This window comes from Lytechinus pictus, unplaced genomic scaffold (assembly GCF_037042905.1).
Source record: "Lytechinus pictus isolate F3 Inbred unplaced genomic scaffold, Lp3.0 scaffold_19, whole genome shotgun sequence".
Classification (NCBI taxonomy): Eukaryota; Metazoa; Echinodermata; class Echinoidea; order Temnopleuroida; family Toxopneustidae; genus Lytechinus; species Lytechinus pictus.
This window is the reverse complement of record NW_026974140.1, coordinates 14,260,436-14,382,121: the sequence shown is the minus strand read 5'-3', so window position 1 is coordinate 14,382,121 and position 121,686 is coordinate 14,260,436. Positions and strand designations below refer to the sequence as shown.

At 35.5% G+C, this 121,686-nt stretch overlaps 6 protein-coding genes across 11 annotated transcripts; 5 read left to right on the top strand and 1 right to left on the bottom strand.

Annotated features, from left to right (window-relative positions):
• The first annotated feature begins 7,058 nt into the window (after window positions 1–7,058).
• On the top strand, window positions 7,059–14,603 carry LOC135157763 (uncharacterized). The gene is made up of 3 exons (XM_064114596.1): window positions 7,059–7,314; window positions 8,940–9,230; window positions 9,595–14,603. The coding sequence occupies exons 1-3, from the start codon at window positions 7,059–7,061 to the stop codon at window positions 13,725–13,727; spliced, it is 4,680 nt and encodes a 1,559-aa protein (XP_063970666.1). The 3' UTR covers window positions 13,728–14,603.
• Window positions 14,604–17,080: 2,477 nt separating this feature from the next.
• Window positions 17,081–48,986, bottom strand: LOC129260617 (coronin-7-like). Of its 2 annotated transcripts, none has more exons than XM_064114253.1 (26): window positions 48,902–48,986; window positions 45,187–45,267; window positions 44,227–44,323; window positions 43,850–44,001; window positions 43,312–43,498; window positions 39,748–39,872; window positions 38,022–38,108; window positions 37,351–37,433; window positions 36,351–36,405; window positions 35,812–35,869; window positions 35,268–35,413; window positions 33,994–34,089; window positions 32,537–32,671; window positions 31,615–31,821; window positions 30,915–31,061; window positions 30,132–30,327; window positions 29,508–29,650; window positions 28,840–28,944; window positions 28,318–28,403; window positions 26,939–27,077; window positions 25,799–25,888; window positions 24,367–24,483; window positions 23,606–23,741; window positions 22,618–22,709; window positions 21,955–22,041; window positions 17,081–21,457 (listed from the first exon to the last, which is right to left on the bottom strand). In XM_064114253.1, exons 2-26 carry the CDS (start codon window positions 45,244–45,246, stop codon window positions 21,449–21,451), a joined length of 2,835 nt encoding a protein of 944 aa, XP_063970323.1. In that variant the 5' UTR covers window positions 45,247–45,267; window positions 48,902–48,986; the 3' UTR covers window positions 17,081–21,448. The 2 variants fall into 2 exon arrangements, with proteins under 2 accessions (XP_063970323.1, XP_063970324.1); XM_064114254.1 differs by having other exon boundaries at window positions 48,909–48,982.
• A 2,124-nt stretch (window positions 48,987–51,110) lies between these two features.
• Window positions 51,111–66,005, top strand: LOC129260845 (COMM domain-containing protein 5-like). Of its 4 annotated transcripts, none has more exons than XM_064114140.1 (8): window positions 51,111–51,388; window positions 56,454–56,688; window positions 57,223–57,386; window positions 58,630–58,658; window positions 60,964–61,014; window positions 62,181–62,276; window positions 62,649–62,724; window positions 63,537–66,005. In XM_064114140.1, the coding sequence occupies exons 2-8, from the start codon at window positions 56,544–56,546 to the stop codon at window positions 63,636–63,638; spliced, it is 663 nt and encodes a 220-aa protein (XP_063970210.1). In that variant the 5' UTR covers window positions 51,111–51,388; window positions 56,454–56,543; the 3' UTR covers window positions 63,639–66,005. The 4 variants fall into 4 exon arrangements, with proteins under 4 accessions (XP_063970210.1, XP_063970212.1, XP_063970211.1 ...); XM_064114142.1 differs by having other exon boundaries at window positions 51,113–51,487; XM_064114141.1 differs by having other exon boundaries at window positions 51,114–51,152.
• Window positions 66,006–68,197: 2,192 nt separating this feature from the next.
• On the top strand, window positions 68,198–79,548 carry LOC129260846 (coiled-coil domain-containing protein 134-like). The gene is made up of 6 exons (XM_054898838.2): window positions 68,198–68,802; window positions 72,606–72,727; window positions 73,628–73,712; window positions 74,765–74,943; window positions 75,817–75,891; window positions 76,365–79,548. The coding sequence occupies exons 1-6, from the start codon at window positions 68,649–68,651 to the stop codon at window positions 76,446–76,448; spliced, it is 699 nt and encodes a 232-aa protein (XP_054754813.2). The 5' UTR covers window positions 68,198–68,648; the 3' UTR covers window positions 76,449–79,548.
• Window positions 79,549–82,861: 3,313 nt separating this feature from the next.
• Window positions 82,862–90,210, top strand: LOC129260847 (monocarboxylate transporter 9-like). Its single transcript, XM_054898840.2, has 5 exons — window positions 82,862–83,230; window positions 85,648–85,846; window positions 87,745–87,888; window positions 88,479–89,576; window positions 89,881–90,210. Exons 2-5 carry the CDS (start codon window positions 85,669–85,671, stop codon window positions 90,093–90,095), a joined length of 1,635 nt encoding a protein of 544 aa, XP_054754815.1. The 5' UTR covers window positions 82,862–83,230; window positions 85,648–85,668; the 3' UTR covers window positions 90,096–90,210.
• Window positions 90,211–113,407: 23,197 nt separating this feature from the next.
• On the top strand, window positions 113,408–121,164 carry LOC129283730 (monocarboxylate transporter 9-like). Of its 2 annotated transcripts, none has more exons than XM_064114473.1 (4): window positions 113,408–113,850; window positions 115,436–115,579; window positions 116,009–117,132; window positions 117,846–117,984. In XM_064114473.1, the coding sequence occupies exons 1-4, from the start codon at window positions 113,670–113,672 to the stop codon at window positions 117,900–117,902; spliced, it is 1,506 nt and encodes a 501-aa protein (XP_063970543.1). In that variant the 5' UTR covers window positions 113,408–113,669; the 3' UTR covers window positions 117,903–117,984. The 2 variants fall into 2 exon arrangements, with proteins under 2 accessions (XP_063970543.1, XP_054775355.2); XM_054919380.2 differs by having other exon boundaries at window positions 113,409–113,850; window positions 116,009–117,127; window positions 117,846–121,164.
• Window positions 121,165–121,686: the final 522 nt, after the last annotated feature.

Genomic DNA, 121,686 nt, shown 5'->3' with positions numbered 1-121,686 from the left:
CGATGTAGCGGTAGTGAAGTGGAGTGGAGCCTGCACGAACATCGCTCGAGGTTTGGTCGAGCTACCTCAATAAATCCCATAGTCTAGTAACCTCGCATTGGTGAGTTGTCATACGGCATATCAGACAAAAAAATCATCAAACAAAACTCAATCTGTTTTACAAGGCCGACGGGAGGCTCACGCACGTACGCATTGGTGCTTGTACTAGCTAGCCAGTCTGAGCTCTGTCTCTCTGCCAGAGCTCTGGGGGACAATTCGCTCTGTAAAGGCCTCAATGATGGTGATTTTATGTTTCAGACAGAGTTTATATTTCGGGAATATTATTCAAAACTGCCAATAAAGTTAGATGATTTCTTCATTGTCATGTATATTTAAGTTATTAATGAGTTCATTCTCACCAAATTTAGACTCCCCCATAGAGAAATGCAATTTTCGTGGAGATCTGCGTTTTCAAAGAACATCAGGAAAAGTTAGGGTATGTGGGCCTTTATTACATGGCCAAGTACTGGAATTAGATGGAGTAGAAATTAGATATTGAATTCATTTATATCCAAGTTCAACTCATAGTCACACCCACACAAACACACCCACATCCAAGATTCTAAGCATGAAAAAAATAACTTTAAAATCATGCAATATTAAACAATAAGTAATAATTAATTTAATAAGTGAACAGGGATTCCTCAAAATACAAAAACGTAGCATTTGAAAAGAGCCCCCGAAATGAAAAAAGTAGCCTCCAAAACGGTAGAAATGGAGACCCTGAAATATTATAAAAAATGAAAATGGAACCCCCGAAAAAAAATGATTGATTTGCTCCCTGGCTTCAAGACAGTTCCACAGAATAAACGTGCGTTCAAAGGTTACAAAAGGTCAAACTTTCATCTTCTGGAAAATAATGAATAATGAAATCCTCATTATGAGCTGGAAAAAATGGGACGGGAAACTCGACATCGAGTTTCATTGGCCTATGCGATTGCTTTTGACTAGATCGACTACTGTGCATGTGCTGCGCTGCACTGGCGCGCGCTCCTTCTTCAAAAGAGCAACTGATGTATTTATGTCGAACTGTCTCAGTCCTGTTCACTGTTCACAAGACAAAAATATGCCAGCATTTTTTAAAAAGGAAATATCTACGTCTCTAAAAGAATCCGCCACGTAAAAAGCACATGATCCTAACTCAATTTTCATTGTTAATGTTTTTATTATGCGTCGTTACTTCTCCCTTTTTTTTCGCATGACGGTCTGCGGGTTTGAGAATGAACTCGGCCCGGCCCGCAACCCGCGATCGGGGGCATACCGGCAGGTTAACCCGTACCGCAACGGGTGCGGGTTACAACATTAGAATAAACAGTATTAAGCATTATGTAAACGAATATACAAGCAGCTGGAAACTGCGATGCAAAACCATGACCAGAGCTGAAGAGATTGGCTCTGGAAAACTGAACATGGCTCCATGGTAATAAAAATGACCCCCCCCCCCCATGCATTTTTTACCCTTCCATATATATTAATATAGAATAATGTTTAAATCATTCACTTGACATGAACATTTTGTTCTACAACAATACAGTACCGGTATACATGTCAGTAATACATCAATAGATTTTTATCGCATAATACATTTTCCATAGATTTCCAATCAATTGTATAATATATATATCTCATGCATATATATATATATATATATATATATATATATATATATATATATATATATATATATGTTTCTCCTCATTTATTATTAATATTGAGCATGCATCGATCTCATAATCCGAGCTTGACATGGCCTGACAATCATTTGAATAAAAAATAGCAAAAAAAATAGTAAATAGTAAGGAACCTCCCTCATCACAGATGTCAAAAAACGGGCCGAGAAAATGCCTCCTTGTTTTAAAAAAAAAATAGTAAGATAGCAAATAGTAAGGACCTCCCTCATCACTGCCCTCAAAAAACCAGAACGATCAACTACTATCTTTTTTTACTTGGCCTAAAACGATTTTACAATTTTCATAATATTTGGAATAGCAATTGCAAATTTTTCTTGATTGTATTGTCTCTAGTTGTAATTTCTAAAGCACTGAAATAAAGGTGTCCGGTAATAGGATACACTGCCATACTATATGCAGGTCCATATGCCCTTTCTTTCCTGGCTTCCTTGCGACTTGTGAGAGCTTACCTCGAGCGAAGTTCGTGCAGGCTTCACTCCACTACACTACGCTCCACCTACCCGAACTTCGAGACCGTGAACTCGATCTGATATTCCGAGTGACAAAGGTGGGATTTCATGGGGGGAAAATATAAAATTCATGCAACATCACAATCTTTAAAAACAATTAAAACTAATATTCTTACTTTACACAAAGTTTCACTGCTTTTCCATGCTTCTATCAGTCTCGAAATTGGTGATTTAGATCCAACATGAAGTTCCTCACACATATAAATAATTTGCTGCCGATTTCAAAACATCGCATGCAGATGCGATATGCGCGAGATACCGGGTGCGGTCCGAGCTCGGACCCTCGCATATACGCATATGCGATATCTTGAAATCAGCAGCGAATTATTTATACGTGTGAGTTTTTTTCTCTTAGACTTTTTTTCTCTGTCTCACATCATCGCAATTGCGCTCTTTCTTTCCTTGCGACTTGCGAGAGTTTTGACAGCTCTCGGCCTTGTGAATCGGCTTGTTTCTCTCACCTTATCGCAATTCGGGTGTAACGAATGCACTAGACAGGAATAACCGTCGTTCCTGGGGATTTATTCAACAATTTCTGACATTTTACTATCATCCCCATTCACCGACGGTAGTGTGTTAGTGCGAGCCTGCATGTGTAATTGGGTCAGCAGTTCGGAGGACGGGTTTTGTCCAGATTTTTATTTTTTTGAATTCTAAATGACATTATATTATCTTGAACGAAGGCCCACTATTTTTGTTAGACTCTAATCTTTCTTTTGATACTTTATAAGTTCTAAGAAAATAACGAAAACATATGTTACCGATGATTTATTCCTTATTTTTTTAATTTTCTGCCGGAGAGGAAAAAATGGCAGCCGTGTGTGTTGCTGCCCAAGGGCCAAGTTGTGCTTTTATCAAGGCTTTCCGATTAAATTTTTGATATCCTGGCCAATCAATGCGAGCGACAAGTTCCGAACGCACGCACATCTACAAGCGCAAAGCAGCGGCACAAATCGCGATATATAGCGACTGGTACATACATGTACGTCTGTAAAGATGATGACGTCATCCAGGGCCAGGCAAGACCAAGATGGCAACTTACGTTGACCAACGAAAGGATCGAAGATGACTTATTGACAATGTCAATGTTTCGATCATAATTTGAAAGGAATTAGTGGTAACTGCAGTCTGAGGCACTCTAGGCGACACCCCAATACTTACCCGTGCTAATAAACTGGGACTCCACTCACGCGCATTTGGGCCGCCCTAGCTTAGAACTAAGCTTTGTTTTACTAAAAAATAAATCTTGTAATGATTCAATAAATGTTACTTAATAAATTAGTACTGTTAAATCGGTACTCACCGGTTCTTTTCTTGAATTTTCTGGCAATTTCCCACGCTTCTGGCTTCAATTCTGCGGCTGTTCCTGTCGCGGTAGACAGCTACATATGCAACTTTATTTATAAATAGAGCGCCCCTTACGATAGTTGTTAAGAACGCGGCCAAATTGTTAGGTTTTTTGCACTGTGTCCAAGGCGTTTTTATTTTGTTTGATTTTTATTTTTTAATAAATATTTTGTTAAATAGCGATTTTTACGTCAAATATTAAATTCTTATCACAAAATATTTTTAATTGTAGAAATATATATAATATCATGCAATTATTTATTCTATATATATTTTATAATAAAATTTATAATTGTTGCGGTCTTTAAAAAAGGATAGTCGATCGATCAGGTGATGACTACTCGTATCACGTGATCTGAAAATCAGCTTCGTACCGCTTTGATCGCACTCGACGGGACCGGACTGACTGCCAAGAAAAGATCGAAAAAGGACTCAAATGTAAGTTTCCCTTTATTTTATAACATTTAAAATATGAGTAGGATTATAGTTAATGGGTAATTTTTTAATAAATGCTAAACAAATGAGGACAAAGCTTGCATTTTTCGAGTAATAATCACTAATATCATAAAAATACTTGGGTGCAGGACTTCTAACCTGTTTTTAACGCATTGTCGCCTATGAGGTCCATACATGTTAATGTTTGGACCTCATTGGTACTAGGAGTGGTCTGAGGTACGTTATTTCTGAATTTTATATATTTTTCGTAAGTTTGAATGTACTTTCTTTTAATAATGTGACATTTTATGTACAAAAAACGATCCGAAAATCGGGTTTCCGCCGAATGTTACTACTAAATCTAAAGTTACTGCTAATAGTAAATAATACGTTGGCTATACGTACGGGCCAACAACTCTTCAGTCTATGTATGGGTGAGTGGAGCCAACGCAGTTCAGTGGAACAACCAAAATACAGAGACTGAAGTTTTTGGTCTACGAATGCATTAGACCAAAAGCTTCGGTCTCTGTTATGTTGGTTGTTCAGCTGAACTCCGTTGGCTTCACTCATCAAATACAGAGACCGAAGTTCTAGCGCGATCTGTACAGGGGACTCAATGGCCATATGTTTTAGTGTATTAAGTTCGGATAAAACAGGGCAGTGAAGTTGCGCGACAGCCGAGGTAAGTCACTGTTTTTGTTCCTTTTAACTTGATTTTCCCAGTTTTCTGGCAATTAATGCCAAGAGGGAATATTAATTTGCATTTCGGTCGCATTAATTTTCAAAAGTTTGATTCATTAAAGACAAAAATTGAAGAGCCCCGACGGGGGGATTTTGCATTGTAACTAAGTCCCCTAATGGTGGCTGCACGATAGCGAGCCATCTGTGTATGAGGAGAAATTTAAAAAATAAAAAAAAATGTTAAAAAACTCCTCGAAACAGACGGCTGCCAGCTGTCTACGAATGCATGTGCTTGCGCTTGGGAACTTGTGACTAGCGTACTAGTAGCGATCTGTGACCGTGGTCCCACTCGGCCTTTTTGGCGAGGTAAACATTTCATTCATCCACACATCGAAGCATTCATTCCTTCATAAAATTGCAATCGCAAGCCAATCAACAGTAATTACATACCCACAAATTATCATTTTACATTTAGGTTTAGAACAGTATTAATTTGCTACAGATATTTCACCGAAACAGGGTAATTTTTACCTCCATACAACCACGAATCTTCATCTTCTTCTGCCATGTTGAACAAATATGGGTATGACTGTAAAGATTTAACCGCAGATGGCAGTAAAGTGCGAAGGCATTTTTTTTATTATAAAAATATATATATATATATATTAGCTCGCTCTCTCACAGACTGATCTGAGTGCAAAATTTCAAAATAGATAGATAGATAGATAGATAGATATATAGATAGATAGATAGATAGATCCTGGGAGGGCCCGGGATGGGGCAGTCAAATATATTGCTGTACACACGCGTGATCAAGTAATTTCCAAACACCCCCTAAACGAGTTTTTCTCTGTGTGCAAAATAATTCCCCCTAAACAAGTTTTTCACGGGCTTTATTTACACATTTTGGCTCCTAAACAAGTTGTCGCCCAAATATGACCTCGGGGAAAAAGCTTGGGGGAAAAACATACCCTAAACACGTTTGGCTAGTCCTAAAAAAAGCTTTTGCCGGGGAAAAACATACCCTAAATACGTACGTTTGACCCCACGATTGACCATTGACCAGTCTTTCAAAAGCACCTTTTTCTTGAAAATTTGTGTTTTTGAATAAGAAAGACGTGCCCTAATTTCATGTTTTGAGCGGGAATAATAAGACATACTATATTATTCATGATAATGACAAATGTATAAACCCTCTATAAATTACTTCATACCGACATGTGATGAATAATGCAAAATCATTTTTGGACCCGGGGCACATGGGAAAATAAATATGCACGAAAAGTAGTATATTCTTGATCTGTTTTATCATGTTTATTGTGGCTAATGCAAATACATACTTTATTATTATTTTTCATTCTATTTGAATAGTTACATATACTTAGAATTTGAAGATAAGCGGAACAAAGTGCATCCGTTTATTAGTGCTATGCTATAAGCTCCGAGGAATACGTGTGTATTCAACAAAAATGATATAATATTCAGCTGACACCATCTTGTTTGGTACACGAAGGACGTCGAGTTTCATCCTCTACAAAAATTGTACGGAATGTAAGTATGCATGGGTCATGGGTCTATGGGAATAAAAATAACAATTGTATTATGTTGTTTTGACGAAAACTACGCTAATTTATTTACCATTTTCTGAGATTTTTATACGATTCAAAGCAGACTTCTAAACAGGCTTTTGGGCTAATTACATAAGAATGATTTAAAAGTTAAAGGGACAGAACATGCCATACACCAAATTCTCAAGCAAATGAAGCGAGTGAATAAAAATGTGACCCTTTTTTAAGTAAAAAATCTCATCATTAACAGATTATGAAATAATATTAAAAAAATAATGTTAAGACTTTTAAAACAATTTCCTTCACATTGTCTCTTTCCTTCTTTTTTGTTTTTAATGGAACGTCAAGTGTGTGTGGGGGGGGGGGTACGTCCCAGGTCCCCAATTCCCCTATCCGTGTGCCATTGGTTAGGTATACGCATATCATCTTTTATTTCATTATAGTTATGAATCTCTCTCCTTTTCTCCCTCCCCATATATTTTTCCTCCCTCTCTGATTCTTTCTTTCAGACCCATACCCCTGTTATTGGAATATTAATTTGAACCGCGTCTGCTATATAACATCGGGAAAATAATGACTTTATTATATCATGGACCTACTCGTATATAGGTCCATGATTATACAGACACCAATCTACAGGAGAAGTAAGGTTCACTTTCATGAAGTATCCAAGAGCATGCATAAGACTTGGTGATGATCATGGACTGCTCATTGCCACGCCTGCCCTTGAGTAGAACTAAGAAATCTGTACTCCTACAATTAAATAACTCAAACACACATTTTCGACAATGAGCTCAGAAGAGCATACAGGGGGTGATAAGAGTAAAACATCACCCGGATCGTTTGCAGCTGATGAGACTGAATTTAGGAACGGTGAGAAAGACCTTGGAGTATCTCCTGTAAGAAATCTTCCATGTTTAGAAGATCAGTCGACAGCATTGGAATCCCAATCAGACAGACAAACAGATGCTGACATGGATGGTGCAGAATGTTCCACTCCGACATTGACAATAAAGTCAGAATCGAAATCACTCTTGACAATTGGTAAGTAAAAAGAAGTCACTTTGGTTGTGACTTTAAATCTATCTAAAATAAATTACTTTAAAGGACTTTAAAAACTTTTGTTATCTATTTACATAGTTGTAATAAACAAGAAGATGAAAATGGTCTACATTTTCCTTGTCATGTCATCTTCCGTTTTATAATTATTCTAGGGATATTTTGAAAATGGAACACTAAAATTACAATACACATTATCAAAGGCCACACTTTTCATCTTTCTTATTTTTCGGCCCTGCTTCTTCTTCTTCTTTTTTTACATCATCACCATCATCATCATCATTATCACCACCATCCTCATCGTCATCACCATCATTACTATCATCACCATCATCATCATTTTTAGCGTTGTGGCCCAGTGGATTATTCTTCTGACTTTGAAACAGAGGGTCGTGGGTTCGAATCCCAGCCATGGCGTAATTTCCTTCAGCAAGAAATTTATCGACATTGTGCTGCACTCAACCCAGGTGAGGTGAACCCGGCAGGATTAATTCCTTGAATGCATGAGCGCTGAAAGGCAGCTCGAGCTAAAGCTGGGGTAATACTAATAACAATGCCCCTCGGAATAGAATATTTCTAGATATATGGCGCTATATAAATGCCTATTATTATCATCATCATATCATCATCATTCTGTTCGACTTGATGGGATTTATTAAGATTTCCCATTCCTATTTTTCTTGGAGGTATTTTTCCTCCTCTTTTCTTCAGATTTCTTCCCATTCCAGTCCTTTCTGATTGTCTCCGTCCTCCTTTCAATGATTTCTTCTTCTATTTAATTTACTCCAATAATAAATCATGGCCCTATATACCATGTATACGGAAGATTAAGCGCTAACCAGACAACGGCAAGTCGACTTTTGCGGGACATGAATCCAAGATGACGATCGAGTTGTTGAAACTTGTCAAGTCGACTTGTTTGCGACAAGTTGACAAGACCTTGCCTTCGTTCCCCAAATAATGCGACTTGCAGAGTTCCAAAAACTCGTCATTTTTATTTGTCTTTGTATCTCATCATGTGATTGGCCCCCTTTTTTGCGACAACGCATATTTACTCAGGAAAAGAAAAAAATCATGTCCTCGTGATACATCTCTCATCCTCATTACTAAACTAGTTTTCAATATCCGTCGGTATGAAGGCTCAATTGTCCACAATAAGTTCATACATGGGAGAAACCTTAGACATTGGTCAAATGCCTTTATCATGTCTTTTTTTTTTTTCAAGTGATAAAAAATAGAGAGAGGAATCTTGATTTTTGAAATCTAGAGAGAGAGAGAGAGAGGGGGGGGGGCATTGAAACGGAAGGGCTAGCCGCTAAATCGGATAACTTTGGGCACACCAATACTGAGGAAAACAATTACGTCACCTATATTTTCTTTTGCCCCATCTTCTTTCAAAACACCCCGACACCGCCCATGATTTAATTTCATGAATAGATCTGATAAATATAAATATTCAGACCATTCCAACCTGTCCCTATTTACTTAAGTCCGTTTTAAATATTTGCGATTTACATGTACTTATTTATTAGGTATGTATTAGAAATAGAAATAAATCTATACATAGACAATGTGTAATGCATTGATCACTGTATGCAACTCTATTTCAGATACGTTGCCAAAGAATGCAATAGTCACAGACGAAGGTTTATTACAGTTATCATCGACAGTTGGAAACAATTCCAACCTTATAAACCTGGGTATTCGTCTTGGATTCTCCTACCAGGAGGCACGTGAATATAAACAGACGAATTATACTGGTGGAGAAGTGGGCCATCAAGGAACAACCAAGATGCTATTCGAGTGGAAGATGAAACACATGGGATACATTCGAGACCTTTACGCAGCCTTAGAGAAGTCAGCATTGGCCGCTGTTGCTGAAGTGGTCCTCTTACAAGAAGGTATACTGGAGAGGTCAAAGGATATTTCTGTTTTACATTTTCACAATGAAACCTAACCCCCCCCCCAAAAAAAAAAAATGCTTGTAAATTTTGGGGGAGTCATGGACCTATCCACGGAGGATTATCTATTGTTACTGGGGGTGCTGTGACATGCTCAGCACCCCCAGTAACAATAGAATAATCCTCCGTGGATAGGTCCATGAGGGGAGTGTAGGCTACTTATAATAAATCAGGTTTATAAAGACTTGGGAAAGTGATTTATTTTATAACTTTTATTTTATTTTAGTTTGCTTGGATTTGGTAGCAATAATTTATAGTATAAGCCTTCTGAAATTATTTAAATGTCTACGCTTTGTTATTGCAGAAGGTTCCTATACTTATCCGGAAGTACCCTTATCTGGCAGTGAGGACTCTTTCATCACGATGTTTAAAGAGGAATTGACACAGTACTACCTTGACGACTACTGCTGCGTGAAAACAGACCCATGGGATGAAAGAGAGTTCAAGCTCAACCAATACTTCATCAACATGGCGCTATGTCAGGAAAACACTAGCACAGGTAAAGTCACAAAGATTCCTCTCAAAGGAGGACACAACGATCTATTTGATCTGAAGGTCAATGAGCGGTTACGCAATCGTATCCTTGTCTTTGGTGAGGGAGGCATGGGGAAAACCACATTGTGTAAAAAGCTAGCCTACGACTGGGCAACCAAAAAAGAGCAATCGCCACTTCGGAATATCCCCATCGTTTGCGCTCTGGAATTTCAAAAGCTACAGGAATCGGACAATGTAGCCGATGCCATCCACAATCAACTCCTGTGCAAGGACAGTGACATCACTCCTAACAAGATTAGGCAGTTCATCAAGGCCAATCCGAAAAAGATTGCAATTGTGCTTGATGGCTATGACGAGTTTGATCCTAATAGTCACAAGGGCGACATCAATGACTTGCTGTCTTGCAAGATCATGTACCAGGTGGTAACATTAATCACCACACGTCCATGGCATGCTTGTTTGTTGCGGCAGAAGACACAGATGTATGCTCAAGTCAGTCTCGACGGCTTTGATGCCGATGGAATCAAAGCCTATGTCAGTCAATACTTTGAAGATGAACCAGTAGCAAACAGGTGCTATGAGAGCATTCTGGCAAATGGAATCATGCTACAACTCTCAAGAACGCCGATCCTACTCTCAATGATTTGTTATCTGAATAAGGTTTGTTCTGAAGACATTGATCATCTCGACACCCTAAACTCTCTCTTTGCCAAGTTCCTCCGGGCTCTCTTTGTCAATAACATTGACAGAGTTGGCGAAACACAGCGACCACTCTATCATGAAATGATCACAGAAGTTATCGATATGGCTGAGCTTGAAGAGTTTTGGGACAATCTTGGTGAAATAGCACTGAGAGGGGTGTTGGTCCCAGGAAAGAAATTGATGTTTTCAATGGAAGTCTTTCAAGGGAGAGAGTACATCGGTGAAGTAGGATTGAAATTGGGAATCCTCGTCCAGCAGAAATTAAAAGTAACACGAGATAACGTGTTTGAATCGATGAAGATTGTCTACTCCTTTCCGCACCTTCTCTTCCAAGAAAAGTGTGCAGGTGATTTCTTAGCGGCTCATTCTGACGTCTTAGACTCAACTTTGCAAGGCGTAGACGGTGTTGGAGAGGCTATTTCTTTACAGTATGCTCTGGCTTTTACTTGTGGAAGAAGATTACGAGAAGAGAATTGTCAGAGCCGTTTGCGTTCAAAGAAAATCATCCAGCGTCTATCAGAGATGCAAGACATTTCTGGAGATACCACATTGTTCTTGTCTGAGACAGAACATCTTGGCAACATCATTCCAGACTTTTTGGACGACATGCTCGCCATAAAGTCGTACCATTTCGCAAGATCCCTCTTTCTGCTCAGCATAGTACTTAATCATGAAAGTCAAGCTGGTTCCGAGCTTATTGAGGAAATCACTAGCCTAGACAAAGACCGTCCTGTTCATTCTCCTGATCAGGACTATGACGGAAGACTCTGTGATTGTCTTCTTTATTTCTTGAAGTCTGCCTCCTTGAACAACTGTCATCTACAGCCCTGTGGCTCATTAACGTTGACCAACAGCATAAACAAGATACAATTGTTTGATTTCTTGTCGATGGCAATGAAGGTGTTCACAGAATTACGGGATATATCCGTGATGAAATACTCTGCCGACTTTAGCCTCCCAAGAGGGTACACGGATGATGGAAATAGTCCATCTAAATATACAATGCTTCAGGAACTTCATCTGAGTTATGGTCTAGAGCCTATAAATCTCTCAGAACTACTGAATCTCATGGTTGGGTTGAATTTCGATGCGCTAGCGTTGAGTATTTCAAACTGTCAGATGGATATGATCTCTCATGCTTCCCAAATTTCACATTCAATGAATCCTGGTTTTCGACAGTACACTGGCATAAGAAAGATCGAGCTTACCAGCATTGAAACTCCTGTTGAAATGACTTATCTTCTGGAGACCGCTGCAAGGTTTTGTCCGATGTTGATGGACTTAAACCTAAATTTTATGACACTGAATATGCCAACCTGTGCTTCATTAGAGGATTGGCCCATTGCTTTTCTTGGAAAGACGTCTCTCAAAAGGCTTAATATCGGGTACACAGACAAGCCTATCCAAGCCATGGACCTCATAAAGGTCCTTTCATTGTATTGCACCTGCCTAAAGAGGTGCTATCTGACTGATGTTGAGGTGGAAATACGTTCTCCAATGGACATAGAGTTCGTTGACTTTGCTGAGAAGTTAGCCGTAGAGGAGTTTGAGCTGAATAATTTGCATTCCACCGTGAACTTCGCTGATATTATGTGCCTTGTGGGAAAGACATGTTCAGGAGTGAAGTTGATATCCCTCAACAGATTCAAGTTGTCAATCCCAAACTTGGTCGAAATAAGAAAAATTGGTTTGTGTGAAAACCCAGAGCTTGAAGATATCCGCATCCGAATGACAAAAAGTGCCTCTACTACCCCACTTAGTGATCAAGGTGGAGAATCAACTGGTGGTGTGAGTGATTCTCCACAGGATCAAATTTCGGCAAGTGCTTCTGCAAAGAAGTTTGACAGTCCTGACGATGAGATCAAGACAGGAGTAAAGACAGATAAGAGGGATTCACTTTCAATGCATGGAGATGCATACCTTGCCGTAGGTGGTCATAGCTTACCTTCTATCACATATCAAAGTAATATGATGGCTCGTGATTGTGCTGATGAGAGGAGACTCTCCTCTTTTGATAACAGGACCCATATCCCTTTGGAAACTTCCTCCAAACTCAGCACTAATGTCATATCGGCAAGTAGAACTATTTCTAAACCCATGGATGTGAGTTGTGACACTCCTAATCTCCATCAGCACACCCATTCCGCAACAGAGAACAGGGTGCAGGTAAACACGTCACAAGTGCGTGGAAACGTCATCCCGAATGCAAATGAAATCAAAAGATTACTGAAACATTTCTCTCCTGATGTCATGCCTGAGAGTGGATCACTACCAACAACAGACAAAGAGGTTTCGCTCATATTTTTGAATAAGAACATACCCAAAGACTGGTTTTCTCTGTTAGATTTGCTAGCTCTCACAGCTGCAGCCAGCTCAAATCTGAAGAGATTGCGACTACTCGACGTGAATGTCGAAATACCATCCCTCTCTCTATTAAAGAGCTATCCTTTCAGAGTAGGGATCAAGCATCTCATTATGGCAAAGACCAGATTTCGTAATGCTTCACTGGTGCAGGTTCTGAACGTTGTTGCTGCTGTGTGTCCAAATTTGCAATTGTTGGGTCTGTCTGATTGGCTAGAAGAAATAGGTCCAAATATTAACGTCGACTACAATTCACCTTGTAATTTAAACTTGACAGAGATAAGAGTAGAGTTTCTCCACAACTCTGTTTCATTGCATGGTATGTTGTCTCTAACTTCTGCCATCTGTCCAAGTTTGAGAATTCTTTCCATTGCCAATATAAAAGGATCAATGTCCAGGCCATCAGAAGAATCTACCCAAAGCAGAAAATGCCATACACCACCACCAAGATTTCAACTTAGTTTGATACGATGCTGGAGTCCCATCAGTATACCCGAGTTGCTGTCTTTAATGAGGAGATTCTACCAAGGTGCTATTCTGAAGGTAGCACTATGGGACTGCCAATTAGCCATTCCTCCAGAAAGGAGTGACTATTCCTGGTATTCGGAAAGACATCATTATCAAGTGCACTTGACGAAATGTAGAGCACGTCTTGTTGGAATGACTGTCCAGAACACCATGTCTAAAACCTGTCCTTTCTTTGACCGGGTTGTAAATGATGATGACGATGAGTTGTTGAAATATCAGACTCCTGGTCAAACCAACCTCTTTGATGAGGCTTCATTCTTTGATGATAGACGGCGACTCATGCATTATGCATTTCTCCAGCATGAAATTGATGCAATCGAATCTCCTAGTTCTCCTAGAGATGTGTACTAAGTCACAGGTGCAGAGAATGTAGGCCTACATATATGCAAACTCCTATAAACTTTATGGGGATACTACTAAAAATGTTACATTGGTTTTCAGAAGGTGGATTCAGATAATTTCTGCCCTCTGATAGAAAAAGATTCCTGTTTGCCAATGGCTCATGACTCCCATGGGAGCTAACCACGAGGTCCACAAGTTCACAGGTCTTTAGAAGGTACCAGGACTGTGGACGCTATTTAACAGATCTGTAAAACCCGGCCTCCCCAGTCTGTTCAAATAAATTCAGCTATACTTCAGTTGCTATTTTGTGAGTCTCTGCCCCCCCCCCCCCACCGGATCTGGCAGTGTACTTGGACAAAACCCTTTGCCATCATTAATAACTCAATGCATGGGCTATGCGAACTAGCTTTTATCTTTTGTAAAAGACAGGAGAATTGACAAACCTGAAATGTAAGAGAAAATGATCCTTTTGCTTTAACACTGACATGCCACATAGATACATGATCTTTGTACAAGTAATATATTTCTAATTCTTTTTTTCAGATTACCATTTTTTGTGAAATACAAAATGATGTAAATTAGCTTACAAACAATCAAGTTATCAAATTGTAGATATACTGCATATTTCTCTTTTTACAAATGATTCCAGACATTCTTGAAGTATGGAAATGAAATGTAAGAAATTATGTTAGTGTAGATATTCATTAATTGTACTTCTTTAAAATATTGTGTAGAATACTATTGTTTATAGCTTCAGTGTATATTATATTGTCAAGAAGCATACAAGCAATTTCATTCCTATAAAAAATTTGGCAAATTGTGGCATTAGCTACAGGCTGGCTCCAGGGCCCTGGGAACATTTGTTTAAAGTGGGGTGCTGATGTAAATTTGAAAAGCAAAAAAAAAAATGTTTCAATACAAAATGAAGATCATTGGTCGTTTAGGTTACATTTTTCAATTTTAACACATCTTCCAGAATACCTGAGGGTGCTGCCTATGGAGAATAAATCATCATCCCCAAGGAAATTTTCGGGGAGTGCTTCCCAGGGCCATGGCTGGCTCTCAAATTAAGAAAGAAAACACCTAAAACCTCTCAAAATTGGATGACATGATAATACACCTTTTTATCTATCTCATATTTCCTAAGTATATATTCTCTTTGTGCAGAAAAAAGTTTTGAGATATCAACATCACTCTTCTTATATTTATATTATTCATTTTATCATGCATTGTTTACGAATTTAGTATTTTACTCTTAGTGCCATGGCTCTTTCCAAATTATTACTGTTTAATCAAGCCAATGGAAGCACAGTATAATTCTGCAAAAGTTAATATATTTTCTTTTTTGACTTGTTAGATCTGTGGATATAATATTGTACATATCTAGGGATGATAAGCGTTCACAGTTCAAGTGCTAAGTTTACTGATAGTCTTAGAAGATCTAAATTCCTCAGTAGAATGCATGCTGAATAACAGTTGTGACATTTCATTTGACGTGATTGAAAATTGGTAATATCAATTATAACAAACTTGTAAAAAGTAATTACACCAACATAAGTGGTAATGTATCTGAATTATGTTTTAGCAGTGTGAATAGTGTGTTGGGAGTATTTTTTTGTTTACAACTCAGTTTCATATTTTGACAAAAGATTGATATTGTGGAATGGAAATAAAATGGATGTCTTTCAGTTTCCTCATTTAAAGTTAATTTCACATTTTGACCACATTCTTTTACACTAGCTAAATTGAACAATGAAATAAGTAGTAATTCAGGCATTGGTATTTCGAAAATATGATTAACATTTTCAAAAGACATTTAAAGATCACTATCATTATTCTCAATAGTGACACTATCTGTGATCTTGTTTTTTGACTTTCTGTTACATGATTTATGTGCTATTTACTACAAATTTATTAGTACTTATACATGAATTAACTTCTATTAAATCATACATTTTGAAACAATCTAAATATCTTGATGTAAAATGTAAATTGTTACTTTATAATAAAGTAGACAGGAATGAGGAGACAAAAAGGTGGTCTACACAAAGAGCCATGTAAAAATTTTGAATCCCGACACTTTTTCTGGTTTCTTTGGTGTTCAACATCAAATTATGTATTGTTCAATATTCCTCCTCTTTTTTTAACTATGTCAATCCTTCTCCATCAGAGACTTCAAGCTGTAAAGTCTTGTCTACAACTTTGATACAAGGTTAAAGGTCAAGTCCACCCCAGAAAATTGTTGATTTGAATCGATAGAGAAAAATCCAACAAGCATAACACTAAAAAATTTCATCAAAATCAGATGTAAAATAAGAAAGTTATGACATTTTTAAGTTTCGCTTATTTTTCACAAAACAGTTCAATGCGCAACTCAGCGATATGCAAATGAGAGTGTCGATGATGTCCATCACTCACTATTTCTTTTTTTTTATTGTTTGAATAATACAATATTTCAATTTTTACAGATTTGACTATAAGGACTAACTTAACTTATCCGTAAACTAATAAAATAATGGTAATTGCACATGTTCACGGAGAAATAAAACTTTGTTTCACTTGACAAGGAGGAGAAAATTAGAATATTTCATATTTCATATAAAAAAATACAAAAGAAATAGTGAATGGGTGACGTCATCAGTCTGCCAATTTGCATACCGACCAGGATGTGCATATAACTGTTTTGTGAAATTAGGCGAAACTTTAAAATGTCATAATTTTATTATTTTACATCCGATTTCGATGAAATTTTCAGTGTTTTGCTTGTTGGATTTTTCTCCCTTTTTTCAAATCAACTTTTTGTTGGGGTGGACTTGTCCTTTAATAATGAGAATGTCATATCACTTTTCATTATTCAAGTCTTTATGAATATGTGAAGATAATCCGTAGAGATATATACAAATATCTTTATAAGATAATCACATCTCTTGGTAAGCTTTTTATTTTGTCAACATAAAGACACTGAACAATGATCTTTGTGATTGCCTATCAGAAAATTGCGAAATGAAGATTGTCCCCTCACCTTTTTATCAAAATCCTTGATATATAATGTATACTCTCCCCTCCCCCCAAATATACCTAAAACAAATTGGTAGGGGCCCACTTATATTTAAAATTTATATGCATTGAGTACAAACTTTATCAAGACAATCAATACACATTTGGATCATTCACACAAATATGTTTTAAGATAACCATGTGCTCTTTCATTTTATCTGACAATAAATTCAAACTTCATCATTGGTAGATTTACCAAAATGTAATTAATGTTTTAAGTGATACTGATAACAATATGAATATAAATTCCCACTCCGTAATTTAAAAACAATGAAATAAAGCCAATATTCTTCAAACATTACCCATCAAAATGGCATGAAGAGTATTTATTGTTCAAAATTTCCAAGCTGCCCCTTTTCTGTAAAGACACAGAAATAAAACATCATTCTTGACAATGAATGATTCATTAAGGACATAACAATTCACAATGAATGTACATAATATATAATAAATACAGCATGTACATTTCAAAAATATAACTCTTTTGCAATTGAGAAATATGATCAGATATTCATAATCTTTCACCATCTTTGACTAAAACACATACAGTAGTACATCAGAGTTTTATTGAATGAAGACATTCAAAATCTGGGCTGGTCAAACCTGAATGATGAAGATCAATAAAAAAAAAAATTGAATATATGTTGTGATTCTAATGTTTGGATAATGTTATAAAATGGAAAGACAGTGACCATGAAGATTCTTCTTTTCCTTTTGGAGGATTATCCCTCTCAATTTTTTTTTCACCTTGCCCTTATCCCCTGATACACACAAAAAAATCACATTATTGTAGGCTGCCTCAAGAAAAACTATTATAATAACAATACTGTTTACAAAAGCTCATAAATGATGAGATGTATGTCTATCACTGTATTCAACGCAATTACAGGCAGAATGCAGCGAATCAGACATAACCATATCATTCAGGTTTGAGCAGCCCGATAAGATTCAAATGTACAAAATTTGAAAGAAGACCTTTCCGGAATGGCAAGAAGAACGTTATTGCTAAAGACTCTCAATGGTCAAAATCAAACAACTAAGATTCCTCCTGATATATTAACAATACAGGCTCAAGCTTAATTAAACTTGTTACAAGTTACTGGCAATTATTATTAGTTACTGTAATGGTGTCATTTGATTGGCTGTAAGCACACTTGTGAAGGAAATTCTACCCAACATTGATTACTGATAACAATTTCATGAAACATGGCCTAGAAATCCATCACACTCACAGCATACACACTCTCTGCATATTAAACAATCTTCACCATACCATAAATTCCTGTTAAAATCTTAGAGACTTACATATTCCTTTATTAAAATGTGAAATTCACAACATTAAAATTGATAATAAGAATCACATTACTGTCATGGGTTTTTGAGATGTAAAACTTACATAACTTTTCAAATTTCTCAGTGAAAGGGTGAAATATAAGAAAAAGTGATTATGCAATTCAACATACCATACAATTAAATATCTATTACTATCTAATTCTAAACCATTGTCGAAAAAAATTCTCACACTTACAATTTAACATTAAGGAAAGAAACATACCTTAAAAAGATTACACATATTGCATGGTGTAAAGTAAAAAGAAATAAGTGCATAAAATGGAAATGATTTTATGGAAATAAATGAATGAGAATGTGCATAAAAATACAAAATGTGCTCAGCTAAATAACATCAACAAGTGGAACGCCTCTGGCAGTCTCGCCTGCATTACGCAATTTGATATAGCAGCAATTCTTCCTTTGAAAATAGCTAATGAATAATTATTCACAGAAGAAAACACTAATATGTTAATAAAATATTATGTCCATTGACCTAAAATGACCTTTGACCATGATCATGTGACCTAAGACATGTGCAAAACAATCAATCATACTTGATTATCCTATTTCGATGTTTCATGAGCTAGATCCATAAACTTCCTAAGTTATGATGCCAATTCAACACATACTCCCAACACGGCCAGAGTTCATTGACCTTTAAATGACCTTTGATCTTGGTCATGTTCCTGATATGCACACCGGGTATTTAGGGATACATTGCTGCTCTTATGTCCAAGTTTCATGAACTAGATCCATAGACTTCTAAAGTTATGATGACAATCCCACAAATACCCCCAACATTACCAAAGTGTGTGGATCCTAAATGACCTTTGCACTTGGTCATGTGACCTGAAACTAGCACAGGATGTTCATAGATACTTGATTGCTCTTATGTCTAAGTTTCATGAACTAGATCTATAAACTTTCAAAGTTATGATGGCAAAGTTCGTTGACTCAAGATGACCTTTGACCTTGGTCATGTGACTTGAAACTCAGGCAGGTTGTTCAGTGTTATACTATTACCCTTATGTCCGAGTTTTATGAACTAGATTCATAAACTATCAAACTTATGACGACATTTCAAAAACTTAACCTTGGTTAAGATTTCAATGTTGACAACGCCGCCGTCGGAAAATCGGCGCCTACAGTCTTGCTCTGCTATGCAGGTGAGACAAAAACCAAACAAGCAAACAAGACAAAAAGGATCAAACAAGACTCAGAGCTGACACGAACCAATGCCCTTAAGGGGGAGCATTTCATGAAACAAGTAGTCAGTGATATTTACAGACTCTTTGTTATAAGCTATAAACAATCCTTGCATCTGATTGGCTCAGAGCTAATTTGTTACTGAAAATCACTGATAAGATGACTCATGAAACTCTCCCCTGATCTTATACAGTCAGTTATTCATGGAAAGAGCAGGAATAAGAAGTCATTTTGAAATCTGGATATTTTGCACACATCTCGAAATATATATTAATTTGAATGACATTGTAAATAATAAAAATATTACCATTAATAATAATATATTGCAGAGATATACAATAATATGTTGATGATACCAATGGTAAACATATTTACATTATGAATTAATGATTTCATACTTATTACTTAAGTATTCGATTTCAAGAAGAATTCAAGAAATTGCTGACATGTAAAATAATTAACAAATTTCATTGATTTACTTGAGTATATCTGACAACATATCAACATCAAAACTAGTAATTAAAAAAATGTGAACTCTCTTCACAAATAATTCACTTTTGATATCTTTTCACAGATACCATAGTATTAAACAGATTCTCTCTATGCATTAGACAAATTAAATCAAATGAATAAACAGTAATGGTAAAAATAATATCATGACAAATGATACAGAATTTTCATATATACCAGTCATCATTATCTTGAAAGCCATTTCATAAACAAATACATGGTAAGAAGAAGATATAACAGACTCGAAAAATCATTTCAGAATGATCAAGAAGAGCGTATCATCTTAAAACGATGAATTTTAAAAATTGAAATGCATAGAAAAGTTTGAAGGCTCTAAAAATCAAGATGCGAAAGTGAAAGTTTGATTAGAATATCAAAATTATTCATATGCCAATATGAAAAACAGACAAAGCATGCAAAATAAGCACAGTGATTTTATGGTAAAGCTTCTACTTTGTTGCTAAGAAGAAGCAATAGAAAATATTGTACCATAAGAAAATATATTTTTGATACTCTAAATGACCAAGAAGTGAAGGCAGTTAAGAAATGATGTTAAGTAAAACGCATAGTAATATTCAGACTCTTCAACAACATAGCAGCTATTATTGGCTCTCTAACCCTTTTTCTGAAAATAAAGCAATAGCTAAATGGAACAAATGATGCCCATGACTCAATTCTCACACTTAAAACAACAACAAAAGTATGTTTGACACTTATAGGTAATGAAGGAGAGCAATACAAACATAGTAACTCAAAAGAATACTATGAAAGAGTCAATTTGTAAATTTAAAATGTAACGGTTTAGAGATGTGACCAGCACATTTAAAAGTTTGGAAGGGAAATTGTTGCCTTCAATATAAAGGCACTAATGAAGAAAGTGTATTTTCTAACACATTGACAACAAGTACTCACAGTGTCATTTTAGTCTCCTTGGCAATAATGTATGATAGCACTAAAGGCAACATTTATTTCTTTTAGAAGGAGTTATTACATTCGTGCCTGTGCATGATCAACAGATAAGACATGATCATCACACTCTTCATACTGATGTACAATATGTCTTTGACCAAAGAATGTGACTCAATTTCAAATGGAGCCTACAATGAAAATTTAATTAGTTTAACAGTGAGAGAGAGAGAGTGGTGAATAATCACTTGGTCTAATCCCAATATGATCAGTTCTCATTTGGTCTAATACCACTCAGTCTAGCTGGCTGACAAAATGGTCATTTGATGAAATGGAGAAATCAAAGCAGTCAAAATAGAAGGAAACAGGCCCAAAATGGATATTAACGAAATTGATAGTGGACCAATATGGTCTAGTCAAGTGAAAATTAACTTGGTTTTAGACCATGTGGCTATAAACCAAAACAGAGAGCTATCTGAATGACTGAAAAACACCATATGTCGATACCACCCCCAATAAAATCTCCATTTCAGAGGCAATAAACTCTGGAAAAAAGTGAAAAACGTATTAGGTTGGGCAAAAACTAACATTTCTTGCAGACTCACTCACAATGTATCCCATTTCAGTAACATCACAAGTACAGGTCAAGGGTATGATCTACATGCTGCTACATGATGTCTTAATCTGCTCAATCTATTCTGTTGGTGTCTAAAGTGAGTTTAGTCATCCTGGAGGGAGAATGGTAAAAAAAAAAGCACTGGTATTATTTCTGGTTCTTTTCATATCAGATATATAATCAGAATTTAACAATGACACTAAATTATATTTAATTCAAATTAACATTTCTTCCACCTGAAATCAATTCCACATAATTCACTCAAAATACATAAATAGTCTATCCAGATTCACTGCATCCTGTATCACAGGTCATCAATAGTTACACACACCACCAACAGACACACAATAAAACAGGGATATTAATCAACACACATGTAAAAAAAAAAAAAAAAAAAAATACAATAATGAAAGAAGAGAAAAATAGACAATAAAATCTAAAATACTTAAAAGTAATTTCAACAAAAGGAATGTAATCCTATTTGCCATTGTATCTCCATTATTGATGTAATATTTATGTGTCACACTGTATTAGCATCTGCAATTCGATCACAAAAGATATCTTTTTAGTAAATCAATAATCCATGGAATGAAATAAGAATAAACTTACCCATTCATCATCATCAACACCTTCAAACTCATCCTGAGGTAGAGGCTCAGACTTCAGAGATAGCTTGTCATTCATTGCAGCCATGATCTGAAATATAAAAGATAAACTAACGTTATTGCAAAAACAATGATTTCAAGTGAAAGTTTTTGAAATCAAGGTTAATTGTCACCATATAATTGCAGTCTTTGATCTTGTACAAACTAAACTTTATGAAACCTTGAAATTCTAGCTTGGGAAAACTAACACTCTTAGCAATGATTAAATACATTACTTTTAAAATAAAAAACAATTTGACTTTTGATGTTGTTTCCCCACACACCCCTTGCCCCCCTTCCTTTCCTCTACATCCTTCTTGCACTCCTAGTTTTTTTTCTCCCTTTCTTCATCTATCTTTTTCTAGGTTCCCTTCTTCATCTTTGAATAATCTATTTGAAAAGTACATTCAACATTTTGCATATTCTACAAAACACATATACGGAGTAATATGAAAAACTTAATAACAGACAGATCCTGATCTTTTGATTTATCATTCAGTAATAATAAAATTCTGCTTGAATATAATGCTTATCATATCTAAACAATTGTCTCTAAGTGCTTTACAGATATATTATTATTACAGATATACAATACAATAATTTTTTAGAAGAGCAAAGCAATACTTACCTCCTCTCTCTTCTGTGCATCAGTTTTATAAGTAAGCTCCTTTTCACTGGAGTACTTCTTAGGTGCTGGACCAGCCTTGGGTATTGAGCTCACTGTAGCAATATGAGAGAAACATATCAATATGAAAATATAAAATATCAAAATCAATGTTATTGATAATGATGATGATGTTGATGATGTTGATGATGATGATGATGTTGATGATGGTGATGATGGTGATGATGTTGATGATGTTGATGAAGAAGATGATGATGATGTTGATGATGATGGTAATGATGGTGATGATGTTGATGATGATGATGATAACAATGATGATGATGATGATGATAACAATGATGATGATGTTGATGATGGTGATGATGGTGATGGTCATGATAGTGATTATGACAATGTTGATGATTTATGATGATTGTGATCGCAGTGAATATAACATGATGATGATGATAATGATGATGACAATGATGGTGATGATAATGATGATAATGACGATAATGGTGGTGGTGATTATTACATGTAACATCACAGAGCATTTAACAACACTTAAAGGAAACAGCAAGAAGAAAAGAGGGAAGAGCAATACCTGAGGAGGGTCTCTTGGGAGAAAAGTAATGATGATAATGGCCAAATGGGAATAGAGAAGGAAAATGAAAGGTAGAGATGAATAGAGATAGGAATCAAGAGGCAGGGGGAGGAGGGGGAGGAAGGGGGGGGGGAGAGAGAGGAGAGGGTACAGATCAAACAGAAAAAGAGAAAGGAGAGGGATTTATGACCTGAAAGAAAGAGAAAAAGGGAGAGAGATAGAGGTGGGGACATGAGAAGAGAAAGAGAGAGAGGAATTAACACATGCAACTAACATCAAGCTCAAGTCCTAACTACATCTGTTTCATTGGTTGAAATCAAGTTGCGATTGAATTTTTTAGAGGCATTTGATCGCAACTCTTTCTGCAACAGGCCCTAAACGTATACACAGGATAAACAAAATACTTACGGTATTTCATTCCTTCAGGACAAAGGCTGATAGTTCTACATTGTCCATCCTTGCCACTGAACCAGTCAGAACCTGTAAGAACTGGTTCCCATGTCACCTTTGTATCAGGAAAGACATCATCTTGAAAGTATTCTTTCTATAAATAAATAAACAGAGAGAAAAAAGGGTTAAATAAAAGAAATGGTATTTCTTATTCAAGCCTGATCTTCCAATCCAGTAACTTATCACAAAAGACCCCTTTTCTCAAAATCATATTAAAGTCTGAGTTCATGCACATCCCACAAAAGTAGGTGGTAAAGCAATACATGCATTGTCAGTGACAAGTCTAACAAGTTTAAAGACTAATGGCAATATCAGGAAACTGGCTCCGTGGTCTAAGACCTGGGGGCCTTTTCACAAAGAGTTAAAATCACTGAATGCCATGCTTCTGCACATACAGTAACAAACAAGTAATCTAAGTAATGATTTTGCACTTAAGTGCATCCCCTTATTACAACCTGCCAATCACTGCAATATGGAAACTCTTGTTGAAATGCTCCCCAGGGAGTGGAAAAAGTCCATACATTGTGAGCAGGCAAACCATAATCTAATGACGGGAGTATTAACATATCTATAAACAATTAGAAGATGTCATACCATTGAATTTAGCGCTATACAAAAGTGAAATATTCCAGCAACAACTCTGAATTTGAGAGTAGCTTTAGTCACACTTAACTCTCTGTGAAACAGCCCCCTAGGAATTATAATGAAGGCTTCCTTACCTTAACTCTGGGTAATGTAAAGTGAACTGGTTCTATGGTTGTCTTGGAGAGCTTGAGAGCTCTCATGAATTCAACATCTTTGACAACACAACACATCTTGGGAAGGAAAGAGAAGGCCTGGTGGTGAAAAAGAAGATTCAATGAAAGAATATATTTAGTATTTATTTTGGTACAAGAAAAAAAAAGGAATAAGAATGAACATTTAACACTACCTTGCTTCAGTATTAAACTCATCAAGGTGTAGTGAATCTTGTCTTAAAAATAGTGAAATTATTTGTACAAACAGTTCTGGTTGCCATAAACACTAGAAATAATGGAATTATCTTCCATTTTACAAACAATATTGGCTTTGAATTTGGGAGGGGGGGGGTTAAGATTCAGACATATCAGTTAATTTGATTATGTAGAGAATAATGATTTCACACAACCATGAATAATTTGGATAGAAAGTCTCATCACCATCACAAAGTATATATCACAGATAATACATTTAATGCTAGTTACATTCAAACACTTGAAACTGATCAAATTAAAAGTTTATAAGATACTTTTCAGAGAAAACTTTTTTCTGACCAAAATGCAATTCACCTATGATAAATTGCATGGAAGGACTGTTAGAAACTTTTTGTGTGTGTGTGTGTGCTTTAAAGGGATGGTCCAAGCTGAAAATATTTATATCTAAATAAATAGAATGAAATTCACAAAGCAAAATGCTGAAAATTTCATCAAAATTGAATAATAAATAACGAAGTTCTTGAATTTTATTGTGTATAAATTTTTGTGAAAACGGTTTTATGCACAAGGTCATGAATATTCATTAGGTAGGCTGATGTCACATCCACACTTTCCTTTTTCTTATATTATTACATGAAATCATAAATGTTTCATTTTTTTCATATATGTGTAAATGTTGTGTCTCCATTATGATAAAATAAGTTGCACAATAAATAACTAATGCACTTAATCAGTTGTCAATCCTATTGTTTTAGTTCGTGGTAGAAACATTTTGAATAAACCTAATTTCATATAATAAAATACAAAAGAACAAGTGGGGATATGGCATCATCAGCCCACCTAATGAATATTCATAAAGACATGCCTAGAACTGTTTCACCGGAATAATGCAAATCTTTAAAATTCAATAACTTTGTTATTTATTACCCGATTTTGATCAAATTTTCAACATTTTGCTTTGTGCATTTTACTCTATTTATTGAGATACAAATATCTCCAGCCTGGACCATCCCTGTAATTGTTCATTACATTATGTATTGCACTCAGCCTTAGGTCTAACCAAGTTTATAAGTTTATTAACAAAATATCTTTCTATCTCTGTAAACTTGCACGAATTCACATTTATTATTGTTATCAATACCCCACATAAAATGATTTTCATGTTATTTTTTAGAGAATTTTCTCTTAAAATACTTACTTGATGTCCTTCAGGTGATGCATAGTTTGATAGTGTAAAGAAGTATGGTTCCTCCTTCAAAATCTCTACACATGAAACTAAACGTTCTCCCTGAATTACAAGAATATCAGAAGAAAATATGAAAACATTCAATAAATGCTAGGTTCTTTCTTTTAGAATTGAACTAAATATAAATTCCACAGTCTAAAAAGTATTGCTAAACAATAGACATTATGTCATGATCAAGACGTATTTTGTATTTTTTTCCTGTCTAATAATGCTTTCTCTTCCTTCTTGCATTGGCTCTTGCCAGATGAAAAATTATGAGCAAGTCTTTATTCAGCACCATTTTGATACATATTTTTGGCTGGTATTTCATACTGATATGATATCTACCTCCATTCCTTTCTTCCAGGAGTGCATTGAAATAAAGCTAACCAAATTTAAGAAAGATGGTCTAACTTTAACCAATGGATTAAACATGTCGTGAGCTTAATTTGACCCTTGGGATGGTATTCTGGGAAACTGTCATAAATTATGTCATTTCTCTCTGAGATGGAACACTGCTATGATTGTAACAAACATTGACTGTTCTCTGTCATATCCCTGTAGAGTCCTGCCAAACTTTACACAGGCAAACCAATCAAAATCACTGTTGGTTTCGAGAGGGAGCCCTTCTAACCCAGGGACTGTGCAACTGCATACTCAGTGGCGGACCGTGACCCGGAGGAGACAAAGCATTGGAGGGGCACTGTATTGTTTGTGAACAATGCTGTGCCCCTCCAATGCTTTGTCTCCTCCGGGTCACGGTACGCCACTGTGCATACTAATGCACTTTATTATAAAGAGAGACAGAGGCTGACAAGGATTTTTAGAAGAGAGTAAAAGGAAACACATCGAAGGGCATCAAAGCTTGCCAAATGAGGTGCCTTAACTGATGGGTAAATTCAAAACACCTTTGTGAAATGCAAATTCAACGCCCTGTTTAATATATTGTATAAAGTCAACCAACTCTTATGAATGTGTGTCATGATTTAGAAAATTTGTTAATAAATATAACACAGGTCAAATACTTATTTTTTTATACACTTCCATATATCATAAACTTTACAAAGTTAGAAACGTAAAGCTCAGAGATGGATATTTTTATGATGAACTCACCTTGGCTGTCATCCAAACAACATGTGTATCTGGGTCATAGTAAGGTATCAGCGTGGCTGGACTCTTATCTATGGTTAATGTTTCTAACGCTTTAGAGAGATCCTTTGGATCATGCACTGACAGTGATCTCTCAGAAGTCCTGGGGATAATTACAATTGGAAAACAAAAATCATGAATTGTAACTGAACCAGGGCCCAGTCTTACAAAGAGTTGCAATAGACTTGAGTCAAACTCAAATTGAGATTGATCTGAATTTCCTATCTCTTAATTATGCAATTTGAGATCAATCTCAGTTTGAGTCTCATTTGAATCAATTGCAACTCATTGAAAAACAGTCCCCAGGTCTGTGATGCAAGATATCTGTGGAACAGATCGCAGAAGTGGTTTACGGTTCACCATGAGTAAAATCCAGGAGAGACTGAGATAAAAGTGGGTAGAAATGGAGGTGAAATGGAAAGGTGAGAAAGTGGAGGTTGGGAAGTAGAGTATTCTTTTCAAAATGAAGAGGGACATGCAACCTGTCAAAAACGTTGAGTCTACTCTCCTGCTACTGCTACTACTTCATTCATCGACTCAAGCCAGCCTTCTCTCATCTACTAAAGCCTCTCACCCTGCCTACTACTCAGCTTTCCACTCCTGGGTTACAGTCCTTTAAAGGACTTCACTCATTTTGAAAAGAATACTCTACTTCCCAACCTTCACTTTCTTGCCTTTCCATTTCACCTCCATTTCTATCCACTTTTAACTCAGTCCCTCCTAGTCTTTAAACATGGTGTACCGTTAGCCACCTCCGCGATTGATCATACCACCATTCAAACATCATCAGAGTGGTGTTTCATCACATCCAACATCTTTTGAGAAAGAGTGTATACTATCACTCTTAAAGCTCATAAAAGTATGTCATTATTTGAAGTAATAACTTTTGGGACATAAGGCTCCCTTTAGTAAGAGCAGGCCAGACACACTTGAGAGACAACTGAGAGACAAAAAGAATATCAAGATCTATCAGCAGTGCAAAAGAAGAGACAAAATGCTATCTCTGTGGAAAACGGGTGACTCTGCCTAAGTCAAATCTTTAGGGATCACAGAAATCTGTTCCTCTTAGATGAAACTGCCTCGAACTAGAAGATGCCATCAACATGTTTTGCATATTTTGGTCTCCAATAATGATCCAAGATTGACAATTATTGGATTTCTGGAAGGTCCACATAAGCAGGGTCTACTGTAATTATAAACATCTTTGAAGTGTCATTAGGAATATAAAACAAACAACAACAAGGGAAAACTCTTAACAGCCTGGGTACATGCAAACAAGACATAGTGGAAGCATGGAAGCAGCACGACATACAGTTTTTTAACACAAGTTATATTTTACTTACTTCTCAAAGCCAGACACAGCAAGAAGTTCTCCGTTGTGGACCCAGAATATTCTAGCACCACGTGATCCTTCTGGTCCTGGTCCTTGCTGAAATAATAATCAATGTCAAGAACATAGAATCACTGGTCTTCAAATATACACATTGGGGGCAGTCAACTATGGATTTCTTGTTGTTCTCCAATTGTTACTGGCAGGACTCCCAACCATGTAAACACAATTAGAGTATTTGAAAACACAATATTAAAAAAAAAGCATGTTGTGAATTAAATATGTGCTACTTACTAGTACATGACACAGCTGAATATATTTTGAGTTATACAAACATTTGCTCATCCCACTAATATTACTGGTATTACAACTTTAGAGACAAAAGAAAAATATATTTAAAAAGAAGCTGCAGATTTATTTTTTTTAGGGGAAAATAAACAATTCTTTGTAACTGGAAATGTGGCGGCAGTGGGATTTGCCCAAATGACATTCATATGACTGGTGCTTCATTCTGTAGTTATTCCTTTGTACTTACAGCAACAGGTGTCTTTGATGACCTTGGTTCATATACCCTAATGAATCCATCCTTGCAAACTGTGGCTATTCTCTTTCCATCAGGACTCCATGCTGCACTGAATATCTACACGTATATCAATATAAAAGAGAAATAGAGGATATATATGATACAGTAATGATCTGACAAAAATTAAGACAAGGGAGCCTGTAACAATAGACTTCATTACGGAAGAAAAACACCAAACAATACAAGATAACAATGCATCACACCTGGCTACACAACACTCTAGAGAGCAATCTAAAATAAAATGATAAAATGATATTACAACACTAAAGCACGATGCCTTACAAAATACACATATCTAACCACACTCAGCACCCAGGGCTCATCCAAAGATAATACCACAATCTACTACATGACACATAAAGACACACCGCACTGCACCACAAGACAACAGATTTTACTCCACAAGGTTACACCATAATGACAAACTACATCTAAACCGACAACAAAACCCAAACTCTAAGTAAGAAAACCCCAATCATATAACAATACCCTCTAGAAAATAGTCAACGAGATAACAAAATTACACAATACTATACATAACAAACACCAAGTTCCACAAAATAAACCAGATCACACAATACTAGACTTTGCAACAACCTAACACTCCACACAATCCTCACCTGATCAGTATGTCCCTCCAAGGAAATCACATCCTCTCCTGTCGTCAGGTCCCAGATCTTGAGCAACATGTCATAAGATGCCGATAGAAGTACATCGCTTGCCAACGGATGGAACTTTATAAGGTAGATTCTTTCTTGATGACCTAAAAGAAGAAATCAGATATCACAAAGGTAACTGGACATTTACTCTTTCAAAAATTGCTCCCCCACTTATTTATCAGAAGATATAAGGTGAGGATTAGGTTGTGATGGGATTTTTCAGTATAGAATCGTTTGAAGATAGAAATTAGGGTTAGGTTTGATGTTGGGTTTAAGTTTGGCATATCATGAATTTTCAGATAGATAAGAGTGAAATTAACAAAAAAATATTCTACAACAGGAGAATAACGATTCACTAGTTCTATTTAGTTGTATACAATGCATATTTGATGAACCATGGTATAAATTACTGTTTATCTCACAGGGGTCAGAATTTCCCAGTAGCACAGAGTGAAGTGACTTTGTAATTTGTCAAAGTAGAAACTGTGGTATTACGTCTACCTTGGATGATTAAACATTTAATATTTTAAGATAAATGGTTGTATAACCCGATCAGTGACACAATCTCTGACACAATGCACTAACCTCTGAGATAGAAATCAGGTTCAGTTAGGGTTCCTTCAAAACCTTCCTCAGGGAAGCTCCAGAGCCGGATCTTAGCATCATCACAAGCAACAGCCAGTCTACAGTCATTGAATGGATCCCAGGTAAAATCGGTCATAGTGGAACTGTTTTGAATGGTAGGTACTCCTGTCTCTGGAAGCTTGCCTGGTTTGTTGATCTGTAGCAAGGGGGGATAGATGAGATAAAATTGGTTCACCAGTCTAGTATGTATGATAGAACATCAAAAATTTAAAGAAATGTTAGAGAATGCAAAATAATATCAATTTTCAATCAAGCTAATCCAATCCAATCCATTGAGTGTTTTATTAAGTAAAGTGCCTTTTCTTTGTTGGTCACTTAACAGTGTTGAAATTTTTCAAGAGACCAGTTGAACGATAAAATTAGTCAAATAATAATATAATTTACTTGTATTCTGTAATTACAATATTACTGCTAAGGAATGTTAATTAGATTTGTAAGACATTTATAATGAAGACTAGTGCTTACATAAATCATTTACCTTGTCATCAGATTCTATAAGGCAAAAAATTTATCATAAGTTTGCATATTTTTCACTCTATTGGGGGAATAATTCCAGGCAGTCACTGTGTTTAACATTCATGATTCTGAGATATTTTTTGTTGTCCTTCCGTTAAATGACTTAACACCATGGTAGAGAGTATCAAATGCAAATAAGCATCAATTATCTATTACCATCAAAATGGTCAGCCTTGTTTAATAAAAATTAAGTCATTAATTACTTACATCAATGATAGTGATGAGGCCTCCACTACCAGTTAATGGAAGAGCAGCCCATCTCTTGTTGGCATGGAAACCATCACATTCTCCAAAAACGTTGATGCTTGCATTCCTGATGTTGTATATATGTTGGCTTCTCTGACCAAGGGTTCCCTGCAACAACAAATACCAAGTTCGCATTCCATCTCTGTTATATCATTTTTGTTTTATCTATTACACTTAACATTACACCAAACTAGCTGTTCCACTATTGAAACAATGAATTGGAAGCATGTTGGTGATGACAATCTGATTTTTTACATGCATTAGTTCCTTTACTGAAGTGCTCCATACAAAAGCAGACGTAGTAGTACACTTTGTACTGCTAATAATAATCAATGGTTGTGGCTATAGTGGTGATGACGATGATGATGATAATCATGGTAATGATATTGACAATGATAAGACAAATGACACTTAGGCTAGACTTTTTATTCTATGAGAAATTCAAATAAATCAAGAGTGATCAAACATTACATTACAAAAGCAATTTGAATAGTTTAAAGTGAATTATAATTGTTCATAATAGCTAGTGAATGGAATGAGTTATGTAAAAACACTTTACAAAAATGAATACATTCAAATTGATTTGTAGGATCATTACCTCACAGCAATCATTAATTAAGATCATATCTCTGACAAAACAATAAAGATGCTTCTACCTTACCTGTAAATGCCTGAACTTTGATGTCTGTGCCATGGTGAATTTCTTCTTAGGTGATGTGTTGTTGGTTGAGTCTGAAGGTGCACTGGAGGCATTCGCTGTAGAGGATGCTGCTGAACCCGATGATGATGTTGTTGCTCTTGATGGTGAACTGGAAAAGGCTTGTAGTGGTTGTGTAGCTGGTGACTGTGACAAACTTGCTTTGGCATTCTATGGAAAAGTAGATTGATGGGTTCAAAAATTATGCAAATCAATCTCAACAAGCCATTGATCCTGTAATTTGCAATCTTACAGGAATACACTGTCCATTTGTAAAAAAAAAAAATGAGCACATTATCAGTTCAACTATGTTCTAGAGTGCATCATCTCTTTACCGCAATATCCTTGACCGTAAAGTGTTCTAGATAATGATTTATGACATTCATGGTTTTCCATAAGTGAAACAATACTGTCTTTGTGAATTAGGGCACTGGTTTTCAAATGTTAATGTAGTCACCATTAAATGTTTAATTCTATCAGTCATGAAATAGTCTAGAAAGAGTCATTATAAAAATGCTTACACTCAGTCACTAAAGGTGTATGAATGTAATCATTAAGTGCAATATATTCATTCATAGAAAAATAAAGATATAGTTAATAATTGGTATTGCAATATAAAAATAGCCCACAAACCAATTATAGAGATAATCGTGTCGCACATTTCAAATACTTCTCTATAGTATTAAATAAAAACTTCACCATGAAACCTAGTCAGACTAAGAAGAAAAGAAAGATGGAAAAAGAGACAGAAAGACTGGCAGAGACTTGACGAGAGTGGAAGAGATAGAAAAGAAGTGATAAAGTGGAAAGGAAAAAAAAATGAAAATTTTGATGCAATATAGAAAGACAGATGAGAAAACAATTTCATATATATATATATTCACACCTCTTTCTGTGTTGATGGAGCATCTCCCCCTGCTTGTATCTGATTGGATGAAGGAGGCACAGCTGATTGCTGATTGGCTGGTTTATTTGGTTTCTTGTCCTTCCTCTTGGCTGGATCAAGGCAGATTTTGGCAACCTTGGACAGTCAAAGAATATACCAATATTTCATATTGAAGACCATACTTAGAGATAATAATCATTTACAGTCGCAGTGCATTGGACAAACCAGGACACTCTTCGTTAAGTTAAATTTACAATTACGTTTTTTCCTTTTATGTGACAGTCAGTATTAGATTCAGAGCATGACAATGTTGATGCTCTCTCCAATTCTCGCATAGCGGTAATGTGGCATTTTAGTGACCCTTTTGATCTTGAAAGTAAGGCATTATAAGCAGGAGACAAATTCACAATTTACAATATTACATATTCACAATATGCAATGGTAGTATATCATTACTGAAATAAGTAAAATAAAATTTTTCTTCTTTGGCAAAGATAATTAATTTTCGATCATGAAATCACAAATTTTTTCACCAAATCATGTAAAGAGGAAACGTATGAAAATGGATGCCAATTTGAGGACTGAAAACTGATTACCAAACTATCATTAAAAAATCATTATCAATCCTGCATATTTTGAAAGAGATGGGGAAATCAAATAAGCTGAACTGCTAATCTAAACCATTATCAAAAGAGCTCAATATCATTATGGCTTACCGAGCAATCAATGGTAAAAGCATTGTGAAAAAATACATGTTGACAGTATGGACAATCGTCTTTTGCTGACTTATACCACCCAGGATAAAAATCTGAAGTGCGTCAACATCAAACACGACTCTACACAATTAATTAATTACTGAATTAATCTAACTATATCTATATCTCATTTATAAATTAATTCCATAAATGCAGTGCTGCTCTACTAAACAGCTGCTCTACTAGCCAGGGTAATCATGACACTGTTCTCATTATACTTTCTAAAACTAGTTTACTGTTCTGGAACCCAGTTTGGAAGATCGCTTTGCTAGCATTCCCATTTGATCACCCAAAAGTGGTTTTCAAAACCACTTCATGTACAGGGGCCTTGTTGCTAAGGGAACGCTCTCAGTGGGGGTGACATGTTTCACGTGAAATTGAAAGCCGCAGTGTAGAAATTCTACACAGTGTGTGTAGTAGCGTGCTCAAAATGTACGAAGATCGCTTCCCGAAGAACAGTTGTGTCCTCACTTACGCTCTAACCAGTTTAACGAGGCAAAGCTACATGACAAGGTGGTATTCCAAACTGGTTTGGAAAAGATCGCTTTGACCGTTCTCATGACACGTTAAACTAGTTTCCACTAAATTAGTTTCTAGTAAACTAGTTTTAGGGCAGTAATGAGAAGGAGGTCTCTGATCCATTATTTGCAGACCACTCATAAGGAAGTATAATTACTATTATTATCATTATTATTGACTTACTTGTTCATTCTTTCCTTCAAGCCATTGAGTGGATGACAGAGCTGGCTCATCTCCTGCTGTCTCTGGGAACAGTTCTGGGTAAAAGTTCCTATGGCTCTGTCAAGAAAATGGGCAAAATCTAACAATCGTACAGCCCTCGACCCAGATGAGGTAATGGGTACTGACAGAAGGAATCTTGAGGATGATTTTCAACAAACAATTTGAAGTTATATTCTAGCCTATGAAACTTTGCATGCTAATCATTCTATGTACAATTACCAATTCTCTTTGATTTTTAATCTGCATGTCCTGGTATGCATTCACACAGCTATCTTGAGGTATTCCTTAACCCTATCAAGGCCCCCCTCAACGATTCGCGCAATATTTTTGCCGCGCGAATTTTTTTTACTGCGCCGCTCGATGACTTTTTACTTTCAAGTCTTGCACATCTTTTGAGACCAAATTTGCTACGACCGGGTATGTGGTTCCGAAATCACGCAACATTTTGTAAGTGAATGTCAGACCAAAAAATTGCTCAAAAACGTGATTTCATGTACAAAGTCAATGCAAATTGTGTTTTCAAACCATAATTATAATTGTATGATTATTTTTAGTTTTGCTGGTCTAAATGGATTGATTTTATGCTGTTTATGATCTCAAGAGTCCCCGACAAAGTTCATTGAAATTTTTTTTTTTCAAAGTTCCAAAAAAAAAGAAATACATACAAAATTACAAAAAAAAATTATAATACATAAGAAACTGTTCTGATATCGCAATTTTTTTCATGTTCATTTGCTAAGAACACCACAAAGAGTTTCTACACCAAACATTTGGAGCTTTATTTAGGGAATTAGAGGATAAAGTATGATTTTGCATACTAATTACGCATAAATTAGCATAATTAATTAATGCGATTTGCATGAAATAAATTAATATAGAATTTTGTAGATTATGTTCTAGGCAAGCTGCGTGCCAATTTTCAGTTCGATCGCGCGATCGACGGCCGAGATCTTAAGGGGGGGGATAGGGTTAAGCCTTCCATCATTTTTTGAAATCAAACTCATGGAGGAAAGAATTGCTTCTTGATATTACTATAAATGCCTTAACTTGACATTAAAATCTGAATAACAGATTTTGAGGGCTTATCAAAACCAGGATTGGCTTTAGAATGGGTATTCAGGCTTAACTACTACACCAACTGAAATTGAAATAACTTACAAATTCACTTAATAGTACTAGTCTTACTAACTCAGATGACTTTCTACATCTAAAATTAACTTCAAGAGAGCACTTACCGTTCGAGGTACTTCCACTTTGATAGGAATGATGCCTTGCTTGGTGAGCTGGAGAAGCCGTCCAACCTCACAAGACATCACATCTAAGACTTTCTTAGGAACCAGACATATTCCCTTCTGCTGCTGATCACTGCTGTATACAGAACCTAAATGAAATCATTGGTTAAGATTGTTAGGAATGACAAATAACCCCTTCTGACAAGATTTATGCTTTTAAATGAATTATGACAATATGACTTGAATTGATGCTGAAAAGTGTTGTACATGATATCACTTACCTCATAAATTTTTTAACTAGAATATCAAACAGGCTTTCTTAAAAACAAAACAAATTTCTCATTTTGGTAATCATCACTACCATGAGAATAAACTGAAAACAAATCATGAAAAAATGAAACTTCTTGTTAGCGAGCATGTTAGTAACATGTACCAAATGAACCTCACATTGTGTAATTACCCAAATTGCACATAAAAGGTTGAAGCAACATACAATGGTTTTGATATCAAAATGGTTGAACAAAAACACTCAAAAATATCTTCTTACATTCAGAAATTCTTGATTGTCCTTCTAGATATTCAAAAATTCCTACCCTCTGATCACCCTGCAAAGGATAAAGCAAAAAATAGTAATTGAGTGAGTTTTTTATGAAGACAGCTGTACAATAATCACATCAAATGCAAACACATTGCTACAGACAACATTCAGTTATCCTGAAAATATTCCCTGCTTTAATTTATTTAACACAAATTTTGTGTAGCTGTAATGTCCATCTATGGACTACTGATTTCAGAGAATGCATTTTATTTTTACAGAATATTCACACTTTCTTAATTCAAAATGACAATAAAGAAATTAGGTACAGGGAACTAAATCATATGCTATAGATGATATATCTTCATTTGATATAATTGTTGAATATGTTACTGTAACATTCATCTACTGTACCTGAACAGTTAAAGTCACTCAGAGTATGTTTCATTTTTGGCAAAATAAAAATGAGAATAACAAATTTAAAATTAAAATATATACATGTGCAATCAGAATCCAAGTGAGTTTGAATGAGATGAAGTGATTTCTTTTACCTTGCCAGCCAGGAAGACGAGTTGCGTATCTGGGTCATACATTGGCATCAGGATTCTGGATTAAATAGGTGAGAAAAAAAACCCAGACTTTTATGTGATAATCCGTGAGAGATGAAGTACTTGTACTACATATCCTTAACCTCTTCAATGATTTATATCTCCAATTAATTTGTGTAATTGATTAAATTAAATTCAATACATTTATTGATTTCATAAAATACGAAGCAGTAGTATTTAATAAAATGTTGCTGTGAAATTAAAATAAATACCTATAGCTTGCAAAACAGTGATTCCCCTTACATACAAACTATACAACAGAGTCAATCAAGAAATTAAAACAACAATTAAGTCTACAATAAGTCAATAACAAACAACTTACAGACAACAACATTCAGAAACTTCTGAAGGTTTCCAAGGGGAAGAAGAATAGTGTAGTAGGTTTCATGGTACACCATGTATCTTTCTTGGGCAAATGTTGGTCCTAAAAAAATTTTGGGTGGTCCTTTTCAGGACCAACATTAGCCCACGAAAAATGCATGATGTACCATGAAACCTACATGTACTACACTAAACGAAAAAAAGAGTAGCTCCCAAACCCTAACGCTAACCCTATCCATGCCTGGCTATTTGTACATAATTGTCAATCAGTGTTAAGCATTACCCTATTCACTTGATCATATTAAGAATGGTAAGGAGTAACAGGAGAAGAGATTATTCAAGGGGTAAAATAATATGAATGGATCTGATGACTTGTTGCTATGTCAGTGTTGCCAATAAAGTTGCAAATAAAAAATCATCTCTAAGCTATATTGGGTGATTATATTCTGAAAATTTGGAAACCTGTCAGTGAAAATCAAATTTCTGTGGAAATGTTTGCAGAGACCAAACAAACCATCTTGCATTTGTAAACATAGTCACTTTACACAGAAAAAATATGGCAAGCACAGGAGGATTATGGTGAAGTGTGAGAATGGTTTTAGAACAGGGGGATAAATCTTACCCTGTTGCTGTTCCCATATCCATAGAGGCACAGGACAATCCAAAGTTACGGGTATCATAAACCTTCACTTCCCTTCCTCTACTCTGCAAAGAAAAAATACCCCAAAACACTCAATCATATACATGAAGAAATTAGCCCAGAAGAAATCTCTCTCTAAAGAATCACTCTAGAACTGTTCAAGGAAGACAGGAAAAATGGTCTTTATAGTCATGTGGTATAGATGTATTTGCAAAGGAGTTTTTCAGCAGATATTTCAATATTTTAAGGAAAAACAATGAAAATACGCATTTCAAGGATAGACCATAGTCACATTGGTATGTAACCATGGTAGTATCATTGCTGTATCTTAAAGGATAAAGTCAATCTTACAGTCAATGGAAGTTATAGTTGTATTACAAACCACATACTGTACTAAAGAGTTACGACTGATCATAAGATAAATTGTTTATGATTTGGATTACTGAAATTGAATTCACAAACCAAAATGATGACTTGTCAAATTTATATTGAATATCTCTGATTATTTCTAATATCCTTAAGGGTAGTAGTAAAGTGAGGGGTAGGAAAGGAGAGGGGGTGAAAGGGGATAACTAGGGGAAGGGGTGGGGAGGGAGAAGCAGAAGAGGAGGGGTGGCGAAGAGGAAAAGGACATGGAGAGGGGGTGAACTTACATCATTAAAGCCAGTAGATAGAATGTAATCTCTATCCCCAAGCCAGCATACACGGGAATCACGAATGTTGTCATGTCCATTTGTTTCCTGAGAAGTAAAAGAAGGAATACACATTCAGGATATTAGAACAACATACATGTGAACTGTCAAAACCATGGTAGGATAACTAAGATAGATACAGGATATTTGAACTTTACATGAATACTAGTTAGAAAGAGATACCGGTAATAAGAGATAATAAAAGAGAGAACTATTCATTTATGTATTTATTCATTATTATGATGGTATACTATGAAATTTATTTAACTCCAAGTTTAACATTGGGCTCCATTAATAATCACCTTTAGTGTACTGTGGCCTACGTAATCAAGTGATAACTAGTATTCTTCATGTTTGATAAATATACACAGAATGTACATCTCAACTTTATCTAAATTAATGGACAGTTTTGATTGTTGGTAATAGATCAAAACCAGGAAAACTCAATCAAAACTCTGAAGTATAGGCCTACAACAGAATGCACATCTTAACTCAATCTAAATTAATGGACAATATTTATTGTTGGTAATAGATCGAAACCAGGAAGACTCAATCAAAACTCTCAACCATAGAGAATAATGGGGAATCTGAGCATTTAATCAGAAAGGATATACAATTGAATGCATTTCAATTTAAACTATTCATACGGTCCCAAGGAATAAGATACGCTTTACTCAAAATACATGATCTGATCATGTACAATAACACATTTTAATCAGCCAATGCAATAATAAATCAATATTTTGAGCATTTTCCCATAGTTAATCTAGTTCATAGTCAAGAGCAGATTCAAGACTGAGTCATCTATTTCTGATGGTGAGATTTACTTGAAAATTTCGTTCCCAGATTAAAAAATAAAAGGGATAAAATAACATCGTCAAAAGTAAAGAAAAGTTTACTTCTGACAGAATGAGAGGTATACCACATCTTTTCCTGATTAATGTACATGTATTGTAATCAATCAACAATACCTGAAAGTTTTAGAAAATACAGCTTAGTTGATCCCGAACTGATCTAAAAGGTTTGCATTAAGATAACGGTAGCTAGAAAAATTATTTTGATTTTGAGTCCTGGAAAATGTTATTCACTGCCTTTAATAATTCTGATTATGTCACATAAATAGAATACACAACACTGAATTATGGAATACTGCCCAGGATATTTATTCTAAGAGTAAAATAATTAAGTGTCTAATGACTGGTACTCAAACAATTAAAAGCTAATTACTGACATCCCTACTGTACTAGTGGAAGTAAACATGTATGGTACTTCATGTGAGTATCTAGAAGTACTTCTGAAATGAAGCTAAGATTGTCAACAATTGATATGGTAGAATAAATTCTCAGTTTCTATGTTTGTCTATATCACTTCCCTCTCTTATGCTTTTTTTTTTACCAAACACACACATAAATAAAAATGCACTCTCTCATATGTTCATTTCTTCTCTCTCTCTCCACCCCCCTCACTCTCTCTCTCTCTATGTATTTCCTTAATTATCTGTCTCTCTTTCTCACTCACACAAATATGTGAATGCACGCCCTTTCACAAACTCTCTTCTTCACTTGCCCTCTCCATCTACTCCCTCTCCTTTCCCCTCTCTGTCACTATCTCCCTTTCTTCTCTCTTGCTTTTGCTCTCTCTGTCTCTTCCTCTCCCTCACACCCTCCATCTCCCCCTACTAACTTACCGATGAGACACTGTTAGTTCTTGGATCCACTATTCTAATCTTCTTATCTTTGGAGGTAGTTGCTAGAAGGGTTCCATCAAGCTTCCAACTGATGCCTTGAAGTTGGTCTTCTGATACCTCAACAGCTTTCAATCATAATATCAAACAAATATATATATTTGAATTGTATATTTTTGAATTGTTAGAAGGGATTTTTTCAAATAAAATTTGAAAAGTATAGGCAAATCATGAATTAATAAATTAATTACGACCCAAGGTTCGAATGTATAATTTCATGATCAATGTATTGTTTTTAACTATATATTTTTACCTCCTCTTCAAGACTGAAGATACATGTATTGTATCGAAGAATATTTTGAAAATGCACATTATAACTTGCACGCACTTTTCAATGATTGAAATAATGCTGTTTCTTGTGAAAATTTTCATTTTATCATTACTCCATTGACATCAATCACATGATCAGTGATCTATGGGAACACAAACAAAGATGGGTAAAACAAACTCTAAATTTATTTGGAAGTATAGCAACAGTGCCTTAAGATACAATTTGATCGACTGCAACATTTGCTTCAACTGATTAAGTCTGAATGATTATGTGTAATATTTTTACTCTCGCTTGCTGGTCTGACTGGCTTCCTATGGGGGCTGGTGCCCTTAATATTTTGCTAGAGCTCCTGTGAGTAGTGTGCTGACCGGGCTTGCCCCTTAAACTGTCGGTGATCGGGGCAGCAAGCAGGAGGGCACCAGGCCCCACCAGGATGAAGCTAAGAATGACCGGCAAATGATCCAAAACTATAGACCTACTTTTAATAATATATAAGACATGTCTTATCATTTATAGACATCACAATTATTATTATTATATATTATATAATATTATGTATTGCACTGCACTTTCCGCCTTCATCTGGTGGGTGTTTCATATAGCTGTTCGTAAAGTTACGCACAACTTTACGCACGACTGGAACATATTCTCAGGTCATAAATCAATTATATAGGGATATCACACAGCACAAGAAAGGATCACCAGTCGTGCGTAAAGTCATTCGTATCTTACGAACAGCTTTATGAAACACCCACCTGGTGTTTACCAATGCCATATGATGTTGATATTTTTTCGAGATATAGCCCACGGTATATTTTGCACTTGTATGCACACCTAACTGAGCACCTCCAAGCGGCTCCTGAGTTGACGTTGCCGAACCAATTTAGTTTCAGCACCGGCAATATTTTGCCTTTAAGCGAAGAGGCGTTATCTTTTACAGTGTGTTTTAACCCTAAAATGGCCGGGGGGGTTGAATCAACCCCCACCCCTCAACATTTTCTGCGATCATTCCGCCGCGCGATTTTTTTTTACTGCGCCACTCGCAGAGTTTATACTTTTAAGTCTCGCGCATCTTTTGAGACCAAATTTATAACGCCCAGGGCGGTTCTGAAATTACGCAACATTTTGAAAGTGCATGTCAGACCAAAAATTGTTCCAAAACGTGATTTTGTGTACAAAGTCAATGCAAATTGAGTTTTCTCATCTTATTCATAAAGATATGATTATTTTTACTTCAAACAGCTGAAAGCAATTGATTTTAGCATAATTATGATTCAAAAAGATTGTGCAATAAATCTGAAGAAAAAAACAAAGAAAAACAAAATGTTGAAAAACAAAGAAATACATAAGAAATTCATAAAACAATAAAATACATAAGAAATTGATTTCCAAACCAAAGTTTTTTTCAATTGCCATTGTTAAGAATGCTACAAAGAATATTTTTACCACAAATTAGCATTCTAGGAGCTTTATTTAGTGAATTAGAGCAAAAAGTATGATTTATGCATAAATTCGCATAATTAATTCATATAAAATAAAATCTCATTATTTTGGAAAATTTTACCATACAGCCTTGTAGATTACATCGCACACTACCAGCATGCAAATTTTTGCGGCACTCGCGCGATCGGTGGCCGAGATCTCAGGGGGGGGTTGAATCAACCCCCCCCCCCCCGGCCACAGAACAGCCAAAAAAGCCCGGCCTAGTTAGGGTTAAGTGTAACAAAGCTTGCGAAATCTCTTCTATCCAATTAATGGCCTTATACTTCTCAAATCTTAAAATATAAGGCCTTTCATGTATCTACTGAAAATAATAAAAACATTTTTTGATATGATGAAATAATTTTGATTGGCGCATATATTCTTTTTGAATGAGAGCGCCGTTAAAAACCAATCAACAACAACAACAACAACTCTCTAGATACAAAGTGCTCAACATCATCACATACAGGATGTTTGATAAATTCATAACTACATGTATGAAACCATTGTGGATTAAATGAATATATGGTAGAAAATATAGTCACCTGTTCCACCCCCCCCCCCCCCCGGAATAATTTTCCTGGTATCGCATAGCAATTTGCTCCACATTTATGAAAGACTGCTATGCATAAAGTCTTTTGTATGGCATATTTTTACATAAAACTGTACATTACATACTTAAGAATTATTCTCTTATGACCAAAAATGCTATTCAAATTTGTAAAGCAAAATTATTCCCTGCCCCCCCCCCCAAAAAAAAAAGAGGGGGAGGGGAATATCTATCCCCAGTTCCCTTCACAGAATGTAATTTTGAGGAAATAATTAATTAGGGAAATTGTAAACAAATGCAACAACACAGTGTGATATCAATTACTAATGAGTGTATGGGAATATACAGGTCATGCACACTGAGTCATAGACCGTCTAATGAACAGATGCTTGGCATTAGGACAACAAAGGTTATGAATCAATCCATAGTTATTTCAATAATACATTTATGATGCACACTTCCACAACACACAATTTATGTATGGTGACAAAGTTGAGCTACATCATTACAAATATTTATTAGGGTATGCATGCATGGTAAGGACTTCAAATTCATACACACCAGATACACAATATGATGATTAAACTCACAAAAAATTGAGAAACTTTTTTTTTGTTTTACTTGATTACCCAAATGGCTGGGCTACACAAGTAAGCAAGGACAGTGATTTTCCAATTTCCAGTACTTAATCACAATAGAAAATATGTATGGTTTTGATATTTAATTGGAAAATCAATTCAATTTACTTTTGCAAAGCAATCATGCTTTTGCTGTGTACTTTTTCTATGTCAATACAAAATTTCCATTTTAAATCAAGTTTGAAATGGAATTACAGACTTCATAAACAAAAAGACAACTTTTTTTTTAAATCACTGTCCCTAAGTATGAAACAGACTTTTGCCTACCGGTATTATGTGTTTGATATTAATTTGTGTTTGGTGCATCAGAATCAGATCAATCAAATCCCAATTTCATGAGGCACATTTTAATATACCAAGATAAAGTTCAGTTAAAATTTATACATGCTTCCTTTTTGATTAGCTATGTGGGTAACAAACACAATGAGTTATTTATGGAACGGTTCAATACAAAGTTTTCAGTGAGGGCAATCAATTGCAATAAAATGAGGCACACTTCATCATGCCAATTATATTTTCCCCTAATTTTTCATGAAAGTTAAAAAGGTTTGATATTTATTTCTCACCTAATGCTTCCTGTTCACAGGTCAAATCATAAATCTTTACTGTTGTAAACACTGAAGCAGTCAATAGATCACTGGCAGTGGGGTGGAACAACACATTCTCTACTCTGCGCTCTCCACCTTGGAATGAACACACAGGACCTGATACACCATCTGCAAACCCTCCCTCTGGAAGATCCCATATTTTGATCTGTATACATACAAATGAGGAAGCAACATCACATTAAAAAGGATTACAGAGTATCAATATTTTGTTTTTAATGGTAGGCCTACAGACCATACATTTTTTAAATTATGAAATCATTTCCTTGTAGAAAAGGGAACTATCAAGTAATACCAGAGCAAAAAATATATTTGTTTTCGATCAATATTGCATTCGAACATACATGTATCAACTCCCTAATATTGTATTTTAATAATCAAGCAAATTATAATACCCAATTTGTACTCCTAAACCTTAAGGTGCATACAAATTTGACTGCAATGTTCATGGATAAAAGAAGAACAAAATAAAATAAAATTGATTAAAAAATAGTTCTACCGTTTTGTCTTGTGAGCATGTTGCTAGGAGATAATCATTGAAAGGAGAGAAATCTAGATCTGTGACGAGGGACGAATGGGCATGGTGCAGGTACAAGTTCTGTGATTGACGACCAACAGAATTAACATCCAAGAGTCCTAAAACGCCTCCACCTACAAAGATAGGGTTAGAATATCAAAACAAAATAGAAAAACCACAAACACACAATCACTCTTAAAGTTTGCAAAATCATAATGTGAATCTTGATTGAGTCCTTTAAAATTACAAAAAGTTATACACATTTAATTGATTTATTGCACAAAAAAATCTGAGTTAAATTACTTATGGTTGATTTTCTCCCTCCTTCTCCTTTCTCTCTTCCTCATTTATAGACTTACTTGGTGAGTCAGCATTGTATGCCATGTATGCCCCGCTTGCTTTGATGTGATTCCCACATGATGAAGGGGATCCAACACGAACATCACTTATCCAAGTCTAATTGGAAAGAGAATCAGATTGAGAGAGAGAGAGAGAAATGGGCAAAATGGAAAGGGGGACAGGGAGGCAGAGACAGATTAGAAATTAATATTACAAAGCAGGATATAGATACAAAGAAAAAAGATTAAACAAGAGAAAAAGAAACAACAGAAAGACACTGATTTGATGCATTTTCATTTTTTTAATCAGTGTTATTTCCCTCACTATTATCATCATTAACATTGAAATATTTATTATATCTTTCACTAATATTAATTCACTGATAATTGTTACAATCAATAGATAATAATAATATACTTGCTTTGCCTCGCACAACAAGACATAAATGTACGAGTCATTTTAAAGTGTATCATAACAATGCTGTATAATAACCCTGGCTTGTTACGCTGCCTCATAATTATTTCAATTTTATTCAATTTCAATTCATTTATTTGACATCCTTTAAAAACATACAAACATATGTACAAGTATACAACAACAAAGGAGTAAATCACAGTATAAGCAATACAAAAAATGGTAGAAATATTAAAAAAATGAAAATAAAATGTAGTGGATGTAGGAAGTCAGAAAGGCCATTGACCTGTCAAAGCCGACTCCCTTGATTACTACATTATGGTACGATTAAAAACACAAATAGAATAGTGGCCAAAAAAAAAAAAAAACAGACACGAACATATCGATATCACTACCATCATCATATTATATGAACATCATATTAAACTTCCGTTGATCAAACTGTTATTACTATTGTCATCATTGTTATCATCATCATTATTATCAGTATACTTAACGTCATCATCATCACCACCACTACCACCACAAGTATAAGAAACTAATTTAGATAAATACAAGTTTCTTACCTCTCTCTTTGGATTAACACAGAATGCATTCTTGAACTTAGAAACCTTGAAGCGACTCATCCTGAGAGTGGAGTATCAAACCTGTATATTGGACATATAAAAAGATACAGATCAGTGTTGTTGGCACTTGGCAGAGACCCCCACTCAGAGATAAAGAACATTACTATAGACCTCTAAATTCAGTTAAACCATAAATTATTGGAATTTTGAAAACTCAACTCTATGGTTTAAAATTAAACCACATCAGCGATTCAACTCTACAAATTGACAGTACTATTCTTTCAGTGCTCCATTTATTTTTAGAGCCTGCCTAAAGCATTGGCACAGGTTCAAAATATGAATTATATTGGTCTATCATTCTAATATTCAAATCTTACAAAAGCAGAGAGACCATCATATCATCTTTCACTAAATGATTCTTCAAGAAAATTTGTGTTTGCCATAGTCCGTTTCATATGACGTCAGAAGCAGAGAGTGTAATGATTTAGTTGTGTGAGGGTGCTTTAGAATTGCCAGTGCAAGTTTTAATGAGTTGTTGCTAGAAATCCAGTTATTTTAGCATTAATCATAATGTATACAATTTTATATATTCTTCAATTTTGTTTGTTACTTATGATTTATATTTATATTCTTTGTCTGACAATTGTAAACGATGTGATATTTTTGTGTATAGCGCATATATAAATAACCATTATTATCATTATCATTATAAGCCCAAAGTTGTCAGTAAAATTTCTTGAATAGTATCGTAGTTCAATTATTCATAATGATGTCGTATTATGACGGATTTATATAATTATGATGTATCTGCTGTTAATATGAGACACTTTTCAATCAATGTGATAAATGAATGGGTCAGAGCATTACAGCATGTAGACTTTGGATCAGAATATAGACGAGAGTCAGTCTTTTAATGGTGCTTCATGTATAACTCTGTCAACTTGTAATACACCTTTCAGGCGTTAATCAGATAAAATTCCTGCTCTCAGTATTATTCTGTTAAATGTATCAATTTTCTTAAGAACTTGGGTTCTTCAAACCCTACTGCTTCATGTACAATTTGACTACAAGTTTTTCATTTCGAAAGAAATATTAATTATCAAATCTTAGATTGTATCTTTCACTTCACATGAGTTTTTGAGAAATACTTTCTCTTCTCCTGAAAATGAATCAAAGTCTTGAAAATTAACCATTCTGAGATCTGGGGGGGGGGGGGCCACTTTCATTGACGAGTGGATACCATGTGCGACCAAAAAAACACGTAAAGAGGATGTCTTTATCAAGATAGGGCACATTACGTACGTAATGTAATAAGGATGTCAAAAACACTAAAATAATAAAAAAAGGGTATCTATTTCGCTAGGAAAGCTACGTGTTTAGGGTCAAATTTGCGAGGGTATAAAAAATCTAGACTAAAATGTTTTATAAAAGGATGTACTTTTTGCCCCAAGAGTCAACACTATGTGTTTTGAGTACGATTTGCGCAAGTGTGGCTGTACTAAACCCAATGATGGTAAATAAAGGTAAAACCGACGACCGACGTCCATGACAATGAAATATCGCTATACTTGTTTGGGGTTAAATTCAGGGAATACTTGCCAATATTTAGTATCGTTTTGTTTCCAATACTTGTTAAGGGTAGGGTTTCACACGCCAATACTTGTTAAGGGGTGCATTTTCAGAATATGGAAGATACATGTTTAGGGTGCTTTTTGAGATCTCATGCTCGCGCATGGTATCCACTCGTCAATGGAAGTGGCCCCCTGGGTCTGAGATTTATAAGTCAGGCTATAAAATTTCATGGATCAGAAATATTTAGACAGTAGAGATTGGTAAAGTTAAGATGATGATTGTTAATCATTGAAAATCAGTGACTTTGGCAATCCAATGTTGCATTTCCCTTCTGATCTTTTAACTCTTTCCACGCATACTTTGCACCAATGCACACTCAGTGCTGCGCGAACTTCGCATTTCATGCCATAACAAACAATGCATATTACACCAGAATAATAATACCACATATGTGTGAAATTAGGCATTATTTACCAGATTTCTGATCATTATTTTCAAAAAAATATATAGTCAGAAAGCTTGTGAAATTCTCTACAACTTTGCTGTGAAACATTTCCCCTCAAAATGTTGCAGTGAAAAGTTATAGCGAGTTGAATTGAGCAAGTCCATTTCATTAACAGCTCCTGATCCCTTCCTGAAAATATTTCAGCGCAGATAGGTTCATGGCCCAGTGCACAAAGAGTTAATAAAAGTGGGCACACTATATGTGGATTTAATACTACCTTTTCTCTATGGATCAAACCTTAAAAATAAGGTCATGATCACCAAAGGCTAACACTATGATGTACAAAAAATATTATTAAGCATGAAAAATATACATTAAGTGTGAACTATGAATTGCTTCTGTAAATGGAATGAATCTCTTTTCTTTCGCTGACCTTGGGATCCTTACAACACCTACCGGTACTTCATTAACTTCTCAAGTTTCAGAGATATTTAACCTCTTTGATCATATGTAGACCTGTCTAAAGTGAAAGAATATTTTATTCAGACTTTTGGCTGCATGGCCATGGTCGTGTCTGAGTCACAACATATGAATACAAACTGACTTTTGCTGGGATACCCATCTCAACATCCATGTCATTTCTTGCTTGTTCCTTGTGAAAATAATCCTGATAGTAGATCGTTATTAATGCCCCAGACCAGAGCTAAAAGTGACATTGACAAATTTAAACTCTAAAAGCTACAAAGTACGATGATACACCAACCTGGTGGACTGTACTTTAACGAATGATGATGATAATGATGAAAGCACAGCAATATTCTTAAGCAAAATACATGTACTCAGCTGGCATGCAGTAAAAATGCACAAAACCTTGTATTGCTGTGAACTTTATAAGCTTTTGATTGATATTTAATATGTCAATTTCACTTTTGGGTCCGGGCGGGGTCTTTGAAGGGAAAGTTCACCCTGAAGAAAAGTTTGTTGTAAAAATAGCTGAAAAGATAATAAAAAATATTGGTGAAGGTTTGAGGAAAATCGGTTAAAGATGAAGTTATTATAATTTTAAGATTTAGATTTGTGACGTCATAAACAAGCAGGTGCCCCATGTGTTATAAAATGCATGATTTTCATACTTTTATTGGTTCCTGACAACTTTTTTTTCATGATTGGGTGTCAAATCATTTATCAATTAAGCCATTTTCAATTTTCAGCAGGTTCAGAGAATAACATTGATTTTTTACGATTTACCATTCGCTATGTAGGAATACAAAACTCTGTTGAACTTGATGAAGAGATATATTCTGCACTTTTTATTGCAGAATATAATTTTCACAATTCACATGACAGTACAAACACATAAACCGACCTGATCAAACGTCCCGCCCCTCTGATCTGCACCGCACTGCTGCAGTGCTGGCTCGATCGCTCTGCTCTGAGCTCTGCCGACCCGGCCCTGACGTGTTCAACTGCCTATACCACTGCCGAGCTCAGCTCAACGGCCACACTCGGGCAGAACGAACCCAGCAAGAGGGGCGGTGTCCGACCGATTAATGTTCACTCGGACTTCGCATGTCGGTTTGTCTCATGAATTTAGGCCATCCAACTCATTTAACTACTGTATATAAATTGTGAGAGCATCCACTGATCACAGAATAAACATATGAGGCCACAAATATCATAACATGAACAGTAACTCACCAATTACCTGTGAAATGATGTTTCTTGTACCAGAATTAATCCACTCGCGATTGGAGATCAAGAGCTACGTTAATCCGGAAATAAAGTTTGGGGTGCGCTAGTCTTGGTCACGTACGTCAAGCAAGGAATCCAGTGGCGAATCCGGACCTGGGGAGTGTTTCATCAACATTTTCGTCCGACAAGTTAGGGATATTCAGACATAAAATATGACAATTTAAGTACTTTTATACAATTGAACATGATGTGGATCATATAAAAAAATATAAGAAAATAATGAAAACTGCAATCGCGTACGGATGTATGACTTGAAAACGGGATGGGACGGATGGGGCCCCAATGGGCCCATCATTCTATTTTTTTTATAATCCTTCATTCTATTTTCATATAGTGACTTGATCTTTTTAAAATTTCAAAATTGTTCTTTATTTCCCCTTACTTGTTTCTTCTCTTCTTTTCTTTCTTCGGTCTCTTTCATTTTCTCTTCCCCTCCTTCCCATTTTTCTCCTAGTTTTTTTTTCCCTTTGCGCCGCCAATTTTGGGCGACAGCTTCGCCCCATGCACCCATGGTTCATGTCTTTATGTTTTTTTTTGTTTTGTAGTGATCTTTATTATTCATTCAAATAAATTTCATACATACCGTAAGGGCACTAGTATTCAACCCGTTTGGAGAGTTTCCTCAAATATATAGAAATATAGAATTTACCTGAATTTCAGACCCGTCTTATTTCCAAGAGCAAATGCTGGTTATTCTTTTTCCGTTATTTTTTTCTTCAACCAGTTGACTGTGTGCGCGGGCGATCGAATTATACGGCGACGGATTTTGGTACTAGTATTCAACCTAGCGATGAAAGATGGCCCTATCTCTCAATCTGCCCTTGTCCCATCCGACTATGGACTAGACCATTTGAGACGAGACCAAACAGGGAATTAATCAAAGCCAGAGATTTACATAGATCTAGATCTAATTTAGCAATCTAAACCCTTTTGAGATTTGCTATCAATCCTCACTAGGTTGAATACTAGTACCATTCAGTGCAAAAGGCCATCGCCGCATAATTCGATCCTCCGCGCATACAGTCGACAGATTGACAAAGAAAATATCGACAACAGATTACCCTGGAAATAACAAAGGTGTGAAATTAAGATAAATTCCCTATTTCTAAATATTTTGGGGAATATGTCAAAATCTTTGAATTATGTCGGGTTGAATACTAGTATCCCGGGGGGGGCACTTACATTGACGAGTGGATACCATGCGCGACCAAAAAAACACGTAAAAAGGATGTCTTTTTCAAGATAGGGCACGTTACGTACGTAACGTGATAAGGGTGTAAAAAAAAAATAATGATAATGAAAAAAGGGTATCTATTTCGCTAGGAAAGCTACGTGTTTAGGGTCATATTGCGGGAATGATAAAACAAAATTAAAATGTTTTATAAAGGATGTCCTTTTTGCCCCAGCACTACGTGTTTATCTAGTCCGATTTGCGCGAGGTGTAGAAGGTGCATGGGGCCATACTAAACCAAATGGAGTGTAAAGGTAAAACCGACGACAGACGGACCCATCACTGTACTTGTTTAGGGGTTAATCAGGGAATACTTGTCAAGAGTATCTGTTTTTTTCCCCCGATACTTGTTAAGGGTAGGGTTTCAGACGCCAATACTTATTAAGGGGTGCATCTTCAGAATTTGGAAAATACGTGTTTAGGGTGCTTTTCGAGACCCAATGGTCGCGCATGGTATCCACTCGTCAATGGAAGTGGCCCCCCCTAGTACCCATACGGTACATAATCAAGAAAATATAGGGGAAAAAATGACAATTGCAGCAGTGCAATACACAAATTAAATAACAGTGTAATAATCATAGCAGGCAAATTGTATCAGAACAGAGACATAATCCGAACTCATGCAAAAATAACATTTCAACAACTTATATGTATGCAGCTAAAGCAAATAATAAAGACGGAACAACTAATTTAAAGAATGAATGTATATGGGCATTCTCCCGTCCCATGAGCCCCCCCCCCCCCTATCAGACCCTATTTGTGCAAACGAATATTTTTAGAAGATTAGGACAAAAAAAATAGTCGCTGTTATATCAGCATATCTTTCATTGCGTATATCGTTTCCACAGTACCGGTATCCTTTAATCCACTACTAATCCTACTAATCCACTACTAATCCACTACTAATCCTACATCCTTTAATCCACTACTAATAGGTTGTCACTGAGCTCACTCTGCCATGTGCTCGTAAAGTGTCTACAAAAAATCTTTTTTTCCAGTTTAAGTCTTCATACTTCACACTTCACACTTCATATGTTGTGCAGCTAATAGATGCCATCATTGTGACATCTGTGTTGATATAAGCTACTATCAGAATGTAGAAACTTTATGTGTTTTTCGGTTGGATTTCTCATGGGTCTTGCAAGGAACTTCTTACTACAGTCCCACACCTTGGACTTTTTGTGATACCTGGAGCTAAAAATGTTAGTGAAAGTGAAAGTGGATCAACGTGGAGAAATGTCCTTGAGTAGCTATTAGTTAACATTCCATTCCTGTAGACATAGTCTTCGCTTCAAAACAGAGTACTACTCTATCAATGCTCTTGCTGTTCAAATAAACCTGTCCTTTCACTTGGGCCTTTTCCTCCGCTGCAGCCTTCACTCGCATTAATTTTCAACAATCTGTTTTTTTGTTGTTGATTATTTCCCACTTTTCATCTCATTATAAACCCATATTTTTTAATATGCCAACAAAAAGGGAATCTGACGACATTGCCCAGCTTGTCATCGACAAGCTCGAGAAAAGCAGTCAATTAAAAAAGTTTGTACAAGATGCGGTTACGGAGGCAATGTCTGCAATCATCACCCGGCTAGAGATGCAGGAGGGCCAGATCATGGAGCTTGAGGGGAGGATAAAGGCCCAGGAGTCAGAGATACAGCTACATAAGAAGGCGGAAAAGAAATCTGTGGAAAAGATGGCAGTCTTAGAGCAAAGAATTGATGACCTGGAGCAAAAATCCAGGTCACGCAACATCAGGATCCAAGGAGTTCCAGAGGTGAAAGATGAAGATCCAGAGGAGGCTGTCATTGACATTGGCAGGAGGATGGGGGTCAACGTGACTTCATCCGACTTTGTCCGATGTCATCGACTGGGTCCTCTATAGTAGACAAAGGAGCAAGAAGAAGTTCTCCTCGTCAACTGCTAGTGGAGTTTTCCAGCCTCCGCACCCGAGCTCATATTATGGGAGCCAGATCAAAGTTGAAGGGTTCAAAAATCTTTGTTAATGATGATCTGACTCCCACAAGACAGAAGCTTCTTTTCAATGTTCGTCACTCACCGAAAGTTGAGCGGTCTTGGAGCAACGATGGAAAAATTTTCGCTGGACTTAAGAACACGGGAGGCGGACTTACGAAAAAACTCATCACATGTGATGATGATATTTTGAAGCTTTGAATTGTAATTAATGTCTATTGTAGAATATCATGCTGACCTATATTCCCACTTTGAAAAAAAGGTTATTTCCTTGCAAGCCAAATCCCATGACAACCCAAAGTTAATTCTTTTTTTTTCCATTCAACTTTCCTTTTAATTTTCATTTGTGTTTTTTTTTCTTTCATTGTTATTTCTATTGCAATCTCTAATCATCTTTTTCTGTTTTTCATTTGCATTTGTAATTTATATAATATGTTCATCTTATTTGATATACATTATTGTATGTTTTTCTCTTATATAGTATGTGTGTATCTTGACAATCTTCCTTTTCATGCTGACATGTTCTTTATGGCGCAAACAGTTAGATTTCACTTGAAATTGTATACTCAACATCCAAATGATTAGTATAGAAGAAGCCATTTGTAGCTCCTTAGAAAATAATTCAAGAATACTAGAGCTTAGTGATACTGATGATTTAGGACATTCTTCTGCAATTAACTGTCAATACTATTCAGAAAATCAGTTTATTAATAGTTTTCGAGACAATCTTGAAATTGCTACTGTCTTGCATTTAAACATGAGAAGTATGCCTAGGAACTTTGATGCATTTAGTACACTAATTGACAAATTTGAAGATAGTAAAGCAGTGATTGGAGTCACTGAGACCTGGTTCTCGAGTGAGAATGACTTAAATCTTTATCATATTCCTGGTCATAATCTTGTGTCTAATCATATATATGCTAAAAAAGGAGGTGGAGTTGCTTTATATATTCCAGATTCAGTGGACTTTCAATTAAGGGATGAGCTAAATATGATGGCTGAGCATATGGAATCAATATTCGCAGAGTGCTTCATTCCAGGAAAAAGAAATGTTTTATTTGGAGTTGTGTATAGACCCCCTCAGAGTAACTTAGAGAGTTTTGTTAACGAAATGCATAGTATTCTTTCAAACCCACTTTTCGTAAACAAAACAATTTTCATAATGGGTGATTATAACATAAACCTCCTTCAGTGTGATGAAAACTATCATTATGATGCGTTTCTTAATATGATGCTGTCCTTTTCCTTAATGCCATTAATTATTAAACCAACAAGGGTAACTGAAACTTCATCTACGCTCATAGATAATATTTTCTGTAATAAACAACCTTTTCCATCCTCAGGGATTATTGTATCAGATATTTCAGATCATTTCCCAATCTTCGCTCGTCTAAGCTTGGGTAAAGTCTGTAAACAAGAATCCAAATCAATTCGGAAAAACACTTCCGCTAATATTGCAAAGCTGCGGGCAGCCTTGATAGAAACGGACTGGAGTGAAGTTCTTAAAGAAAATGATGTGAACATATCGTTTAAAAGGTTCTTACAAAAATTCATGTCTCTGTATAATAAAAATGTACCAGTTGTAAAGCAAAGTAGAAGAAATCGTAAAAATGTTCCTATTATGCCATGGGTTAGTGCTTCTTTGTTGAGATCCATGAAGAAAAACAAGCTGTATTATTCGTATAAAGTGCGTGGTACCGAATCTTCACGTAAACGTTATGTAAATTATAAAAATACGCTTACTTCAGTCCTTCGTACTGCAAAGAAATCATATTATCGCACTCAATTTCAGGCAACAAGAAACGATATCAAGGGAACTTGGAAAGTGATTAAGAAAGTATTCAAGTCAAAGGAAAAGATATCTCATGTAAAGAGTATTGAAATTAACGGTCATGTGGTGGAAGAAAGGAATATTATAGCAGACAACTTTAACGATTACTTTTGCAGCATTGGTCCAAAACTTTCACGGGCAGTGCCACTTTCTCAGCAGACTTACAGAGATTTTATGAAAGAGCAAAATAGTAAAAGTTTATTTTTCTTACCAGTAGTTCGGGAAGAACTGCTTACCATTGTGAAATCTCTTAAAAACGGGAAAAGTCCTGGTTATGATGGGGTTTCTAACAACTTAATTAAAGAAATTATCTTAGGAATTATTCAACCCCTACTTCATGTCTTTAATCTATCAATGTCATGTGGGAAAGTTCCTACTGACATGAAAATTGCGAAGGTCGTACCCATTTTTAAGAAAGGAGACCCTCAATGTCTGAATAATTACAGACCTATTTCTCTATTGACTGCATTCTCAAAGATTCTTGAGAAAGTGATCTATGTTAGAACTTTGAAATTTTTCAACAAGAGTAATATTTTTTCTAAATTTCAGTTTGGCTTTCGCGAGAAACATACCACCACCCATGCCTTGCTACATTTTATTGATAAAGTATCACAATCCATAGACAAAAAGATGCATACAATTGGTATATTTCTTGATTATTCGAAAGCTTTTGACACAGTAGATCATGATATTTTGACTGGCAAGTTATCACATTATGGTATCAGGGGTACAGCATTGGACTGGTTCAAGAGTTACTTAGCTGACAGGAAACAATTTGTCTCAATAAAGGATGCTGAGTCAGGTTTACAGAATGTCACTTGTGGTGTTCCCCAGGGATCCCTCCTTGGTCCGTTATTATTTATTGTGTATATTAATGATTTTCACTATTCCTCTGATATTTTATCGTTCATTTTATTTGCAGATGATTCAAGTTTGTATCATTCCCACAGAAATCCTGAGACCCTTTTAAAAACAGTTAATAGTGAACTGAGGAAAGTCACTTTGTGGATTCAAGCAAATAAATTATCTCTAAATATGCAGAAAACAAATTATATGCTCTTTAGCAACACGATACGAGAAGTTCCAGGTGATGTTATATTTAATGATGTGTTAATAGATAGAGTAAAGACGACCAAATTTCTGGGGTTGCATATAGATGAAAAACTGATTTGGAAAACCCATATAAATCATCTATGTAAGACATTATCAAAAAATAGTGGTGTAATATACAAATTAAAATCCTTTTTCTCTACTGATATTCTTTGTATGATGTATTCAACACTAATTCTCCCGTATCTCAATTACGGTGTTCTTGCATGGGGTAATTCTCTTAAAACCAATCTAGAAAGGGTGTACTTGATTCAAAAAAGAGTTTTAAGAATTGTTTGTAATGTTAACTATCGCTCGCATACTACCCCACTTTTTTATGAGCATAGAATTCTAAAATTACAAGATATCTATGATTTTCAACTTGGTACTCTAATGTATGCATACAATGCAGGCATCATGCCACCAGCTCTGGTCACAATGTTCATGAAAAATAGTGACGTACATAACTATTATACACGAAATGCTTCTGCATTCCACTTACCCAAGTTACATACAAGTTCTGCTTTTAGGACAGTTGTAAATACAGGACCCAGGTTCTGGAACTCTCTCAATTCAAATATAAAAAAATCGGTAAGCATTTATACTTTTCAGCGTGTACTTAAAGGTTATCTTCTTAATTGTTATTTGTGAGTTGCTCTAGGTTAAGATATGCTTTTATATACTATGTTATTTTTAATTTTGGAGCCTAAAAAACTGTATATAAGACTGGAGAATGTTATGTTATATCAATATATATTTATCTTGTATCTTGTCTAACTGGATTCTTCTGCAGAGGGTCAGCCCATGTTTTTTTCCTTTTGTATTCTTTTCTTGTGTTTCTTTTACCTTTGTCATGTTTTGTTTTTTTACTTTACTATTATTATTTATACATACGATCGTCCTCTTTTTTTCATGCCATGTTATCCATACTTATTTCCTCTTCCATCATATATCACTTAATTATATCATATTGTTGTTAGTTTATTAGACTTCATAACTGTACATTCAAGCAATGTATTCTATTAGTGTGTGTTTTTTGTCATTGATTAGTTTTAGTTTGTCTTTTTTGTTTTATTGTTGCATTTTTTTTTCTTTTGTATTTTAAAGATATTACATGTCAACACTGAATACTATTCAGTCATGTACTTGAAACAAAGGAGACCCTAGCCTTACAAGCCTTGCTTTTTCAGGGGTTCTCCTTGTCTTTCTCTCAATACGTTTAGTTATTTTGCAATGTTTCTTTTTTTTCTACTGTAACAATGATTTATGGTTAATTGATTTTTTTCATTTGTAGAATGTGAAATCAGACTTGTAAGATAAAATGTATGTGCAGAAAGAAAGACGAATAAATATCTTATCTTATCTTATCTACCCAGGCCCACGGAAACATATTATACTCTCAGCGCGGCTGATGTAAGACTACTGCTGGTACTCGCGGAGCTGAGGAAAGGAGAAAATATTGAAAAATGGCCCTTCCTTCTGTTGGTAATCCTGGAGGTTTTTCTGGTGACAGAACTCTTTTCGTTGGTTCGAAGGTACCACAGGAAATAAAATCTATGGTAAAATTACTAAAGAGTTCAGATAAATCAACGTTTAGGGAGCTTCTGAAAGGTAATCGTCTTCAGTTGTTGTTTTTTCATTTAGTCCCACATGCGCAATTTTGTGTCGTGCTGACTGCTAGAAGTAGTATTAGTACTCAAAATAATTCAAATAACACAGTCTTACTCTTAGACTAGTCAAGGAATAAATGATCAGATACTCTATTTTTTCTTAATTTGTTAACAGATTGAAATATGATGTGCTTGTTAAATAAAAATACATGTGGAGTCTTAACACTTTTGCTCCAGTCACGTCATGCCAGTTCTGAAAAATAAGGAGTTGAAAGTTGAATACTCAGAATAGAAAGAAGGAAGAAAACAAGGAAAGAGAAGTCAAAAGAGCAAAAAATATTGTGGAAGCAGAGAAGAATGATGAGAAGGAGGAGGATAAGAGAGAAAGTACATTACTAGAGTATTACCTTCATCATCTTCTGTTCATTTCCTCATGTCCTGGAGAAATGCAGGATCCATTGAATACGCAAAAATAGTTTAAGTTATCTCAACTCTGTCAATTTAGTTATAATATAATTTCTTTCTTTATTGACAGCCGCTGTATCTTCATTTGAAGGTACGATCATAAATGAAGATTTTATCCCGAACTTGTCAAATGAGTGTGGTCAATCAAGTGATGCATTGTCTATAATTTATTCTGGGATCTTGACACTACTGCGTGCAGCATACAGACTTCCCCTGACATCGTTAAAACAAGAGGTTTGTTGGACTTTTTTTTTTTTTTTTATCTTGGATGGGATGAAATATTGAAATATATAGTCATAGTTCATCCTGGAATAAAGTAAGTTTTAATAAAAGTAAGAAAATGAGAGCAATATGTTCATGAACAGGGCAGGAATTCATCAAGAATAACAATTGTAAATGGATGGTTAAAGTTTTAATATGCTATCACACTCACACGCTTGTAGCTCCCCACTTGTCATGTAATTTAAAAATTAAAAATTTCTTTTCTTCATTTTTTTTGTTGAAAATTGTAAATTATTTTATATTTTCATTCTATGCATAATTTTATGCAGTCTTCTATCACACACTTCATCATGGAGCCAGACCATTAATAAGTGTGAATTTATATAGGGGTAGCTTCTTGCATATACGACATTACAAAATAAGTCTAAATTCCTTAACCTTTAATATTATTTTATAGATTTGATATCAAACATGTATTAATATGCTTCTCTAACATTTCTTCCTTTAATTAATCCAACTTGATGTAAGAGTGGACTTCCCCTTTAGTTCTGACCAAATCATTTTTTTGTGTACATGTATGTCATATAATCATCTTTGGAAGCGAGACTTGAAGTTATAATTTCATTCAATATTAACTAAAAGTCCGTAGTTCTTCCTGTGCATTGTTTTACATCTTAAATGATATTAGGTTAGGTGAATTATTTCATTTGAAGCGATTGTTCATTTTTGTTTACATGTACTTTACTGTAATCACTTATTTTCTTTTTGTCTTGCCAGGTTAGTCTTGTGAGATAATGCACAACAAATTTTGATTTTTGTTTGCATTCACTTTTTTTTTCAATGGGACTGATGCAAACAATGCTTTTAGCAGATGCATTTCTGTGAAAGTAGCTTGTGTTTTTAGCGGATGTTTTTTTATATTTCATTTTGAGAAAATTCAGAAATATTTTATTCAATCATCTTTTATTGAATATATACATGTAAGACAAATACATGTTCAGTAAGATAATATTTTGCTTCCTTTTACCTCGTGTTTTAAGCATGACAGTTATTTAATTCAAGAATGCTGTAATATATGTTGGTGTCTTCATGCCTTTCATATCTTTATTCTTTATTTCCTCTTTTTACCTTTTTCTTCTGTTTACTCTTTAGTCTTTTATTAATCTTTATTTCTTTAAATGTTTTCTTCATGCTTATAATTATAGCAAGAGTAAGAATAACTATTTCCTATCTTTGTTTTTGTTATTTATTATAGCTCTTCAAAGCGGACCTATCAGAACTCAAGTACGTATAATCCTGAAAAAAAATCACAGTATGACCTTATCTAGCAATCATTTAGGCAAACGAAACCTTTGGTACATGATGACTTGTGTGGAAACAGAAAAATAAAGAAACAGATCAACAAAAATTGAATAAATAATAAGAAAGTTATGAGCATTTGAAGTGTAGATCATTATTGTTCTGTAGATTCTCCCTATTGGCAATGCAACAAAGATGTGTGATGTCACATGTGAACAACTTTCCCATTACTTTTGTATATATTTAACTCAAATTGCCTCTTTTATCACATCTATTAGTAGATCATGCATTATTTCTATAGGAGGGCATGCAATACAGAATTTCAAAGAATACATTATGGATAAAGAGTATGTATCCCCATAAGAAAGAGCAAAAAGATACATTTTGGGGGTATTTTACAGCCTATCATATGGCATGTGAGATTCAAAATGGATGCAGACAAAGTAGAGAAGGTGCAAAGGAGAGCTACTCACATGATTCCTGGTCTCCAGAGCTTACCGTATGAGCAACGTCTACAGAGACTAAACCTTCACTCACTGTTTTACAGAAGACGAAGAGGAGATATGATTACTGTGTACAAACTGTTAAATGGAAAGTTTGGGATCTCGAGTGATATATTTTTCACACCAGCAATCCATTCAGCAACTAGAGGTCACAAGTTCAAGCTCTTCACAGGACGATCCCGGTTGGAACTTAGGAGCAAATTTTTTAGTCAAAGAGTAATTTCTGACTGGAACAAACTGCCTACAGAAGTAGTGGAAGCAAAATCAGTGGAAATGTTTAAACATCGTTTGGATAAATTTTGGTGGGGGGAAAGATTTAAAACCTCCATTTCTCAACGCACGTAAAGTCTCACAAGTTTAAACTGTCTAGATAATCGTCAATTACCGGAAGTTAAGATCGGAAAACCTACAGGAGAAGTCCTTCATTTCCGTACCTGATGTGATGTGATGTGATCAAAGGGAATGTTGTTCACATGTGACATCACACATCTTTATCTCATTGCCAATAGGAGGATCTCAATAGTATTAGTGATCGCGATATTCAAATGCTCATAACTCTCTCATTTTTATCTGATTTTTCTCAAATTTTCCTTGATCTTATTGTTTGATTTTTCTGTTTCCACACAAGCCCACTTGTTCTAAAGGTTTCATTCTCCTTTAACTCATTTCCTATTATCAGCTTCCCTTATTATTTCTCATCAAAGTAACATTAAAGCCTCAATTCCTTTTTATATTTCATTTCCTCTATTCCTTTTATATTTTATTTTATGCCATACAAACAGAAAAAAACACTTTCTTGATAATTTATTAAGAACCATCCATGAGAAGTAGGAAAAAGGAATATGTTAAGACAGGTAGATCCCTCTACCATATGTCATAAACTTTCATAAAGTTTGTCCCAGGCTACAAACATGTACCTGTCCATATCTCTTTAATTGATGCCAATTCTGGGTCCTGTTGCATATAAGTTACTATAATAGTAACTTTGCTTTCCAGTGGTAACCAGTGGCATAATGAGCCAAAAAAATTAAGGGAGCGTGATATGGCTTTTCGCGTAAAATTAATAAGAAGAAATAGAAACTTTTATGTAAGGGGCCCTGGCATGGCTACGTAGGGGAGGTCAGACAACAAGAAGATACCTTTTGTGGAAGACTTGATTTATTGAAGTTTCATTTGAATTAAATAATTAATATTGCTTACCATAAATAGGGCTGGCAAAGTAGAACTAAATTTGATTGCTTAATTGACAGTACTATGAAAGAGCTTTGTTATTCAGTGTTAGTGATAAGACTTTTATTTCTTGACCTAAAGCATTGTTTGGTATGTTTACCTATCCTTCATTTGTTTTAGATCAAAATCAATACTTTAGTTTCTTAAGGATAAAAAATAGATGATTTAAACCATCACTGCTATGTTAATTTATAAGAGTATGCAAATTATTTTAAATATCTAACAGTCTGTTTTAAAAAAAGTTTAAAAAAAAGTTATGCAACTAATACACAGGTAAGGAGAAACAGCCCACTCAGCCTGATTTTCCAATTGCTTTCACACAAATTTGTAAATATCCAAGATGCATACATTACAAATGTAAACTTGTGCATTATTGTGTAGAAGAAGGGTGAACAATAAAATGATCTTCAAGAATTATACAGTCAATAAATGCTTTTATGCCCCATACTTATTGCATACTGATATGTATTAGTGCATAGAATAAGGTCCATTGAATATGTGAATGGCTATGTTCATTAATTGTTGTATAATATCAATTCAAATCTTTATCTCCCCAGAATTCCACCAGAATATGCTACAGACTTTGCAAGTGCAGTGTATGGACCAAAGTAAGTGTTTCAAGTGTTTATTATCTTTTGTTTAAAATGAGTGGTTGGACAATGGTTAAAAATAGCTCAGTTTAAATTTCTATGATGATCGTAAATATCAATTTTGTAACAGAAAACATTCCATTTGAAAATGAAACTGAAAATAAAACATTATATGGTACGGTAAAGTAAGGGTTTATTGATTGAAACTCCACATGATTCACAACTTGAAATATACATGTTTACAGTACAATTATTAATCAAACAAAATGGGTAGATCAAATTACATAAGCCAAAATTAATATTCAAAAAGCGAAACAACAGCAGATCTAATGTGTCTGTGCAGTATACATTAATGCACATTTTCTTTGTATATACTTTTAGAGCTTTATTGCTATCATGATTCTGGTAGCTCTGCTCCAACAATTTGTTATTTTGATGAATTGATAGGGCTAGGGTTGATATTTGTAGGAGTGTGTTCAGCATTGTACTATGTTTGTTTCTATCTGCAGGCATAGAAACTATTGAAACTTTGTTAATGCTAATGATGATGTTAATGGTACTGGTGATAGTGATGATGATGATGATGATGATGTTTATGGAGATGATGTACATGTATAGTTATTTAGGAATTGTGGCAGTATTAACATGCTCTAGTCTTACTAGTATAGAATTCATGGGCGTAAATATATGATGCCATACTATTCAACTTGGGGGGAAAGTGGAATGATAGGAAAGTTCATCCCCCTGAACAATAGGTATGTTGCTTGAATGTATGCCAGTGATAGAATTGGTAAACTGCTGATTCGTCTACTGCCAACTCGTCCACTCATCACATGGTCTACCTTCATTTAGTCTTTTTCTATTCCATCCATCAACATTTTGTCTAACAACCATTTGGTACACTAATCATTTGGTCCGATATTCACTTTGTCTAATCACCAGTTCGTCTATGACCATTTTGTCTAATAACCAGTTGGTCTGATTCCCATTTTCTTTTCATTCATTTCGTCCAATTAACACTTATCCAATTAGACGAAATGGTGAGTGGACGAAATGGCATAAATTAGACCATGTGGATAGTGGACGAATTGATGATAGACCAAATGATAGTAGACGAGTTGGTAATTAGACAATTTGGCATTAGACCAATTGACATATCAACTATCTTATTTCTATTTTCACAGGAGAACAGCCATTAATGATGCACTCGAGAGGGGCAGAGTGAGGTTTCCCAAGCTTGATAATTTCAGGTGGAGGGTAGATGTTGCCATATCAACAAGGTACTTTTTTTTCTACCTGCTTTATATACAAAAAAATGAATTATCTTAATGAAATCAAGGCACTGAAAATGAATGAAAGAAATAGTGATAATCATTTGATCTACCATGTAAATGGAACTGTAGGTAATTGTAATTTCAATTCATCAGATTGACTCAACTACCTTTATGATAATTCCAGTTTGCTTGTATATTATATTAAAATTACTTTACCCCAAGTGTGATACCGTACTATACTATAATGCAGCATAATTAGCCTGACTTTATCTCAAGGAATAAATTATTGTATATTTATTTAGCACTTTTGCTCACTGAATAGCAATTATCAAGAGATGTCTTAATAACCATACTATATTTGTTGCCCTTTGTTGACAGTGCACTGAGTCGGTCATTGGAACCCACTATCATGGCTGAGATGACATTGAGTGATGGTAGAATTCAATCATTTGAGGTAACAAAAGTAAAAATACATCTAAGCTGGAACCCATAATGCATTATTTTATTTCATAACTCCTAAAGGATATTATACGCTGAATATTGATGTCCTGCCTCCTTTATAAAATCAAACTTGCATGTGGTCGGAAAATAAATCCATCACCCTGATTGACAACAGAATCAAAAACAGAAATATGTCATGAAAAAATTGGAGTAAAAAATTATTATTTGAGGGCTTTCCTTTGAGAGAATTGGTCTTTCTATATAACTATTTTGTAATTTGCATAAAATCAGTTTAAGTTATGGCATTATCTGTAATTGTTTATGTCCACTTTGTAAACTATTTAGTATTTGTTTGTTTGTTTTCAAGAAATCTAAACATAATGACTTTTAATAACCTTGGGTAGCCACTTCAACCATTAAGTGATCTTTCATCTGAACCTGCATTCAATAATGTATTATGATTGTACTTCACGATTCTAATACACCAAGTATCTAGTAAGAAGGCGGTAGGTCCCTTTAAAAAAAAAATTAAACAAATAACTTTGGGCATGACCTGGCCTGGAATCTAGTATGATCATTATGTAATTGCTCAACCAATGAAATATGTTTAAAAGTTTACAAAAATGATTGCTGTTTCAATAATAGCATTCCACTTCTGTACAATATAGCATCTATCACAGCAAATAAATCCTCTGTTATGTCATTGTGCAGTCAGATATCTTATTCACTAAAATGTTCATATCAGCTGGGATATGTTCATGTACCTTCTAGTTTATAATGTATTGATTTCTCATTTGCGATCAATTTTTTAAATTTTTTTAACAGATTCCTGTTTCCAAGTTCCATGAGCTGAGATACAATGTAGCATCACTGATGAAGGAGATGGAAGATCTTGAAAAGAAGAATATCTTAAAGATTCAGGACTGAAATCAAGAATTTCAAAGAGACTATTTTTATACTTCCATATATTTTGATTATGCCGACTGATTTTCACTACCTGTTGCTACTTCATTGTTCCAGCCTTGAAGGAGGTTATAGCCATTTGGTCTACTAATGCATGATCCAATTATTGTGTACCAATATAATGGTACCTATGTGGTGTAATACAAGTTTGTCCAATACAAGGTTTTCTAGGCTAAACCCATATGGTCAATCATTAGTTTGGTGTAATTGTTGTTAAATCAATCTAGAAGATATTGGAGACGTGTGCCTTTGCATTGTGGTTACACGCACTGCTTCACATGTTTCAGCCATTTATAACAAAATTTGATAAATTCTCCAGGACTTGCAAAGATTTTATCTGTTAGTGGTTTGTTTAATCAGATAGACCATAGAGTAATAGCTCTATGGAGAGACCAAGGGTTGTTTGACCAAGTGGCGTTTGACCAAGTGGGCATTAGGCAAAATGGGCTTGGTCTGTCTGAATATTGGACCAAGTGATAAACATGTTCACTGGCTTACATGGTTAGATGAATTGGATGAGTGGTATTATTGCAGTTAAAAGGATGAGATCAAATGGGCATAGGCCAAATAAGGATGGATTACACCAAGAGTGCCCTCTCGTGTCTAATGGTTCCACAGGTTATGATGTCTCCTGGAAGAGGGATAGATTCAAAGGGAGTGGGTTGTAATGATTAATGGGGAAGCCAATAATTGTAGTACAGTATTATATAAAAACATTCTATAAAAGAAGAGATATTAGAGAAACTGAATGGTGAAATTAAATACTAAAAATATATTACTTTTGTTCACATGACATGGGATTGTTTGGAAAGCATTTCAAAAATTTATTACAAGTCATAATAAATGTTTATTTTGGAGGAAGAGTATTAAAGGGATGGCCCGGGCTGAAAATATATCTAAATAAATAGAGTAAAATTCACAGAGCAAAATGCTGAAAACTTCATCAAAATCGGATAACAAAAAGTTTATCAATATTTTGTGAAAACAGTAATATTCATTGTCATGAATATTCATTAGGTGGGCTGATGATGTTACATCCCCACTTTCCTTTTTCTGATGTCATTTTTTTCATACATGTGTAAATGATGTGTCTCCATTATGATGAAATGAGTTGCGGCAATAAATAACTAATGCACTTAATCAGTTGTCAATCCAATTGTTTTAGTTCTTGGTATAAAATTTTTAAATAAACCTTATTTCCTATAATAAAATACATGTACAAAAGAACAAGTGGGGAGATGACATCATCAGCCCACCTAATGAATATTCATAAAGACATGCCTAGAAGTTACTACCTAGAACTGTTTCACCGGAATAATGCAAGTCTTTAAAATTCAATAACTTTGTTATTTGTTATCAGATTTTGATCTAATTTTCAGCATTTGCTCTGTGAATTGTACTCTATTTATTGAGATATAAATATTTCCAGCCTGGACTACCCTTTTAAACTATTAAAGCAACTCTTAAGAATATGTGATGTGAGCTAGTGTCAAATGTTATATTTTCTCACTCAGATGCTCTACTCCCTTGCATACTATTTCCTATATGTAAAATATTAATATTGATTTACCTACCTAGTAATTAAATTGTGTGTAATGCTACTAAGTCAAAGCAGAGATTTCCCTTTGCCATGAATTGAACAATGTAAGTGCTCTTTTAGACATAATATTCTTTAGACATTAAACCTCCCATGGTCTTGATCAAGCTCAAAATTGTTTTCTTTGCATTCAGAAATTGGTGATGCACACTTACACTGTATATGCTGATAGTACATTATCTGTGTGCAATATTATGTGTTGATTAATTGATTTATCATTTTTCCGTTCTCATTAAACAATCAAACAATGTACATCGTTATAAAAATAATATGACTTTGTAAAATAAAATTTCTCACAAAAATGTGTAATTCATATTGATATTTTTAAATATAGATTACACATCTCAAGTTACAGGGAGTTAAAAAAACATCTAACAACAACAACAACATATGCTCCATTTTCTCTTTATGATTATTTGACATTTCTGATGTAAAATTTTGCCAAATATCTCCTTTTGATTTCATTAAAAGAGATGAACTATCACTCACTGTCACTCATCAACCATACGAGTACATGTGCCTCAATCTTTATCAGCTTCCTTTTTTAAGGGAGATTCATGAAGTCTATATCAAATTATCATCTTGGATTTGGATTTGATATGTCCCATCATTTAGAATTCCCTGTAAATCATCTTATGAAACAATAGTAAATGTTAGTATATACAATATAACATTTTTGTATCAAGTGTATCATACATCCAGATTATATAATAAAGTATTAATTGTAAAAAACACATATCTTACATTTAACGTACATGTGTCTGTTAGTAAGAGTGAGTGAATACATGTTTATTTAAATTTGCATGTGTGACGAGAAAGCAAGTGATGCTACAAAAACATACACATTTTGTTCAAGCTTGGGCAAACAGAATGTTTTGGTTGAAAGGGTTAGTAATATGACTTGCACCAAATTGAAATAACGGGGTAATTTGTACACCTTATCACATGAAGTGCTCTTGCATACATATATGATTATATACTTTTTTAGATTGAATTATTGTAAGTAATTAGATTAGTTTTATGCCTGACAGAGGACCATCAGTGATTTGATTTCCATGTATGTGAATTCTAGCAAGTGGCTTAAAAAAAATCTTATGTTACAAATTACGAATCATTGGTCATTCACAAAGCAAATTAATATTTGAGAATTTTAAATTTGCACAAAAAGCCCTGACACAAATCTAACATATAGATAAATAAATACATTTGAATAAAAGTTGATTTCAATTTAAGTACCTAATTTATACACTGCTGAATGGTACTTAATTCAGTGATTCATGTTCCAGTTTGGTGCAAGCTAATAGGGCAAACGTAGTTGGTGTTGGCTCAAGCAAGAACAAACAAATGTTTCTGGTGACATTTAAAGGACAAGTCCACCCCAACAAAAAATTGATTTGAATAAAAAGAGAAAAATTCAACAAGCATAACACTGAAAATTTCATCAAAATTGGATGTAAAATAAGAAAGTTATGACATTTTAAATTTTCGCTTCATTTCACAAAACAGTTATATGCACATCTCGGTCAGTATGCAAATGAGGGAGCTGATGACATCACTCACTCACTATTTCTTTTGTATTCTATTATATGAAATAAGAAATATTTTAATTTTCTCGTCATTGTCATGTGAAATGAAGTTTCATTCCTCCCTGAACACGTGGAATTCCATTATTTTAACATTATGTGCTTCAGGCAAGGAGGTCCTAATCGTCAAATTCGTAAAAATTGAAATATTGTATAATTCAAACAATAAAAAACAAAAGAAATAGTGAGTGAGTGACATCATCGACTCTCATTTAGATGTAACTGGCTCGTTCATATAACTATTTTGTTAAAAATAAGCGAAACTTTGAAATGTCATAACTTTCTTATTGTACATCCGATTTTGATGAAATTTTCAGCACTGTGCTTGTCTGATTTTTCTCTATTGATTCAAATCAAAATTTTTTTCTGAGGTGGACTTGACCTTTAAAAGAATAGACTCTTTCAATACACGATGTACTAGTACTTCTTCCTTGTTATTCTTCTTTCTCTTCTTCCCCCGATTCTTCTTCTGGGCAATCCCATAAAATGATGAACCTTTTTGAATGTCTGACACCCATTTTTCTCAAGTTTTACTTCTCGATTCATTAACTGACCAAGTCATGGTCATTTGACAGTATTACAGACTGTCAAAAGAACAAGAAATACATATTTTATGTAATTATACCCCGGGGTAATTACCTTTCTTCTCCTCTTCTTCTTTCTCCTAATTCCCACTCCACTCTTCTCGACTCTCCACTTCTTCCCTCCTTTTCAGACTTCCTACTCCCGCTTTAGCTCCTCTCAAGGGGCGGATCACTCACTTAACCATGGCAGTATGGGTATATGCATGCATGCCCTTGACCCATTTTCATGCCTTGCTAGCACTTCCAAAAAAGATTTTTTTTTTAATTGACTATAATCCGTACTCCCCTGTTCCTATTAAAGCACCCCAATTCAGGTGTCAGTTCGACCCCCTCCGCCATCCCCATTCGCAGATCAAGGGATATCATATGCCCCTCATTTCATAGCAACTTCATTCAGTATACTATCCCGGGGGCCATTTCATAAAGCTGTTCGTAAGTTAAGAACGACTGGTGATCACTTCGTGTGGTAAATGATATTCACCATTAAATGTTCATTGGTGATTATAAAGCACATAAGAAAGGTCACCAGTCGTTCTTAAAGTCGCTCTTAACTTACGAACAGCTTTATGAAACACTCGTCCTCTGGTATACTATGCTATGGATTTCAGATTTTGAGCCTGAGGCAGCACATACACACCCATACCCTTTCCAAATCAGAATGCCCCGGGCTCCTTAATTCCAACTCCTACCCCTTCCCCTCTAGGAGGAACCCCCTCATCTCTTCTCCCCCTCCCTGCATGCTCCAAAGCTCTCCTAAACCTTTTTCATCGATCCTAACCTGTCTTTTCAGACTTTATATCACGACCTTGATTTATTTATTTCGACATTTGTTTACGAAATGATGTTTTATTGACATTATTTGTATAAAAATGTGCTAGATAATCTTTTCATTTTATTTTACACCAATCGCATTATCAAAATGAATGACCAGCAAGTTGGAGGGGTTGGAGACCCTTCGAGACCGCTCGTCATCGAAAACATTATATACTTTTTCCTCAGAGATGAGACTACGAAACAGAGCAATTCACACGTGTATTAATAGTTGAAAAGAATATTCTGCTCGACGACGCGACGGGCAAATGATAAAAAATTTGTAGACGTGTCGTTTTTCGTCTACTTTTCTTCTTACCGTACTCATCAACGACCGTTGATCTTGACTTGAGTTGAAAATTTCCGAATTTTACGGCCTCGATTATTGTAAAAGCGGAACATGAAGTTAAACGAATACATCGTATTTTTGAGCACCAGTATGTGGGCGGGTGCGTTTCTTCAGCTAGTCGAAGCGAGGGAACAGTCGGCGGGGAAACCTGCGGGAGGCAGTGGTGGTTCGCGGGATGATTCAGAAGACCCAGACCTTGCCAAGTGTATCCTTTGATTTCAAGGCTGTTGTTCAGAGTATTCGAGTCATGTGTTGGTAGATGTAGTACATGGATATTTCTCAATCTATTTTGGATTGTTCTTGGCTGTAAGAAATAAACGTTAAACTTAAAGTGTACTTGTTAATTTATGCCAGCGCCAGTTCAATGACAATGTTGCACAATAAATGTTCAATCTATTTTGTTAACTATACAGACTAGTACTACAGTACCATATTACGATTTCTAGTATGTTACAACTAGGGTCTACATCAACCATGTCGACTAGACCTACATGTAAATCTAAACTTTGATTAAATGAAGAGTATTATCAATATCATATAATATTTACCGCCAAATAGTAAATGAGTCCCCTCCCTGACAACAATACATTTTCTTTTTCTACAGTGAATAAGATTTCTGCTTCTATCACCCTCACATGCATGTGCAACTTTAACCCAGGGAGCTCCCGCCCGCGCAGCGGGCGGGTGCCCAGGGGCTTACCGTGTATTTGACCATACTCACGGGACTAGGGTGATTTATGGACTAAATTTCTCCAAATGAATTGTGAAAACAGAAAGTATACAATTACCACGATTATATGGATGAAGGTCTAACGAGTGGCAGTTTCCTGACATCTGGGCACAGACTGGAACCTCAAAAAACGAAAAGTTCTCTCCTTCTACCCAGTCTCGATCGGCCATTTTGTTACAATTTCTAACAAAAATGGCTGATCGAGACGGGGGTAGAAGGAGAGAACTTTTCGTTTTTTTGAGGTTCCAGTCTGTGCCCAGATGTCAGGAAACTGCCACTCGTTAGACCTTCATCCATATAATCGTGGTAATTGTATACTTTCTGTTTTCACAATTCATTTGGAGAAATATTTAGACCATAAATCACCCTAGTCCCGTGAGTATGGTCAAATACACGGTAAGCCCCTGGGCTCCCTGGGTTAGTGCAACTTTTTAAAAATGAGGGTAGGCCTACCGAATGTGTGTTTTTTCGTGGGGGAAAGTTTTGACCCTGTTAATTTATTTTGAGAAAACAATGGTATTTAGTGTTTTAACTATATTTTGTCTTATCTTTCTTTCCCTTTGGCAGAATTATGCAATGGAATTGCACACTGTACAATTCTGGTCAGTAATAGAAGTTACAACCGCCCACTCATTTTAGCATCCTGGGGGCCATTTCATAAAGCTATTCATAAGATAAGAGTGACTTTAAGAATGACTGGTGAACCTTTCTTACGCGCTAAACCATCGCCAATAAATATACCATTTACTACAAGAAAGGATCACCAGTTGTTATTAAAGTCGCTCTTAACTTACGAACAGCTTTATGAAACACCCACCAGGATACAGTCTTTCTGCATGAGAAAAGACAAGAATACACATCGTGGCCATATTTTTAAAAACCAGCCCTGGATTGACCTGAATTTTCACTTGACCTATTATAACATGCGTATCAATAAAAAGTTTACACTTTGAAAAAATGTCCTGGGAATTCAAAAATATACGACATGGGGATAATTTTTAGCTCATCCGGCCCGAAGTGTTAGATTAGCTTATGCAGTTTCGTGTTGTCCGTCGTCTGTCGTCCGTCCACAATTTCAAAATGCTTCTTCTTATAGTCATTTCAAGTCCGATTTCAATTCTGTTTGCTTTATATGATAAGTGGAGGATTCAAAACTTTTACCCAGAGTTTTGAAACTCATTAAATATACTTATTTATGCGAATTTTTCAAAATTCACAGAAAATGCTTCTTTGTTGACCGACTGGATTTTTCTGCTTCCATCTGGTAGAGCTTCATGAGGTTCACCAAAATTCTAGTCAGAATTTTCAAATTTTGACTAGATAAAGTTTTATGCTGATTTATGCAAAATTAATTTATGCACATTGTTCAAAATTTACATAAAATGCTTCTTTATTTGTTGACCGATTTGATTTTTTTTTTCCTTCCATCTGGTAGAGCTTCATGAGGTTCACCAAACTTCTACAAAGAATTTTGAAATTTTGACTAACTTTGTTAGAAAAACTTTTATGTTAATTCTATTTATACGAAATTAATTTATGCATATTTTTCAAAATTCACATAAAATGCTTAGGACTTCTTCTTTATTTGTTGAACGATTTGTATATATGTTTAAATTCATTTGTATGCAATTCATGCTTTTTACCCTATTGTGCTAGACCTATTAATTTGTTTTATACACTAGATATGTTACCGGTATTTGCCGAAGAGCATGATTTGTAAACTTAATATTTCAACGTTATTTCATGCTATCAATTATGATTAAGTATAGAAGTACTTGCTATTTCTGTGGAGTCCTTTTACCAATGAAGTTTATATGAAAATTTACCCTGTATCAATGTATTTTGGCATTATTTGGTAATAAATTCAGTTCAGTTCAGATTTTTTTTTTCTTCGATCTGGTAGAGCTGCATGAGGTTCACAAAACTTCTACACATAATTTTGAAATTCTGACTAGAAAATTTTTTATGCTAATTTATGCCAAATTGATTTATGCATATTTTTCAAAATTCACCAAAAAATGCTTATTTATTTCTTGACCGATTTTGAATTTTTTGTTCCATCTGAGAGCTACATGAGGTTCACCAAGGTTACACAGAATTGAGAAATTTTGACTAGAAAATTATTTGTGCTTATACGAAATTTATTCAAAGATCACAAAAAATACATCTATGTCATTTCTTCATCAGTTTTAATTCTGTTTCCTCAATTTATGTCACCAATATAATCCACTACACTGTCAGCTGGGCTGAAATTAAAAATTGTGTTAACTTTCTTTGCAAGATGCCGGATGAGCTCCACATCATTGATGTGCTAGTTTATTCTGGGTTTAGGTCTCATCTATCAAATGAAAGTAAAAAGTTTGACATAATATTACACTTGAGTGAGCACTGTCCATTTTTGTAAAGCTTGCAGAAATGCTCATTTTCATGCCATGTCAAGGAAAAAGGCAAAAACAAACTTGACCATGCAGTACATTTCTCATACATTTCTTTTGCATTTTCAGCAAATTGAAATAAGACAGATACATTAAAACATTTTGTAACAAATTTGGCAACCAAATTAACATTTTAAGATGGGTAAGCACAACCTTTATCTTTTTTTGTGCCAGCTGGATCTTAGGACATAACTTAATGTAAAAAAAAGTTTATTTCAGACATCTCCAGTATTCTCTCACAAAGTCTTTATCATTAAAATTGGGACCACGATATTTCATATTTAATTTCATATTTGTTTCTCCACACTTTTCACAAGCTTAACAAGGATTAACAAAACGAAAATAAAGCCCAAGTCATTTCATGTGAATCACAGCTCTGTGTTAAGCAGATATCATCACGATGGCCTCGATGTGTGGGGAGGGGGGCGCAATGGCACTCTATGAAGTGTTTCGGGCAAGGAAACAAGCTAAAAAGGTAAAAGATATCTTCAGATCAATCTTCCTAGCTAAAGTCCATGTGTTCTTCATAATTGTTTTATTCATATAAATATTTCCAAGTTCATTTTTCACGAACTTTTCAAAAGTAAGTGGTGCTCACTCAAGCGCAAAGATTTTTCGACAGTTATATCGACATTTGCTTAAAGAGATAGCTGTACTGTTTAAATGTGGCAAAAACTCCAGGATATTACAAATATTTAATTTTACAGGATTATTAATAAATTTCCCTTTTTTCATTGTGAATGCTGACATGCCCAACATTGCCCTTAAATTTCATGTTATTGCTATAAAAAAAAATTGGGAAAATGAAATAGTACTTATAACCTTGACACTAGATTGTTGTAGATCGTGAGCTGTTCATTGAGAGACGAAGCCAGCACATGCCTGCCCTTCAGAGTCTGTTTGAATCCTATGATTATGAGAAGCAACATAAGATGGTTATCATGCTGTTGGAGAAGATGGAAGAGGTGAATAATTCATGTTCTGTTTCAAGATTTGTCTTAAAAGCAGAAAAAAAGGGAAGGGTCTGTGAAAACTGAAAATTTGTGCATATTTTACCTGCATATTGCTCCTATTGTATCTGAATCGAAAAAAACATTAGCTGTGCCTCAACATATCTCTTTGTGAATTTTGATCTTCAAATAGCTTTTTGAACTCATCGACGGGGTGATATAAGCTGAAATTTATGGCTTGCCATATATTTTGCTAATTTGCGAGCCCAGATAGAGATCAACTATACAGTTTTTTTTTTGGGGGGGTGGGGGAGAGGGGGAGATGGTTCCTCCCCCTGTCAGCTTGAGAAAATGACTGATGGATGGGTGAGAATGAAATGACATGTTGGGCTTGGTGTAATGTTTTGCATGGCAGACCTCTCCATACCCTCTGTCATTCCACTTACGTTGCCACACCATGGGGTTGATATCAGATTAAAATCAACACTTAGAGCATGATGCCTGGTGTGTGGAGAGTACCTAAAACAAGATAAAAGGTCTTGGTATTCCTAAATGTACGATACCTGAATCTTAATGCATTGACAGGAGATGATAAGAAGAACCTGCTCAAAATATTCAAACTACAACACATTAAATTATCATTGCTTGCTTCCATGTCAACTCAGTACTTCAACTACGGTACATTACATGAACAGTGTACTTATTTAACTGCACACTGAAAAGAATAACTATTTGTTATCATGATACTCAGTCACAGCTTATTTAATTTGATGATTTTTTTCCTTTTTACTTTAATTCATTTTTTGTACTATTGATAATCTATACTTTTAAATTTAATTTGTATATGTGTATGTGACATATCTCTGTTAAAAATTGCAACAATTCATATGTGTCAAATTTGTTATTTTTTCATAGATGCTCGTTCAGTCAAGACTGTTTTTGAACGAACAACAGTTTCAAATTGGAGACAAATTTCCTACAGACCAAACTATGAAAGACAGTAAGTCAATATATAATATATTTAAGTACTAGAGAGGAGCGTAATCATTGTTAGTCTAGATCTAGGCGTTAATACTTATTTGTTCCGAGAACAATGAAAAGAGGAGGGCTGGTGTGTATACTCATGGACCTACTGCTCATAGTTGTAGGTCTATGGTATATCATATGCAATGAGTGGGTATAGTAGGGTTTTCTGAATAAATAACTAATAACGTCCAGAACTAGACTATGTCATTGTGGAACAAGAGCCAAAGAATGTCTTGAAAGTAGGGAGGGGGGAGGAGGGCTGAACCTTTTAAAAAAAATTAGATGACAATTTTTATGTTTTGGGACTTTTAAGACAACAATATTACAATGTTCGGCAAGCCCAGAGAAACAAACTTAATTGAATGTAATATTTTATCATCTGACTTCACAATAAATCTGAATTATGGCAGAAATTTAACACTTTGAATATGTTCATTTTCTGGTAGGGTTCTCTAACTTTTGAACACCACTGTCTGTATTTACAAGATTCTTGTATTTGTGTGCCTTGGTTGAAAATAACGGAGGGCTTAAGAATTAGGAATGAAATGACAGGAAAATACATAATTTTGATCCCTTCTGCAAAAAGAATGATGTCAAAGAGTGGACTAGATTTAATGCAAGTTTTTAATGAATGCTATATGTACAAGTGTTTTTTAATTGTACTAAGTGTATTCTTCATGACAATTGTGAAATACTAGTTCATGGAGGTCACCCTACACAAAATATGTGAACTGAGTATTCACTTGTGCTTTGAGTTTATACCCCTTTTGAAAAATAGGTTGTTAAAATACTCATGCGATGCAAATCATTTCAAAATTATATGGAGTTATGGACAAATATATTATTTAAAAACCTCTCATCATATGTATCAACTATCATCCTTGGCATTTTTTGTGTGAAGGGGCCCTAGAGGGCATGGAGGTTTGACATGAATAAATAAAATGAATAAATACAATAAACTAACTTTTTTGATTATTAATCCCATGAATAGTATTTAATGCTCATAAATCTTTCTCTCACTTCCAGCAATGTCTCTGATTCTGGAAAATGTAGCTTTCGTTTGCGACATCGTACTGAGGTTACCAGATATCACAAACAAGATACTCAAAAAGAAAAAAGAATGGAACTCTATTCTCAAGTGGGCTTTTGAGTTTGCTCAGAGTACTGGTTACTACGACAACTCCCACCAAACACTGCTTCATCTGGTGAGTTATGCTAATAGGTTTTCACGTTTCAAATAAAAATGATATTGGTCATAAGTACACTATTACAACTGTGGCCATAGTGCACTGGTAATTATCTCACATATGAGTTTATACAATCTGTAATATATTTGTCACTATTTAAAAAAATCAAATGGCTTTTAAAGAGGCTGTCACACACGAACAATTTAGCCAGAGTATGCAGTATGGCGATGTACAATTGAAAGAAATATTTTATCATTAATCCTGTTTCTTATATCAAGAAAAAAAAGTGTTTTCAAGTTGCAGTTCTTGATGTAAAGAAACCTATTTAATGATCAAGAAAAGGGATTGAAAATAACAAAACAGCCTGCCGTACATACATCAGCATACACTGGATGAATTAAGATGTGATGGTCCCTTTAGTAAGCAAAAATTGTATTTAATAATTCATAATTTTGAATTAATAATAATTTGTATCCAGAATGAATTTAGTTCATCTTCAGTAGAAAGTTGATCCTAATAAAGATGTCACATCTGACACTCCTAACTAGTGGCTACTCCTCCCGCTTTCACATCTCTAAGTAATATTGGCATTTTTTCAGTACGTGCCATCATAATTTTTGAGAAAGTAAAAATGATGAAACAATGTCATTGGGTACATTTGAAGGATAGAATTACAGTGAAAATGGGTGTGGAAAGATAATTTATATATTTATTCTGAATTCATGCGGTTGCCGACTTTAGTACTTGCTGGCTCTTAGGTTCTTGTTGATTTTATTAGGGAGTTTGAAGAAAAATTGCGAATGTATTGTTTGTCCAGAGTCCAGGACAAAATTTTCTTTTTTCATATTGTTATTCATTTTGATTTTTGTCTTTTTGTTTCCTTTCAAATAGGCATCACAACAACTTAATTTTATTAAGAGGGATGAGAATTTTGTAAACCCATACAGCAAATTAAACCAACAGGATGTAAGTATTAATAAGCTAAGCTATGTGTATGTATCTCTACTTATTCAGGACAAGTAATTCAATTTAATAACATATGACGAGTCCACACTGCACAATTTTCCAAAAAATCCATCTTAATGTAATTTTTCTGAATACAATTATAGAAAAGAAATAATTTGATTTTAAACACTGTCCTCAGTAAATTTTATATCATCTAATTATTTTCCTACCCTTTTCACTTTGAATTTGTAGGTTGAGGCAATAATGGAAATTTGAGGCCTTATACAGGTGTCAAATTGGCTGGAAATTCTGTAAGAATTAAGAGTCTTGTCAAGTTCCTCTCGGGGTTTCTTTTACTTGCATACTTTTCCCACTTTTCCAAGGGCATTACAATATCTTGAGGGAATATTTTGTGGTCTTATTTCCATACTATGTTTTGACTACCTAATAAGGTTCTAAATAGATATGTATATTACATTTGTCTTCTCTTTCAGATGTTTGATATACCATCAAAGCCTAAGAAGAAGGAGAAGAAACAGAAGAAGAGAGGTCCTAGGATCAGTAAGAGTGAATTATAATGAAGTATGACACTTCTCTATGTTTATTATTCATTTTTATAATTGGTTAATTTTCTAGAATGTGTTTTATTGTGATGGATATAATCAGCTTTTCATACATCAAGTCATGAGTTTAAAGTATCAAATGTAAGAGCAATTATAAAAGGAAAACAGATTGAAATTTTATATGTAGCAGGTCAGTGGAGCTAGAAAGAATGTTTGAAATGTGAGAATACTAAATCACTGTATCTTCATTTGGCAATTTGGTCAGTGGATCGTGATTTAATCAAAGGGAAAGTTCCAGTGTGTGATGTGTGACCACCTATCTACAAAGACCACAAGTTTGGTTTCCCTGTGAATAGCATTCCACCATTGATGTATTTCAGGAACCTGTCTATAAAGTCTACCTGCTCTTAAAGTTTTTTTTATTGACAGGCTTCACTGTACATATACCAATATTTTCTTTATCACTTTGGTACACTGATCAGTATATCATTATTCTTCCTCTTCGGTCATATTCCAGTGTTATGTGAATATCACAACTCAATCAAATTTCGTGTGTTAACATATATGCTGTATAATAATGTTGTGCAATGTTGCCTGTATGATATGACATAATCAACATTTCTTACAGGAATGTCCACTACTGTATGATGGTAACTATTATACTTGTTATGGTGTAAACATTGAAAAACTGTCTTTTCTTGAGGTCTTTATCTGGAAAGATGGTCATATTCAAGAATAATAATCTTTTGTAAATCACAAAGTTTGTCAAAGCGATTTTTTTTTAAAGAACTTAAGTTCACTTCAATTGCAGTATTCTCAATTCTGTGATACCTTCTGTATCCATTCTAATATTGATTTTGGTGTTTAATGGAGTATGATACTATATACCTTAGGTTGCAGTGACCATCTAGTGTATGTTGATTCATTCCACATGCTCAGGGGGCCGCTTTATAAAGCTGTTCGTAAGTTAAGACCTACTTTAAGAATTGCTGGTGATCCTTTCTTGTGGTAAATTAAATTTACCATTAAATGTTCATTGATGATTATTTATGCAGAAAGGTGCACCAGTCGTTCTTAAAGTCGCTCTTAACTCATGAAACACTCCCCAGGTCTGAGTAAGGAATTGTGTGTCAACTATATGATTAGATACCATATTTGATTTTATATCAATCTACTAAGGAATTTTTGCATTTCTAACTCAAAACAGACAGACATTCTATTATTGAAATTTGAAAGTATTTCTTAGAAGGCAGATATTTTCTTATATTACCCAAAGTAATATAAATTTTGCTATAAGGGTAACAACTTTCAAGTGCCTTCATATTTGCTTTGTACTATTTCCATTAACAAGGTAAAATATTATATGGTGTAAAAATCTATGAAACCTTGGGAGCTTGTGAAATTTGCAAAAAAAAATTGTAACACAATATTCAATACAGTATATTTCATTTGCACTGTGTGTCTTGTATATGTTATATGTTTCAAACTAAAAACTTCTGCTTTTAAAGGTCATTCAAAATTTTAATGCAAGAAATTATAGTTGTGGGAAATCTTTTCATTTTATCTGAATGAATTTTTGTGATGGAGGGGGGTGGGGATAACGTCATAATAATCAACACTTCTGTTATAAGCCTGATTTGCTCAGTATATTGATATTGTTTGTCAGGTGAAGTCATTTTAAGTCATTGATGACACAATTTCTTATCTAGGTTACTAAAGAATAAATTAATTAATCACACTTTTGATTATTGGTACAGTTTATAGTAGTTAAAAACAAACAAAGGTGCCTTCATTCATGTATCTGTGCATTCCTTCCAATCAGTACTACTGCATTAGTTAGACACCTGTAAGGAGTTTCACAGTGTAAAGGAGCATTACACACATTTCTGAATACTGCACTGACATTGAACAGCGCCATCTTGTGGCAACATGTATCATTTGACGTCCCATGGGCTTTCCCTCGCCGAAGCCCTACTTACGAAAGTGAGTGGCGCGTATTATCTGGAGAGATTGAAGAGCGCCATCATATTCAACTACTACTACTACTACTCTCTTAGAGAACAATACATACATCCCTTCAGCGACCATTGCTTCGTTATGAATTCCACACACTAATCCAATCCTGAATGTATCATGTAACACTATTCCCTACCCTAACCCTAAGCCTTACAATAGACCCTTTTGAGATCTTAGACCAAATAAAGCCCAGAGCAATTGTCGCAGGAGGGAATGTCGTGTCGCCCCCTTGGGGGGTATTGCATTAAGTCAAACAAGTTGTAAGTTTTACAGGAACACAACTTTCATTTTTTGAACAGCACCATCTTTGGGTGGAAAGTGTGTGCCAAGATGGATTATTTTGCCCATTTATGAGAGAATGCACCTTCTCTGAGACAGGACAACTGTCCTTGATACGAGCCCCACATGAAAGTCCCTTGAAAGATGTCTCCCTTGGTAACAGGTGCTCTTGTAGGAAATCTTACCCAATCAGCATCTTCCAGGACAAACTTGCCAATTGGGGAGTTATCACGGAACTTGTTCTCCCCAAATTTGTTGGACTTTGAAGAAAATTTGGAGATAGAAATAAGCTTTAATGCATTATATGTCTGTGGTCCTCTCTTACTCTTTCTAAGCTGAAGATGGCGATATTCAACAAGTCAGTGCAATGCTATAGATCTATATTTGAGAGAGTTTTGTGAAGGCACAAACTTTTGTGTATCATCATGACCTCGACTCCTTTGTTCTGTAGGCCCTAATAGGTCTTATTCATATGATGTCATAGTCTCATAGTTGTCAGAGATGCACCAGCTGTGAATCACCAATGCATGCAAGCAAGGCAATGGCTTCAGTCTCTAAGATGACGGCATGATGACATCAATGCATAAGGTCTATTATATTGCAAGACAACCAAATCACTATTGTAACAGTGTAGTACTCTGATCTATAAAAAGTTTCTGTCAAAATAATACAGTGCTGTATTAGACAGTGCAGTGTCACTTTAAAGACTACAATGTTTCTTGTTTTTACTATGATTTTGTTTCCACTCTATAAATGCTTAGCATGTAGATAATTCCGTCTTTATGAGATTTTGATATAAAACTTTTTTTATTTGTTTGTATTTGTACCACTATCTATGTCAGTAATTGTAATTGAATAAGTGTATTGAATTTGAACTGATGATAAACTGGTTTTCTCAGAAGTGAGTGTCGCCACACAAACACTGCCTTGTGAGATCATATTATAGAGATACAATATCTGGATATGGAATCCATTCAGGATGAACATGAATGGATATCTTTGTTACTCAATAAATGGATATCTTCAACAACAAAAAATGAAAGTAATTGTTGACTCTTTAATTATGATATCACAGATCTATTAGACATTCAAATTATTCAAAGTTATTTTACTGTTTGCACACAAATGAACCTAATCATTCTATTCAATTTATAAAAGAAATTGGTATAGAATTATTGGTGGTTTTAGTTGTAATAATAATGAAGATTGTGCTCCCGCTAATTTCAAATCTTCATGACGGTGGCTGTGCTTTTGCTGATATGGTTTTTTAGATAATGTTCAGATCGGAAAAAGTCATGTCAGCAATGATGGCAACGGTGATGTCGATTGTAGTGATCGTGGTGGTGGTGGTGGTGATGGTGGGGGTAATGATGGTGGTAGTGGTGGTGGTGGTGAAAATTTCATCAAAATCGGATAACAAATAACGAATTTATTGAATTTTAAAGATTTGCATTATTCCGGTGAAACAGTTCTACGCATGTCTTCATGAATATTTATTCGATGGGCTGATGATATCACATCCCCACTTTCCTTTTATTTTATGTTATTACATGAAATCATTATTTTTTCATATACTGTATGTGTATGATGTGTCTCGATTATGATGAAATCAGTTGCAGCAATAAATAACCAATGCACTTAATCAGTTGTCAATCCAATTGTTTTAGTTCTTGGTAGAAAATTTTTGAATAAACCTAATTTTATAAAATCAAATAAAAAAAAAACACATGGGGATATGACATTATCAGCCCCTAATGAATATTCATGAAGACATGCCTAGAACTGTTTCACCGGAATAATGCAAATCTTTAAAATACAATAATTTCGTTGTTATCCGATTTTTATTTAAAAAATTGCATTTTGCTTTGTGAATTTTACTCTATTTATTGAGATATAAATATATTCAGTCTGGGTCATCCCTTTAAATATAGAATCGAGTATTTGATGCAGAGATGATTACAGATGACTTGTGATTACAGTATTTTGATCAGTGGCGGCAAGGGGGCAAACGAATGCCAAAATAAAATGTAGCAGGAGTGGACAAGACAGAAAAATCGTGTGTGTCGCAAAATCGTGTTTCATGAGTTGGATGGAAGGGGCAACTGGAGAAGGATAGTAAACTGGTACCCGAGAATTATCGTCTGGAGGGGCAAACAATTAATAAAACATCACCGCCATTTACGGAAACACCCGTCAAATACTTTCTGACAACTAAAACAATGGTCAAAATGTCACCTCCCGTCATTCACAAGGGGGGGGGGGTGGGTAATCAAAGATCTGTCGGGACACCTTATAAAAGACCAACTGACGTGTGAAGACACTATTATTTCTAATATTTACTCAACTTTACGAGAGAGCACCTTTAAGAAAAACATTTCATATGTGATATAATGTGTATAATTGCGCCTTGGTGGTTAAGTAAATCGCTATTCAATTCAATTATTTATTTCATTTCCATTCAAACACAATACAAAGTATTATAAATCAGATACAAAATAAAGGATTAACATTTTTAAAAGAGCAGTGTAAACTGGAGTATGTGGAAAGGGAAATCAGCATATTGCACGAGCTGCTCAAAAAATGACATACCAGCATGTTTTTTATAACAGAATATTTACCATCATTCTTTGTTTCAATAATAAAATTTTACAATCTCGTCTAAGGTTATTATTATACATAGGCCTACCATATGCGGCAAAATATTTCGCTGCATAATTTATACTCATTCTATTCAGAAGTTGTTGATTAATCATAATGCAATACTATAGTAAGCCGAATGAGCCAAACGATCCTTTACACCACAAAATAGCAAATGTAATGAAATGATGAAAGTCAATCCTATGCAACCTATAACTCTTATATTTGTCCTGAAAGACGATTTTCTCCCAATTAATTCGACACTATTTTTATATGGTGTTATGAAAATCAGGATGTATGCTGGGTCGTAAAATATGCCAAATAAGCTATGACTGCAATGAATGTATCCGGATTTCCATGCCACAGTATACTGATCATGAAAACCGACACTAAAAGTGTTGACGATTCTCAAATTAACATTGCTGTGTCACCACTCACCGTCAAAAAAAAATGAAGACCTTTCCAGGTACGTTAGGTCAAAGAATCGAGCTGAGTGGAAGGTGAAAGACGAAACTGGAGGGAAAATGTCCCAGTGCTCCCCCCCCCCCCCCCGGCACCGCACTTCCACATGAAATGTTTACGCGCAGCCAGAAAAAAGGGCCCTATAAAGAAAAAAAAACGGAGGAAAATGAGGAGAAAAGGAAAAGCGAATTGAGGAAAAGAAACAAGGTAGATCTGTGGATTTTCCTTCTTATGGTTTTTCTCATACCTCAACGAGACGGCTTCTCTTAGTCTCTAATTTGATATACCATTTGAGTTTTTTTAAATCGACGTACACCTCACAAATTCCAGTTTAAGGGGGAAAATGTCATGAACACATCTGGCTGGGAAGAGAATCTCCAAACTATATATTTTTTAGGTATGTCGACTCACGCTTGGATAATCAGTAGGTATTCTTTTCCGTTGAAGTAGGCATATTTTTGATTTGCGCCACTTAGGCATGAATGCATTTAATGAATCCAGATGTCAATGATATCAAAATGCTACAAGGGTTGCATTTAAATCCATTGCAAATCACCTTTTCGATAAGTAACATTAGAATTGTTGAATAAAATTAACCCTTTTTAGTATCAATTATCAACTTGAAAAGGAATTTGCAAATAGGTTTGCTAACTCATGGCATCATAGGCATCTAAATTCATTCATTGCCTTACTTTTGCGCAAATCGAACTTTACATCACAGTAAAATAAATACCTCCTGATTACTTGTTAACACATATTTTTTCAGGCCATATATATATCCATCACATAATCGTTGTCCCCTTTTCACGTTCACAACCTCTTCCGTCGAAATCAGATTTCACAAGCAAAGTCACTAGATTTAGAACAGAAAAAAAATACTTGATACGAAAGAATTACGTCTTCTTTCTATGTGAATTTGATTAAACGTCGGAGTTTCAAAGTCCCCCTCCCTCGATCCCCTGTAGAGCGCGCTTCGCGCGCTAGGTAAACGTTGGCAGGCCTCGCGCGGATATACCGCCCCACCCATCTTGGTTATATACGGTTGGTAAACTGGTATTTATCGTTTCAGTTATTTTTTTCTATCTGTGAGTTAGAGCTTGTTATATATGAATAAAATAAATTTTCGAAAATTTTCAGTGAATTGAGTAAGACAATAGGGGCAAATGCCGCTTGCCGGGCCGCTTGCATCAGAAATTATGTCTGTGTGGCTCTGACCCTCTGACTCCAACTCATATGCGTGCTCATATGCCATGTACAATGTCAACAAAACATGTTAACGCAACGAGCAGGAAATAATAGCACGGCTGGAGCCGCAGCTCCTCAGTATTTGCGAGATGTATTTGATTCAACCAACGAGGCTATAGCTGTAGATGGTTATGCCCGTATTATGATTCTGCACACAGGTAAATATGTATTTCACGATCGTGCTTGTACCTTTGTACATGCCCATGTATATAGTTTTCGGAATACATATATAATATATTCCAATTTTGAATGAGAACTGTATGCAGTATGATGATTGTTTTGTACAAGAATATGATCCCGATTATTATGCCGACTGCATGCATGATCATTTCAATACCTGATTGTATTATTTGTCATTGCTCCTTTTTTCAATTCATACAAAATAAGGTGATATTATTTATGAAGATACGTTTGGAGAAGAACAGCATGTGTGGTTATAACAGGTTTGTGTGCATGATGATGGACGTGTGGGTTTGGGTGGGTGGACTTGCTCCTCTGTCAGGGTATGTAGGTACATGGCGTGTGGAAGAGGTGATGGGAGTTAGGCTTGTCTGCATGATGATGGACGTGTGGGTTTGGGTGGGTGGACTTGCTCCTCTGTCAGGTTATGTAGGTACATGGCGTGTGGAAGACGGGGTGGAAGAGGTGATGGGAGTTAGGCTTTCTGCATGAATCAGAAGCTTGAAGTTCAATAAAGCTGAATCTCCCATGTCTATCTAAAGTGTCTTAAAATAAAATCTCCCGCCAGTGTAGAAAGTGCACTTTATAATGCCCCAGTCTGAAATGCACTACATTTTACATTTTGTACAAAAATCAAAATTGGTGTGTACATGCCGTTCGCTATCTTATGTTAAAATTTATACATTCACGTGCGACGGGGGCGACGGACCTGAAGAGGGATACATAATGGTAGGTCTATTCATAGAGCTATTACACGTGGGGACAGTGGCGACACCACCGTGGGGGAAGGAAGGGGGGGGGGCGAGCGCGGTCCCTATGGAATAAAAAGACAAATGAAGGAATATTAATTAGGTAATGACTATCCCGGCGTTGCCCCTGGTAATTGATTGTCGTTAACTTATCAAGAATGTTGACGAAACAGATCTTATTTGAAAAGTACTTGTGCACATGAGATGAAGCCATAAAATCATATAGGCCTGCATGTAGCTAAATGAAACGACGGATATTCATGTATTTGTGAACTGTGGAGTAACGGCAACAGAATTTCCTTAGAATTATGTTCGAAGTCGCTTAAAACCTTGTCGGCCACATTGCGATTTCGAAAAAAAAATATTAAAAATTACCACTGCACCAGACATTGACATATACCGTTCGATCCCAATAAATTCAAATTTGAAATGCTGTTGTGAGTTTATTTATTAATGATTGTGTACATGTCTGATTAGTACAAACGCATTCCCAAATTTTAGTCATATTTTCAGAAATATTGCACCTATCTTCTCACCGCATACATCATGTATATTGTATCGGCCTCACAAGACCAGGCCATTGTTACGCAGCGAAAAATGACCTTTAGTTATTAATAAAGAGAGTCATTAAAAAAAAAAAAAAAAAGTAAATAAAAATAAAGAGAGTCATGCAGTAATCTATGGCTGTCCATTTTTAAGAAAGATTCAGGAAACTACATGCCTGACATGGTTTCTGCTGGCGGCTGCGAACATGGTTCAAATTGAATAAGTAAGTTGTTGTTACTCTATTCCCTTTTTAAGATTCTTGATTCAATACACGCAGAAAGGTTCACACTTTGGGGACCTTGTCATGTACCCCCCCCCTTTTTTTAAACACATTTACACGTCGGTATACAAATAATATCCTTACTTTTTTATGCATATCGTCAATATTGATACCAGCATAATTGTTCAAATTAACATTCTGTGCATGAACGTACGAAAATAGTCCTTAAAATGTCCGTCTTCAGGTCAAAATATATTTTTTTTAAATCAGCTCGCACTTCGCACTCGCATATTGCTACAATCAGTTCTTAAAATTTGCATTTTAATATGAATATATTAAAAATCACACGGCATTCCGCGCCGATATTGGTATATACCAACGTGTACATTTTTGTCTTTAAATAAAGTGTACTACGTGCAGTTCATGACAGTTTAAAAAAGGCATGAACCCTTCTACATTTAAATATATGTATTAAAAAGTAATACAAGTTTATACGCGTGATAAAATACATGATGAATGGCATACATCAGTTGGTTTCGTTGGAGGAGATTTCATTTTGAAAGACGGATGCAGGACTGTTGGCAACTATTCTGTACCGTGAACTTATGTTGCAGAGCTTTCGTTCTGCGGAAAAAATCGTTTTAATTGATGATGAACTTTCTTTGATTACTGAAAAAGAAAGACAAAAAATCTATGGTTAAGATGTCGTTTTCTACACAACGCTGATTCACTCCTAAAAACAGTCTTAAAAACTGGAAACCTAGTCACCGACGAAATATCATGAGTAGGTGCATGCATGCGCAGATGATGACTCAATTGTAAATTTCAATTGTTAATTTCGTCGAGGCACCTCTCCATCTCTGTTTCTCATTATTCACAGAATCTTAAACAGTACTGAGAAATGGCAAGACCAGGAGCAAGAATAATCCTTGCAGCCAGGTTCTCCTTCTTCTGCATGGAGATTGGACTGGCCAAGTCATTTGGGGTTCTCATCCCCGAATTGGAAGAACAGCTTCAGACGTCGAACGCCATCATTGGTCTCATCACATCTCTATCACTGGCCACAATGTATCTAGGATGTAAGATTTTCCTTTCTTTTAATTATATTACCTAGTTATATTCTTTTAATTAATTTGAAGGTGATAGCTAGGTGAAGTAAAATGATATCAGGTTTTATTAAATGGGTATATATCATATAGGCTGAAAATAATATAATTTGAACAGATAAAGCAACAACAAAAACAGACATCGAACGCCATCATTGGTGTCATCACATCTCTATCACTGGCCACAATGCATCTAGGATGTAAGATTTTCCTTTCTTTTAATTATGTTACCTAGTTATATTCTTTTAATTACTTTGAAGGTGAGAGCTAGGTGAAGTAAAATTATATCAGGTTTTATTAAAGGGGTATATATATAATCATATAGGCTGAAAATAATATCATTTGAACAGATAAAGTAAAAAAAAAAAAAAAAAGTTAAGACATTTTAATGATTTGTATTAGTTCGGTGAGACAGTTCTGTGAATAATGTCATTAATATTCAATGAGCACACGGGTGAAGTCATATCCCCATATTATCTTGTTCTTTTGTATTTTATTACATGAAATGATGTTTACTCAAATTTTGTCCTTCGAAAATGAATTGACAACTGATTTATTGTACTAGATATTCATTGCTGCAACTTATTTTATTTCAAAGAAGACATAAATTATGATACATACAATGAAAATGTAAAATAATGATAATATCATGACATAACATAAGAAAAGGGAAAGTCAGGATGTGATATCAGCCCACCTAGTGTCATGACAACGTGGATATCACTATTTTTACTTTAAAATTCAATATTTGTTATTATTATGTTATAAGATTTTGATTCAATTTTCAGCCTGGAGCGCGAACCCCTTTTAATGCGAGTTACGAAAATGATATTCGATTTATACATGTTTTAAAACCTAGAGACCTTAGTTTGAGAATTAAACTCTTAAATACTTCTCTAGTTTAAACACAATTATTTTCATATCGAGTAACATATGACATATATACTCCTGTTATTCATATTTAAACAAACTTTCTATGCTTATCGGGGAATGGTAAATACACTATTTTGTCGAGGAAAGAACAAATAAAGCAAAAAATACACATTCTACATAAATAGGTACCATTCATGGATTTTGCTGCACAAATTTTTTTGCAGGAGTTTCTGCATTTTATTCATAAATTAATGATAAATTAGCATGTTCACATAATAACAAAAATAATTATATAAATGAATACATTTTAGTTGTGACAATAATTTTAAGAGAATAATACTGAAAAAGACTGATGATTAAATTAAATTAAAGTTCAGTAAAATACAGGGGCCAGCTATTATAAGCACAAGGTGCTTGAAGCAATAGCGGCATGACGATTTAGTTATTGACGTAACGATATAAGACAGGCATGGTTAAAAATTGTGTATTTGTCCTCATTTCCATTTACACATTATTTGCATTGTCCGGTTTCCCGTTTGCAGTTGATAGAAAAATTAAAGCTCAATGGTGAAAATTAAGTTCTTCCTAAATAATGCCCACTGTAATTTTGGGGTTTATCTTGACAACAAAGTCTCTTAGTGTCTAATTTCGCAATTACACATTTGTTAATTCAATTATTTTTTTCATACAGAAAATGAGAAATACATTCGAGTTTAGATGTCAATTTCCCTTCTTTTTGTAATAATTCTAGATATTTGATATCAATAATTCAAAAAGAATTTGTATCTATATTCTTCATTACAAATAAAACCCCTTTGTATGTTTGTTACTAAATATTCAATTTGTACCAATGACTCACATAAGATTATAGGTATGAGTGTTACAATGGTTTAAAATCGTGTACATAACATACCCGTTCTTATAATATAGAATTGATGAAATTATTGGTAACAATATACCGTGATACTTTTTTATAATAATTTCTTTCATTTACCAAGCGCCAATATCGAAGATGCTTATTCATCGATGCGCCCGTCCTCGTATCTTAACAACTCTATCCGGCTTTGCTGCAGGATGTGCTTTGATTGGTACAGCATTCACTAGAAATCTTATCCTCATGAGTATTCTCTTCATGGTCGTTGGTAGGTAAAATCACTGGCGACAGATGGGGGCGCTTGCCCCCCCCCAAAAAAAAAAATATATATATATATATGTATATATATATATATATATCACGACCAAGAAAAAAAAAGGAAAAAGGGTAACATAATGATATATTTTACTCAGAACTATGAAAATTTATTACAAAATTATTTTTTTGTATTAAACAGGTCAAAACTTTTGCTGGCAGCATTGTATAATATTTTTCCCCGAACGCCATGTCTGGGCCCCAGATTTTTTTATTATCATTTTTTTTTGCTTCAATGTGCTATACTGGGGCATTTTATAAATGGAGTTTATATGGGGTGTACTAACGTTTACATTATGATTACAGCTTTGAACTGACTAAATTATTTTATCCTGTATTTACAATAATACGGTTTGATCAATCATGATTTCTTTTAATAACGTAAGACAAATGTATAAAGTATCCCCCACTTGGAAAGTAGGAAGATTCCCCCCATCCTCGCTGTCTATATATGTACGCCTCTGGTGCGAAAACTGGTACAATCACGAATTTTGTCTGCCTGCTTTCATAATGTAGTGATGCAATTTTTCTTTTTGCTTGCAGGATTGTGCTGCTCCGTGGTAAATCTTCAAGCACTTGTTCTCCTACACGAATACTACCAAGAACAATTCCCATTTGCAAGTTGCATCTCCGTACTTGGTATCCCGTTTGGTGCCGTTGTCTTACCCCCGGTTACAGAGAAACTCCTGGAGCAGTATGGATTGAGTGGGACCCTACTGGTAATGGGAGCGTTGGTCCTCAACATGCTTCCAATTGGACTGGTTCTTAGGGATCCAAGAAACAGTCCAAGAACTCAAAGTCCGGTGGAGGAGCGAGAGAAGGAACAATTTATGCAGGTGATAACATCTGGAACGGAAGAATATGATCAAATAACATCGAGCGAAAATAATGGAGTTGGCAGTCAACATGATCAAAGAGATGACCACTTAATGATCAAAAGTGGACAGAGGCAAGCAGCAGAAGATGATGGTGTCATTCAATGTCAAGGTCCTGAGTTGTCTTCAGAAACTTTTGTTGCATCCATCAGGGATTTAAAGCGTACCCAAGTGGAGGAACCCGAAATATACCCGGATAAAAGGGATATGATCGGACAACTTTCTCAATATTCTGCAAGCTCCAGCCTCGTTCGGACAACAGATGGGTCCATGGTATCACCTTGCTTAGCCCTATTCCATTTCGACGTATTGACAAAAGAACCACTTTTTTCACTCCTCTTTCTTCCAAGCGTCCTTCTGACTTTCTTGGTGACAGGTGGGTGGGCTCTTTTCATTGTCAAATACGCGGTCGAACACGGAATCGACATCGCCCGCGGAACCTACCTCGCTACATCTGGGGCCGTTAGCGGTATCGTGTCATCTGTTGTCATGTCCATTGGTCTGCGCTATCGTCCGGCATGGAGTCCGCAGTACTTGCTCTGGAATCAGATACTACCGACTGCAATGTTTTTCTTTCAGATACTTCACTCCTCGTACATATATCTGGTGGTGATGTCCTTTCTAATCGGCTTTGGACTCTTCGGTGCTAATGTGACCGTCGAAGCGGTTATGTCGGAGATCGTCCAGAGTAAGAACTTTCCAGATGCTAGTAGCATCTTCTACTTGTGTATCGGCATTGGATACATCTTGTCTGGATACGTTGCAGGTATTAAAAGTCTTACACATTTATTCCCAAGTAACTTCTTTTCTATAATCCGACTATTTTCGGCGTTAATGATGAATTAAAGTTCAGCAATTACGAAAAATAATGATTGACGTAAGATTGGCACAGAGATAAAAAAATCTATATATTCAAATGAAATAGGAAAGAGACCCCTTTTGTTGATGAAATTACCGGCTTTGTAATAAAATTGACAATTGATATTAAAAAAATTATATATATCTTTTTAAATAATAATGGAGTGAATAATATCCAAACATTCAAACAACTTTTCTTTTTCTTTTGTTAGGTTTTGTCCGAGATCAAACCGGTGACATCGAACTCTTATTCGTGTTCCTTGGTGTGACGTCATTGATATCATGCTGTCTGACATTGGCTACCATAATAGTCTTGAGAAGAAAACGAAAAGGGCAAAGCAGTGATTCAGGTATCAATACACGCGATAAAGGGACATACAAGGAACCCGTCTCACAACAATCAGATGAAAATGATGATTTTCTCTGACGAATCTGCTAGAAGTTCATCAAAAATTAACCTTAATGATAGTTCAGCTTCCAAACGCTCAACCATTCTGCAAGTTACTCAAGATGCCGATGTTAATAAAAGTGCAATGTATTTATTTTTTTGGAAAAGCTTTGTGATATTTTTAATTGACTTGTCATACTTACCTATGTGATTTTGATATCATTTTGGTCGCGGTCATATAAACAAGTTACCTCAGAGAAAACATGACTTGATCTTCCAATGTATAAATAGAGAAGTATCTCTCTCGAATATGTGATTAAATCATATTTAAAACGGAATGACTTTAAATTGGGATATGGGGAAAATTTTGTAGAGCAAGAAGTTCTATATAAAGAGTGATAATATGAATTTTGATTGAAGTCTCCAGTCTTATTCCTCAGGATAGTGTACTCGATCCCTGTCTATTCTTGGCACACATTACTGATCTTCCAAATATATAGAGTGAGTCAGAAAAATTTCCCATCAGTTTGGGGGCGATTCCATGCTAGAAAAATCAGCCATTTTCACAACACTTCAACCTGCTGTCCAAACAAACGAGGACCTTCAATTTGTTTGTGGTAATATTAACTACTACTGGGTAGTCATGTAAAAAATGACAACCAACAATAATGTGTTTTCCATTGATGAATTAGGGGTGAAAATGTTGCGTGTCGTACGGGACATTTCTGAGTCCCGTACGACACACTACATTTTCACCTTTAATTCACCCGTACTCAAATATTTTCTGTTGGTTGTCAGTTTTCCCATCACTACCCGCTTTAACTTTATCATTGGAAAAGAGAAAATTTTATTGCTCAAGCATTCAGCTAAGATACTATAAATTGTCAAAATGTCCCTTACGACACGTTTGGAAATCGCCCTGGAAGTCTTGTCGGAATTTAGGAATGACAAACATTTTATCATTGATTTATTGAATATGTCCTGACCAGGGGCGTCGCTATAGGCCTTTTCCAGTAGGGGGTGTGGAGGCCCTGATAACCGACAAATATCGGTAGCGATTACCCACGTCCGGCAACCATCAATCTTGGAAGTGTTCTACATTTTTCTTAGTCATATTTTATTTCGTCATACCCAGGATCAGTTTCAGCTATTATCGATGGGGAGTATTTTCATCAACATTTTCCCGTCGCGGCCGCGAACATCTGATTTTCTTTTTCGTTTTTTTAAAGGGGTCAGTCCTAGCTAAATTTTCATTTTTAGAAGCAACATAAGGTATTTTTTCATGTGGCCTGAATATATATTACCACGCGAGAGCCAAGCGCGAGCTCAAATTTTTGGATATTTTATATTATTTAGCCCTGAAATGGAACATTGTGAGCAGCACTTGTAATCATTATGGGGGTATCTAAATAAACGATCCAAGCGAGTGCAAAGCGCGAGCTGAAAATTTTAATATACTGGCCACCAAAAAGACCTGTTAAAGACTGTTCGCAGTGATCCATGAAAGATTAGGCCTACATTTCTCTCCAATCCCAAAAATGCGAGCGCGAAGCGCTAGCTAAATAATTTTATATTTCGACCTGAAAATTCGATTCTAACCAAGCAGCAGAGGGTGGATATATCAAACAAACAATTGATGCGAACGCGAAGCGCGAGCTGAAATTTTGATTTCCGATCAGAAAACTGCACATTGTAAGCACTTTTTGCATGAATAATATGCATATAGTAATTCATGTGAGCACGAGCTGATACTTTTAATGAACCTTTCTGAAAAGGACATGTTTATCAACTGTTTGCAGTGACTTATGAATATAATACATTTCTCACTAATCAAATAGACCGATCGCAAAAAGTGAGCTGAAATCTTTTGAGATATCGGACCTGCAAACTTGATTTGTTAAACATATTTTTTAATAAAGAACACAGTAAACAAGCGCGAAGTGCGAGCTGAAGTTTTCTTCAGATTTAGAACTTGCAATCATGAACATGATGATTATCTAATCAAACTTAGATTTGAAATCGGACATTGCATGCTGAAGATGCGAAGCGCGAGCTGAAAATTTCGGATATTTTGACTTGAAAACTAAAAGTTTTTAAATGTTTCTACATTAAAACAAACTCAGTTTCTGCATCTGTAATTAAACAAGCTGTGTATCTCAATAAACATAATGCGAGCGCGAAGCGCGAACTGAAATTTTGATGTATTGGCCCGAAAGGGAACATTTTAAGCACTCTTCAACATGAAGGAAAATGGTTCACTGTCGGTACAAAAGTACGAGCTGACAACTCTTGATACTTTAACTCGAAAACTTAACATTTTCACACTTAGATTCCGCATATGTAATTGAACAAGCCGTGTATCTCAATTAACATAATGCGTGTGCAAAGAGCGATATGAAATTTTTGGTATAGTACTGACCCGAAAGGGAAATTCTAAATACTGTCCAACATCATCATGAAGGAAAATTGTGGAGAGAACATTAATCTCACTGGATATATGATGCGAGCGCAAAGCGCGAGCTGAAATTTTTTGTTGAGATTTAGACTTTAAACCGGTATATTCTTATCACTGTCGGTACAGAAGCGCGAGCTGAGAACTTTAATGTTTTGACTTGAAAACTTAACATTTTCACACGTTTTTTTATAAAGAAGGTCAGGGCCCCGTCTTACAAAGAGTTACGATTGATCCAATCAACTCTATGTAAATCCACCATGGTCATGATTTTTTCTACAGAAAATTTGCACAATGTCTTTTGTAACCAAAAAGAAACACAGTGAATTTTCAAGAAAACGATGAATGCATGAATAAACATCATAACTAGAAAATATTTTGAACAAACAAGCATAATAGACTGGAACATGTTCTTAGGTCATAAATCAACTATAGGATCGATATCATTTAGCACAAGAAAGTGTCACCAGTCGTGTGTAAACTCATTCGTATCTTACAAACAGCTTTATGAAACACCCACTTGTTTATTTATTAATTCTCCTTGATGCTAAAGAATGTCGGGAAGAATGTAAACATGACTATAATTAGAATAGGATTAGCTATACTATACTTAATAATTTATCCGTTTTCTCGATTCCTTTACACACATAATGACGTTTTTTAAGGGGAGGTTTACCCTGATGATTTGGTTTTAATAAAAACAGAAGAAAATATTGCTGAATGTTTTATTAAAATCAATTATTATAGGAGAAATGGATATTCAAACTTTTCCATTTTATGACGTCACAGACGAGCAACTGTTCATCATTACGCAGAAAGCGTACGTAATGACATATATTCAAATGTCAGTTTCTAAGATACATGGAAAGTGATTTTATTTATGTGGGGGATAAATCACCAGACACATCCTTTCATCCCATGTTCTATGAGGGCCTATCTTCATTCACAATGCTCTCATCAGCGGAGAAAATTGAATTTATGGAATTCTCATTGGATGATAACGGGGCTGGAGCGCTGCGCGCGCGAAAATGGCGTCATAAATCTGAATCTTGAAATTTACAACTCTCATCCTCTGATGGCACCAAACCTTCACCAACATTTTGTTTATTTTCCCCTGTTTATATTTAACCAACTGATTGTCAGGGCGAACATCCTCCTTTAAAGAAGGCCTACATCAACAGACCTAAACCATGATGGACAGGTCAATGGCAAAGCACGCAAATCCATATAGGCTAATACGAGCGCCAAATAATAAATAACGTACGTACGGTGATAAGCTATCACTTGGAGGAAGTAAGCTGTTGGTTCAAGGGCATCTTAAGACTAAAGGACTTCGAAACTTAATACCCCCATCTCACTAGATGGCGATTTCACTGCGATCGTCAAAAATCGACAAAACGTGGTATAACGTAGCTTGATCGTGCCTTGATCTTTTCAATCTTCTCCGTCGTACCTTGATCTTTTCTGAAGCGGCAAGGATCGCCACCATCTTCCTGGTCGCCACAAAATTTTGAACATGTTCAAAACTTACGTAGCGAGATCGCGGAGGTGCTAAAGCGCATCACAATCGAGTCATGAGCGTATTACAAACGACATATTCGTAGCTGTAACGGAGCCCTAACGCATAAAGCGTAGTATAAGCGCATTAAAAGCGGCATCGATCGCCCGTGGTTTTCAGGCCCGTTCCCAAGACAATTCTGCTACGCTGCTTCCTTTTACAAGGCGACTGCCTTGCGCTCGACACGCTTCACACAGCTTCCACCACGACGCTTCCTTCTTTGGGTGGCATGTGGCACACGTTCTCAGCCCGCTACAGGCGTTCGCGTTGCGCTTTTGCTGCGCCCCTGATGACTGGGCAGCGATTGCGCAACAACCGACCGCGCTGCTATAAAACGCCGTGCCGATGGTGGCGGATTATCATATTTGCAACAGATTACGAGGCGATACCACGACGTTTTCACACATAGCTCCCAGAAAAAGGACCAGAAAAGGGAAAGCTGCCCAAGCTACCCCTCTTAGGCCGGCTGTCGGAGAGGAAGATCAAGGGGTTATGATGGTGGTAGAGGAGGAGGAGGTAGAGGAGGAAGAGGAGGGGGTACAGGAGGAGGATGAAAATCTTACTGCTGAGCCAGCTGGAAAGAGAAAAAAGACGCTCACATGTCTTGATGACGAAATGGGTTACCACTGCAGAAATATATAAATTGATTATGCTTTGAAAATAAATTGAATTCTAACCACAGTGACAGTAGACAACATCAATTTTGTTAATGATTCGATCACTAATGTATTGATTGGGAAAGGCAATCTTTAGGGAGATTCTGGCATTGTGCCCCCCTCCCCCCTCCTTTTTTATGAGTGCTCTCACATCAGTAGACTACTTCTTGTCAGCAAATTTGAAAGGAATTTACCAAATATTTTTGAGTGACAAACTTTTGTGGAAAAAATAAACAGAATATCAAAGATTTTTATGCTCTTTTATGAAATTCTGGATGCATCCCTCATATTAACTATTAGGCTCATCGACATCTTTTGAATGAAATTTTAAAAATATTGTATATTATGACTTAGGAGACAGCTAGGATCGGACCCTGTATCTTTTTAGCCTCCTCCTTCTCCTGTCCTCGCATTCAACTTTTAATTGATGTTCTTTTAGAATGTCAAGATGTATAAGTCCAACCAAATTCTGGACATCCATGTTGGTCGGAGGTTGGCAATCGACTGAAAAATGTGTCATGTGCCGCAATTAGTATGCCGATTGCTTGAAATCGTTTCAAGAGCCCATCATGAACGTAACATAATCGCTTCATTCGTAGCACCACCGTACCGAGGTCCTAATTAGCGTATGAGCCTCGTTGTACGATCGCTTTGATCGCAGAAGCAGCGCATTACATTTGCCTCGAATCGTCGCAAGAAAGTGGCATCGTCGTACTTTCAGCGTATTACCATCGCCTTCAGCGCAGGTCGGTCGCAGAGAAGTTGCGGTGCAATCGTCTCGCAGGCTAAAAATAGAATTCGAGGAAGATTCTGCTACGCTTTTCGGGATTTACACAGATCGCCATGGTCGCCATGATCGCCTTCCTAGTGAGATGGGGGCCTAAAGAAAGGTGGGATCACAACATAGTGGGGTGCAAGACAGAGTCTGCGTTCGCCCAGACTATGGGATCGGATCGATATAAAGGGAAGCTAAGACAGTAGTTGCAGCAAACAATTATTTCTTGAAAAAGTATTTTAAAGCAAGGCTAATTGTCAAAATATTATCATACATCTAGATCTGGTACATTAATGTCAACATATCTTTGTAAAATCATGAAATCGTACTTAGCTCAAAATTGATAATTCTAATGATCACTAACACATAAAAGCATATGTGGGACAGTGTATTAATATTGCTTCAAAATATACCCGACATTTGATGGAATTCCGTGCTTATTTTGCTAATTTCTCAGCAATTACAGCATTTTCTTCCAGAGTTATTTGGCACATATTTTTTATCCATACATACAAACACTTTGGTGGTAATTTCATTGGATTCTGTTCGAACTCATTTTGAGATCGTTACCACAACTGGTATTTATCTTTCAAGGAACATTTATAAATGATGAACTCCGAAGAAAGTTATTTGCAGTTCAAAATAACAGGGTATTTAATAATCAATAATCAGCTACAGATTACAATTCGAAGTACATGAAGATATCAATGAAGATTCAGATAAAACCATTAGTTTTGGAGGTATATAACTTGTGGTGGGAAGGATCTAAACTTGCTCTGATTGGTCTACAGGTAATTGTCTATCAAACTCCCCCCCCCCCCCTCGGGGGGGGGGGGCAGTCAAAATATTGTTGTACACATGCGTGACCAAAAAACGCGTTTAAGTGGTTTTGAAAGACTGGTCAAACGTATTTAGGGTATGTTTTTTTCCCAAAGCTTTTTGAAGGACTATAGCCAAACGGGTTTAGGGTATATTTTCCCCCAAGCTTTTCCCTCCGAGGTCATATTCTGGCAACAACTTGTTAAAATAAATTCTGGCCAAATTGTTAAAATAAATCCCGCGAAAAACTTGTTTAGGGGGTTCTTTTGCACACAGAGAAAAAAATCGTTTAGGGGGTGTTTGGAAATAATTTGGTCACGCATGTGAACAGAAATACATTTGACTGCCCCAAAGCTTTTCCCTCCGAGGTCATATTCTGGCAACAACTTGTTAAAATAAATTCTGGCCAAATTGTTAAAATAAATCCCGCGAAAAACTTGTTTAGGGGGTTCTTTTGCACACAGAGAAAAAAATCGTTTAGGGGGTGTTTGGAAATAATTTGGTCACGCATGTGAACAGAAATACATTTGACTGCCCCCCCCCCCCCCGGGAAACCTCTGTTATAAGGGACGTGGTGATGCTCTATGCAATGACTGGGGCTGGAAGTGTGATCGAGTCATACTTTTCTTAGAACTTATGTTCCTTGAAAAGTTAGTTGACGTCACTGAGGGTTGGTCTTTTGTGGTCAGGATTTAGGAGTTAAATGGTATGGGGTTTGGGAATTCTTAGATGACATGGGGGGAGTTTATAAGCAAGTGAAGGTGAATGACTGCAAGCAGTGGCGTAACTACGGGGGGGGGCATGGGGGGCACGTGCCCCCCCCCCCAATCGGCTGACCAAAAAAAAAAATTAAACGGGGAAAAGGGGAAAAAGAGGGAGAAAGGAAGAGACACGTAGTGGGAAAGAAGACATTATCAATTGTAATGTAATATTATATCATAATTATGTTATGTTGTATTACATAAGAAACATTTTTTTTCATAACTTTATGAAACATAATTTGCTCAGGGCCTATGTATTCATTGCTCCTGGTGCTCGCATTGTTTGTCAGTTTAACGAGATATATAATCCTGTTATACTAAAACCTCCCGTTTTCAAGTCAATATACACCAAACTGCCAAAAATATTTCCTCGCATTTCGAGTTATTATTGTTTTATGTACAAGAGTATGCTTCTTTTTCATGACTACTTAAAGTGATTGCCCCATGTTAAGGTCTTAATATAAAACATTTCCTGCCCGTGCTTACGTTCGCAGTAGTGGATTGGTGAAATATGTCTGCTCTCCATGAATTCATATCCTTAAAATGTCCCTTTTTCTGATCTGAATATAAAAAATTTTCAGCTCGCACTTCGCGCTCACATCATTTGGTTAGTGAACTACGTATGGTCTTCCTGAATTCTTACAAACAAGCCTTAAAATGCCCCTCTTCAGGTCTGAATTTCCTAAATTTTCAGCTCGCGCTTCGCGCTCGCAAGATTTGATTAGTGAGATATGGGTATGTTAAATCATGATTACAAGTGCTTTATATGCATGTTTAGATGTAATTCTAACAAAATGAGCAAGCGCTTATTGGCACTCGCATTAGATGACTATGGTGAGATGTGTATACTCTTAATGGATTCCTAAAATATAGTCCTTAAAATCTTCCTGTTTGGGGGTCAATATCTATTTAAAAAAATTCAGCTCGCGCTTCGCGCTCGCATTATTTAGCGAGACAGGTACGTACCATGATTACAAAAGACTGATTATAATGTCCCTTTTCAGGTCTGAATATCAAAAATGTTAAGCTCGCGCTTCGCGCTCACATTATTTGACCAGTGAGATACATATCCATTTAATGGCACTGTCCTTAAAATGTCTCTATTAGGTCAATATACCTGGCTCACTAAGTGACTCAAAAATTTTGCTGGTGCCCCCCCAATGCCGTGACCCACGGTACGCCACTGACTGCAAGGATAAAAGGAAGTTAAACTATATACTACATAACATTATACTGCGATCGTGGCTGGGAGACAATGCGCCTGAAATCAACGACTAAACGGAAAAGCAAACATTCCCTCCTACATGCAGGCAGGAGCAGACGACATATTGAATATTGTGCCATCATCACACAGCCAGAGCAATATCTTACGTCGCCTCTGTTTGCTGTAACACGTGCTGCCAATTTCTTGCTTCTTCTGTCAAATTTTGCTCATAGATTTTTTTGCATCTTTTCCATGGTTCATCTGTTGAAGAGATATTTTTGTCGACTTGAGATGCGTGATGTTTATGTATAGGCCTATATGCCTATATAGTGGTTGGCATCCGAGATGCAGTTGCAGGCAGAGAAGTCCATAGCAGGCATAACAATAAACAGACGACCCGTATGTAATATTAATGGAGGAGTGACAATGGAGAGACTATTGCATGACATGAGTGAGTATAATGTTTTTGTATATATTTCTTAAAATTCTGTTATGTCACCCTTGAAATAGCGGTTACATTTCGTTATTTCGAAGGTTGGTAATTACGAAACACGTTAATTGCCTATACCGTACCTCAATGCATGGAGCTATCAACACAGCTCCATGCTTAGTCTAGTTCTAGACGATATTAAACGAATTTATTTGCACCGATATATACGTTCTATTCCGTGCGTACGCCCGGCCAGCCGAGTGTGCGCGCAAAACCGAGAACCTGTACTCCGAGGAAATATCGTCTAGATCAGTTGCTCAGCGGTGACGTCACTCCCTCAGATTTTTGAGGGAAAGTCGTTAAAAGTGGACACGCCTCCCGTTCAGCTGCTAGTCTTTGTTAACAGCAGGGAAGATTACTGGGTTGAGAAATATGGTGTGATCTACCGATAAAATGAATATTAATTACCTAAGAAAGGACTTTTCGTTGTAAATAATTAATAAAAGAAATCAAATTAAACACACAAAAACATCATAAATGAATCGTATCGTGTATGTTTCCCCTGAAGGTTTTTGAGCGTAGACTATCGTATATGGATTACATAATCAATCGGATCGCACAAAGCAGCACAACATAAGCCATAGACTTGTGTACTGTACCGTCTGCCGTGCTGTTGTATTAGGGAGACTCCCAACTCCCTGGTTGTATTGTGTACTGTAGGCCTATACATAATTATACAGCGCGCGGTTTCCAAATTCAGTTTCTTGCGTGTCTACCAAATCAGACAAGTCTTGATCACTTATCTTCGTTTTTTTCATATATGGTGTGATGGCGACGGGAAATTAACGTCATTCTATCAGAGATTCCATCCTGCATATTTCCAAACAGTTGGGAACAACGACTTTGAAGATCCTACAGAACAAAGCTCTCGAAAGTTTCCTCCGAGGCCACGATGTCTTCTTGAATATACCTACTGGGTATATATGGAAAGAGGGTAGCGACTTTATATCCTTCAAAATTGACACTCCCCTTGATTTGGGTTAATTATGTAATTTCTTCATGATGCCAGTTTAATTGAAGTCACATGGCCCCAAGTTTCCTAAATGGAGTCACTTAAAAAGCAAGAAATTCTATATTTCCACATGTAAAATGACAATGACAATTTTACACATTTCCTCATAAACGTGTTCCACAGAGTTGCTTCTTTTGTTCGCATGACAGTAATATATAGCAGGAAAATAATGGCAAAGTCATTAAAGGTCAAGTCCACCCCAGAAAAAAATGATTTGAATAAATAGAGACAAATCAAACATGAATAATGGTGAAAATTTCATCAAAATCGGATGTAAAATAAGAAAGTTATGACATTTTAAAATTTGGCTTATTTTTCACAAAACAGTTCTATACTCAACTCGGTGATATGCAAATGAGAGAGACGATGATGTCACTCACTCACTATTTCTTTTGTTTTTGTTTGAATAATACACTATTTCAATTTTTACTAATTCGACAATATTAGTACCCCTTTGCTCGAACCACAAAATGTTAGAATAATGGAATTACATGTGTTCAGGGAGGAATGAAACTTTGTTAACAGACAATGACGAGAAAATCAAAATATTTCATATTTCATAAAATAAAATACAAAAGAAATAGTAAGTGAATGATGTCATCGGTCCCCTCATTTGCATGCTGACTAAGATGTGCATATAACTGTTTTGAAAAAATTAAGCGAAACTTGAAATTGTTATAACTTTCTTATTTTACATCCAATTTTGATGAAATTTTCAGAGTGTTTGTTTGATTTTTCTTTATCTATTCAAGTCAGCTTGTTGGGGTGGACTTGTCCTTTAACTGGCAAGTTTGGTCTGAAATGTACTGTTCTTTCATAATATGGCTGACCAAACAATAATTGGAATTTGCAGTAGAACAAGAATACAGTAATTGTCTCCCTTTTGCATATATTGAAGTGGACTGAGTAAACTCTCTCTGGAACAAAAAAAATCCTAAAGAACCATGACCAAAACAAAACTCAAAAGTCGGTCATATTTGTACGTACAGTATAGCACTTTAAACAGTGGCGTACCTACAATTTTCCACAGGGGGGGGGGGGGGCAAAACCGTCCGCCAAAAAAATTGACAAGCAAAAAAAAAGTCTTCAATCACAAATAAAGGACTTCGTACCTGGAAAAAAAAATTAACAAGCAAAACAAAAAAAGGTCTTCAAGCTCGTCAGGGGGGGGGGGGGCAATAAAGGTCTTCAAGCTCGTCAGGGGGCAAAAAAGGCTATTTTTTCAAGCTCGTCAGGGGGCCAAGATAGTCCTTCGCCCCACCAATAGAAATAATTGGGGGGCAAACATATCGTTTTGCCCCCCTCCCCTCCTCCAATAATTCCGCATGTACAAAAATAAAATAAGATGGTAATGTTACACAGAAATCAGCAAGCGATATTGAGCTACACAACTCGTTCTTTGTTTAAAATCGTGCTCAAATTGTCCGCTTTTCAGATTGGAATAAAAAAAAATTCAGCTCGCGCTTCGCGCTCGCACCATTTCTGTAGCAAAACCCCACACTTTTCATCATTAAATAGGTGAATAGAATGTCCCGTTCTCAGTTCTAAGCCTCAAAAGAAGTCCCGCTTCGATTTGCAATAATCTTTTGTTGGATATAATCTTGTTCTTTATTAAAAACGTCCATTAAACTGTCATTTTTTTCAGATCGAAATATCAAAATTTTAAGCTCGCGCTTTGCGCTCGCATGTTTTGTCTTTTTTAGATACCCATCTTAATCATAGGTACCAAAATGCAGAGGATATCAAGCTTTCTGGTCAGAATATAAAGAAATTTCAGCTCGCCCTCGGCACTCGCATTATCTGTGTAGTGAGATATGTATTCTCCTCATGAGTTACTACAAACAGTCTTTAAAAGGCACCTTTGTCCTATTTTCAGGTCAGTTTACTAAAAAATTTCAGCTATATATATATATATATATATATATGAGTTTGTTTGTTTTGTGTGATCGAGCGCCGTTGGAAAGTTGATTCATGATTCCCCCCCCCCCCATGTGAAAAAAAAGATCGACGCCCCTGTGTATATATAGTAAAAAAATTGCATCTCAATTAATATACACAAGTATCGGCCTCATCGCAATAAAAGGGTTAGTACACGAGATTTTGTGTTACTTTTTGCTTGTTTCTTTGATAAGTTTTTCAATCTCTCTCTATATATGTCTAAGAAAGATTATATGTCTAAATTCATGTATATTTTATGTTGTAATGATATATGTTTAAGTGGACTTCAGGGAATGGTCGTACGCAGCAAGGGGGAAGGGGGGGGCAAATTCCCGATCAGTTGTTGTGAAAACACATTTTTTCCCTTAACATTTCATGAAAACTATGAAAAATGTGCAAATGTGAGATGTCACGGTGTACCAAATACTTTTATTACACTTTATAAAAAAAAAATAATCGCCACATGAGCAGCTCGGTCCGTTTTTATTTTTCAAAAATATGTTCGAGATTTGCCCCCCCCCCCGGAAATATTATCTGCGTGTGGTCATGCAAAATGGCATGACTGGAAATCCTACATTTTGAAAAGAGCATTTGACAGGGTCAGACTTCTGTCAACACAAGTCCTTCTCAGATGTGCTCATTATTGTGTCTATCCTCTCCTCTATTTTCTCCTCTCCGCTTATCCGCCTTCCTACCGGTTATTTGTTTAACGGCATCAATCACATTTTTCGTGCATTATATTCTTTCCAGGTTATTTTATATATTTTTTTCTCCTTTTATACACATCATTGAATCCAGTTTGCTTGAGTCCACGACGGCATGTGTTCTATCTACGTACAGCAGCACCCATCCATCTTCTCAGGGCATTCTCCCCCTTTTTTCTTCTCTTTTTCTGGGGGGGGGGGGTGGGAAGGGTAGATATTTTTAGGACGGGTTGTTTTGTCCTTCACCAAACTGTATATTTTTTATTACTTTGTATTTATTTTGTGAGTATATTTCCCTCTCCTTTATTCATTCTTTTCTCATTTGATTATCTGTATTTATACTTTGTTATTTTGGTATTTGTTGTGTTATCTATTTCTTGAGGGGCCCACATTGTACCAGCATTGCTTTTTATTGGGTTCCTCCATTTCCATCTTAATTTAATTTCTATTGAAAAATAGTATATATATTTAAAACCTACAATGTGTTGCCCAAATCGTCTAAGTGTTTTTTTTTCACAACATATGTATTATTAATTTTGTTTGCAACGGATACAAATATTTATGTTTATATATGGTATACAATTTGTTTTTGTTTGATGGAAGTGAAATAAATGAATTTGAATTTGAATTGAATTTGACTTTACCCCTTTTCATTTTCATTTATAGTGCAAAAATATGTGCGCCGCTCGGCGGTCCCCCTCCCCCCCCCCCCTTTCGCCAAAAGCTGGATCCACCTATGCAAACTACATGTAAAAGTTACACTGCAATGGAATAGTTACTAGCAATTTAATTAACTGGCAAGGTACATGTAGATCTGAACATAATGCTCTTTCATAATGGCTGCAAAAAATATATTTCATAAATACTGTACTTCAAAGGTAATGAGAAAAGGTGCCTTTATTTATAGATCCAGACCGGACCCGAAAATGAAATTCATAAATTATATACCAATCGAAAACTTATAAGCTACTAAATACAGCAAGGTATGCAATATTAATTTTCACCGCTTCCCAGCTGAGTATTTTGCTTAAGAATATTCCAATTATCGGGCTTCGAACCCCGCTTAGAAAATAGGCTTTATTATGCTTTTCACTTGCCTCGAGACCGTAACGTCACGTTGTGTAAGAAGCGTCGTGATTCCATAGGTTTGTACACAGAAACACTGGGTGATTTTTTTTGCTTTCCAGATAACGCATTTCATTCTCTTCACTTCTATCACATAGGGATATCACATATATTTTTACCCACAAGCTTGAATTTATGAAATCTACAGTTTTGAACTAGTTTTTGCCATATTTATTTCCTGCTTACTTGGCGCAAATTTCAATTCTATCTGCATTTAGATTATGTATAATAACTTTTCCTGACATAGCAATTTAGGCCCAATAAGAGCCAAACAAAGAAATCACAAAAAAGTAGTGAATAGTTGTAGGTTTACAACAATTTGAACAGTGAATAATTTTGAGTGCCATTTTCATCTGAAAGCGAAAAAAAATGGATTCATAACATGGAAATGGAAGAAAATACCCAATGCTTTTGTACACAAACCTATGGAACCACAACCCTCCTGACACAACGTGACGTCATCATTTCCAGGCGACATGGGGGTGCTCAATCGAAGCGTACTTTGGAGGAGTAGTTTCTTTGATTTTTATTTAATATTTTTAACTATTGGAAGAATCATTACCTTTATTTTAATATATGATTGTTTTTACACCGGTCAGGGTCTTTATCGAAGAGGCTTCATGTACATCATTGGCAATATCATTTCCTGGCTACATGTAGCTAGATAATAATGTAGCTGAACAACAAAAATAATTGTACGCATTATCTATATGTTCATGTAAAGTAAATAAATAAACTAAAAGTTCCAAGGACAATTGTAAAGATTTTCTTCCAAAATCTGATGCACGCATCAAAATCCACATTTGTGAGATTAATCTACTTTTAAAAATCAATAATGATTTTTATTCTGTTTTCCTTATCCCTTTCACAGCTCTGTACTAATCTGTACAAAGTACATGTACTTCTCAACCCTTTTTGTCATACTCTCTGACCATGGGTGTCGATCGGTATTCTTGGTTGGGGGGGGGGGTGATTGACACAAATGTTCTTGTGGATGGGGATCTTTCAACATTACCCCCACTAAAATTACAAGTTAGGACATTTGAGAGTGGTTGATATGCATGGTGTTCTTGGAAATTGCTTAATTGTTGCAGTGTACTTTACTTATATAATTTTATTTAAATTCAATTTGTGTTACAAGTAAGCTTATTATAAACCCATACGAAAGAAAAATGACAAAAATTGTCTGGACCATGTACAAAGTGATATGTTTATTGAGCATGATGTATACAACTTCTCTCTTAAATCTAACCCGACTGGCAATATCTTTTTTCTTCTTAATGCATGATCATGATAAAATGCACATTCGGACAAAAAATATAAGACTAGCACAAATTAGAAACTGTGTGGCTTCTCGTGTGCCATCGGGCTTACCGTCATTCCTTAGACGATTTTAACCCTGGATTTTAACATGTTTTAAATACTTTATAAGTGCATGAAACAAAAACAAACATTAAAACAATCAAAACTCAACTGTCATGTTATGATATTTCTCCAACATTTTCTTGAACCATCAGTGTGTAATATCAGCTAATATACATTATGTGTTAAAATGAAATTTACGTACCGCATGAGTGTGCTCATATAGAATGTAAAACTGCCATCCCTTTCCAAACTCAAAAGATATTTCTTTTTGCCAAAATAAGAAAAAATTAATCAAGTTTAGTTATTCAAGTCCATAACAATAACAAGAATAACATGAAAAAAACATCCGATGTTCATATCCTCATATCCGCTTTAGAGAGAATGAATGATTATTCTTTCTGAAACCATCAATTGATTTCACTTATTAAAAAAATTGTAAAAATATGATCATATTATATTGAGCTCACTGAACCTCAATATTCTCATGAGAGGTATGATGGGGTCACATGATAAAATGTTTTAATATCAATTACATCCAACCGCATACAACAAAGGCACCGAGCTACTGATCACCAAACGACCATTATGACTTTTTTTAAAGTGAAATTTTTGCATTTGATGTGGGCTCACTCTTTCATGACTATAGGCACCTCATTTCCACATAGATAGATAATGAGGACATCGATGCTCTCCTGCAAAATATTATTGACCAAAAGTTATCGTTCAAGTCAAGGTATTTGGATATACAAGTAGGGGTGACTTTCGTTTTGTGCACATCTTGCTTTTGGTATATTTTCTTGTTCAAGTTACTGAATGCCGAACTTAATATATAACTACCATGACATACATCGGTAAAGTGTGTATAACCAGGCAAATAAATGAAGTGATAAGCCTATTATAGAAACGCAAAGGTATTTTTCTTTTTCTCTGAATTTTCTGGGAATGAATAAGAAAAAGGTGAAATAGAACAACATCTATTTCAGGTAGTCTCAATAATGTCCGAAAATATTTCGCCTCATGTCAGACCTCATTGCAAATAACTTTTTATGACAGCGATCCCTGGCGATTTACTTATTTTACATAACAAAAATGAAATGATATTCAAAAGGGTTGTAGATTAAATGGAACAAACATCATGCACTTGGATGTGGGGAGGGGTAAATCTGAGAAAAGTTATTTGTACTTTTTCAAAATTGCGGCCCTCTGGGATTTACGTCCGTGGGGTTTTCCCTGTTTACTCCCGTTTATTTTTCCACCCGTTTATTTTCCCACCCTTTTGAATTAATTGATTTATTAAAATGTATTTATTCACCACTGCCTGGTGGGATAGAACACCCTATCAACAAAAGTTGTTTTTAGTTCATCGGGGTCCTTTTATGTCATGTGTTAAAAAATATCATATACATAAACATTTAAATTTTTGTCATCTTGAACCTCCACCCATCTGTTTTAAAGTCCTGGAAAATAATGTTTTTATTTAATAACAATATACACACATTGCGACGGAAACAAACTGATTGATGGCATACTATAATCATCACTATAATTATCATGATCATACTTTTTCATTTTTCATCATCATCATTTAATTTTTCTACCCTAAATTATTGGGGGGATGATAATACAGGCCATCCCCCACTTGAAATATTAGGGGGGATATATCCCCCCATCCCCCCGTGATCGACACCCATGTCTTTTACAGTGAAATATGTGAAGAAGACTTTGAAAATGATATATTTACAAGTGCCCACAGTAAAATGTACCGTGATGTGATCCATTCACAAGAATGAGAGTTTAATTACATTGTATGAGTCTGAATTTTCAATACCCATACTAAGACAAAATGCCTTTATGTAATTACATGTGTAGATGAAGAAGCTTAAATATATCATTCAAACATGTACATTAATTATTCCATCTGAGTAAAGTGGAAAAACTAGTCTGTATTTTTTTGAAGTTTGAAATTTGGTACATTAGCACCTTCTTTCATATATCATGATGGTAACATCATACCCACAGATTTAACCAAGATATGCACATAAAGTGAAATAACTATTATGCATGTAACAGTAATTTCCCAACAATGAAATGTCTATTTGTAGCCTTAAAAGTATACTCTCAAACTGTCGTATGATACATGTACATGTATTCACATCACATAGATCACGGACGCTCACGTTCCTGCATAGATCTACTACAATCCCACGTGCACAATGTATGCACACAGCTGATAACGAGTGTGCAAAACGTAAACAACGTTGTACTGTTCGGCGCAGCGAGATTGACAAGTAACTCATGCATATTCATGAGCACTCGTCCGTTGACCTTTGACCTCTGACGTCACCGCTGAGCAACTGATCTAGACGATATTTCCTCGGAGTACTATGGAACGCGGAAAGGCTAAAATTTGATCACTGTCACTTTTGATTTGATGGACCTCCGTACCAGCCATCATCAAATCAAGTGCAGCCATCAGTAAATCAAAAGTGGCCATCATCATATCAATTTTCAGCATCATATCCCTCTGTACCAGCCATCATCAAATCAGTTTCTAACATCAAATCAATGTTGTCCTTTCGGCGTTCCTGATGTGCGCGCCAAAAGGACACCTGTAAGTTGATGGCAGCCACTTTTTATTTGATGACGGTTACTTTTGACTTGATGACGGCCACTTTTTATTTGATGACGGTTACTTTTGACTTGATGACGGCCACCTTTTACTTGCTTTTTATTTGATGACGGTTACTTTTGACTTCATGACGGCCACTTTTGACTTGATGGCGGCTGCTTTTGATTCGATGATGGCTGCTTTTGATTTGATGATGGCTGCTTCTGATTCGATGATGGTTGCTTTTGATTCGATAGTGGCCACTTTTGAACTGATGATGGCCACTTTAGATTTGATGATGGTCACTTTCAATTTTTTTATCGCTTTTCATTTGATGGTCACTTTTTGTTTGATGGTCACTTTTTATTTGATCACTTAATTTGATGGTCACTTTTTATTTGATGGTCACTTTTTATTTGATGGTCACTTTTCATTTGATGGTCACTTTTCATTTGATGGTCGCTTTTAATTTGATGGGCACCTTTTATTTGATGATCACTTATTTGATGGTCACTTTTAATTTGATGGTCACTTTTAATTTGATCATCAATTCTTATTTGATGGTCACTTTTAATTTGATGGTCGCTTTTTATTTAATGGTCACTTTTTATTTGATGGTCACTTTAAATTTGATGGTCACTTTTTATTTGATGGTCATTTTTAATTTGATGCTCAGTTTTTATTTGATGGTCACTTTTAATTTGATGGTCGCTTTTTTGTTGCTCACTTTTTATTTGATGGTCACTTTTAATTTGATGGTCACTTTTTATTTGATCATCACTTTTTATCTGATCATCACTTCTTTGACGGTCACTTTTTATTTGATGGTCACTTTTTATTTGATGCTCACTTTTCATTTTATGCTCATTTTTCATTTGATGCTCACTTTTAATTTGATGATAGATTTTTATTTGATGGTCACTTTTTATTTGATGCTAACTTTTTATTTGATGCTCACTTTTAATTTGATGGTCGCTTTTTATTTGATGATCACTTATTTGATGGCTACTTTAAATTTGATGATCACTTTTTATTTGATGGTTACTTTTTATTTGATCGTCACTTCTTCTTTGATGGTCACTTTTCTTTTGATCGTCGCTTTTCATTTGATCATCACAATTTAAGTTGATGGTTTCGGCATTCCATACATGGTCGCTTTATATTTGATGGTCGCTTTTCATTTGATCGTCGCTTTTATTTGATCGGCACTTTTCATTTGGTCGTCGCTTTTCATTTGATCATCACTTTTTACAGTACGTGCGCATAAACGTGTCGCAGTGAGCATGCACTGAGCAAATCCTCATGTACGTATAGCTAGCGCGCTCTTTTTGCTTCCGAGAATTGAAGTGCAGGTGCATATATATGAATCTATTGATCGTGAAAAAATAAATCTGGAAAATGGAGGGTATACTTAATAGTTTAGGGATGCCTCAATCAGTTATTAACAACTTTCAACGGGAAGGGGTAAGTTGAAGTTAGAATTTACTTAGATCTAGACCTACGCTTTAGATCTAACTTTGTTTGTCTATTTTGTTGGTGTGAAACGGTACTATAGGCCTTGGCCTAGGCCCTACTCCCTCACAACATTGTCACTGGGGCGTTGCACTGGGGCCTATGCTCTAGTATAGACCGGCTAGGCTAGGGCCCTATCTATAAGTGTCACTAGGCCTAGTCACTAATAAGCCTAGACCAACCTGACTCCATTGTTGAGAACTGTGCTAGTAACTTAGTGTTAGAGCCAGAGGCTACACACGAAACCCATGCAAATTCCGGAAAAATACAGTTAGTGTTCAGTTCTTAAATATTTTCAGATCTCTAGACCCTAATAATATTAATTTTAGCTGATGATTGGCATTGCCCATTTTGCAAATGCAGCGCGGCGGGGGCAGAGGGAGGGGGTAACACTAACGAGTAACGTTGAGTCTTATCCATTGTAGTTATACACTCAAGCCTAGCGCCTATAACATACAGTTCAATTGTTACTGTTAACCCCCTACCCTCTACTCCTGCCCCCGTTGTGTTGAAGAAAACCTTTTTTTTTTTTTTTTTTTTTTTTGCTATAGGCTATTCATATTTATATATATATATATAAACAAGGCCATAGATATGAATAACAACAAACCGAGTCGCCCTTTTCCAAAACTCCCAACCCCCCTCCCCCCAGAAAATTTGTTGCGTCTATTATTGGGCTTATTTTCTTTTTACCCAAAATTAAGGGGGGGGGGGCTGCGTGCGCAACCTCCCAACCCCCTTGGCGACGGTCATGCAGTTGACCCACAGAAATTTAGAAAATTTATATTTTTCTTGCAAAAATGCATAAAATTTACAAAAAATTGTGCAACAAATCCTTCAAGTTCTGCTCGATTGCTTCGCTCCCTCACTTTCGAATAGGGTCTATTTTTGAAAATTGCAAGAGTTTTTAACAATGATGGGATGAGGATGTTTTAAACACTCTATCAAAAGTAGGTTCAATTTTGCACCTTTACCAATGTCACACATGGAACACATTTAATGATGCAAATTTGCACCTTTCAGAAAAGAAATCACCTTAAAAGGTACAGCTTAATTGCACCTATTTTTCTGAAAGGTGCAAATTTGCATCATTAAATGTGTTCCAGGTGTGACATATACATATACCTGCACTTCAATTCTCGGAAGCAAAAAGAGCGCGCTAGCTATACGTACGTACATGAGGATTTGCTCAGTGCATGCTCACTGCGACACGTTTATGCGCACGTACTGTAAAAAGTGACGATCAAATAAAAAGTAACCATCAAATAAAAAGTGATCATCAAATTTAAAGTAGCCATCAAATAAAAAATAACCATCAAATAAAAAGCGACCATCAAATTAAAAGTGAGCATCAAATAAAAAGTTAGCATCAAATAAAAAGTGACCATCAAATAAAAAGTGACCGTCAAAGAAGTGATGATCAAATAAAAAGTGATCATCTAATAAAAAGTGATCATCAAATAAAAAGTGACCATCAAATAAAAAGTGACCAACAAAAAAGTGACCATCAAATTAAAAGTGACCATCAAATAAAAAGTGACCATCAAATAAAAAGCGACCATCAAATAAAAAGTGAGCATCAAATGAAAAGTGAGCATCAAATAAAAAGTGACCATCAAATAAAAAGTGACCATCAAATAAAAATCTATCATCAAATTAAAAGTGAGCATCAAATGAAAAATGAGCATAAAATGAAAAGTGAGCATCAAATAAAAAGTGACCATCAAATAAAAAGTGACCGTCAAAGAAGTGATGATCAGATAAAAAGTGATGATCAAATAAAAAGTGATCATCAAATTTAAAGTAGCCATCAAATAAAAAATAACCATCAAATAAAAAGCGACCATCAAATTAAAAGTGAGCATCAAATAAAAAGTTAGCATCAAATAAAAAGTGACCATCAAATAAAAAGTGACCGTCAAAGAAGTGATGATCAAATAAAAAGTGATCATCTAATAAAAAGTGATCATCAAATAAAAAGTGACCATCAAATAAAAAGTGACCAACAAAAAAGTGACCATCAAATAAAAAGTGACCATCAAATAAAAAGTGACCATCAAATTAAGTGATCAAATAAAAAGTGACCATCAAACAAAAAGTGACCATCAAATGAAAAGCGATAAAAAAATTGAAAGTGACCATCATCAAATCTAAAGTGGCCATCATCAGTTCAAAAGTGGCCACTATCGAATCAAAAGCAACCATCATCAAATCAGAAGCAGCCATCATCAAATCAAAAGTGGCCACTATCGAATCAAAAGCAGCCATCATCAAATCAAAAGCAGCCATCATCGAATCAAAAGCAGCCGCCATCAAGTCAAAAGTGGCCGTCATGAAGTCAAAAGTAACCGTCATCAAATAAAAAGCAAGTAAAAAGTGGCCGTCATCAAGTCAAAAGTAACCGTCATCAAATAAAAAGTGGCCGTCATCAAGTCAAAAGTAACCGTCATCAAATAAAAAGTGGCTGCCATCAACTTACAGGTGTCCTTTTGGCGCGCACATCAGGAACGCCGAAAGGACAACATTGATTTGATGTTAGAAACTGATTTGATGATGGCTGGTACAGAGGGATATGATGCTGAAAATTGATATGATGATGGCCACTTTTGATTTACTGATGGCTGCACTTGATTTGATGATGGCTGGTACGGAGGTCCATCAAATCAAAAGTGACAGTGATCAAATTTTAGCCTTTCCGCGTTCCATAGAGTACAGGTTCTCGGTTTTGCGCGCACACTCGGCTGGGCGTACGCACGGAATAGAACGTATATATCGGTGCAAATAAATTCGTTTAATATCGTCTAGAACTAGACTACTCCATGCTCGATGCGACGGCGGTGGAACGGGCGGAAGCGGGGGGGGGGGGGAACAGGGGGGACACGTCCCCCTAAATTTTTGAAGGTAGGGGACGCCCCCCCCCCCCTAAATAAAAGAAAGAGAGAAAGAACAAAATGGAATAAAGGAAGAACACAAGGAGAAAGAAAGAAGGAGTGAAGAAAGAAGAAGGAAAGAGGAAAAATATAACAATTAACTGAAATAAAGCTTAAACAAAGAAATATTAAAACCTATATAGAATAGTGAAAAAGGGCAGTGTTTACTATGGGAAATACATAAAGTTTAAACTCTTTCCCAATGCGATTTTGTTCAGAAAAAATTGACGACCAATAAAAAAGTTTTTTTCGCACCAAAAATCTCTCCATAATTATTAGAACCCAATTTCAATAAACATCTTGGCGGTGACTCTACACCCATGCTTCTAAGGGCGAACGGGGATTTGTTAATTACCCTTCTGTGCAATGTTACAAGATATTTAACGAAAGGTAGTGAAAAGACTAGAAACACAAAAATAATGAAAAAACTATATTTGAGTCTGAAAATGCGCGCAAATTTCCAAGCTCATGCACTTTCTACGCTAGCTCGCATTTCCCCATTTTCCTTTCAAAAAAACTTGGCAACTTTAGGATGTTGATTTCATTTTTTTTTACAAAATGCCGTCGAGAGATATCACAATTCTGCTGCCAAGGGCTTTGCTTCCTGGACACTAGCGTACCTACGGGGGGGGCAGGGGGGGCACTCTGCCCCCCCTGACGAGTCACAACCCATGCAAAAACGTATCTTTGCCCCCCCTGACGGGCTTGAAAAACCTTTTTTGCCCCCCTGACGAACTTTAAGACCTTTATTACCCCCTGACGAGCTTGAAGACCCTTTTCTTTTTTTTTTTTTTTTTTGCTTTTTTTTTTTTTTGCTTTTTTTTTTTTTGCTTGTCAATTTTTTTTCTGGAACGAAATCCTTTATTTGTGATCGAAGACCTTTTTTTTTTTTTTTTTTTTTTTTTTTTTTTTTTTTTTTTTTTTCTTGTCAATTTTTTTCTGGAACGAAATCCTTTATTTGTGATCGAAGACCTTTTTTTTTTTTTTTTTTTTTTTTTTTTTTGCTTGTCTAATTTTTTGGCGGACAGTTTTGCCCCCCCTGTGGAAAATCCTAGGTACGCCACTGTTCCTGGACCCCTGCACCCGCCGCGTGCTTCGCGCTGCACAAAGAAGAAAGTAATTATGTAAAATAAAAATGAGAGCAAGATAATAAGAAAACAAAATATGAATAAAATAAAGGAAGGGGATAGTTGGAAAATGAAAAAAAAATATCGGGTCATTACATAATGAAAATTTCGCTCACACTTCGCGTTCACATTCCCTGTTAAGTGAGATACTCTGCCCACTACGATATTATGCACAAATTATTTTGCTCGCGATTCGAGTTTCCATTTGCATTCTGTTCATGCTTACTGAATATCAAAATATTCGGCTAGCGATACGCGATGGCATTATTTGACAGGCAAATTTATTGAGATACGTATTCTCTTCATGTATGACAGAAAACAGTAATTCAAGTGTTGCCGTTTCAAGTCAGTATATCACTTATTTTCATCTCGATCCTCGCATCAATTATTGTTTATTAACATGAGTCATGGATGTGTTACTAACCCAAGAACGTTTCTTCCTTTTATCTATAACAATACAGAAACGTATATTGATGGCGAGAATACAGATTTTGCAGAGTCAGAAAATTCGTTAGCGTCGGTCTTCACGAGTCGAGATAATTTATAACGAGATCTGGGATATAGGATCAAGATCGAGATGGTAAGAAGATCGGGAGCGAGGGTAATCCTCGCTGCGAGGTTTTTTTTCTACTGCTTGGAGATTGGACTGGCCAAGTCATTTGGTGTCCTCGTTCCCGAACTGGAAGAACAGCTTCAGACATCGAACGCCATTGTTGGTATCATCACATCACTGTCATTAGCTGCTATGTGTCTCGGATGTAAGATATCGTTCTATTTTATCTCATTATTAAAGGGGACATAATATCTGCACACTAATTTCATGTGTCTAAGTTAGGATGTATGATGGTGGTCCCCAAGTCTGCGCACCTAACGATTTGAGTTAAAATTTAACATGAACTTCTTTTTATTTCACAAAATCTTTCTGTTAATAATGTTCCTTATGTTATCATGAGTAAGTGTACCAAATATCTCCTTAAAATTTGAAAGAAATATAGGATTTTCTTTGAAAAAACTCGGGCAGTCATTTTGAGATTGAAAAAAAAAGGTATGATGGTGGGCCCCAAGTCTGCGCACCTAACAATTTGAGTTAAGATTTAACATGAATTTCTTCTTATGTCACAAAATATTTTTGATAATAATGTTCCTTATAGTACTGAGAGTAAGTATACCAAATTTTTCATTAAAAAATGAAAGAAAATATAGGATTTTCTTGAAAAATGGTACCCGATGTCTGCGCACTCATTCACTTTGCACACGATTCGGGGATTTTGATGAGAAAGGCTGTATTTCGAGGCCGTCACATGAAATGCCCAGAATTCATTATTTTTTCACCATTTTGCGTCGGATTTTTTAATGAATACCTGTCTATGTATTGCATGTGTAAAGTTCGTGCTCGTTGCGTATCATCTTTTACTAGAATCGCGTAGATACGCGGGTGCGCAGACTTGGGAGACCGCGCAGACATGGGGGAACTTGCCATATATACCGTGTTTACACTTAATCGGCTTTTGAATCGGAATCTATATGTCCACACCAGAGAAGTGTTAACAACACCGGTTTCGGGATTAGTCTAACACAACACCAGATAGGTGTTTATACAACACCAATTAGTAATAAAACAGCATCGGTTTGATTCCAAACTGGTGTTGTTTCAACACTTCTCTGGTGTGGACATATAGATTCCGGGCTGGTGTTAAATCAACACCGGAGTTTTTGCAGTGTATATAGATTCCGGGCTGGTGTTAAATCAAAACCGGTGTTTTTGCAGTGTACAAACTGTTAAGCAATTTATTGAGAACAAAACTGAAAAGAGATTACATCATTCCAATATTGAATTCATATTTTTTGTGTAATCCATAGCCAAAATAGGACTTCAAAATTCTAGTGTTCGGACACCCCACCCCATATAGGTAAAAAATAATGTTGACAGAGTAACAGTTACATGAAGAGAACTAATGCCTGATGCTTGAAATGAACATAACATGGAGAGTGCCCCCCCCCCCAAAAAAAAAAAAAAAAATAATAATAATAATAATAATAATAATAATAAATAAATAAAAAAAAAATAATAATAATAATAAAAATGATAATTAAAAATGAAAATAAAAATAAATAGATAAATAAATAAATTAATTAATCAAAAAAATCATTAGAAAATAAGTGGAAAGCACTTCGCTGGAAAATATTTCAGTTTTAAATAGATATGAAGATGTGGATGTGAATTTGATTTTGATTGACTTTGGAAAGAGTTAAGATCAGCTTGGCTTTAGAACATGATTACCGATCATTGCATGTATGCCCTGAAGTATCAAATCCTTTCAAATTCTCTTTTAATTTTTTCAGCTCCGATAGCAAAGATCATGTTACATCGATGTCCCTATCCACGGATTCTGACGTCATCTTGCGGTCTGGTGGCTGGATGTTCGCTCGTCGCATCGTCTTTCACACGAAACCTCTTGATCTTAGGCCCCCTTTTCATCACCTTAGGTAGGCCTTTTGAGTTTTGACCTAACAGTTTGATATAAGTGAAAGACAGCGTAGTAACTCCGGATAGCAGCTTTACACCACTTTAAAGGCAAGATTATCGCCAACGTACCCTATCGTCAAAGATTTTGTTTTATAAACGAATTATTCTTCTGATGACAAAATCTTGAATAGCTAGCCTACATTTACGAAATGATACCTATTCAACATCGCTACTTTTCAATGTTTTCTGTAAATTGTGCGTTACATGATGACTACCTGGTGCCCAGATCATAATTTACGTTTGTATGAATCTGAAATTTGGATGTTAAGTGACTTCTTGTTGCAAGGTTTAATTTTGTATCGATTGGTTGTATGGACCCTTTTGAAGATTAGCCATGAAGTTTACCTCGTTGTAATACATTTTGCTTTATCCTCTCTTGTTTCTTTTAGGGTTATGCTGCTCGGTTATAAATCTTCAAGCCCTTGTCCTGTTGCACGAATACTACCAGGAGGATTTCCCTTTCGTCAGTTGCATCTCTGTTCTTGGTATTCCATTCGGTGCTGCGATATTACCGCCAATTACTGAGAAGTTTTTGGAACACTATGGTTTAAGCGGAGCCTTGCTGATACTTGGAGCGCTCGTCCTCAACATGGTACCTATTGGTCAGGTGCTGAAGGTCCCAAAGACAAGCAGATCTGTTTTAGATGACAAAGATCGGAATAATCTAACTAAGTTGGAGACACTTCTGGTGAAAACACCAGAAGAAACTCGCGAAAACTCCAAGTACTCCCAATTATCCGACCAAGATGAGAGAAAGAAAGGAGACCAAGAAATCCATTCTCAGAAAGATAGATACGGACATCGGCTGAAGGATAATTTCTTTATGCAAAATGGAGAAGCAGAACTGGAATCGAAGGAGTGCACTGTACCTTCTAACTGTGCAAGACTAAAGGAATGCCCACAAGTTTGCAATGACACACTGACAAGTTCACCCACCAAAGATATACCAGAAACTTCTCTATTAAAGACTCATGCAAACGGTATTGAAGTCATCCGGCCTTTGCACAGAAGGAACCCTTCACCATGTCTGACTTTTTTTCACATCGATGTCTTGATCAAGGAACCACTTTTCTCACTCTTTTACCTTCCATGTGTTTTCTTCTTATTCTTGGTAACAGGTGGATGGGCGCTTTTCATCGTCGTTTATGCCTTAGACCAAGGAATTGACATTGCCCGAGGAACCTTCCTTGCAACATCTGGAGCGGTTGGAGGGATCATTTCGTCAATTCTTATGTCCATTGGTCTTCGTTACCGCCCCGAATTAAGTCCATATTACTGGATCGCGAACCAGGCACTTTACGCAGTCATGATCTTCTTACAAGTGCTTCACTCTTCCTATGCCTACCTTTTAGTCATGTCATTTTTTATCGGATTTGGTCTCTTTGGGGTGAATGTAGTTATAGAGGCTGTTTTGTCAGAAGTCGTTGAGAAAGAAAACTTTCCTGATGCTGGCAATCTGTTTTTCTTTGCTGTGGGTATCGGATACATCTCTGCAGGTTACATTTCAGGTATGGTAAGCCATTTTCTTCGTATTTAGTCATCCGGGGGAGCATTTCATCAACATTTTTTCCGATAAGTTGTCAGATCTGACAACTTTCCTTGGTTTTGAGTAACTATGAACATGATTAATACTATTACTATGGCAACTGTCTGATAAAATGGGATATGTGGGATAACACGTCCGACAAGTCCTTTCATAAAACGCTCCCCAGGAGTCCATCTCAATTTGTCTATTTTTGAAGAATTTGAATTTGTTGGATCATGGAGCGAATAATGCACTTGCCTCTTTGATGTTAAAAAGTTTCATTTCAACTTTATGAATTGTGGATGGGTATAAGCTCTATAATACGAAACGTAGCAACTTTCTGCAAGGGTTCAGTGAAAATGTAAATCTAGGAATTTTGAATTAATGGATAATATGATTTTTTTAGGGGGTCGAATTTTCATTTTCTGTCATTTATTATGAAACGAAGGTTCTTGCTCTGAGAATGGGTTAATGGGGATGGCGGTAGCGACTATGTCTACTGCTTATAAAAGTTGACGATTTGAAAAGTTCCTTCTCAGGGGAGGTGATGCCTACGATACAACCCCACCCCACCCCCACACTCAAACGCCTTGATAGGGAAATGCATTTTATTACTGATTCAACACTGAATAATTAATGTAGCTTATCCTCATGATAATGTCCATAATTGGATATAATATATGTATTTGTTATTCCTTCAGGTTTCGTCCAAGATCGAACAGGTAACAGTAAAATGCTTTTCATCTTTCTTGGAGTGATGTCAATGATAGGTCTCATACTCTTCTCAGCCATGGTTATCTTATTCAAGAGAAGGCAGACGGTGAATACTAAGGACTCAGATAAGACTGAAGATCATCAAGCAGATGAATCGAACAGTCGTTGACCCTTGTACTCAAAGGACTGTGTATCGTCGTTTGACCCTTTTAGATCTGAATATGAACATGATGAATCTTGTAATGATTCGATATTCCTTGGGGCCGTTTCATTAAGCTGATCGTAACTTACGCATGACTTCATGTACGATTGGTTACCTGTTGTTACGGTGGCTAGTAATTATAATCTAATATTTAAAGACTTGTAAAAATAATACCTAAAGTAACTTGTGGTCAAGCCCAAGGCGTGGCATACTTTTGGTAGAAGGGCTCATTGCTTATACAAGGAAGCAGAAGTGCTAATCAAGGACTCTCACTAGAAATTCATAATTTTGGGGTACATAACAGTTGGTGAGTTTATCATTTTCGTGTATTTTATTGTAAAACTTTATGATTATGTATTTCATACTTTATGATTAAGGCTTTCTAAAAGAAAACAGTAAAATTGCAAAGTTTGTAGAAGACAAATTTCTTTTTAAATATACACTCATTTACCGGTACATTATTCTCACATTCATATTTTCATTTGTTATTAATTCCCAATCTTATTATTATTATTTTTTTTTTTTTTTTTTTTTTTTTACTGCTTATAGATCTTTTCCCAATACAATGTACTTCATTTTAAAGTTTATATTTACCTGGCCTATTTAAATGTATATCTAAATACCAATTTACTACACCTTCTTTAAGTTGTCCTGTAATTACATTTCTAATCACACTCTATTTGATTGTTCTTATACATATCAAATTCAATATGCTTTTTCTATATGAATTATTGTTTGTATTAATATAATAATATATATATATGTTTTTATTCTTATTATTTATATTTATTTATTTTGTTTTATTTATTTTATACTGCAGGGTAGGCCTGTTCAGTTCTTAAAACTGCTTTACAAAGGCGCCCTGCAGTTTAAAATACATGTCAAGATAACTATGAACAACAACAACAAACAACATCAAAAATACAAAATACAAAATATCTAACATCAGAAACAATTAACACCAAAATATAGAGTGGGAAGTGACAATTTAAACATACATAGCATTGTAAATCAATGGAATATCATTTCGCTCTTTATCAATTCGTATGAAAGGCTTTGCATAATTTTTTAAAAACTAACAAGGAGGTACAAACTTGTAAATTTGAAGGAAGTGCATTAAATAATTTTGGTCCGACATATGCGAAAGATTTTCTTTTATGTTCAATTCTAGCTTTGGGAAGCTGAAGGGGGCATCGTAAAGAATACCGTGTCCTGTATTTCACGGGCCGTTCTTGGGGTGTTAACATACAAGTCCAGGTCGGGGAGGAAAGCCTGCGGGCTACAGTAATTTATTTAACTTTTTCCTTTTCCAGGCAACCTGGACTTGTTCTGTAAACATCCCTTTTCACTTGTAATTGTATACTCTCTTGTAAATTGATTGTAAACTGTTTTTGTTGAAATGCCGAATAAAATAATAATAATAATAATAATATATTTTTTTTTCTCTCTCTCTCTCTATTGGAATATTCTGTGCATAGAGTATGTGCATTATACCATTACCAGGGCCCACCCATGATAGTATTCCTAAATTAGACCCCAAAATAGCCAATCTGGAATAGAATTATTGGAAATGGAAATGGTAAATGTTGACACCCATACCTACTCAAATCAGTTGAAAAACCATCTCCAATAACTTTGTTCCAGATGGTTAGGGGAAGGCGGGATAAGTTGTGACACTTTTTGCATCTTGCATGTTAGAGTTGGTGACTAGTAATCATGTAAAAATAAGTACCTTGCCTTTAAATTTAATTCTTGGGAAATATTTTTCACCTATATATAACTTTCTACCCCCACACTGAAAGTTATTGTCACCTTTGAAAAAAAACCGATGTCAAATGGCTCATCTTGCCCCATCTGTGGGGTAAATTGAGCCACAAAACTATGTACAATGTATGCGGGAAGAACCAGCGTGTCAATTTTTTATATAAAGTCTTTTCACTTGTTATTCTCTATAATTACTAACATCCTCTAAAAGTAAACGAACTGTCATGTGAATTTGCTCCTTTCTGTCAGCATATCAATGGCTTTTAAAAGTTTTTATTATTAGTATTATTATTAATATTATACATTACCATAAGAATTACCATGGCTCAACTTGCCACATGTTGGCTGGCTCAAATTACCCCAGTCCGAACTTAATGCGATATGTTCACATCCACACATTTCTCATGCATCCATCATGTAAAAGACTATGACAATTAAGAATGAGAATCCATACCTTTATTATATTTAAAGACGTGTTTGGGTAAAAAGCACTGATCTATTTCACACCTTTTTTACTTTTTTGGCTGAAATTTGTCTTTTCCCCTCTAAAAAAGTACGATCAAGTTAAGACACACACACTACACTAAGTGACTATATACTTTGATGTAAGTCTTCATTCCATCCGTTTGACACTTGTATTGTTTTAAGAGAACGTTGAGACCTGATTAAATGCACCAAAGCTTTTATTTGGAACATATTACAAGTTTGGATCGTCATGTGATTCGATTTAAGCGTCGAAGTGACTGTGGACTGTGAAACGAGTGCATTTGCATATGTTATAAATTTCCCTTGAATGTAGACAAAGCTACACTTTTTTTTTGCCAAATTGTGTATCTATATTATGTAGCTGACTTAATAAAAGGTCTTAGTATTGCGTATAAAGTCGTGCGTAACTCAAGAAAAGCTTTACGAAACGCCACCTAGATTATATTTGTTGAAGGATAATATATATAAAAGGGAGTGAATAGTCAAACAACAACAGAATTATCTCGCCAAAGATCACCAGTCTTTTTTTTCCGGTTATCTATACACGACTGTGATTTCAAGATGAAGATCAGCTCGACACGCAGTACTGAAACAGATGGATGGAGAATATGGTCGATGGCCGATGAACCAGGTGGGGTGGGAGCTAGGGCCCCACTCTCTTACTAGTTATCTGTATAAAATGTTTTTCTTTTCACGGTCAGCCCCCCCCCCCCCCCCCCACCCATCCCCACTTTTGAATCCGTTCCGCATCCCTTGATGCAGCATTGTTTGCAGTGAAACCTTATAACGAAATCTTTGCTAGATTTCTATGGGGATATAAGTAGGCCAAATTTTTTTTTTTTTTCATATAGTATTTTTTTTACCAGGCCTTCGTAATTTGGTCTCATAAACATTATTACATCATAGATCGTATTGATGGTATTCTAAGAAGATGCTAGTCAATTCTAGCATTTTGTATTTTTTGGCAATAAAATATTTTTCATAAAAAAAGTTTTCGGCGTCAGTTTCGTCTTTATGGACTCCGTTCTCTTGTTGGTTGAAATGTACGAAAGTATAGGAGCACACGGAATTGTTATTTAATTAAAGACCGCCTATATTTCTGGAAAAAAATTTCCAGAAAAGGAATGAATACGTCGGAGAATAATAGAAAGCGTTAGCTCTCACTCGAAAAAAAAAGTCATATCCGGGTCTCCATTATCTGGTTATCTTATTTCTTTATTTTGAAAGACTGAAGAAAACATGATATACACTGTAGGACTATTATAGGCCAACATTATCATGATTATTGAATATGGTATGTTTGAAGATATGAGAATGTTCCATGCAGTGCCGGATCCAGGGGGGGGGGGCACATCCGCCCCGTGTCCCTCTCCTTT

Excerpts from the sequence above, each read along its gene's own strand:
- LOC135157763 (XM_064114596.1), top strand. The coding sequence starts at position 7,059 with ATGAGCTCAGAAGAGCATACAGGGGGTGATAAGAGTAAAACATCACCC. Across the intron at positions 7,315-8,939 it reads GAAATCACTCTTGACAATTG|ATACGTTGCCAAAGAATGCA; the intron begins GTAAGTAAAAAG and ends ACTCTATTTCAG. Across the intron at positions 9,231-9,594 it reads AGTGGTCCTCTTACAAGAAG|AAGGTTCCTATACTTATCCG; the intron begins GTATACTGGAGA and ends TTGTTATTGCAG.
- LOC129260617 (XM_064114253.1), bottom strand. The coding sequence starts at position 45,246 with ATGAGTCGCTTCAAGGTTTCTAAGTTCAAGAATGCATTCTGTGTTAAT. Across the intron at positions 44,002-44,226 it reads ATACAATGCTGACTCACCAA|GTGGAGGCGTTTTAGGACTC; the intron begins GTAAGTCTATAA and ends CTATCTTTGTAG. Across the intron at positions 22,042-22,617 it reads ATGCACAGAAGAGAGAGGAG|ATCATGGCTGCAATGAATGA; the intron begins GTAAGTATTGCT and ends TTTATATTTCAG.
- LOC129260845 (XM_064114140.1), top strand. The coding sequence starts at position 56,544 with ATGGCCCTTCCTTCTGTTGGTAATCCTGGAGGTTTTTCTGGTGACAGA. Across the intron at positions 61,015-62,180 it reads AGTGCAGTGTATGGACCAAA|GAGAACAGCCATTAATGATG; the intron begins GTAAGTGTTTCA and ends CTATTTTCACAG. Across the intron at positions 62,277-62,648 it reads GATGTTGCCATATCAACAAG|TGCACTGAGTCGGTCATTGG; the intron begins GTACTTTTTTTT and ends CTTTGTTGACAG.
- LOC129260846 (XM_054898838.2), top strand. The coding sequence starts at position 68,649 with ATGAAGTTAAACGAATACATCGTATTTTTGAGCACCAGTATGTGGGCG. Across the intron at positions 68,803-72,605 it reads AGACCCAGACCTTGCCAAGT|ATCGTGAGCTGTTCATTGAG; the intron begins GTATCCTTTGAT and ends AGATTGTTGTAG. Across the intron at positions 74,944-75,816 it reads ACCAAACACTGCTTCATCTG|GCATCACAACAACTTAATTT; the intron begins GTGAGTTATGCT and ends CCTTTCAAATAG.
- LOC129260847 (XM_054898840.2), top strand. The coding sequence starts at position 85,669 with ATGGCAAGACCAGGAGCAAGAATAATCCTTGCAGCCAGGTTCTCCTTC. Across the intron at positions 87,889-88,478 it reads TATTCTCTTCATGGTCGTTG|GATTGTGCTGCTCCGTGGTA; the intron begins GTAGGTAAAATC and ends TTTTGCTTGCAG. Across the intron at positions 89,577-89,880 it reads CTTGTCTGGATACGTTGCAG|GTTTTGTCCGAGATCAAACC; the intron begins GTATTAAAAGTC and ends TTCTTTTGTTAG.
- LOC129283730 (XM_054919380.2), top strand. The coding sequence starts at position 113,670 with ATGGTAAGAAGATCGGGAGCGAGGGTAATCCTCGCTGCGAGGTTTTTT. Across the intron at positions 113,851-115,435 it reads AGCTGCTATGTGTCTCGGAT|CTCCGATAGCAAAGATCATG; the intron begins GTAAGATATCGT and ends TAATTTTTTCAG. Across the intron at positions 115,580-116,008 it reads CCCCCTTTTCATCACCTTAG|GGTTATGCTGCTCGGTTATA; the intron begins GTAGGCCTTTTG and ends TGTTTCTTTTAG.